This window comes from Fundulus heteroclitus, chromosome 23 (assembly GCF_011125445.2).
Source record: "Fundulus heteroclitus isolate FHET01 chromosome 23, MU-UCD_Fhet_4.1, whole genome shotgun sequence".
In the NCBI taxonomy this organism is placed as follows: domain Eukaryota; kingdom Metazoa; phylum Chordata; class Actinopteri; order Cyprinodontiformes; family Fundulidae; genus Fundulus; species Fundulus heteroclitus.
In genome coordinates, this window is record NC_046383.1 from 2,460,511 (window position 1) to 2,603,427 (window position 142,917).

General features: G+C 39.4%; 7 protein-coding genes and 1 long non-coding RNA gene across 19 annotated transcripts in view; 3 read left to right on the forward strand and 5 right to left on the reverse strand.

Annotated features, from left to right (window-relative positions):
• The first annotated feature begins 3,659 nt into the window (after positions 1-3,659).
• On the forward strand, positions 3,660-62,179 carry med12 (mediator complex subunit 12). 11 transcript variants are annotated; one of them, XM_036127582.1, is made up of 43 exons: positions 3,660-3,831; positions 8,474-8,578; positions 8,678-8,869; positions 13,831-13,990; positions 14,095-14,270; positions 14,653-14,763; positions 16,739-17,011; positions 17,114-17,260; positions 17,440-17,539; positions 18,532-18,668; positions 18,919-19,050; positions 19,979-20,105; positions 20,352-20,581; positions 20,663-20,731; positions 20,824-20,997; positions 22,227-22,371; positions 23,077-23,195; positions 24,392-24,535; positions 24,641-24,804; positions 27,816-27,971; positions 28,698-28,924; positions 29,012-29,154; positions 29,270-29,390; positions 31,329-31,439; positions 31,529-31,642; positions 32,223-32,359; positions 32,549-32,728; positions 33,054-33,125; positions 33,223-33,386; positions 36,646-36,840; positions 36,930-37,131; positions 38,181-38,290; positions 38,367-38,502; positions 40,069-40,218; positions 43,413-43,778; positions 45,098-45,269; positions 45,372-45,544; positions 47,789-47,866; positions 48,726-48,949; positions 56,927-57,125; positions 58,769-58,963; positions 60,813-60,894; positions 61,794-62,179. In XM_036127582.1, the coding sequence occupies exons 1-43, from the start codon at positions 3,730-3,732 to the stop codon at positions 61,829-61,831; spliced, it is 6,552 nt and encodes a 2,183-aa protein (XP_035983475.1). In that variant the 5' UTR covers positions 3,660-3,729; the 3' UTR covers positions 61,832-62,179. The 11 variants fall into 11 exon arrangements, with proteins under 11 accessions (XP_035983475.1, XP_035983476.1, XP_035983479.1 ...); XM_036127583.1 differs by having other exon boundaries at positions 58,772-58,963; XM_036127586.1 differs by having other exon boundaries at positions 3,661-3,831; positions 45,098-45,239.
• On the reverse strand, positions 62,138-68,818 carry mars2 (methionyl-tRNA synthetase 2, mitochondrial). The gene is made up of 3 exons (XM_012856829.3): positions 68,314-68,818; positions 66,346-66,680; positions 62,138-64,707 (listed from the first exon to the last, which is right to left on the reverse strand). Exons 1-3 carry the CDS (start codon positions 68,588-68,590, stop codon positions 63,529-63,531), a joined length of 1,791 nt encoding a protein of 596 aa, XP_012712283.2. The 5' UTR covers positions 68,591-68,818; the 3' UTR covers positions 62,138-63,528.
• Positions 68,819-70,479: 1,661 nt separating this feature from the next.
• zgc:101583 (Mg_trans_NIPA domain-containing protein) lies at positions 70,480-75,645 on the forward strand. 2 transcript variants are annotated; one of them, XM_012856830.3, is made up of 6 exons: positions 70,480-70,671; positions 70,932-71,064; positions 72,957-73,013; positions 73,248-73,338; positions 73,700-73,860; positions 74,231-75,645. In XM_012856830.3, exons 2-6 carry the CDS (start codon positions 70,932-70,934, stop codon positions 74,848-74,850), a joined length of 1,062 nt encoding a protein of 353 aa, XP_012712284.2. In that variant the 5' UTR covers positions 70,480-70,671; the 3' UTR covers positions 74,851-75,645. The 2 variants fall into 2 exon arrangements, with proteins under 2 accessions (XP_012712284.2, XP_021168820.2); XM_021313145.2 differs by lacking the exon at positions 70,480-70,671 and adding an exon at positions 70,698-70,749.
• Positions 75,646-76,878: 1,233 nt separating this feature from the next.
• On the reverse strand, positions 76,879-80,105 carry timm8a (translocase of inner mitochondrial membrane 8 homolog A (yeast)). The gene is made up of 2 exons (XM_012856832.3): positions 79,876-80,105; positions 76,879-77,532 (listed from the first exon to the last, which is right to left on the reverse strand). The coding sequence occupies exons 1-2, from the start codon at positions 79,984-79,986 to the stop codon at positions 77,371-77,373; spliced, it is 273 nt and encodes a 90-aa protein (XP_012712286.2). The 5' UTR covers positions 79,987-80,105; the 3' UTR covers positions 76,879-77,370.
• A 957-nt stretch (positions 80,106-81,062) lies between these two features.
• Positions 81,063-94,360, reverse strand: btk (Bruton agammaglobulinemia tyrosine kinase). Its single transcript, XM_012856833.3, has 19 exons — positions 93,932-94,360; positions 91,179-91,230; positions 90,830-90,988; positions 90,604-90,708; positions 87,525-87,606; positions 87,214-87,345; positions 87,058-87,119; positions 86,786-86,973; positions 86,440-86,502; positions 86,211-86,265; positions 86,023-86,102; positions 85,588-85,715; positions 84,494-84,565; positions 82,939-83,110; positions 82,613-82,832; positions 82,409-82,473; positions 82,200-82,318; positions 81,596-81,753; positions 81,063-81,517 (listed from the first exon to the last, which is right to left on the reverse strand). Exons 3-19 carry the CDS (start codon positions 90,968-90,970, stop codon positions 81,446-81,448), a joined length of 1,914 nt encoding a protein of 637 aa, XP_012712287.1. The 5' UTR covers positions 90,971-90,988; positions 91,179-91,230; positions 93,932-94,360; the 3' UTR covers positions 81,063-81,445.
• A 1,317-nt stretch (positions 94,361-95,677) lies between these two features.
• Positions 95,678-99,227, forward strand: rpl36a (ribosomal protein L36A). The gene is made up of 5 exons (XM_012856836.3): positions 95,678-95,786; positions 96,357-96,462; positions 97,924-97,991; positions 98,082-98,204; positions 99,147-99,227. Exons 1-5 carry the CDS (start codon positions 95,784-95,786, stop codon positions 99,165-99,167), a joined length of 321 nt encoding a protein of 106 aa, XP_012712290.1. The 5' UTR covers positions 95,678-95,783; the 3' UTR covers positions 99,168-99,227.
• Positions 99,141-107,410, reverse strand: gla (galactosidase, alpha). The gene is made up of 7 exons (XM_012856834.3): positions 107,135-107,410; positions 103,608-103,782; positions 101,563-101,737; positions 100,926-101,017; positions 100,657-100,818; positions 100,241-100,438; positions 99,141-100,148 (listed from the first exon to the last, which is right to left on the reverse strand). The coding sequence occupies exons 1-7, from the start codon at positions 107,293-107,295 to the stop codon at positions 99,834-99,836; spliced, it is 1,278 nt and encodes a 425-aa protein (XP_012712288.2). The 5' UTR covers positions 107,296-107,410; the 3' UTR covers positions 99,141-99,833.
• A 22,528-nt stretch (positions 107,411-129,938) lies between these two features.
• LOC118557575 overlaps positions 129,939-142,917 on the reverse strand; it is a 19,147-nt gene continuing 6,168 nt past the window's right edge. Inside the window, exon 3 of the long non-coding RNA XR_004927929.1 lies at positions 129,939-130,589. This is a non-coding gene — a long non-coding RNA (uncharacterized LOC118557575). The remainder of the gene's footprint in view (positions 130,590-142,917) is intronic.

A 142,917-nucleotide genomic window follows, 5' to 3' on the forward strand; every position in this document is an offset into this window, starting at 1 on the left:
TAACAGTGATTTGATAAAAACAGCTTTAGTGCTCATGCTCTCCTGTTTATAACACCGACAGAGTGTATATGGATGTATAATAATCAGTCATGGCACAAAACAAAAAAATGTCTGCTGTCGGGTAAAACTGCCCCTTTGACGAGTTTTTTTTTTTTTTTTTTGCGTCTAATTTACTGCAGAACTTTAGGTCTACAGAAAAGTTGCTCCTTTGCTTCTTTTATGTAAGATGAACCCCTATTTGTATTTAGGATGGCAAACGGTAAGTGAAACCGAGCCGCAGCTGTTCAAGACATCAGGTGCGAGTGTGCAACACGGTGTAGTTTCCAGAGAAACGGCTGTGGTTTTCCTGGGACGCCCCACGGTTTGCATCTCCTTACCTGATAAACAGTTCAAGCTGACTCAAAAGCTGAAGAGGCTGCAAACAGACCACAAATTATGGTTGCTTTGGCCAGAGATCCAACAGATGTGACTAAAAATAATTGCCCCATTCTTCCTGTAGACATTTGTAGCTAAAGCAAATCTAAGGGACTTTCTGTTGTTGTACAACACAAGAGGTGGGGACACTGAATTTCCTCTGCCGGTCTGCTCTAACCTTCTTGGGACCTTCAGCGAATGTTCCTTGTGAAGGCCAATTCTTGAACAACCCCCCCTGGATCCTTTAGGGGTTTTTAAAAATAATCTTTCAGGAACTTTGGCAAAGTTGCCTGAAGGTTCTCCAAATGTTTCACACAAAACACTCTTTGTGTGTTCTCCAAAGAGTTGCAAGGGTAAAACTGTGATTCCCAGTAACCTGTACTGTTTAGAAAAACTCTGATCTCTCACAAAAGTGTAAGTGGGTTTCTCTAAAGACAACATGTAGCCAATATTTAAGGTTCTGTTCATGCCCTGCAACCGAAACGGACTTAGTTTCTTCATTATTATCGCACTGAATTTGTAGATCAGGAAGACTTTGAAGTTTAGAAAGGACAAAACATGCGAACCGCAAAAACTAACAAGACCAAGAAACCTTAGCCAATTTATTTAAAAAAGGGATCTTTTGGAAGATATTTTTCTGAAAACATCTGATTACATTTGACAAGAATAATCCCTCTGAGTGATGCCAAAGAAAAGTGTTTTTCTTTTTTGTTCCATTACAAACCCAAATCAACGTATTTCAACTAGTGTTTTACATCATAGATCAATGCCAAGTACTGTATAGTTAAGAAGTGGAAGGAACATGAGTTATAATTTTCAAATTGTTTTAAATGCAGCACTTGCATTGATATTCATCCCCTTTATTCTAATTAGGCAACCGGTTGCCTAATTAGTAAATAAGAGTCCGTTTGTGTGTCATTTATTCTAAAATAAATTAGAGCAGTTATGTGGAGGCTTTGGAGGTTAGTTGGAGCAAACATGGAAAAAAACATAAAAAAAGTTATGATGATTTTCCTGCTGCCACGCGACGTTTAAAATGAGATTATAACATCAGACCACAGAAGTGTGGGCTTGATGGAAAGTATGTTCAATACCTGCTTAAAAGTTATTTTCAAAAGGTACTTTTAATCTGATAAACGAGCCTCATCAGGACGCACATTCTTAATCACTGAAGATGACTTTATAGATGCACTATATTGCCAAAAGTATTTGCTCTCCCATCCAAATTAACTAAACCAGGTGTTCCAGTCACCTCCATGGCCACAGGTGTATAAAGCCCAGCACCTGGGCTGCCATGGCGACTGTTTCTACAAACATTTGAGAAACAATGAGTCGCTCTCAGGAGCTTTAGTGGGTTCCAGTGGGGTTTGTGAGATGGGATGCCACCTTTGGACAAATCCATGCTCCCAACTTTGTGGGAACAGTTTGGAGATGGCCTCTTCCTCTTCCTCTTCCAGCATGACAGGAGGTCCATGAAGACATGAATGGGAGAATTCGGTGTGGAGGACCTTGACTGGCCTGCAGAGTCCTGACCTCAACCCAACAGAACACCTTTGGGATGAATTAGAGAGGAGACTGAGGCTCCAGACCAATACCCTTAATAATAGCTCCTAGCTCCTGCTCCGTGACCTTCCATGGGGTCAACAGAAAGAACACTATCGTGGGTAGGACAGGAGCTTCAGGCCGCTCTGCCGATTTCAGACAGCCTTTAAAGGCATACTATGCAACATTTTTCAGTTAATTAATATGTTCCATACCGTTTTGGATGATTAAATGAGTCATTTCAGGTTGAACTAAGGTTTTCTCGGCCGCCCTGGTGGTCTGTGGGGGAAATACCGCACTTGCAATTGCAGGAGCAGTCGGCCCGCATTCACAGTCTCAGAAGTCTCGTGTGCATCGCGAGAGTCGGTCTTGCTTTACGGCGAGAACTGCTACACGCCCGCAGTGAAAGGCATGCTCGTTGGTAGCGCAGTAGCGATATTTGTGCAGTTATCATGGCGGAACCAGCGAGAAAACAGCAAAAGCCCATGTTGGAGCAGGCAAGAAAGAGGAAAAGGGCTCTGGACAGAGAGAGGAGTCGTACACGGGTGAACATAGAAGGCTGCAAGGCTGACGCGGACCTCGCGTTTCTGCTGATGCGATTGTAAGTAACATTGTAGGGTTTCCCTCACGCTACCGCCTCGCCGACATTCCAAAAAAATAATAATAAAAAAATAAAACTAACTCGATATGCACCCCGCTCCGCTCAGCCGGTCAGCGGTGCAAAGTTTGTCTCCCCCCCGCTCCGCTCCGCCGGTCAGCGGCGCAAAGTTTGTCTTCCCACCCCCACCCGCTCCGCCGGTCGTCCCAAATTCCTAGGGGAAACACTGCATTGGAATGGTTTCTCTCTCTCTGTGTGCATGTTCATACATTCACTGTGTTAGTCATTGTTTGTACTGCCGTTTTTTTCCACTTTTCGTTGCGTTCGCCTGTCTGCTAAGCTCAAAACAACCGCGCCTGGCTTGACGGACAAACCAGGAGAACAGCTGAGCATCTTTACGACAGTGCACTTTTACTTTCGCCCTCTGGGGGGAGCCTCGCTGGAAAATCAACCCCGGTTGCATAGTATACCTTTAACTCCGACGTCATAAGGTGATGGAAACGCACATGGATGACGCGAGTCAGATCCGGGCAGACAGCCTTCTGAAATTGAACTACAAAGTGCGCATTCTCTTCTCCCCGGACAATGATGTGTCATGTCACGCAAAGGATTGTGGGATACCTTATGGCTCCTTAGCACCTATGCTAAACTAGCCATGTGAGGAAAGATATAGTCTCCTTTTCCTACCTCCTTCCTCACTGACTGCACTATTCGGACAGCACTTATCATGGCGCCCGCTGACGCACTTCCGCTTTGGCTAAAGAGTCCTTACTCAATAAGGGTATTGGGATGGACCCTGAGATCCAGGCCGTCTCGTCCAACATCAGTGTCTGACCTCACAAATGTGCTTCTGGAAGAATGGTCACAAATTCCCACCTAAACTCTCTAAATTAAAACCTTGTGGACGGCCTTCCCAGAAGAGTTGAAGCTGCTATGGCTGCAAGGGGAGGACTAATTGAACCCTGTGGATTAAGGAATGGGGATGTCACTCAGATTCGTGTGCAAACTTTCCACAATAGGCGTCCTTGTCTAGTGTCTCGTTTCCATGTGCGCCTTTATTTTGAAGTCGGGCTCGGAGCGCATCCCGGAAGCTCGCCTGCCTGCGCTGCCTGTTGTAGCCCGGCTCAGGCTGCTGCTGCTGGGGACGAGGAAAGCCCTGGCTGTGATGCCGCTGGATGATGGCTGCTTTCGGAATCTTAAGTTACGAACACCGGCCTTTAAAGCGGCAACGCCTCGGCCCCCCAGACGTCTACCCCCAGGATCCGAAGCAAAAAGAGGTAAAAGGAAAAAAAAAAAAAAAAAACATTCGCCATGTGGAATGGGAAAGCCCAGTTGCGATGTTTTGGTGGAGGAAAAAAATGCTACAGCTAGCTTGCTAGCTAGCTAACAAGCTAGCCCGTTTAGCAGCCCTGCAGACGCTTCGGGCCTCACAGTAACAATGAGCCGCAGCAGCTCCAGGATGGCAGCTTGTTAACCAGCTCTGTCCGGCTTAAGTTTGGAGGAAAAAAACAAAAAAAAAACAAGCCGCTGCTTTCACCACTCGGTTCGCCGAGCTAGCTGCTCGGCTAACATAAATTTGGCACAAACTGCTACGTTTCTCCCGTTTCCCCACCGCGAAACAGAAGACGTCGGAAATTTAAAACCTACGCGACTTGTTTTGTTTGTGTTATCTAACTGTCTGCCACACGACGACAGATAAAACCTGCGCTTTAAAAACAAATGGCCAGCGTTAATTTGTTTCCATGACAGGCTAAGCGATGCCATTGTTCTGACATTAGGCTGATGGAAATTTGCGCATTTAGCCTGGAAGGGGTTTTATGGCTCTATAATAAAAAATCGTTTACCAACCTTTAGCTCCCGAGTGCTTGTGGTTTTATTCATCGGTTGTTTGTTTGTTTTGGCAAGGCGCGTCTCTTTCCTGTCTAGTTAGAGAGCGTCCCAAACATTTTAACATTATGTCCTGGTCAACCATCTGAAATAGAGAGAGATAAACCTACACAGTTCTGTCAAAATGTATTCCTCCCCCTTTGTAGGGTTTATTCTGTTTGGTTTCAGATAATGAAAGACAATAAATATATATAAAAAAAGTAAACTGGGTGTTGCTAAAAAAATGCAGTTTTCAGAAGCAAAAAGGGAACTAAAAGAGTACAATTTCTTGATATTAGTGTATTTTTTCCTTGATTTGAGCAGGTAAATAAGACTATAAGCCAATGGAATGAGTATTTTTACCCCCTAAATTAAAATTATTAGATATCCTGCACTTGAAATAAGACGATCGAGGTGCAAAAATCTCATTTGATTGGCAGATGGTCTTGTTTACCTGCTCAAATCGAGGACAAATGCATTCACTTCAAGGAAGCTTTATTTACTTTTAGTTCACTTTTTGCAGTGCTGTCCAAAACAATAGCATACTTTTTGTCAGAATCCTGTTCATTCAGGCACATTGAAGAGTTTTCCAGCGTTTATGGTCATGCAGCTGAGTGAGTTGTAAGTCTGAACTTTGACTAGGCCACTCCGAAGCCTTGATTTTTGTTCTGACCCGATCTGTGGTGGACTTGCTTATGGGGTTTTGGATCACTTTCCTTCTGCATAACTCAAGCGTGCTTGAACTTGAGGTTGTAAAGTGAACACCTGTGGTTCTCCTTCCGGATTCATGACTCCTGATTCATACTAAGTGGCTGTTCAAAGCAGCCCTCAGACCATCACAACAATCATGTTTAACCGTACGTGTTGCTTTTGCTGTTGTTGCTTTTCTTCTGCTGGTAGTTTTACGACATGCGTCATCTCAAAAGCTCCTCAGTACACAGAATATTATTCCCAAAATGTCTGGGTTGATTATTTTTCTGTTTTGGCCAATGTTCAAGTGGGCTTTTTGTACTTTTTGGTCTGCAATAGTTGCGAGGTTGGAGCTCTCCGTTGGGTGGCATTTTTGCCCGGACTCTTTCGTGTCGTTGAATAATGAACACTGGTGTTAACTGAGGTAAGTGAGGCATTTTGTGACCTTCTGGATGAGTCTGTGAGTTATTTTTGTGGATGCTGGCCACTACTGGGAAGGTGCACCGCTGTTCTATTTTCACTCTCGTTGTGGATAATGGCTCTTACTGTTCTTCGACGGAGTCCAAAGTCTTCAAAATGTCTTTGTGACCCTTTCCAGACTGACTGACATCAATTACTTTATCGTCTTTCCTGCAATCTCTGTAGCTCGGGGAATGATGAGCTAATTTTTTTTTTAAATATCTTTAAGCTTACTTCATTTTGTCTGAAAGGTTATTTTAAATTATTTCTTGATTCTACAGATCTGGTAGTAGTCAGGCTAGGGAAATTGAACAAAGGAACTGGTAAGATATAGTTAAATTATGATTTAACAAGGGGGTCACTGCTTAAAAAGTCATTTAATGTAGTGATGAGAGGAAAACTGAATCAGAAAATAATTATGACAATATGAATAATTCTTCAAGTGTAGAAAAAAATATGAACTCAGGAATCAAGATCTTTACAGTTGATAGTAGATGCTGTACCTCTAATTTTGCAAATGGCTTGAATCATTTGAAGCATGGACAAAATGAATAAAAAGCATTATTCTTTCATCGCCCATTAGGTTGACAGATCGGTATCAAAGGACAATGCTTTTGTAAAGCATCCTTCTTTTTACAATTGCAGTGTTTCAAATCCATACTTTTTGCTGGCTATATCTTTTGAGCTGGACTACATTTTTAGAAGAAAAGGTTTAATGCTGTTTGTTTGGCACCAAAACACATGAGAAGGGTACATCTGCAGACTGTAAATGAAAGTTCAAAGGTTTACGTGTTTTGTACCCCCATACATCGATTGATTCATTAATTTGGCCCTGTTTTTCATCTATTATTTCTATTTTCCCTTGTTTTCCATAATTCCGGTGTGCAAAGTTTTGGAAATTGTAATCCTATTTGTAATATAGGTGTGTGGAGCGGTAGCCTAGTAGGATTTTCTAGTTGAAATAGGAAAAGTGTCTTTCTGAAATCTTTTGCTGACTGATGTTCTGACTACATAATCCCGTTCTGGGGTAGAGTGGGAGTTGTGGGGTAGAGTGGGAGTTCTGGGGTAGAGTGGGAGTTCTGGGGTAGAGTGGGAGTGGTGCACAGAGCTCTGCATATAGCATTATAAGTGGAACAAAAAATAATTGCCCAAATAAATGTTTAAACAGGTCACCAGAAAGAAGGTGGTTGGGAAAATTGTTCAGATTTAGTCAGTGTAAACAACTATGTTGACACGATCATCCAATCACGTGTTTCGCTTCACTTCCATGACACCTTCCCTTAACTTAAAGATGTCTTCCCTAGTTGCAGGTATACCTGCTTGAGATGCATTTGCATCCTGAGAGATAATTTCTTTGGAAACAAACCTATTCGGGAGATTGGCTGAGAAAAGGTTGCTTGAATTTCAGTGTCCATCTAGCACCATTTAGTCTGGACCTTTACTTGGTATGCAGCCCCATATTATTGCTGGCTGTGAATTTTGCTGCTTTTGTTCTGGCAGTTATTTTGATGTCATTAGGATGCTACCCCAAAATAAATGTTCAAGCATCGTCTCTTCCCTTGAGCTCACTGTAAGATTCTCGGTGTGTTAGCCAGACATTAACCGGCCAACTAGATTATGTGTAGCACTCTACGTTCTGCACAATATCAATCTGGGCGTGCTCCCATCGAATCCGTTTGGGGAAATGAGCAAAACAATCCAAGCTCATTGGGCAAAGCAACACCTAGTGCCCGCTTACCAAAGTTTGATTTTAACCACGGTATCAAATTAAAACGTAAGCAGCACGCATCATGAGAAACCAACAGAAAATAAGCTAGTCAAGGCACTTCTCATTGGTTGAAGCCGAAGCTGTACAAGATGGATTCTCGCGTGTTCGTAAAAGCACAAATAGAGCAAGACTTCATCTTGAAGGTTAGCCAGACATGGGTGTGCACCATTGAGCTCTACAAAAGGGAGGGAATATCAAATATCTCAAAATGTCTGAAACTGTTCAAATTAATGTCCTACAAATAGTTTCCTACAAAAGTTGTCATTGCCAGATTATTCCCCCTTTAAAGCCTGATGCAGGTAATTGTGGGGAAACATCACATTTTTTTAAAAAGACGATCTTTTTTTGGGTGCTTTAAAAAAAAAAAAGTCAGGCTTTCAAATTCTCTTTGTATCATAATTGATACATTAGACCAAAAAATTCCTTATGTTTTCTGCATTTTGCTATAGGGTGTGTAAAATATATTCATTTTTATGTTGTAAATTGTATGTTCAGACAAAAAAAAAAAAAAATACTGACTTTGTTGAAGAGGTAGAGATCTTAGAAATATTTGTATCAAAAATTATACATTTGGAGCTAAAAGGTTATAGCATGTTCATACTATTTCACTTCGACTCACTCCAACCTACTTTTTCACTGGCTTTAATTTTGTTTTCCTCTGCCATAAATCACTCATCCATCCATCCATCCATCTGTCTCCATGTTAATTTACCCTTTCAAAGGACATTTGTAAACCTTTTTGATTCAACTGGCAGATCTCTTGCTGACGCCATGTTTCCTGTCACTCAGCCGGGTGCAGCAGCTCGTAAAGGACCGAAAGCGTTGCCTTTTAATCTGGAGACACATTTGCATAGTTTTACTTGTTTCAGAAGTTCAGATTTTAGGGTGCTGTCTTAATGTTTCCCTCAACACAGAATAATCCAATGACACAAAGTCAGTTACTAGTTTTTCAGCTAGGCTGTCTTACAAATGCCTGGCCTTCATTTGTTTGCTATAAATCAATTTCGTTTTTAAGAGTTTGGATTCGTTTTCTTTGTCAGTTTTTCATGCGGTTGCCATTTACATATTTTGATATTTTGTGTGTTCTTTTCTATTTATTGACACATGAATCTGATTATTGTGTGTGTGTGTTTCAGGATGAGTTGACTGCTCTGAATGTAAAGCAAGGATTTAACAACCAGCCTGCTGTGTCTGGTGATGAACATGGCAGTGCCAGAAATGTCAACTTTAACCCCTCAAAGGTGAGGTTGACTAATCAGTCCCGTCCAAGTCAGACATTTGATGATTTCAATGACTTGTCGTCATCAATTAATTATTTTTTTTAATTTACTGCTTTACAGATCAGCTCAAACTTCAGCAGCATCATCGCGGAGAAGCTGCGCTTCAACACGTTTCCGGATACAGGGAAGCGCAAACCGCAGGTCAACCAGAAGGATAATTTCTGGCTCGTCACGGCGAGGTCACAGAGCTCCATCAACAACTGGTTTACAGATTTAGCTGGAACTAAACCGCTCACACAGCTGGCTAAAAAGGTGAGAAACTGGAGAAGTCGTCTTTACTAGCTCCTATTTACTGGTGGTTACCTTCTCAAAAGACGTATGTATAAACATCATTAAACTATGTGGTCGAACAAGCCCTTCTATTTTTATCTGACATTTATCTAAATTGGACGTATGCATGTTCTTACAACCCAGAATGCTGCCTAATTATTCTAGTTTTAAGCCATTTAAACCCGGGTCTAAATATAGATGAATAGTATGACACAGCATGATGAGATAAAAAGAAGAGCTAATGAAGTCTGACAGTCAGTCTCCTGGCTGTCTAATTTGCCCTGCTTTACAAGGGAAATTCAAAGTTTTCCATATTTGGCCCATTTGTAACATTGATATAAAAATATATCCATCAAACATAGAAAAAGACAAAAATATTAATACTTTAGATAATACAGTCACTAAATAAATCTTGAATTTTCATGTTTAATTAATGGGCATCAATAATTTTGTTTGTGATTGATGCCACGTCAGTCTCTGAAATAAGGTTATAAACAATGTTTAAAACCCTTATAGTTGAGTTTCTTTTATTAGCGATTAGTAGGGTTGGGTACCTTTGACCGTATTTTGAAACCATGCGGTATCGACACCTGGTACCTGGGAATCTGTACTGGTACTTAACTGAACCTATTGTCAGTACTTTTATGTGTATGTGGTAATTAAATGTTAATTAATAAAATCTCAAAATTTCTCAATTTAACATATTTTCAATATATAAACTTGTTTGGATCTACAAATGAACCTTATCAGAGGCACATAGTGAACAAGGTGAATACAGGATTAACGCTGTGTGTAAACAAAATTCAGGGAATCATTTTAGTGCAACAGTTTCACAGAGGAAAACAATACATTAAAAACATTATATGCCGCTTTGTAAATCAGGCCGGGACAGATTTACAATGAGGAAACAGAGGCTTTCCTCTCGGCTCTCTTTTCTCTGACTACCGGCGAGGTTCAGGACGAGGCAGCTGTCCATCTGTCTGGGAGACGGAGCTTAGAGAAGCTTGTAGACTTGCCTAAACAATAACTCCAGAAAGATTGTCACTTTCACAGGAAGTCGCTAATAACAGAAGAAAGTCGCTAGCTTTTTCACTAGTCACTTTTTTTGAAAAAAGGATTGCTGGAAGGGTCTGACAAGTCGCCAAACATAGCGAGAAATTCACTAAACTGGCATCTCTGACCAGGTGCTTCCTCAGATTAGCATTTACGCACTTCGCCTAACAAATATTGCCGCAAGCGTAATCTGCAGCGCATTTTGGAAAGCAGAGACGGTTCTTTCTATCAGCCATGCTTTGACTGGACCAGCGGCTACTGACGTCATCACGCTCTTGTGCGTGCAATGCTGTGTTCAGTGTCATGGTACCAAAACATGGTACCGTTTGATTTTACGTGAATCGGTACCCGGTAGTACTGATGGGATTTGTCTGGTACCAAATTCAGTACCCATCCCTGGCAATTAGCATAGTTAGCAATAGAGATGCACCGATCTGATACCCGGATCGGATATCGACTCCGATATTGACCAATTAGCTGGTTCGGATGGTTGATGCCGATCCAGCATTCCGATCCAGTCATTTATTTATATTTCTTTATTTCATACACGGCAATACAGTTACGCTGCTCTAGTCACTTTTATGTTTGCAATGGCTGCTATGCAGAGCACACACAGTAGCTAGCAAATACTGAGCAACATGGAGCAAGTCCTGGAACGAGCCAAGTCTGTTATTTGGAAACATTTCAAACTTGATACGCCAACAAGTCCGACTGCAACATGCAGTATTTGCAGTACGTAAGTTGGGAGGGAGGATGATAAGGTTGGTAAATTCAACACCACAAGCTTAAATAGGCACCTCCAAAAGCACTACGCTAAAGAAAAGCTTTTTTATTTCAAGCCTGATAACTTCACTCACATGGCCAGCTACACAGTTTATTCATTCAACATTAGTATCGTATCGGGTATCGGACCGATACCCTTAGCCCAGGTATCGGTATAGGATTGGATCGCAAAAAGCTAAATCGGTGCATCTCTATTAAGCAAGTCAGAAGCAGCAGTTGTTGTGTGGAAATTCTAGACAAGGGCTTTTGGACAAAGAAACCCAAAACTATTCATACCCCCAGAGAGATTAAGATTCAAAATGATGTTCTACCAAAAAAATCTGATTAATTTAGCAACTCTTAACTATCAAAAACTATTTATACCTGTCTCAATAATCAACATCTTCCCGGCATTATAGCAGTTAAACTCTTTTTATAGTCCCTGACCATCGGTTTGCATGTTTCCACTGGTGTTTTGGCCATCGATCTTTGAGGATGAACTCTTAAAGGCATACTATGCAACATTTTTCAGTTAATTAATATGTTCCATACCGTTTTGGATGATTAAATGAGTCATTTCAGGTTGAACTAAGGTTTTCTCGGCCGCCCTGGTGGTCTGTGGGGGAAATACCGCACTTGCAATTGCAGGAGCAGTCGGCCCGCAGTCACAGGCTCAGTAGTCTCGTGTGCATCACGAGAGTCGGTCTTGCTTTACGGCGAGAACTGCTACACGCCCGCAGTGAAAGGTGTGCTCGTTGGTAGCGCAGTGGCGATATTTGTGCAGTTATCATGGCGGAACCAGCGAGAAAACAGCGAAAGCCCATGTTGGAGCAGGCAAGAAAGAGGAAATGGGCTCTGGACAGAGAGAGGAGTCGTACACGGGTGAACATAGAAGGCTGCAAGGCTGACTCGGACCTCGCGTTTCTGCTGATGCGATTGTAAGTAACATTGTAGGGTTTCCCTCACGCTACCGCCTCGCCGACATTCCAAAAAAATAATAATAAAAAAATAAAACTAACTCGATATGCGCGCCGCTCCGCTCAGCCGGTCAGCGGTGCAAAGTTTGTTTCCCCCCCCCCCCCCCGCTCCGCTCCGCTCAGCCGGTCAAATAAACATGCAAGCATATTGAGTTTTATTATTATTATTGTTATTATTATAATAATCTTTTTTTATGTTGGCGAGACGCTACCGCGGCGGCTGCGGCTTGGCGAGGCGGTGGCGGTAGCGTCTCGCCAACATAAAAAAAAAAAAAATAATAATAATAATAAAACTGGCGAGGCGGCGGCGGTCGCGGCTTGGCGAGGCGGCGGCGACCGCCTCGCCAAGATAGCGCTGCAAGAAGCTTGATGTTCATACCTTCACTGTGTTATTCATTGTTTGTACTGCCGTTTTTTCCACTTTTCGTTGCGTTCGCCTGTCTGCTAAGCTCAAAACAACCGAGCCTGGCTTGACGGAGGAACCAGAACAGCTGAGCATCTTTACGACAGTGCACTTTTACTTTCGCCCTCTGGGGGGAGCCTCGCTGGAAAATCAACCCCGGTTGCATAGTATACCTTTAAGTGCTCGAGGTGGAAATTCCCTCTCGCTTGACCCCAACCTTTAGCTCCCTCCACTCCGTCTCATCAGATTAAAATGAGCTTTTTGGCTGGGTCAATCCAAATCAATAATATCACTTCGAGTAAGATGTCACATGTTGTTAAAATCAAAACATTACTGTACTTTCTGCCTAAATCTGCCAGGCATAAGAATCATTTTTGGCTTAATTGTACGTTGTTTTTTTAAAAAAGGCTACCAGATTTTACAAAAGTGGCAATGTTGGAAAGCTTTGAAGGATAAAAGAAATCAATTCAGCTGTACTCTGTTTAAAAAATAAATAATCAAAAAGCGTTTCCAACATTGAGACTGTTTTCAACGTATGAGGAGAAATCCATCCTCTCCACCTGTTTTACCTACATGGAGTTCACCCACGGTTCCTGAATAGGTCTTTACAGCTAGTCCTGTTTCTCCGTTCCCAGTAATCTCCCACACACCCATTCAACATATTCTGTTTAGATTTTTTTTTTTTAACACCACAATCTGTTTTTGGTTTGCTGCCGAACCGGGTGACAGACCTTAAGGTTACAGATGCAGCCATAATCCAGAAAAGGGTAGTGCCTTTCTGTTATAGTAGCCGTTACTCCAGGGGCTCTAATTGTGTCAGAAAAGTGTTTTTAATGTGCTCATTAAAACACTTTTTTAATATTCTTTGTTTTCTGACTTTAAAATATAATTGCATTTTGTTTTTTTTTTGTTTTTTTGTGTACTTGGTCTGAGCTCAGTGGATGTTGTGTTGTCTACAGACCAAAATACAACCATACCACGAAGCTGCATGAAAAATCCAATTAGGATGAAATCTTTTATTGCTTCTGTGAAAATTTGTTTCTCGGCTTTTGTAGGAATTAATCTTATGCTAGAAAGATGGCTTAAACTGAGCTGTATTTTCCATTATTGAACAAAAGACTGTTTAAAATCGTTTTTTATTTGCTTTCTGTTCGTAAAAGCAAGTTTTTGTTCATCCTTTTTGATTGAATGGTCACAAATCTTCTGTGTTTGGAAAAGGAAACAACTTTTGTTGTGTTGATGTTTCTAACACTGGAAATAATTTATTTGTAGTGTTTTTGATTTTCTTTTCTCTCACCAAATGATTTTTAATTAAGCGTTTCTCAGAAGCGGACAGATTTTTTAAAAAAAAATTTTTTATTTAATTTTTTCTCCGACTTGCAGCTGAACAAACACATTGTTGTAGTTCTTTTGTTCACCCTATGATAAATTAAAACTGGCTTTAATGAGGATTTTCACAGATAAAAGTATTGTTGATCCGGGGGAAAAAAATGTTTTAGTTTATAACAAAATTAAACAATATTAATAGTGAAGTTATCCCTTCCGTTCCTCCGACTCTGTAATTCATGCGACGCTGCAAATTGTTTCAAATCTTTTTGAAAAATCAATTGCATAGAAAAAGGACAACGCAATTTCTTTTGAAACCAATCAAAGCAATTTAAGGTTTCAGGAGTTTCTGCTTTTTAATGAGAAATGTTAGATTTCCCTTCCTCTGTGTTGCTAATGCACGTGTAACGCCTCTCTTCCAGGTACCAATCTTTAGCAAAAAGGAGGAGGTTTTTGGATTCTTGGCCAAGTACTCTGTCCCCGTCATGCGTTCAGCGTGGATGATCAAGATGACCTGTGCATATCATGCAGCTATCACAGAAACTAAAGTCAAGAAGAGGCACGTGATTGATCCTTGTATTGGTAAGTAAGATAAAACCATGTAGTTTGGACCCTTTTTTTGTGGATTTAATGGCGTTTAATTTATCTGCACTTTTGAAATAAACGTCTGTTTGTTGTGTTTGTAGAATGGACCCAGATCATTACTAAATATCTCTTGGAGCAGCTGCAGAAGATCGCAGAGTTTTACCGACAGTTTCCTAGCCAGGGCTGCAGCTCCCCGCTTCCAGCCACGCCTGCAGACGTGGACACGGCCATGAAGCAGTGGGAGTACAACGAGAAACTCGCCATGTTCATGTTTCAGGTGAGATCAAACACAGACACTCAGTTTTTTTGGGTTTTTTATGGATTACTACAGAGCTATTTGTGATTATTTATTATTTGACCCTGTTTATTCTTGTTTTCTGTCCATTTTTTAATCAATGAATTAATAAAATTATTTGTAATAGCTAAATTAAATGATAAAACTTCAAAAATGTCTGCAGTTTAATTTTTAACTCTGTTGATAAAATAGGGCAGCATACATCAGTAACAAGCCTTAATAGGTATTAACAAGAACTATGCTAGAAAAAAAACAAAACACCAAATTTCTCTTGAATAAATCCTTTGCTTACATCACTGTAAATGAACAAGTTTGTCATTGAGCATTAAAAGACACAATCATTAACGATGATTTTTGTATCCAGGATGGCATGTTGGACAGGCATGAGTTCCTGACGTGGGTGCTGGAGTGTTTCGAGAAGGTCCGTCCGGGGGAAGACGAACTTCTCAGACTTCTGCTGCCCCTCTTACTACAGGTAAAAACGCAGCATCAGCAAATTGATTACACGTAGGAAGCATGCAGTGCCTTGCAACGATATTCATACCCCTTGCACCAACCAACTTGAGTACATTTAACTCAGAGTTTTGTAATCGTAAATATGGTGTCATTGTGAAGTAGAACGAGAGAGGTTGTAAAAGCTCTGAATTTATACAAAGAGGTTTAGTGTGTTTTCTGTGTCCAGCATCACTGGGGCTCTGCTTTGAACCACATCTGGCTACACTTGCAGTCTATTGGGATAGGACTTAAGCCCATCTAGAGACTCATTGTTCCCCGTTCTGCTATGCAGAATAAGCTCGAGTGTTATCAGATTGTTCTGGGAGCCTCTGTGCTCTTGCCACAGATTCTTAATTAGATTAAGACCTTGACTCGGCCATCGTGGTTCACAAGTGCACAGCAGGGCAGTACGACTCCAGGAAAAAAAAATTTAATTGTGATACTATTGCTGAAATTTATTGATTACAATTAACCACAATTTCTGGAGCCACTTATCTTTCAGTACTGTGAGTTAATTTTCCCACAATTCTTAATGAGCTTTAATATTTCAGCCAATCAGGTAATGCACTTGGTGTGGACATTAAGGGAGTCGTGAATACTTTATATTTAAAAAAATTATATCTTGCACAGTATTGGATCCTAGCAGCCTTCTGTAATTGCCATGATGATGGGTGTGATTCACTATATTCCAAAGCTCTAAGCTAAATCACCACAGAGTAGCCCTGGTTGTATGTTAAATGTCCTGCTGGAAGGTGCATTGCCTCCCCAGTCTCTACTCTATTGTAGTCTTCCACAGGTTTTCTTAGAGTCGCTCTGAACAGCTTACATATAGGGCTGGGCGATATGGCTTTAAAATAAAATCTACAATTTAATTATACCAAATCCGATTAATAGATTTTTTTTTTTTTCCTCTTGGTTTGGCAATAAAAAATTAAATGTATTTGAAGCCTTTCCCCTGGGAGTTGACCTGAATTCAAAGTTCAACTAAGCTGTAAAACAAGATGGCCACCCACGCCATTTTTTTAAACAACGAAAATGGATCAAAATGTTTTCTAGTGAGCTGAGAACAGGCTTCACTTGTGTAACTTCAAACTAACTTAAAGAATAAGTCAAAACTAAAGTGGCTCTTATTATGGTAACAAAGTTTCATTTTTAAAATGTTTTGACAATATATTTTTCAAAACATATACAGCATTGCAAGCTTTTCTCTTCATGGAAGCCCAATGAGAGCATCGGCAAAATAAAATCCTGATTTATTTATTTATTTATTTCCCCCAAAAAATAATATCCTTAAGAAAATTGTACGTTTGAATTAATCTATTAAATCGATTTTTTTTCGCCCTACTTGCTTGCCCCTGCTAAAAAAAATAAAAAAAAAAAAATAATTCCCCACAGCATGATGCTGCCACCACCGTGTTTCAACGCAGCGATCTGCAGTGGTCATTTTCTGCTGCACGTAGCCTCTTTTATGTAGGGCAGTAAGTCTACATTAAACCAGAGCACCTTCTTCCACATGTGTGTTGTTGTCCTCTAATTGCTTGAGGAAAACTGTAAACAGGAAGTTTCCCGCTTTTATATCAGCCGTGGCTTTCTTTTCAAAACTTCCAGACGTGTGGATTGCTCCAGTAATGTTGGTCCTGTTGTAAGAATCTCCCATCCATCTGCCTCTTGGCTGATTCTCTGAGGTCCATGGCGTGTTGGTTGTAACGTCACAAAATGTTACAAACTTTAAGGGGGATGATTACTTTTACAAGGCACTGTATGATCAGGTTGCACAGAGCTACATCGTGCTTCCTCTGGTGAAATCTGATGCCCCTTGCTAACAGCACCTTCTCGATTTGGGGGGGGGGTGCCTCAGCAATTCTTTTCCCTTCTTCTCTGAAAGCTCATCAGTGTTTAATGGACACTGACTGGGCTTCGCTAATGCTGCAAATCTCTCCTCCTCTGTGCCTCAGTACTCAGGAGAGTTTGTACAGTCGGCCTATTTATCACGACGGCTGGCTTACTTCTGCACACGTCGCCTCAACCTGTTGCTAAGCGACGGGAGCCTGGGCCCCGGCGCGGGGGGCCACGCCGCGCACGGCATCCTCGCACAGCAAGGCAACGCTCTGCCCACCACGCCGACCTCCCAACCTGCCGGCGGGACCCAGTCCCAGACGCCGTTCACCGACTTCTACGTCTGCCCGCAGCACAGGCCTCTGGTTTTTGGTCTCAGCTGCATGTTACAGGTGCCTCGTCTCCTCTTCCACGCTATTTCACCGCAGTATTATGTGGCTTTTTTTTTTTTTTTTAATGGTCGTTTCAGGAACGTTTCACTCTTCTCCCTTTAGAGCATAGTTCTGTGCTGCCCCAGTGCTTTGGTGTGGCATTACTCCTTAACAGACAGCCGAAATAAGACCGGCTCACCCTTGGACCTCCTGCCTATCGCCCCCTCCAGTTTGCCGATGCCGGGAGGCAACACCGCCTTCACACAACAGGTACCTCCCGCAGTAGCTTAATTATGGCTTTTTATTTCTCTATTCACCTTGTTCTTGTGTGCAAGCAAAGACATTTGTACATGAAGTCAGCAGATAAATATTAAACACTTGAAGATCGGCTGTATTTGTGTTTTTCTGGGAGGCGTTTTTTTTTTTTTTAATCTGAATCCGCTTTGCAGGTTCGTGCAAAGCTGCGAGAAATCGAGGAGCAGGTTAAGGAGCGCGGCCAGGCCGTGGAGTTCAGGTGGTCGTTCGATAAGTGTCAGGAGACCACTGCAGGTAAGATGGATGCGCTGCTTTTGTCCTCGCAGATCCTTTTCTCTAGTTGGGAGTAGGGCTGAACAATTAATCGCATTTTCAATATAGTTGTGATTATAAAGAAAACGCAATTTCCAAATCGCAGAGCAATGTAACGATTAGGGAATTAGACGCGTCCATTAGGTGTCAGTAAAATGTTTAAAGTAGGTTTGCCTCCACATGGAAGGGAAGACAGTTGCAGCAGTGAGATAATCTAATTTTATTACTTGTTTTAGAGTTTATATAATTATACATAGCATTAAGTACAGGTCAATCAGTTTAATACATAGACTTGTTTGTTGGTTGCACTTTATGTTCAACAAGGATTGGTGTCCAATTAAATTAAAAGCTATTCTCTTGAATAATATTCTGATCAATAGAAACATTAAAAGTTAATATTTAAAATAGTCCTTGTTTACAAACATCTTTATTTAGAGGCTATTTTTGTTGCTTATGGTTAATGTGGAGAAAAGTCAAAATTGCAATTTTGGTTGAAATATATCGTAGGCAGAACACAATCATTACTGCTCTGAGTTTAGATGCTGTGGGTCTTTTAGCACCTAATCCGCACGGCGAGGAAACACATTGATTTGTTGTTTTGTATATGTTTAAATAGACATGATAAATTAAACTGGGGAAAAAAATTGCATTAAATCGCAATATTAAGAAAAAAAACCCGCAATTAGATTATTTTCCAAAATCGTTCAGCCGTAATTATTGGAAGTAAATTGCACATGGGTAGAATCAGTTTGCTGATTAGGTGACTTGAGAACATATTTTTTAGGCTCTGAATTTTAATAAGGCTTATTTATTTGGGAGCAAAGCATTAAATTATGTATACTTTTTTTTGTCAGCTCAATATTAAGAAATATTAAGAAGAAGAAAAAAATTGCAATTAGATTATTTTCCAAAACCGTTCAGCCCTAATTGGGAGAACAGGATCATATGATAGACTGTCTTTTTTCTTTTTTTAGGGTTTACTATTGGGAGGGTTCTCCATACCCTGGAGGTTTTGGACAACCACAGCTTTGAGAAATCGGACTTTAACAACTCGCTGGATTCGCTGTACAACAGGATATTTGGTTCTGGCCAGAGCAAGGATGGCCACGAGGTACGAACAGATTCCCTTCGTGAGTGTTTCATTATGCATGTAATATAACTGGAAATCTCTTCAGTGGGAGATTAAAAAGAGCGCTTTAGAGTAATGGGAAATATATGGCCAGTGTTAAAGCCCACTTCATTATTTCTGAACGAACTAAAATAAAAAATTAAGCGCCGTTACGGGCTAGCTTCTGTGATGGAGCCACTAAAAGGGACGTGTTCTCATCTTCTCTTCCCTTTTAACTCCCGTCTCTGTGCAGATGTCGCCCGATGACGACGCCGTGGTGACCTTGCTGTGCGAGTGGGCGGTGTGCTGTAAGCGCTCGGGGAGGCACAGAGCCATGGTGGTGGCTAAGCTGCTGGAGAAGAGACAGGCTGAGATAGAAGCAGAGGTATGAGGCACAGCACCCAACTGGAAAACTACAAATTACCCTAAACGCACCATCCCCACACGGATGGAAGATGGATGGATCTAAATCCGAGAAGAAACCCTATTAAAGGTCTAGAAAAAAAACCTTAAACTGGGACGATGGTGCTAAACATGATGGACCGGTTTAGTTAAACACATGTTCATGTGGTAGATCGGCCTAGTCAAAGTCCAGACTTATATTTAAATAAGTATCCGTGGCTAGATTTGAAAATTGCTTTTCGCAGATCTGACAGACTAATTTGCAACAAAAAAATGAGCAAAATTTTTAGCTTCTGTGTGTGCAGAGCTGAAACGCCTGCAGCTGTAGTTGCAAAAATGTAAAAAAATATTAATTGTGTATACTTTTGCATGTCAATATACAAAAAAAAGACTCGACATACTTGACTAGTTATTTAAAATAGCAATTTCTCTTCTACAATTAAGGAAGCGTTCACCTTTTTTCTGTGGTCGGTACCAAACGCTGTTGAGATGTTATGATCCTGTGCTGAAGGAAAATGGATGAACAAACCAAAAATGGAGAAAGATCACTAAATGGTTGGTTAGTGTCGGGGGGGAGGACAAAATCCTTTCCTGTGACGTGGGAAAGGCAAAGATTTAACTTTAGAACTACCTATACAAGGTACCTCTAAGTGGGAATTCTTTTTATATTAAGGAATTATTTGTAAGGTCTCGGAGTGAATTTGGTTTGAAAGGAAATTTAAGAGATATTTAAATAATTTATTGTAATTGAATAGGGTCTGTATTTGGGAGGGAGGATATATACCAGGCCAATAAGTTTAAAATTACATTTGGGGAGCATATGAATTTTAAAATCACTGTGAGCAGGTGTGGGTACTGTGTTTTTTCTTCTGTTTTTGACTCTAAAATCCTGTTCTCTGTCGTTTTTGCAGAGGTGTGGTGAGTCAGAGGTGGTGGATGAGAAAGGCTCCGTGTCGTCCGGCTCGCTCTCAGCTGCCACCCTCCCGGTCTTTCAGGACGTACTGCTGCAGTTCCTCGACACGCAGGCCCCCACGCTTAGTGAGTCTCCCGTTGTTTCCGGCTTTTCTCATTGCCTCCACATGTTTTCAGTCCAAATTGCATCACATTTTGATGTTTGCTTTCATCATTAGCAGGAACATCCTCAACATCCTTTTTGGGTGCTCTGCTGATTTCATTAACTGCAGAGTATTTTATTTATTTTTTTATTGTTTCAGCGGGGGAGAGAATATTAAATTATTCAAATGCTCTTTTTTTTTTTTTTTTTTTTTTACCCTCTATTTACAGCGGAGCCAGGGAATGAAAGCGAGCGAGTGGAGTTCTCAAACCTGGTCCTACTTTTCTGTGAGCTCATCCGACACGACGTCTTCTCCCACAACATCTACATGTGCACGCTGATTTCCCGCGGCGACCTGGCCTCGGACTCCCACCTGCCGCGCCCGCGTTCCCCCAGCGACGAGCCCTCCGATGAGTCGGAGCGCAAAGAGCAGGATGCTGGCAGCAGCGTCAAGATGGAGGTGAGTTGGAGAAAGCAACTGGTTTATGTTTAAAAAAAAAAAAAAAAAAAAAAAGGTAACCTGACAGCGTTTGCCCAACAGGATACTGGTCTGTCAGAGTCCATGGAGCCTGAGCACAACTCCAGTGCAAACTTTGATGAGGTAACCGATGTATGTTCCACCGTCGTCGTTCAATCTCGTCTGATTTTAATTGTAAAGTTGTCGGATGAAATGTAATTTGAGGGTCCCCCTTTAACGCGCAGATGTTCTCACCGCCAATGCATTGCGAGTCCAAGGGGAGTCCGTCCCCAGAGAAGCCCGCCCAGGAGCAGGATGGGAAGAGCAGCTGCAAGGACAAAAGCATGGACCCCGCCTTCCCTCAGCTGTACGAGCAACCCCGACACATTCAGTACGCCACGCACTTCCCTATTCCACAGGTGAGAGCGACTCGCTGTCCGGCCATGAGAAACGACGTTTCTGAGCCCCACGTCACAGACTTCATCACAGATATGTTGTTACTTTAATGTTTGTAGTTTGTGTTTTCAGAGGGTAACGTATCTTTTTTTTTTTTTTTTAAGGTTTTTGTTTGTGATGAGATTTATAAAAAATAAAAAAAAAGGGCCATAATTGACCAAAAGATTTGGAATTTGGTTGGAAAAGCCATTCTAGAAATTGAAAAATGAATATGATCCCTAAAAAAAATAATACTTTTTGAAAGCTGATTTGGAGAATACTCCTGTTTTTTTTGTTTTGTTTTGGCTTTTTCTACCAACCAGTTGCAGGTATTATAAGTTTCAGACAAATTAGGTTTTGTATGTTGTTAAATAAATCAAACTAGCGACTTGACAAGGTAATTGAAAGTGTTTCATCTTAGGTTTGTTTAGCCTAGAGACATATTTAATTGTCTTATTTTGTTTTTTGCACTCACACACACAATTCACATCTACTATGTGTATAGTGACTGTAACATCAATAAAACAAATGTTTTAACAAGACTAGCTGGATTGTCTAGATCAGGGGTGTCAAACATACGGCCCGTCTGTTTGATGTATTTTGTCATGCAGGACAGTGTTTTTAAGTTCCAAAAAATTTGAATAAATGTTTTTCAACATTGTACAATCACTGTGATCAGTTCTTATGCATAATGCCCAAGTAAATGTTTAACTGAGTAAAAGTATTGTTGAAATTGCACATACTTTTCATAAAAACGCTGAGGTTATTCATAATATACTGTGTAAAAGTGAAATTAATTTAATATAAAAAATCAACAAGTCCACATTTATTAGTTCTATTTAATCTTGCAATGAGTTTACTCGTGTGGCCCTCTTGAGATCAGATTAAGCTGTATGCGGCCCCTCAACCACAATGAGTTTGACACCCCTGGTCTAGATGATGTTTTTTTTTTTTGTTTTTCTTTTCTGACGATTTGAACCATTTCCAGTTAAGAACACTGCTGTGATGCTTTGATTAGGAAACATATTTGCTTTAATAGTTTTCATGTATTTGGGTTTTGTTCTTTAAACAGAATAAAGTCTTGCATGTAGAATATTATGTATTTAAAACGGTAACCTTCCAGCTCTCCTAGGAAGACCGTGTTTCCATCTGTGCTGCTGCCGAGTTACTGAGGGCATCCAGTTTAGTGGAGTCTTTTTTTCTCCATCTGTAGGAGGAAAGTGCCAGTCATGAATGCAACCAGCGTTTAGTCGTCCTCTACGGTGTGGGCAAACTGAGAGATGAGGCGCGACACACCATCAAGAAAATTACCAAAGACATCTTGAAGGTGCTCAACCGCAAAAGCACGGCAGAAACAGGTGACGGCCAAAGCTCGGGTCTATTATCGTTTGACTGATGGGCCAGCTTTTCAATTCACTCGTGTTTTTACTGCCTGTACTTCTTGTTGGAACATGTTTTAGCTGTATTTAATTTACTTTTTCAAGGACGAAAACGCAGTTGGTGAAATGGCTTCAAAACTTCATCAAAACTCTGCTTTTAATTGGCTGGATTTATTTCTACTTCTCTTTGCATTTAAAATACATTGTCTTTGCGAGCAACACCAAGGATAGCAGAAGTTGTATTTTAATGTTTCCAATGTAAGTTACAATGCTGGCTAATTAGTTCACCGTATTGCTCCAGCTGTTTCCTGACTCATTCCTCTGTAGCCCTGGAAGACGGGACTCTCCATCTCACCCCAGATATTTTCATTCTTGGCCTCATCGTCTTGGATAGAAGTGACCTTATTAAGGCGATCTTCAGACCTAAAAGTCTGTTTCTTTAATGAAAAGCGTGACTTTCATTTTAAAGTGTTTTATTCCAGCCTTTGTTGTTGTGAAGCTTCACAACAACAAAGGCTGGGGGGGGGGGGGGGGGGGGGGCAACATAATGACAGACCAGCTGCTCGAGTGGATTTTACGACTGGCCTGTTTGCCGGACTGAAAGGAACAGTCGGCCATTTTATTTTTTATTTTTATTTTTTTACCCCCTCTTAACTCATCGGCCCCCTTCTGCTGCGCTTACAGGTGGGGAGGAAGGACAAAAGAGGAAGAGGAGTAAGCCCGAAGCCTTTCCGACTGCAGAAGATATCTTTTCCAAATTCCAGCACCTCTCCCACTTTGACCAGCATCAGGTCACCTCCCAGGTACGACAAACGCAGCCAGATTTGTAATCTGTCATTTTCATGCCAGAATTTAATTAAAATGTTCGGATAATGAACTTTATTCAAGGCTGTTTTGAAATGAAAGTCAATGTGTGTCTGTGTTTAGAAAAATCTTAGTTGTAGGATGAATATGACAACCTAGATATTAAGAATGGATTTTCCTTTCTATATTTAACCTGATAAAATGTATAAACAACGTAAAACAATATTGACTATAGATGGCTTATTTGTGAGTAAAGCTAAATTAATGTTAAACTAAAAAGTGCTATGAGAAAGGACCCTGGTTATACTTGATTTTATTTAGCGATGTGAGGTTAATTGTTTGACAGCCCTACTCGAAACAGTAATTAAGCTAAAAGTATGCAAAAAATTTATACATTTGCATTTAAGATTAAGAATGTTTAATAAATGTATATGTTACCTATTAAACATCTTTTGCTATCTGATTATTAATCCGGTCATCAAAAAAATGTTCAATAGATTATTCAGTTAGCAAAATAATTAATAAGCCCTAGTTGTCTTGTCTACCATTCTGCCCAACAGGTATACGGTTCTATTCAATAAATTATGTATTTCTAAGAGGCTTGTTTGCCAGATTTAAATTACCTTTTGGGAAAAAAACAACCTTTGAGCTGGTATTAAACATACTTTTCATTAATATCTGCATAAGAAATTGTGCTTTTTTTTATTGGTCTGATGGAATATTTTAATCTTAAATGCTGTGTTTTTATCAGGTGGAGGTGAAAATAAAATAACAGAAATAAAGGCTTTAAAAACATAAACAAAGTGTTTCACTTAGTGAAGTGAGTTATTGAAATAAATTGACTTTTTTAATATTTATTGAACTGTAGATGTGTGTTTGTGAATAGATCTTTTCAACATGTTTTTTTTTTGCAATTTACAAACGATATGCAGTCATTTTTAAATTCAAAGCATTTTCTTTTTATTTTGATATGTGTACTAAAAAAAAATCTCTTTTTAGAATAATCGATTAACCCAAAAATGTATGGATAAGTTAACGGATTACTAAAATAATCGATAGTTTTGCAGCCCTTTGAATGCAGCTTCACGTCTAACAAATGAGTCTTACAAAGTTTTTCTATTTATTTGTAACAGTCTTAAAGGGTTTTATGAACTCATAACTAGTTAGATCATGTTTTTCTGTGTTTTGTGCGCAGGTGTCCAGAAACGTTCTGGAGCAGATCACCAGCTTTGCCTTAGGGATGTCCTATCACCTGCCCCTCGTCCAGCACATTCAGTTCATCTTTGACCTCATGGAGTACTCGCTCAACATCAGTGGCCTCATAGACTTTGCTATTCAGGTAACAAACATTTAAAAACGTGCCGTGCAACCCTGAAAACTGAACCATGGCTCGTTTTTGAAACTCTTTGTGTTGTTTTATTTATTTATTTATTTATTTTTGCAGCTTCTCAACGAGTTGAGTCTGGTGGAGGCGGAGCTGCTGCTCAAGTCCTCCAGCCTGGTGGGCAGCTACACCACCAGCCTGTGCCTGTGCATCGTAGCTGTGCTGAGGAGATACCACTCCTGTCTCATCCTCAACCCCGAGCAGACTGCACAAGTTTTTGATGGGTGCGTCACTCAAAAAGTCTCAAACTTTTCCATTTTCTTACGACTTGCTTTTTATTTGTAGTTGGCCCTTTTTTTTAATGTTGTTTACATTTAAATAAATTAAAAAAAAACATGTTTCTAAATGGATTTTAGTGAGGATTAGGGCTGCCACTGAACTTTTAGAAGCGGTAAAAAGGATGTTTACAGTTGCGGCAGTGAGCTAATAAATAATTACCACTTTGCATAGACGTAGTCTGACAACTTCAACAAATATGTTTTTTAATTTGTGTTTCATGATGGATTATTGGCAACTGCAGATAATTCTTTAATTAAGAGGTTCTGTGGTCAATTCTGAGGCTCTTCTACTCCAAGAATGCAGGCATAGAGTCCCAACTACAAACCTGTTGTCAAAAACAAGCAGCAAATAGTTTTTATCAAGCAAATATTTTCATTGGTTGGCTGCTGAGGGAGTGAATGGCGGATTTTTTATCTTTTTTTTTATAAAGAGAGGGAACCAGAACTCCTATGATTATATTGCACCCTGAACCCTATCTGTAAATGGCATCTCAGGTAAAGGAGGAATTTTATAGGGCGTCTTAATACTGTGGCTGAACCCAAAAACTTAAAAAGGTTTAAACTTTTTGCTTTCCATTTGTTCAAGGCCCAGGAAAAATTTAAAAAATATTTAAATTCTAATAAAAACCTGTCTTTTTGAACGTCCTTGACTGTTTTTTGGGGGATTGAAATTTCACATGGACGATTACCGCTGTCTAAGTGTTATTATTTTTTAATTCGGCACTGTATGTGTGCGTAGCAGCGTATGCATTGGTCACGCGCGTAATGCTACGCCTGGAAAATGCAAAACTCAAGATGCCAAAGAACGCTATGCTAAGTATGCTGTCAAAAGACCCCAAAAAAAAAAACTTTAACATTCTGCTATATCCAGAACCTGCTGCAAAGTGATGAAATATGAGAGCATGGGCAAAGCTGCATTGTTCACTCAGCCATGCCGTGGGAACTCATCACGAAAAGGAGCTTTTGAAATTGAAAGCTGCTCTGTCTTTTCTTTATTTCACCACCTAACATTTGCATAAAAGTCGCCAACATGAAGAAAGTTGTCTCGATGTGTGATGGTTATGTTGTTTCAGAAATTATTAGCCTACAGTTTAACCTCCCTAGGTATGTGCAAGTGATGGGTCAGTGGTTGAACATGACTGTACTTTGCATCAGGATGTTGACAAATATCATAAAAGTACCTTGATCTCTGCAGTTCTTTCTACATTAATACTGCAGTAAAAGCAATATTTTGGACACAAAAACTGCATTAATGAAAAATACTTCCATATTATTGCTGTATTCTACAGTATTGTTATTTTACTGCACATTGCAATATTTTAGACACAAAATAATTGCGGTACTGCAGACAACTGCAGTTTTTTGCTGTTAGTTTTTCGTAAAGGTATCGAATTCTACATTTAATCTGGCTTGCATATTGACACATCTCCATTGGCTCACTGCAGTGTTTGAAATGGAATAAAATGGCTTATAAATAATAGAGGTTTAGCTTAATTATCACTGACAGTCTGTAGCCTAGGCCTAAATTTAAAATTGTTAGTATTAAGTGTGCTACAGTCACCGTGACATTAGCAGGCTTTATTCAGAAATTGCATGCTGTTGGATGTGTCTTTGTGGCTGAAACCTACTTCAGTTAACCCTAATATCTGCATTTTGAATTATAAATCTGGGAATTTGTGATTGCAAGGATTGTCAGCTGTAATTGTACCGAAGGCTGCTATAAACGTGCTTTGACACGCCGCTTTTGAAACTGGTGTTTCAGCTGTTTAAGTCTCAGGGGGTGAATTATTATTTTTAGTTTTCAAATAATAGTCTCTTTGTCTACATTGTGCTACCTGTGTCATTGTACAGCTCCAGCTATAGTCGGCTGCCGGCCAAAGCCTCCTGACGAGGCTTGTGTTGAAACAGGCAGACGTGACGTTTGAAGCTTCGTTTATGGAGCTGATGCTTCGACGTGTTGGTTTTTGGAAAGGTGTCCTGTGAAAAAACACCACTGGTTTTCATCAGTGGCTAGAGACTGACCTTTTTGTTCTTGTTTTTGTTGTGGACGGCGATTTGTGCGTCATTCTATAATGGAGATTAGATTAGATTCAACTTTATTGTCATTACACAGGTACAGGTACAAGGCAACGACATGCAGTTTAGGTCTAAGCAGAAATGCAATAGCAGCAAGTGCAGGATTAACAATGGTTCCATAAGTACAGGACATGGGGTTTTTACTGAATAAATATAGAGATGGATACTATTATAAACAGAATTTTACTTATAGATTTGTCCTATGAGTATAATATGTAGATAACTAGTATTGTAAACTAAATTTACAGCTGGATATGTACCGAATATAATATACAGGTGGATATTACTATGAATAGAGTTTTACAGATATGTACAATAGCATAATATACAGATGAGAGTTTACATGTACTATAAATATATGTACAGATGGCTATTACTATAAAATGTATAAATAAAGTTTGGACAGAAGCTATTTAAATTAAAGTGCAGTGGAAGGTAATTGCATATTATTTAACTGTAGATCTCAGGAAGAGAGAGTTTTTGCCTGTTCAGGAGCACTTTGGTCAGGTTTCTCCCAATTAGGTCTTTACTTTTATCACAATCATTGTCACTGAGACTACTTTACATAAGCAGGGTGCAATTAACAGTGTGGTGATGCGCTTAGATCCTTTCTAGTCCATTTCGTACAATTAAGATATTTCTTAAATGTTTCTTTATTCATCACTAGATGACCTTTGTGAGCATTTGAAGCTAATAGGTTGAAGGCTAAAGATTCAACCCACTTTTGTTTCATTGAGTCTGATGCGGCAACTTCGACGTTGATTAGATGCTAACATATTCAGCCGTAGCAGTTGGTAAATGCCACCGTGCATGGTCCTTGAATTTGAGGAAATTGGTCCTGGAAAGTCATTGAAAGTCCCTTGAATTTGATGTTAACCAAGGTGTGGGAACCCTGCTTTGACCAGGCTGCGGATCGTGGTGAAGTCCGGTGTGAACCCAGCGGACTGCTCCTCCGCAGAGCGCTGCATCCTGGCCTACTTGTACGACCTCTACACCTCCTGCAGTCACCTCAAGAACAAATTCGGAGAGATCTTCAGGTGAGCCTCGGAAAAGTCGCCGTTATCTCTGCAGTCGAGCCTCTTTTCAGCAGCCGCTGTTGTTTTTATTCAGGGTTCCCGCGGATCCTTAAAAAGTCTTAAAAGGCATTGAATTCTGTAATATAAAACTAAGGCCTTAATTGGCATTAAAATCAGTCTTTCTTAGGTCTTAAAATTGTTACCAGGTCATAAATAGGATTTTATTTTTGTAATCCTTACCAAACAGTAAAATAATTGACACAATTATATTTTTTTAAATTTACCGAACGGCTCAATGTAACCATTATTGGTTCAGTCCCGATAGCGGAACCAATAAAAACTTTTGCGGCCGGACCATAGCTGCGAAAAAGAGTTGGCACTGGTTATGTTGTGGTTTTTAAACCTGATTTATAGTTTAATTTAGTAGTGAACAAAACAAAGTTTGTGGTTGTTAAAAATATATCTGTAATTTGTGTGTGTTTTTTTTTTTTTAGCTTTCTTCCTATATGGAATGTTTTTCAAAGTTTTAAACATGTCTACTGGGCCAGAAAGTAATGGTTTATGTTAAAATAAACATTTGTGTGGAGTTGTCGCAACCAGGTTTTTCTTGTTTATTGTGAAGTTGGTCTTAACTTTTTATTTGAAGCGGCATTAAAAGGTCTTGAATTTAACTTACCTTATGCTGTAGGAACCCTGTTATTTGTTTTTTTTTGTTTTTTGAGCCGGTCTTTTTTTGTGCTTTCACAGCGAGTTCTGCTCCAAGGTGAAAAACTCCATCTACTGCAACATCGACCCATCGGATTCCAACATGCTTTGGGATCCAACGTTCATGATGGAGACCATCACTAATCCCTCGGCCAACAACAACCACTCCATGGTGGGCAAAATCCTCAACGACAGTCCAGCTAACCGCTACAGCTTCGTATGCAACGTGCTCATGGAGGTCTGCGTGGACCACAAAGACCCTGAGAGGCATGTAGTGATTATAATGCTACACGTCTGTGGTAGCTGCCGCTGTTTTTTTTGGTTTTTTTTTACCGATGCTCGTGTGTTTTTCAGACTGAACGACATTGGGATCCTGTGCGCAGAGCTGACAGCGTATTGTCGCTCTCTGAGCGCGGAGTGGCTCGGCATCCTCAAAGCTCTTTGCTGCTCCTCTAACAACGGCAACTGTGGCTTCAACGATTTGCTTTGTAACGTCGACGTAAGTCCGGCGTTCGTCTGAGCTCTTATTTTGAAGGCGCTTTCGTCTGTAACCTTGACCGCGTTGCCTGATGCGCGGTTTGCCTTTTTTTGATTGTTGCGCTTTCGTCCCTCAGGTTAGCGATTTGTCCTTCCACGATTCCCTGGCAACTTTCGTGGCTATTCTCATTGCGAGACAGTGTTTGCTCTTAGAGGACCTGGTCCGTTGTGTGGCCATCCCCTCGCTCCTCAATGCAGGTGAGCTTTGAGAAGATCAACATTATGAGAGAGTTTTATGCCGTGCTGACATTCCTCGTTGCGCAAGCTCTGGGCTCAAACAACTTTTCTAGATCAGAAGTGATCGACGTTCAGCCGTTTAAATCCTTCAGACTTTTCTAGGGTTTTTTCCACTAAGTTAGGTAATTTTTTTTAAAAACAGATCTAAAAGTAGATGTCTTAACATGTTTTTAAATCAGGGTTCCCACGGGTCCTTGAAATCCTTGAAAGTTTGTGAATCTGAAAAAAATTATTCAAGGCCCTTGAAAGTTCTTGAAAACAGCCAAAAAAACACCTTGTCCTTTTTTTGTGGGGTTGAAAGTTCACACGGATGACGACTCGTGTGTCATTATTTTACTACCACACTATCTTTTAAAATTATGTTGATTCCGCAGACTTTTAATTTGCAAAAGTATGTTCACTCTTCTTTTTTAGTTGGTAGGCTACGGTTTAGGCCTACGTGCGTCCAGTAGGTTACATTCACGCAGTGTTGCCAACTCAGCGACTTTGTCGCTATATTTAGCGACTTTTCAGAGTCAAAGTCAAAAACTAGCTTAATCAAAGATGAAAGTAAGTGAAACAAAATGATATAATTCTGAACATCTCAATGCTGCACTTTTTTCCATAAAATTCCATGAAACGGTAGGCTAATGTACATCTTATATGTAATGTAGTATGGCATAGCCATGTGCTGTGGATATGTAGGCTATGAATATGATCAATATCAACGTAGGCTATAAATTAAGTCCACTTTCTTGCATTGCTTCTATCCCAACAACTTCTATGCCGTTTAGTCTTTTATTGAATTTGCATTGTATTAAAATATGATAACCTATTCAGCGGTCACAGTAGGTAAATGCCGCCACGTGTGGTCCTTGAATTTGAGGAAATTGGTCCTGGAAAGTCCTTGAAAGGTCCTTGAATTTGATGTTCACCAAGGTGTGGGAACCCTGTTAAATGTAAATAGTTGCTTTTCTTTTAGTATCGATGCACTGATCAGAATTTTCCTGACCCTTTATAGATGTCTGCTGCTGTTCTTTGTCTGATCTGCTGCTGAAACAAAATGTAAAATTCAGGACGATAACTCATAAGAAGAAAAATGTGCCACAGGTGCTTTGGTAGTGGTGGTAGCTTTGAATCTACTTGAAAATAAAGGTTAAGAGGGTGATTTATCTGATTTTCATTAAATTCAGAGTGCATCAGCGTACACCCTGCTGGTTCATGCAGTCATAGAACCAAAAACCGTGAAAGCTCTTAGTTGTGATGCATGGGGGGGAAAAAAACATCTGATCTTTCTGAATTTGACCCACAAATCATTGAGCAGAGATATTAAAGGTCAAATTGTCAGATTCTAGTTTCTAGCAGCTTATATTGTGCATTTCTAGGTTTTTAGATCTGCTTAGATAAAGAATAATTTATGCTGACGCCATTCCTCCACTAAAACCTTCACCTGAATACGTCGTATCTGTGATTTGGCTTTATCTGGGTTAATAAAGCAACTTTTCCAAGATTAAACATCCAGTATACAAGTGAGACGTGATCTCCAGCTTTCCTAAATGCTACTAGAAATGTAATCTGGGTTCATATAGTTTCGTCATTGGCTCCGTCTCCCTGCATTAATTTGTTTTTGTTTCCTCCTACTGTTAAGAGAGGAAGTCTCACTCAGCGTTTGCTGCTTTCTGTTTGGCGTATTTAATATTGCTACTACACCTTGTAAATGCCAAGCGCTTTCACTTTTTGTAAATATTGTCTTCTCGCTGCTTTAACACCAACCCCAAAGAACGCTAAACGTTTCCTGTAGGAGAAGGATGTCTAGGCGAAGGTTTGAAGTTAGGTGGATAGACTAACTTGGTGGAATATGCAGCTGATGTAGAAATACTGTAAAGGAAGCCGGTTGTAATGAAGGCGTCTCTACCGCAGCCTGCAGCGAGCAGGACTCCGAGCCAGGAGCGCGGCTCACCTGCAGGATTCTGTTGCACCTGTTTAAGACGCCACAACGTAACCCTGTCCCCCAAGACGGCGCCAAGTCAGGTACTCGACTCAAACACAAGCAGATGGTGGTTGTGCTGCAATTTTTATTGTCTGTTAATGAATGTGTTTGTGATTGTTTAACTTTGCAGACAAATCCTCAATTGGTATCCGGTCGTCTTGTGATCGTCACCTTCTCGCTGCCTCGCAGAACAGCATCGTCGTCGGAGCCGTTTTCGCTGTCCTCAAAGCCGTATTTATGCTCGGTAGGAATCTCCTCCGCCTTGTGTTTTAATTCCCGGACGCCTTATTTAGGGGGGATATGATTTAAAACCCGTTTCCAGGACCGGATTAGTATGGATGTGTTTCTAGATACTGTCCCAGTCTCTTAACAGTTCAAAGTCCAGCGCTGGGCTGCAACTTTTAGATGAATCAAATGGATAAATTATTTCTTGAGCATAACTTCAGGATCCTGGTAGTCACCCATTTATTTTATTTCAGTTGTGATGAAATTGTAGGCTTCGATGACTGTAGTTTGAAACCTGTGGTAGACATCCATTGTCGGTCTTTCCATAACGCATCCACCAGCATGCATGCCATAAGTTAAATAGTTCTAGCTTTATTTTCAGGAACATTGGCTGTAAAAGAGTAAGAACTATGGAAGGAGTCTGGATATTTATGAAAATGTGCCATGACAGCTGTGTAAAAACCTTCCTAATGTGACCTGGATTTAATTTATGTAATCTATGGAAGATTTTATATATTTTTTTGTCTTCTGTTTGGATTTGAAGCAGTTCGTTGGTTCTGCTGAGTTCCTGCTTCCTGTGATTTACTTGTTTCTTCCAGGTGATGCGGAGCTGAGAGGCTCGGGTCTGTCGCATCCTGCCGGCCTCGATGACATATCCGATGGACGCAGCGTCTCCATAGAAACGGCCAGCCTGGATGTGTACGCCAAGTACGTCCTGAAGACTATCTGCCAGCAGGTGAGAGCATGAGAAAATGACTGAAAGACTGAGCCCCCCCCCGGTGTGCGGATAGTGTTGCATTACCTGGCGGGAGTCTTTATGAGAAATGCACTGATCCTGTTCATCTGAAGCCCGATTTCATGTTCTTTCTTCTTTCCTGGCTGCCTGTCTCATTGTTTTTCTTTTTTTGTTTTTTTTTTCGTGCAGGAGTGGGTTGGCGAGCGCTGCCTGAAGTCTCTGTCTGAGGACAGCAGTGCCCTCCAGGACCCCGTGCTGGTAAACATTCAAGCCCAGCGGCTGCTGCAGCTCATCTGCTATCCTCACCGCCAGCTGGACAGCGACGACGGCGACAACCCTCAGAGACAGCGCATCAAACGCATCCTTCAGGTACCGAAGGAAAATCTGAATTTTTGATTTATTCCAAAGTTATGTGCATTTTTATGTGTGATTTTTATTTATATTAGAAGAGTAAAATAAATTTTGCCCTTATAAATCCTATAATAATATATAATATAATAATATAAATAATTTCCCCCTGGGATTATTAAAGTATTTCTGATTCTGATAAGCTGCTGCTCATTTACATCTGTGGCCTTCTGCTGCCCTCTGCTGGTTAACTGTATGATTTCAAGCATTTGGCGCCTATAGCTGGCCTTTAACATTGTCTAAACTTAAAATATGAAGACATTTGACAATCTTTCTCTTTTTATAGAACATGGACCAATGGACAATGAGACAGTCGTCTCTGGAGCTGCAGCTGATGATCAAACAGAGCACAAATAATGTAAACCTAACTCCAGAGATTATGTTATTGTTTAAAAAAAATTCTGCAGCTTTTTCTGATCTAAGATAAACAAATCTTTCCTTTTTCTATTATTCAGGAGCTTTACTCTCTCCTGGAGAACATAGCAAAGGCAACGATCGAGGTTTTCCAGAAATCAGCGGAGATGAACTCCAGTAACCCCTCGGGAAATGGAGCCGCAGTCCAAGGAGGATCTGCATCCAATAGCAACAGCACCACAAGCAAGATGAAGCCTATTTTAAGGTGTGTGTCTGTCAACAGCTCATCAATGTATTTATCTTTTGGCTGCTTTCGTTGATATTTAACAGGTTCTTTATAGGGTTTGTGTTGGATTGCATGTATTTTCCAACCGCATTTCTGTAGGTTCTTAAAAATGAATTAATTTCATACCTAAATTCGGAAAGACAATGTTTCTTCCTTTTTTTAATGTGTTTGAAGCAATCATTTATTTCATGTCTTGTGGTTCTGAACCAGGAAGTTGACTGAACTAAAAAGCAGCAAAGGAGTTTATCACCGAACAGTCAACCTTTTCCACCAATCCTAGAACAAAATCTGTAATTTGCTCATTTTCGTTTGTTTTGAATATTTAAATAACATTTAAACATGTTTAATGCCAATAATTAGCTTACTTGGGTTGTTTAGCAATGTGCAAAAGCCATAAAAGGAAATTTTATTTATCAGCCAGTGATGGGGATTGTGGGTTCTCAACAACCTGCATCATGTTTGTTGCGTTGTATTTGTGACGCCTCTAAATAAAATCAGTTTTGGTCATTTTATAACAAAGTAAACATAACTCACTTCCATAATCTTATTCTCTTGCTTTAAAAACTAGCTGCGTCGTTGCGGAGATACTTCCTTCCTAATGAAATAAAAGCACTTCCTGTTTTGTTCATTTTAAAATCCCTCATTCTCTGTGATTGACTTGCTATGCGGCTAATTTTGTTGTAATCCATGACAGGATTTAGAGGATTTATTTTAGCAGAGGGAGTCAAAATATCAATATGAACCTCCAGAAAAATGTTTTTAGATAGACGTTTTAAATTAATCTGCATTTAATTGAGGGAAATTAGTTTTTTTAACCGCTTCAAATCACCAAGATCTCAAGCATGTGCTTCATGTTTGTTTCCATGAGGCACGGAAATGCGTTTTTTCCCTTTTTAAGCAAGTGCTCAACTTGTTCTGTGTATAAAATACAGCTTACCCAGAATCTCCTCACCAACATGTGCAAAACCACAGAGCTGTCAAAGGACATTGTGGACAGGGTCATAGGCCTGGATATGACTGTAATTGGCTGCAAGACTGCAAGAAGCAGGGTGTTGCACGATAAGTTGAAAGTGAAAGAAGTACCAGATAACATCAAATCTCACGTTATGTGGATGATTCGGAGGACGGGGAGGGATCAGGACTGCTAACGGAAACCCTGGAAAGACGTTTCGCCCGAATCGGTGAAGAACCTGCGGTGCCTGGAAGGTCTCCGCGAGCCGCGTTTAGGGTGAATTATTTGGAGACTACTCAGCAGAACCAACTATGGCCCACTTTGTTAGATATGAACCCAAGAGCACCGTCCAGTGTGTCGAACACGGAGATAGAAACATTATGGTTTTGGGTTGTTTCTCTGCTGAGGGTACAACAGGACTTCCCCACATTCAGGGAACAATGAACTGTGCTGTAGAAACTTGGATGAGAGGCTCCTGAACAACAAAGATGGGTTGTGGACGGTAGGGGCCGCAAGATATTAGAACATTTTGCAGTAGAGATAATATTTGCAAATATTGCGATTACATCCGTTGAGATATCTTCCTGTTTTTTGCTTTTTCCTCTCATCCTCAATTGTGCTTCCCTCACGCTGTGAGCTTTAGCGTCATTTGTGTCGGTGTGATCATCTGTCCAGCTTGTAACACTTGGAATAAATCAGCCAACAATTATTGCACTGTAAAATGTATATTGCACACAGATAACGATATATTTGCAATACATTCTGCAGCTTTAGTGGATGAGTCTTCCAGCTAAAACCTACGGCCATGGCAACAAAAGAGATGCTCTTCCACAAGCGCACCAAGTTGCTGGAGTGTTGTAGCCAATCTCTGAGCCTTAATCCTGTAGAAAAGCCGTGAAGGAAGCTTAGACTCTTGAGTTGCCAAGCGGCAGCCTTGAGACCTTCTGGCTTTGGAGGCTACCTTTTTTAAAGAGTGGCTCAAAATCCCTCTTGAGATGGGAGCAAACCTGGTGAACAAGAAACGTCTGATCTCTGTTGGTCAGCAGCTGCTTCAACATAGTGCTGAGTCATGGTTTGCTTGGGAATCAAATACTTATTTCACTCAGTCAAACAAACAAATTTCTGAGCTGTATGCTTTAAATTTTAAATAAACCTTGCATAGTTATCCACAATGTTTATTTCTTTGCATGGGGGTAAAGATCCACGTCAGCTGGTAAATAAATAAATGTTTCCCCCCATTGTAATTTGGGTTATGCTTTCTGTTTAAGACTTTAAAGCAGGGGTGTCAAACATACGGCCCGCCAAACAATTTAGTCCAGCCCGGTGGCTAAATGCATTATCATTATTCAAATAATTATTTTTTTCTTCCCAGTGTCCTCTCTGGCAATGTGGCAATAAGAATTGTTGTCTTCATGCCCAAAAGAGCTCATCAGATTTGACTTTCACAAGTGGAGCAGTACTGCTTTTGCCATAGTGCTCTGCTTGATTTATGAATGTGAATAGTTTTATTATGATTCATGCGGAGAATATCTCAAATGATATGGACACTACAATGGGAAAGTAGGAGAGGAAAGGAAGAACAAGAAAAAAAGAAAGAAGATAAAAGGAAGAGAATGATAAAACAATTATTGAAAAAAACATGTACTTCGTTTAATTGAAAATCTGCAGTTCCTATATTGTCCACGAGGGGTGCTGTGTTTTAATCAGCAGATGCTAGCACTGAGCTTCAGATGTGGAAAATTGATTTTAAATAATTTCTTAATTTTTATCTGTTTGATGTGTTTTGTCATGCAGGGCAGTGTTTTTAAGTTCCAAAAAATGTGAATAAATGTTTTTCAACATTGTACAATCACTGTGATCAGTTCTTAGGCATAATGCACAAGTAAATGTTTAACTGAGTAAAAGTATTGTTGAAATTGCACATACTTTTCTTTAAAAACGCTGAGGTTGTTCATAATATATTGTGTAAAAGTAAAATTCATTTAATATAAAAATCAACAACAAGTCCACTTTTATTAGTTCTATTTAATCTTGCAATGAGTTTACTCGTGTGGCCCTCTTGAGATCAGATTTCCCCTGCTTTAAAGCTTTAAATGCAGATTTGGAATCTAGATTCTTTAAAATCATACAAATTCTCAAACTTTGGAGCGATAAAAGCCCCCAAATACTACATGTAGCACTTTTATTATCATATTTGTCTTAGACACTGTTAAATTTAGACTGATTAAAAACCTCTAGAAACCCCCTTTTTTTTTTAACTCTTAAAGTGACGATGGTGTCGATCAGCCTTGGAGCTGACACATTTCTCATTTCCTGCAGCTCGTCGGAGAGGTCAGGCGTTTGGCTGGTCGCCCCGTTGATAGCCAAGCTGCCCACATCAGTCCAGGGTCACGTGCTGAAGGCAGCCGGAGAGGAGCTGGAGAAAGGTCAGCACCTGGGCTCCTCCTCGCGCAAAGAGCGAGACCGGCAGAAGCAGAAAAGGTAGGCCGCACGTCTAATCTCTTTAAAGCCCCGGTTTCCTCCGTTTTTTTACCGTGTCGATTGAAAACTACACGTTTCTCCATCCGCAGCATGTCTCTGCTGAGCCAGCAGCCGTTCCTGTCTCTGGTCCTCACTTGCTTGAAGGGGCAGGACGAGCAAAGGGAAGGCCTCCTCACCTCGCTATACAGCCAGGTTCAGCAGATCGTCACCAACTGGAGAGAAGACCAGTACCAGGATGACTGCAAGGCCAAGCAAATGATGCACGAGGCTCTTAAACTACGGCTGAATCTCGTAAGCATTTGAGTCTCCATAACATGCAGTGCTCGTCGTTCTGTTTTATTTAAACTAGGGCTGGGCAAGTTAACGCGTTAATTTCGCGTTAATTCATTAGACTATCAACGGCGATATTTACTTTAACGCGGGTTAACGCATGTTGCTCACATGCTTTTATTTTGTGAAGGTCTGTTGCTGCGGTGTAGGGGTTTGAATCAGAACAGTAGGTGGCGATAATGCGCCAATAACCTCGCTGTCAGCCCAGCCTCAGATTCAAAGAGTAAGAAAGGTGCTGGCCGGAAAAAAACAAAGCTGACATGCGGAAGGCGGTGTTTCCCGCAGGAATTTGCTTAGGCGAGGCGGTGAGTGGGCGAACGGAACAAGTTTTGTGCGGGGGGGGGGGGGGGGGAGGTTGGGTCTGCTTAGACGTCGTCGGTGAAGTCGCTTCTCGTTTCAAAGTATCCATGTGTTTTTGCCTGTTTTTCCCTGTCATTCACTATATGCACGCGAGAAAGCAACAACAAAAAAAACGCGTGTTAACGTCAAATAAACGCAAGCATATCGAGTTGGCAAGCATTTCAGTTTAAAGTTCTTCCAGCATCGAATATGACAGAAACAAGTTAGTTGTAACCACTGCCAAGTTAAACTTTGGTATTGAACATAAAATGGTAATGCTGCTCCCTGCTGTTACCTCAGAAATTGCCTGTTTTTGGTAGATTTTTTCCCCCATAAAGAGAATTCCCTGTCAGTGGCAATAAGCTTTAATTTATTATTATTGCTATTTTTTGTTTTACATGTTTAAGTTGACCTTTACACTAAATGTGTGTTACTGATAAGTGCTACAAATGTTACAACACTTTTGTTCATATGGCAGCAGAACATTAAAATAAAAGTGCTCTTTACACTACTTTTGAATTCATTCTTGGAGCTTGTAAACACAATGCGATTAATCATGATTAATCAGGCAAATTATGCGATTAATCGCGATTAAATATTTTAATCGATGCCCAGCCCTAATTTAAACATTTCATGAGCGTGTTTTTTATTTCCCCCGCTGTCTCAATTAGGTTGGAGGCATGTTTGACACGGTGCAGCGGAGCACCCAGCAGACCACCGAGTGGGCGGTTCTGCTGCTCGACATCATCAGCAGCGGCACCGTGGACATGCAGTCCAATAAGTGAGTTCACGCCGTTTGCTGAGCTGCAACGTCATCGTAACTTAACCGGCTCTTACTGTGGCTTCCCTTCTTACAGCGAGCTCTTCACAACCGTGCTGGACATGCTGAGCGTGCTGATAAACGGCACGCTGGCTGCTGATATGTCCAGCATCTCTCAGGGCAGCATGGAGGAGAACAAGAGGGCGTACATGAACCTGGTGAAGAAGCTTAGGGTAGGACGGCCACGTTCATATCTCCTGCAGTCAGGATCCTTGTCTTGTTGACGTTACTGGTTTTAAAGCTTTATATTATCCCTACATATGGATAAGAGAGTTAAATACTTTAGAAGATGAAACTTGCACGTCGACCTAGCTGGTAAAATGGACATTTCTGCAAAAAAATATTATCTAAAAAGAGTCGAAAGCGCCGTCATCCGCCTTTCAAGCTGGACCAGGAGAGCTTTGATTGGAAAAGCAGCCTACACTGCAAAAAACACTGCAAAAAATGTACTTGAAATTAGTGACGATCTGCCAATGGAATAAGATTTTTGCACTTAAAATAGGAAAAACTCATCTCCATCTTCTTATTTCAAGTGCATATGTCAAATTATCTTATTTTATGGGTCAAATACACTAATTTCATGTTAAATTTACCTTTTAGTTCCGGTTTTTAGTGTAGAGAGCCATTTAGGCATGGGGAAGTATCAAATTCTGATGGTATGACTACAACACATTTTGTTATTTCAAAAATTTCTAAATTAAAAAAGAAAAAAGGTTATTTTTGAAAAGTGTCTTAAACATGGAACACTCTATAAAACAAATTAAGTATTTTGAAATAAAAATAGATAAATGCAATCCTTAAATGAACTTAAACAGCAGCTTAAAATTCTTGCACAAATAATTTCTGTACATACAAATGGTTTTTAAGAATATTAACCTGGACACTGTGATCGCACACTGTCTCTTTCTCCTGCATTGTTTACATTTCAATTTACTGTTAAATCACTGCTGTACTTTATCCTGTAATTTTATCCTGCAATTTACTTTATCCTGTAATTTACTGTCATTTTCAAGCTGTATGCAAACGAAATTTCGTTCTGTACGCACTCTGTGCATACAAAATGACAAAGTTGTCTAAGTCTCTAAAACTCTCAACACTTTTAGAGAGTTTATCTTAAACATGATGTATCACACTCCCCTTCAGTGTGCACATTCATACTTTTAATAATTTTTGGCATGTAACACAATAAAGCTATTTAAGGGAGTTAATTAGGGGACTTTTATTGCCTTTTAGATTCCGAAGTGATGTTCAACGTAGATATTCTATATGAATTCGGCATTCGGTTCTTTCGACTTTTAATTAAGACTAAAACCCAAACAACTCAAACACACTCTGGCTGACATATTGTGACCAGTGCAAACTCCAGCCGTCTGACTCGTTAATGCGGTGGTAAATGTTTTACAGAAACGCCCGAGGCTAAAAGTAGCGTGTTAATTTAAAGACGGGACGCCCTTACCTTGAATTTCGCGTGCAGCAATGGGCGGTGTCCCTGAAGATGTACTATCGTGTTGGAAGCGTTGCCTCCTCTGGCCGCCACCTGCAGGTCTGAAGTACGACCTGCAGGTCAGGCAACTAAAAGTTATTTCACTGAAACGTGACAAAAATGGGAAGATGTTCCAGGGGTATAAATTATTATTTTTTTACTCTGTAACTAAACAAACAAGAAGCTGGAATAATTAGTAGAAATTGTCCTTTCCGAATCGCTGTTTTAGCTTTATTTTATGTTTATGTCCCTACAGAAAGAGCTTGGAGACCGGCAGTCAGAAAGTTTGGAAAAGGTTCGCCAGCTTTTGCCGTTGCCGAAGCAAACCCGTGACGTCATCACCTGTGAGCCTCAGGGCTCGCTAATAGACACCAAGGGCAACAAGATCGCTGGCTTTGAGAAAGAGGTAAAGACGGGGTGTGGTCTTTACAAGTTCCCTGGTTCAAATCCGACAGACTGCCCTAGAATCCACTAGTCCACTGCTTCCTAAGGGATGTGTTAAATCCAGAGGACTCATTTCAGTGTAATTTATGTTTTAAAGACAAAGATTCTAGCTATAAAAACAAGGTTTACTCTGTCTGAGCTGAGTGGTGAGTTAAATTTCTGTTTTTTATTTGGTTTTGGATAAATATGGAAAACATTTGTAATCCCAGATTGTTTAATTTCAATTTGTTGTATCGTTGCATCCTTCCCTTCTTACTCGTGTCCTCTTTCCTCTCCTGTGCCCTGATTCTTTCTAGGTCCTTCCTCCCTACCTTATGTCCTCCTCTAGTGATTACTTCTACCCTTTGTCCTATTTTTTAAACCTTCTTCCTTCCCTCATTTGTTGTGTCCTCCTTTCTTGTCTTCTTCATTCTTACCTTCTTTCTGTCCTTCCTACCTTATCTAACTGGCCTCTCGTGTCTTACCTTCTGTCCTCGTCTTACTTTCTTTTCATCATTCCTTCCAAGTCTTACCGTCCTTGTGTCCTTCCTTCCTTGTCTTACCTTCCCTCTGTACTGCCTTTGTTGTCTTACTTTTCCTCCTTTCCATTTTCCATTGTCTCACCTTCCTTCTGTCCATTTTCCTTGTCTCACCTTCCTTCTGTCCATTTTCCTTGTCTCGCCTTCCTTCTGTCCATTTTCCTTGTCTCACCTTCCTTCTGTCCATTTTCCTTGTCTCACCTTCTTTCTGTCCATTTTCCTTGTCTCACCTTTCTTCTGTCCATTTTCCTTGTCTCACCTTTCTTCTGTCCATTTTCCTTGTCTCACCTTCTTTCTGTCCATTTTCCTTGTCTCACCCTCCTTCTGTCCATTTTCCTTGTCTCACCTTCTTTCTGTCCATTTTCCTTGTCTCACCTTCTTTCTGTCCATTTTCCTTGTCTCACCTTCTTTCTGTCCTTCCTTGTCTCACCTTCCTTCTGTCCTTTCTTGTCTCACCTTCCTTCAGTCCTTTCTTGTCTCACCTTCTTTTTGTCTATTTTACTTGTCTCACCTTCTTTTTGTCTATTTTACTTGTCTCACCTTCCTTCTGTCCATTTTCCTTGTCTCACCTTCCTTCTGTCCATTTTCCTTGTCTCACCTTCTTTTTGTCTATTTTACTTGTCTCACCTTCCTTCTGTCCATTTTCCTTGTCTCACCTTCCTTCTGTCCTTCCTTGTCTCACCTTCCTTCTGTCCTTCCTTGTCTCACCTTCCTTCTGTCCTTCCTTGTCTCACCTTCCTTCTGTCCTTCCTTGTCTCACCTTCTTTCTGTCCTTCCTTGTCTCACCTTCCTTCTGTCCTTCCTTGTCTCACCTTCCTTCTGTCAATTTTCCTTGTCTCACCTTCCTTCTGTCAATTTTCCTTGTCTCACCTTCCTTCTGTCAATTTTCCTTGTCTCACCTTCCTTCTGTCCTTCCTTGTCTTACCTTCCTTCTGTCCTTCCTTGTCTCACCTTCCTTCTGTCCTTCCTTGTCTCATCTTCCTTCTGTCCTTCCTTGTCTCACCTTCCTTCTGTCCTTCCTTGTCTTACCTTCCTTCTGTCAATTTTCCTTGTCTCACCTTCCTTCTGTCCTTCCTTGTCTCACCTTCCTTCTGTCCATTTTTCTTGTCTCACCTTCCTTCTGTCCATTTTCCTTGTCTCACCTTCCTTCTGTCCATTTTCCTTGTCTTGTCTCACCTTCCTTCTGTCCATTATCCTTGTCTTGTCTCACCTTCCTTCTGTCCTTCCTTGTCTCACCTTCCTTCTGTCCATTTTTCTTGTCTCACCTTCTTTCTGTCCTTTCTTGTCTCACCTTCTGTCTATTTTACTTGTCTCACCTTCCTTCTGTCCATTTTCCTTGTCTCACCTTCTTTCTGTCCTTCCTTGTCTCACCTTCTTTCTGTCCTTCCTTGTCTCACCTTTATTCTGTCCATTTTCCTTGTCTCGCCTTCTTTCTGTCCTTTCTTGTCTCACCTTCTTTCTATCTATTTTACTTGTCTCACCTTCCTTCTGTCCATTTTCCTTGTCTCACCTTCTTTCTGTCCTTCCTTGTCTCACCTTCCTTCTGTCCATTTTCCTTGTCTCACCTTTCTTCTGTCCATTTTTCTTGTCTCACCTTTCTTCTGTCCATTTTCCTTGTCTCACCTTTCTTCTGTCCATTTCCTTGTCTCACCTTTCTTCTGTCCATTTCCTTGTCTCACCTTCTTTCTGTCCTTCCTTGTCTCACCTTCCTTCTGTCCTTCCTTGTCTCACCTTCCTTCTGTCCTTCCTTGTCTCACCTTCTTTCTGTCCTTCCTTGTCTCACCTTCCTTCTGTCCTTCCTTGTCTCACCTTCCTTCTGTCAATTTTCCTTGTCTCACCTTCCTTCTGTCAATTTTCCTTGTCTCACCTTCTTTCTGTCCTTCCTTGTCTCACCTTCCTTCTGTCCTTCCTTGTCTCACCTTCCTTCTGTCAATTTTCCTTGTCTCACCTTCCTTCTGTCCTTCCTTGTCTTACCTTCCTTCTGTCAATTTTCCTTGTCTCACCTTCCTTCTGTCAATTTTCCTTGTCTCACCTTCCTTCTGTCCATTTTCCTTGTCTCACCTTCTTTCTGTCCTTCCTTGTCTCACCTTCTTTCTGTCCTTCCTTGTCTCACCTTCCTTCTGTCCTTCCTTGTCTCACCTTCCTTCTGTCCATTTTCCTTGTCTCACCTTCCTTCTGTCCATTTTCCTTGTCTCACCTTCCTTCTGTCCTTCCTTGTCTTACCTTCCTTCTGTCCATTATCCTTGTCTCACCTTACTTCTGTCAATTTTCCTTGTCTCACCTTCCTTCTATCCTTCCTTGTCTCACCTTCTTTCTGTCCATTTTCCTTGTCTCACCTTCCTTTTGTCCATTCTTTTTTTGTCTTTCTTTCCATCATTCCTTCCAATTCTTACCGTTCTCGTGTCCTTTGTTTCGTCCTTCTGTCCTTATCTTCTTTCTGTTCTGCCTTTTCTTCCTCCCTCCCATCCTTTATTATTTCCTTAATTGTCTTACCTTCCTTTCTTACTTCCTTTCTGTCCTCCTCCTTTGTGTCCTATCTCATTTCGTCTTCTTTCCTCCCCGCTTTAAAACCACGTAACTGAAGCTCATAAAGTCAAATCCCATATTATTTCTTAACTCCATTTTCTGCTCACATCAGGGTCTTCAGGTTTTCACCAAACAGAAGATTTCTCCATGGGACGTCTTCGAGGGTCAAAAACAGTTAGCCCCACTCTCCTGGGGCTGGTTTGGGGCGGTGCGCGTGGACCGCAAGATCGCCAAGTTTGAAGAGCAGCAGCGCTTCCTGCTCTACCACACCCACCTGAAGCCCAAACCGCGCAGCTACTACCTGGAGCCGCTCCCCCTGCCCCCCGAGGAGGAGGAGCCTCTGACGCCCATCCCCCAGGAGCCCGAGAAGAAGATGATGGAGGTGGTGAAACCGGACAAGAACGTAGCCGCCGTCGCCTCGGAGTCCAGCAAGAAGAAATCCAGCAAGAAGAAGAAAAATTCCTCCACCAAGGCAGATGTCAGTGATCGCTAAATCTTAAAGTCTAAAACTCTTGGACTGAATGTATTTTAACGCAGATGCATTCAAATAGTCACCAGAGTAAAGAAATGTATATTATATGTGAATTATGTGCGCCGTTTGGAAGTAATTTCGCTAAAACTTGCTGTATAAGCGAAAAAGCCCGAACATCCCTTAATCGGGCTGTTTCTGAATGTGACGTCACAAACAGAACGAGTACCGTGCATCCGCCTGCTAACACTACGACTTTCGCTAACGATTTATTAAATTTAATTAATAACTCTTACTCTACACACCAAAAAATGTACAAAAAAATTTCTGATACATCTACAAACTACACCTCAAGCATCGGCGATTCCGATACCGAATATATATACGAAGAAACGGAGTTTGAACAAGGTGAACCTAAGGAGATTATATCTAACGCTAGCGCCCATGCTCCATTGTAAGTACCCCTCAAAATCCTCGCTCGTGAAGTGTGAATTGCATAAAACACTTTTGTCACTGCCGGCAATCGAGTCCTTTCGCATTTCTTTTACGAATTTATCCCATTTCTTTCGGACCTTTTGATCCTTCGGCCAAATATGTAGCGCTACTTTCTGGCCTGCACTATACCGCGGTGAAGTTGGTTTGACATTGGACATTCAAGCTCCGCGGAGTCAGCGGAGCACTCTTGAGAAACAAAAATCAAATCAGATTTGTTGACGGTCCCACCGCGTATGGGAGAAGGGAGCAGCTGAGAGATGCTGGCAGAAATCGGAGTCCTTCAACCGGATCAACCGTGAGCTAGATCCCGCTGACTCCGCAGAGCTTGAATGGCCAATGTCAAACCAACTTCACCGACCAACTACGCACCTAGAAGGCATTTTATTGTGGACTTAGTTCGCCGATTTTTTTTTATTTATTTTTTTTAAAGCGCTTGCTCAAAGTATACGTGGATCAGCAAATTTGGTGTGTGAAAGAAGATACTGGAAAACATCCATATATATTCTTGTTCGCCGTACAATGTGTGTTTCTATGCAAGTTCGCTTTGCGCATTCTCGGTGTTCTTGAACTGACGTCACACGTCGGAAATGGCCGATCGTAAACGGAGGCAGCACTCAAACGCGGAATACCATAATCGGTGTAAAAAATTTGCGATATTTCATATTTAAACTTAATTTGAACACTTTTGATACATGAATATTCAAAGTTTACCTTGTTCTGGAAGTTATTCAACGGTTTTCAGGATTTTTTTTTCAGTCCAAGAGTTAGACTTTAATCGTACTTTTAGACACGTGTGATGCAATGATTTCTAAATCTCATTTTCCTTTTGGTAGGACTATTCGAACCGGCCACAGAGCAGCATGACCTACGTGCCGGGTGTGACTACAGAGTCGATGCAGACTCACCTGTACGGTCGGATGCCCTACAGTCAACCGCCCATGGGTAGTTTCCCCCAGAACCAGCCCCTGCCTCCAGGTCAGCCCACAGAATACTTTCATCCTAATCGTACGTCCTGTTTTGGCTCTCAGCAGCAATCCTCCCTGACTGAAACCGCGACACACCGAACCACCCCTGAGACCTTTGTTTCTTTTGTTTCCCCCCCCCTAGGAGGTCCAGGTCTAGAGCCCCCCTACAGGCCCACCCGCAACCCACAGATTAACAAAATGATCCCTCGACCCAATTATCAACCCAGCATGCTGGAGAAGCAGTACTCGATGCCTTATAAGCCTCAGCCCAACATGTCTCAGAGCAACCTGCGAGCGCAGTTAGTGGTCAGGCTGGTAAGTTGGAGACGGATCCAGCGACGCGTTTTAGTCACACAGGTCTGAGAAAAGAAGCTACCTTAAAAACACAAGTGAAAAAGAATATTGACGTTTTTGTTTAGGCATGGACAGGTGTGACATTCTTACTGTATTATAACTAGTGCTGTCAAATGATTAAAAATTTTAATCGCGATTAATCGCATAATGTCGATAGTTAACTCGAGATTAATCGCAAATTAATTGCATATTTTATCCTTTTATTTCTGAAAGTGTAATAGCCTGTTTGGGCATTTTAATATGCAATTTTGCAATAAATGACACTAATAAAATGCATGCTTGTACAAAAAATATTTTTATTTTGTTATTTTTCAAGCACTTTTCAGAATTGTAAATGAAAACATCCTGGTGCCAAATGTTAAACTCTGGACTATAATGGCTAAATGACTAATCATGACGCCCTGATGTTTATTACACAAATGTGTAAATAAATACCTGTTTTCATGCCGATATATATTTTTTGCCTCTTAAACAAAGATAGACATGGTATTCTGCACCATGTAATCTACTTTCAGCAGTTATCACCGGTTATTGCACCGTAAACTGCAGAAAATATGTGCAGAGTTGCTCTGTCTGCCTTTACTACCGTCGCCTCCTATGGCGGAGGGAAATTTCAGCTGGATACACTCAAATGTAGTGCAGGCAGGTCTCATAATAACCCCTATTTCGTCACCTATTTTAGAGCCCAAATAAGCGATTTCACTTTCAGAAACCTGCCCAAAAAAACCGCAACCCGTGACTCATGAAATTTAGAAGCGCTTTTAGAAAAAAGAAGCCCAAAGTCGCATGTGCAGGGAAAAAACATTAGGGAACGGTGTGCGTGTCTTGACGCGCGATTAACGGCGACAAAAAAATTGTCGGCGTTAAAATGGGTTTACGTTAACGCCGTTAATAACGCGTTTAACTGACAGCACTAATTATAACACAATTACCTTTATATTTACCCTAAAAATTTTCAACAAATGTTTAACGTGACTTATTTAAAATAATTTATAAATATGCTGGTAGAATAAACAATGAGGTTGGATGTAGGTCAGAATTGCGTGCCTTAAATAAGTGAATTGCAGTTCAGATTGTTAAAACTGTTACAAGATCATCATCATCAGCCTTTATTTAACCAGGATAAGACTTCTTGAAATCAAAGATCTTCTTTTACAAGAGTGTCCTGACAGAGACGGTTACAAAAATAAAAAGAAACGGTAAAATATCAATAAGAAAAAATAAAACCGGCTCTCCTAAAATCATTTTAAGCAATGGGATATAGATTTTGGGTCTGCTAAATCATTTGTAAGACCATTGAAATAAAAAGAGAGCAGCTCTTTCAGATGAAGTTCATCCTGAAGAAGTTTCCAGGCTGCAAAATGAAATGCTTTTGTACCAAATTTAGTGCAGATTCTAGGCACAGTCAATAAAATAAGTCCTGTGAGTGCAGGTGATACAACCCCGTAGGCCTCTGATGAATAAGGAAACTCAAATAAGGAGGAAGTAGTCGTAATAATACCTTTTTATAAATAAAAAGATGCCAGTGAATTCAACATTGCATGGAAAGAGGAAACCAGCCAATGCAAATATAAAAAGTTATCATGATCCAAAACGGATAAAAAGGTACCTTTTACCTGTTTTTTTGCTTTCAAATGACAAACAAGACTTAATTCTAAAAAAAACTCAATTTCAACCTTTTTACCAAGTTTTGAAATTGCAAACTAAAAGATAGCGGCTGATCAATGGTTATACCCAAAATAGTGGCACTACTTCAATTTCTATGTCTGTAAGAGTATGAACAGTTGGAGTTTTATTTTTAGGTGGTTTACCTGAAGATAAGGTCATCAGTTTAAATAAAATATAATTTGAAAAACCATAAAGCAACAGAAAGTAGAAAATATTAACTGCAATGTCTCTTTTTTGCCCCCCAGAATGTATTCACTCAGCCAACTTTACCTTTCTCGTTAGAAAAATGAGTTCACCAGTGGTCTTTTCAGCCAGCTGACTGGCAGGTCACAGCAGCAGGAAGTGGAGGTGGCAGTCCTGCGTTACTTTAATTAATACAGCCGGAGAAAACTAACCTTTCTTTAAAGTTACTTTGAACCATATAATGGTGTTTTTAAAAATCTCCGAATCTTTATTTTCCGTGAAACCATAACCAGCTCATGCCTATTACTTGGTTTCCCCAAATGAAACTTGGATTAATCTCATAATTTCTTCCAGCAAAATCAAAACCACGTGGGGCAGCAGATAAGGCAGATGGCACCGAACCAACAGTACGCTACAATGCAGCCGTCACAGGTACGTCTAATTGGTGGCTGTCTTTTTTTACAGGGTTCCCACGGGTCCTTGAAATCCTTAAAAGTTTGAGAATTTGAACAAATAAATTCAAGGTCCTGTAAAGTTATTGAAAACGGCCATAATGATGTAGTCAACATAGTTACCATGTTTTTTCTACAGTATCGCTGCCGTATATTTCTGCAGTAAATGCAATATTTAGGACACGAAAAACTTAAAAACAAATACTACAGCATTGCTGTATTATACTGCACAATGACAATATTTTGGACTCGAAAATATTGCAGTACTGCAGAAAATAAAGACAATTTCCTGAAATGTGTCGTTTGTAAACGTGTCAAATTCTGCATTTAATCTGGCTTGCAGGTTAATTTCTTCTAACAGATGATATTGACACATCTCCCTTGGCTCGCTGCAGTGTTTGGCTGAAAATAAAATGTCTTAAGAATAGAGGTTTAGCTTGTTATCACTGATGGTCTGTAGCCAAGGCCTACATTTACAATTTGTAAATGTAAAAGTATTAACAGTGGTCTACAGTCAGTAAGCCTGTTTTAATTTTGCTTTTTAATGTAGCCAGTGGCCTTCAGGGGCACCAAATCTGGAAGTTACAGGTCTAGCAGCACAAGTGGCTAAAAGTTACACGGTACTGCTTGAAAGTTGTTTATTGATAACATATTCAGTCGTAGCAGAAGGTAAATGCCACCACGCGTGGGTTTTGAAGTTGAGGAAATCGGTCCTGGAAAGGCCTTTAAAAAAGATCATTGAATTAGATTTTAACCAAGGTGTGGGAACCCTGTTTTTATTTTCCATATACTGGAAATATCAGCACATTTAGTTTTTTTTATTTATCTGTTTTCTTCAGAACATATCTCAGGGCTATACCACATTTGCATCACACATGGGCATGCAGCAGCATCCTGCTCAAGGTGGTGGTATAGCTCCCTCCTCTTACGTAGCCCAGAACTTCCCGGGCTCCCATCCAGGCGCCAGCCCTGCTGTGGTGGATCCTCTGAGACAAATGCAGCAGAGGCCCAGCGGTTACGTTCACCAGCAGGCTCCGGGATATCCACACAATATGCAGAACAGGTTGGTATCATGCTGCTACTTTCAAGTATCAGCAACACCAAAAATATCCGCATGACAAAAATATATAATTTATACTCTGGTTATTAATGTACTTTTCATGGTGATGCTTTTCAAGTAGACCTTAAAGCCCCAATATGTAGCTTTTGACCCACATATTACCCTAATTTGAGATATATTATTTGATTTTCCATGTCAATATACAGCACTGAGCGTGTATCGATGGTCTGTGCGGGCTGCCCTTCTCAAAAACCCGGCTATGTAACTTGAGAGGCGCAGATCCGTCCCTCAGAAAGTCATGTGACCTTGCTACCACATGCTATTGGTCTAGGCCTCCTAGTGGTCAAAAGTTACATATTGCTGCTTTAATACATGTTCATTGGTTTCTCTAACAAACGCTATCGTCAGATTATCTGGCAAACTACTCGATGTATGCCCTGAGAAGCTGCTGGGCCAGCGGATGCATCCGGATTTAACTTGTTTCACGATAAATGAATGGCTAGAGATGCACAATATATTGGCTGTTAATCATTTTTTAATTTGTCAATGTCCGCCGTATAAGTAAAATTGGGCAGATGTTATTGACCGGTGTTGGTTTCCACATTGTTGCCGTTTATGTACGTATTTTGAAGGGAGAGACGAGGGTGTTGGGCATGAGACACTGATACACTCCTGATAAAAAAAATGAAGACCAGGTGAAAAAAAAGGCAAGAATTCACATGTTGCTCTGTTAGATCTGAAAAAGGTTCTCAGTAGATTTTCCAAATGCAAACAGAATAGGGCTGAACGATTTTGGAAAATAATCTAATTGCGATTTTTTTTTTTTTCCTTAATATTGCGATTTTAATGCGTTATTTTTTATTTTTTTTTCCCAGTTTAATTTATCATGTCTTTTTAAACATATACAAAGAATAAATCAACTTGTTTCCTCACTGTGCAAATTAGTTGCTAAAAGACCCACAGCATCTAAACTCGGTGCAGAAATGATTGTGTTCTGCCTATGGTATATTTCAACCAAAATTGCAATTTTGACTTTTCTCTGCATTAACCACAAGCAACAAAAATGGCTTCTAAATAAAGATGTTTGTAAACAAGGACTATTTTAAACAAGAACTTTTAATGTTTCTATTGATCAGAATATTATTCAAGAGAACAGCTTTTAATGATTTGGACATCAATCCTTGTTGAACATAAAGTGCAACCAACAAACAAGTCTATGTATTAAACTGATTGACCTGTACTTAATGCTATGTATGATTATATAAACTCTAAAACAAGTAATAAAATTAGATTATCTCACTGCTGCAACTGTCTTCCCTTCCATGTGGAGGCAAACCCACTTTAAACATATTACCAACACCTAATGGACGCGTCTAATTCCCTAATTGTTACATAGCCAAAAATTGCAGACTCTGCGATTTGAAAATTGCGTTGTTTTTTTAAAATCGCGATTATATTGAAAATGCGATTAATTGTTCAGCCCTAAAAAAGAAGATATGGGAGCGAGACAAAAAGCTCCCACTTTTAAAAGAGATTTAAAAGCCCAAATCTTTGCAAAAATGTGGATTCTGTGTCATCTTCTGTCAGATATACACGCTGTCGTGACCTCCTGATGGCAAAAGCAAAAAAAAAAAGAAAGGATTGTCAGATGGAGAAGCAACATTTGTCACTCCAGAGAACGCCCCTCCGCTGCTCTAGAGTCCAGTGGCGCCATGCTTTACAATTATTGTCAGCATCAGATGCAGGGGTGTAAAGCACCAAAGATCATTGCTAAAGCAGCTGGCTGCTCAAAGAGTGCTGCATATAAAAGGAAAGTTGAGAGGCAGGAAAATGTTTGGCTAAAAACAGGGAAATCTGCTTTTAAGAAAATTATGAAGCGAAGGCTGTTGACATCGCCTGGGGCGTGTTTCTGGGCCTCTAGCCAACTTGCTTGTGCTTGGTGGATTTTTCATGCTGACTGATGTCGTTCCTTCCCCCATGAGACGCATTAAAATCGGAATTACAAGCCTCACAAATCGGGGGACTGTTCCCCATCCTTCTCCTCTTAAGAAAACAAAATTAGCTGTCCCATTTCGAGATATTTACATTACGTCTTTATTTTATTTTTTTTGGCAGGGATGCCTTTCCTTTCGTGACGTTCATCCATCTCTCTCCTTTGTTTTTTCCAGAGTTTTTCCCACTGTCGGCACTAAATTTGCGACACTTGCCATCCAGGCTACTGCAGGTGGCAGTTCAGTTTGGAGAGGCAGAGGAATGTTTATTTTTTTTAATGTTAGAATTAGGGCTAGGCAATATATTGAGATTTTAAAAACATTAAAAAAGAGATATTAGATGAGACTATATTGTTTATATCAAAGGAGGTCTGTAATTATAATTTTATGTATTCCAGTAGGTTATTTTTCAGTTGTTTCTCTTATATGGCTAAAGCTTTCTGTCAAGAAATGTGCCTGTGAGAATTTTTTATAATTGCTTATAAAAAGAAAAACATATTGAGATAAATATCTTATATCTGGATTCAGCCTAAAAATATTGAGATATTATTTTTGGTCCATATCGGCCAGCCTTAGTTAGAATACAATAATACAGGAGATTTACAGGATAATACTAATATGGGAGAACGGTGGGAAAGAGGGATAAAATACAGTAGTTTCTTGGCCAAAATGGGCCAGACTTGACAGCTATGCTGTGTACACCTAATAATCACCAACAGATGCAGAAATATTAATGAAATGAAAACTACAGTACTGTGTTTCAGCAAAAAGGTGTTAAGACTATGAAAGGAACAGAAACGCAAAGCTACAGGACCTTCAAGTTCGGAGATGGAAAAATAGTCCATGAGAAACAGCCAAGATTGGAAACACAAAATGTAACATTGAAACTGTAGTGGTACACGCTAACATCCCGCTGCTTCTGAGTGAAACGTCATTAAAGAGGACAAGAACAGTTCTGGACATGGAAAAGGACGGAGCGGTGATGTTTAGCCGTGCTGTCTAACTGCACTTTACCAGCTCTGGGAACGTTGTTTGCAATAAAAGCAAAAGTCCTGCTACTACAGAAGAAGCGATACTGGCTACAACAGACGAGATGAACACAAGCGAGAAGATTAAGGCGTTACTTCATAAGCAGTTTGGGAACACCTCTGCTGATTTAAACTACAAAGGCTGTTGAATAACTAGCAACAAAGACATACAGGACTGTCTCAGAAAATTAAAATATTGTGATAAAGTTCTTTATTTTCTGTAATGCAATTAAAAAACATGAAATGTCATACATTCTGGATTCATTACAAATCAACTGAAATATCGCAAGCCTTTTATTGTTTTAATATCGCTGATTATGGCGTACAGCTGAAGAAAACTCAAAAATCCTATCTCAAAATATTAGAATATTTCCTCAGACCAAGTAAAAAAAATAATAATTATAACAGCAAAACAAAATCAAACATTTGAAAATGTCCATTAAAGCACTCAGTACTTGGTTGGGAATCCTTTTGCACAGATTACTGCATCAATGCGGCGTGGCATGGAGGCAATCAGCCTGTGGCATTGCTGAGGTGTTATGGATGCCCAGGATGCTTCAATAGCGGCCTTTAGCTCATTTGCATTGTTGGCTCTGGTGTCTTTCAGCTTCTTCTTCACAATACCCCACAAATTCTCTATGGGGTTCAGGTCAGGGGAATTGGCAGACCAATCAAGGACAGTAATGCCATGGTCAGTACACCAGTTACTGTGAGAATCTGATGTCGTCTCTTAACCACTACTATACTTGTGATTTAGTTTACTGAACCAAGCTGAGTGTTTTTCAAGGCTCAGGAAAACCTGCAGTGTTTCGAGTTAATTAGACCATTCAAGTGATTAGTTGAATAGCGTACTAGTATACTTTTTTACGATATTCTAATATTTTGAGATAGGATATTTGGGTTTCTTAAGCTGTAAGCCATAATCAGCGATATTAAAACAATAAAAGGCTTGCGATATTTCAGTTGATTTGTAATGAATCCAGAATGTGTGACATTTCATGATTTTTAATTGCATTACAGAAAATAAAGAACTTTATCACAATATTCTAATTTTCTGAGACAGTCCTGTAGAATGTAGCAGCCTCCTGCAAAACACCACAAACCCGGGTGAAGAGTGTCAGAAATATTGCCAGACCAAACCTAAGCCTGCCGTCTGCTTACCGCTAGCATCTACAGATGACGAGACTAGCTGTGGACGAGCTTGAGCACGGGGGGTTTGGTACCTACGCTGTATTAACCAGTTTTCCCGTTTCAGTGCTGGTAGTGTCTTGACCACCAAGACATTGAAATTGTTCACCAGTATAAATATCTTGGGTCTATTATAGACGACAAATTAACTTTTAACAGTAACACAGACATGCTGTGTAAGAAAGGGCAGCAGCGCTTATACTGCCTCAGAAAGCTAGCCAGGTTTCAGGTTGACAAGACTCTGATGACCATGTTCTACAGATCCTTTATAGAGTCCATACTCACTTTCTCTGCCATCTGCTGGTTTGCTCTTCTTAACGTAAAGAATAAAAATGCCATATCCAAGATTATCAAGGTATGTAGTAAAATCACAGGCGTCCAACAGAAAAACATGACTGAAATATACAAAGAGCAGGTAATTAGGAAGGCTGAGTCCATCTTGGATAATTACACCCATCCCATACACAACCAATTTCAGTTTCTACCCTCTGGTTCCCGTTTTAAATATGCACCAGCCTGGACAAATAGATACAAACATTCCTTTCTTCCCTCTGCTGTCCAGCTGCTAAACGCTACCAGGAAAAGCAGATAGTCACACGTTGCATACATATAGGCCTTCGCTTTATTCATTCTCTGCGCTGCACATATTTATATATATTTATTCACCTTACTTTTATATTTTATGTGTTTCTTGTGTTTTTATGTGTGAAGTGTGAATGTTTATTATTACTACTGCACAAAAATTTCCCGCTACTACTACTACTACTACTAAAGAGGTCTTCTGAGATCGTCAAACGTCTTATTCATGACGGGATCGGTGCGCATGTTCCACCACAAATGTTCAGTGACAACGCTGGTGTGTTAAATAATGGAAGACGTGAGAGACGTGGCTGAGAAATATAATATTGAACTTAAAACAACACCTGCTTACAGCCCCTGGAGCTATAGGCTGTTAGAACGGCATAATCGAACTCTGACTGAGATCCAAATGAAAGTGAAAACAAGTACTGGGTGTGATTGGAGCACCGCCACGGACTGGGCCCTGATGGCAAAGACCAGCCCACATCATCTGGTGTTTAGGCAGAATCCCAGCCTGCCTGCTGTGGTAATGGATAAAGTCCCAGCTTTATAGGGGAACCGCTTAGAGTAAATGGGTGGCCCAGCACATTTCAGCCCTACATGGTGCAAGAAAAGCGTCTACAGAGGAAGAGTATACAGAACGAATACACAGAGCTGTACAGAAACAGCCGCGGAAGACGGTGCCGTTGTTTTTTGTTACACGTGGAGGCACCTGTGTCCGAGTGCACCAGCTCAGGTTGAGGAAAGTTATTCGTAAGCCTTAAGAACCTCGGATTACTTGTGATGAGAACAACCAAGGATGGCATACAATGAGACGTCAATGAAGAAAAGACAGAAGTAAGTTCTGGACCGACGGAAACGGAGAGAAGGCACACTGGCAGCATCGGCATAAAGCCTGGTCAGATTGTGCCATTCGCCAATGCAGAGGCTGCATCACAAACAGCAGAAGTATTGGAGAGTGCTGGTGAAATAACTGGAAAATACAAGAACCGGTTTAATCTAGAACTGCTTGAGCCTGCAGAGGGGGCTTGAATCAGTGAATCAGCTGATCAATCACGCTTGGAAGACCTTTGTGTTCAGGCTAATGCTGGTGAAGATTCTCAGTCATCCAGGTCATGGTCATTCCAAAAATACAGGAGAGCTACCTCCTCGGGACAAGACTCTGCCGTCCACTTACACCTTAAGGACAAAGGACACTCTTTTGAGGACCAAAATGTTTATATTTTGGACAAAGAAGACAGATGGTTTGAAAGGGGTGTGAAGGAAGCCATCTACATTAAGAGAGAAAAAACAACCTTAAACAGAGGAGGAGGCCTTAGGTGCCAACTCTCAAAAACTTACAACACAGCTATAGGATTAATTCTGGCCAATCATCACCTTAACTCTCATTCGGGTGATCAAAACATTGTTCCTTTATGCCAAGCCAATAACAACCCTAACGACTCCTCGTTACAGAGGATTGGACCAGTTTCGGTTCAATCTGCTGGCTTAATGGCTTTAACGACAAGCCCATTACTAAGGGGTGGACCTGTTTCTGTTGAATTTGCATGTTATCTAAGCCATTGCAAGGCCTTGTTGGGCAAGGGTATAAAGCTTGTTACTCATCATTACTCCAAACTTTTTGAATCGAGAAAGTTTCCTGGAGAGGAAGCGAAACGTCTTCAACTACGAAAAACAAGTCCAGTTGCTTTGTTTTTTACTCTTTTTTTTTTTTTAATGTTCAGGCTAATGTTCCCCAAATGGATGCACACGAGGATGTTTTTCTGAGTATGGACATTTAATTTGATGAAATGAAGGAGGACGAAATAAAAAAAGCTGGAAACAGAACCTAGTGTTTGAAGAAATTGGGGACAGGGGTCAAAAGAGCTTCTCGACTCTGAGAGAAAGTGGAAATGGATTAGTCCCAAAAGCAAGGCGAGGATTTGAGGAGCTACAAGTTTCTGACTTGGAAAAGGACCGGCCTACCTGCGCCTCAGAGTCACTGAGGCTCCTGGTGGCAGTGATGTCAAAAACAATGGAAACTTCAATCCATGGACATTAAGTCCGCTTTTCTACAAGGAATGTAACGGTTCAGAGACGTTTTCATCAAAGGCTAATGGCACAGGGCCATGGTAGGATAAAGAAAGTTAATTATTGGCCACAGAAGTCAATTTCCACACAAAAAAACTCAGACATTTTGAAATGAATTTTCACAGGTTTGCAGAAAAGTTGTAAGTTTTCCGAGGGGGGGGGGGGGTTGTTACACAACTAAAGGTAAGAATTTCCTATATTAAATGTGTGATGTCTCGCTGCTCCAGAGGATCTGTTGGTTAACATTTACACAAAGTGGAGTTAATTTTGGATTACTAGCCACAAGTGAAGCAAAGATAGCAGAAGCATCTTAGTTGAGACAAGGACTGGACTATTTCTCTGCGGTCCCAAGCCATCTATTCACATCAAAGTAAAATTTCATGTTATTAAGGTCCTACAGTCTGGTATAGGATGCTGGTTGAGGTCGGTGCTGAGTTGCACAGCCGTGTCGTTGTAGATTCTTATTAAGCTCCTTAATACCTCAGCAGTCTCACAAGCTGATGCTCTCTGTTATGCGTTTCCTTGATTCAAGGAAAATGAGCCCTGACCATGGACTGGTAGCATATACTGTGCAGCTTTTCCTTTCCTGGAACATTTGGCAGTCAATATACAGTCGAAAAAGTAACGTAGGTTCCTGTTACTGTAGGACCAAGCACCATTTTTTCATTAAATGCTGACGATGCTTTAGAAAACCTGTGTGATATCCAATCTTCCCTGCAAGTAAAGCTGATTATTCATGGTTATTTTTGTCAAGTTTTTAAGTAAGAACATTCACACTGCAAAAACAGAACTAAAAATAGGTCAAATTTTCTTGAAACTAGTGTATTTGTCCTTGATTTGAGCAGGTAAATAAGACTATTTGCCAATGGAATAAGATTTTCCCACTCAAAATAGGAACAATTCATCTCCATCTCACTTCAAATGTAGAATGTCTGATTATCTTATTTTAGGGGTAAAGGTACTCATTAGCAGATAATCTTATTTACTGACTCAAATCAAGGACAAATAGACTAACTTTAAGAACATTTTACTTGTTTTTAGATCCGTTTTTTGCAGTGCATTTTCATCACTGCAACGCCGCATGTCCTCATTTTCACATCTTCTGTTTTTCTCGTGATCTCCAGGTTTCCCCACCAGCCCCTGCCACAGAGTTCGGTCATGCACGGTCTCGGCCACGTCGGGGCCCAGGGGATCTATCCGGGCCACAGGCCCAATCAGATGCTGACGGAGCAGCAGCAGCAGCAGCAACAAGCCGCTCAGCAGCAACAAGCCGCTCAGCAACAGCAGCAGCAGCACACATTCCTCAGACAACAAGCACTCAGAGTATGCCACACATCACCCTTTTCTAAGAACCTTACCTTTTATTTTCATCTAAAGGTATTCCCAAGAAGTTAAAGCAGTTATACTGGTGCAGAAGTAAATTTCTCCCCAAAATATTAGACATCAATAAATCAAGTTTATTTGTATAGCCCTTTACAATAGCCGAGCGGTACCCAAAGGGCTTTAGAATAGAGCCATAAAACAATACGTAAGACATACAAAACATACAGATACAATAAAAAGGTGCTGTAGTGGTGCAGTGCTGCTGGACGTTAAAAGCCATTTAAAAAATACATAGAAAGGAGGAACACCTAAGAGACCGTATTACCCAGGTCAGAATTAAATGCTAATTTAAAAAAGTGGGTCTTAAGCTTTGTTTTAAAAAGGCTGAGATCAGTAATGGTGCGGATGTCAGGGGGTAGTTTGTTCCACAGTCTGGGAGCAGCGACGGCAAAAGAACGATCGCCCCACTGTTTAAGCCTTGACCCAGAGGAGCACAAGGCTCTGCCACTATTACGAAAAGTTAAAATCTCAGACAAATAAAGGGCATTGCAGTAATCCAGTCTTGAACTGACGAAAGCATGGATTGCCTTCTCGAGATCCTGCCGACTAAGAAAGGACTTGACTTTGGCCAAAAGACGGAGTTGAAAAAAGTTTGTCAAATTTGAACCCATTATCAAATGTTACCCCAAGACTTTTGACATGAGAATTAAAAAAGGGGGCCAGAGTACCAGAGTTTGTGGCGATAACATTTGACATAGATGGAGAACCAAACAAAATGCATTCAGTTTTGCTGTCGTTTAAGTGCAAAACGTTCTGTGACAGCCACTGCTTTATATCTGTAATGCATTCCAGTAGCTTAGTAAAGGCAATGCTTTCGTTTGGCTTCATGGGCAAATATATCTGCAAGTCGTCGGCATACAAGTGAAAAGACAGGTTGTGCTTTTTTTTTATAATTGATCCCAGAGGTAACATATACATTGAAAACAAAATAGGGCCGAGAATAGATCCCTGTGGCACCCCACAGGGTAGCGATGCCTTTTGAGGAGAGGTGGTCACCAATCGCGACAGAGAAACTCCTGTTTCCAGGTATGACCTAAACCACTGGAGAGCGGTGCCACGGATGTCGACGTGCTCTAGGCGAGATACAAGGACTGCATTAAAAGCTGCTGTGAGGTCCAGCAGTACCAGCACAGCAGGGTTCCCAGCGTCCACAGACAAGGCAATATCATTGTGCACCTTTAACAGTGCTGACTCGGTGCTATGTTGGGATCTAAAACCAGACTGAAATTTATCAAGAATAGAACTGGTCTCCAAGAATGTCTGTAGTTGAATAAAAAACAACTTTTTTCTAAAACCTTAGAAAGAAAAGGCAAGTGGGAAACAGGTCTAAAACTGGAGAGCACATCAGCTACTCTCTGCAGGCACCGCTGTAAATTATGATCGCCATGTATAAGTGGTCCTAAATTCAACACCTGTGGTGGAAGTAGATCTTCCAGTTAATGTAAGATAAAGGACACCAGGAGAACCTCAAGCTTTTATTAGAACTATTGTTTGCTATATAGCAAAGAAAGTTCATCAAACCTCTTTACTTAATAATAATTTAACTTTATTGATCTCACACTCATCTTTTCTGATTCTACCAGCAGGCTCAAGTTCAGCAGCAGCAGCAGCAGCAACAGCAACAGCAGCAGCAGCAGCAGCAGGTTCAGCCTCAGCAGGTTCCTCCTCAGCAGCAGGTTCCTCAGCAGCAACAGCAGCAGGTGTCCGCTGTTCCCCCTCCTGGCCAGGCGCCAAACCAGGGCCTGGGCATGCAGCCGCTGCCCCCCCAGCAGCCCATGGTGAGCCCCGACCACAGCAGGAATACGTTCACACAGTCTGGACTTCATTTTTTAAACTTTATTCCCTGTGTCGCGTTTCCTTAAAGGACCAAAATGTTTATTTTGAAAGATGCGCTTAAACGGCATGATTTTGCCTTTGTAATTGGTTGGAGTCCATTATTACTTATGCCTAGCTCTGCCATGGAGCTGATGTTAAAACCGGTGATTTATTTGCACCAACTTTCCACGTTACACTGCAAAAACGGAACTAAAAATAGGTAAAATATTCCTAAAATGAGTGTATCTGTCCTCAATTTGAGCAGGTAAATAAGATGATCTGCCAATGGAATAAGATTTTTGCACTTAAAATAGGAACAACTCATCTCCATCATCTTATTTCAAGTGCAGTATGTTTGATAATCTTCTTTTATTGGACAATATACTTATTCCATTGGCAGATAATATTATTTACCTGCTCAAATCTAGGACAAAAACACAAACTTTAAGAACATTTTACTTATTTTTAGATCTGTTTTTGCAGTGTATGGAGTGGTAGCAGGATGAAGGACACAAAGCACAAAGTTTTTGTCTCTTTAATCTATATACCGATATACAAACTATAAACTCACTGAGCTTTGCCATTGATAGATCAAAAAGGCAGATTTATGGATCATTTTCATGATTTAAAGATTTACAGACCATAAAATCTTTAAGGAAATAAGTGACTTTTTTTATTTATTTTTTTTTAAGAAAAACCTTTAAAAATGTTTTTTCTACTAATTTGATGTTTTCATTTAGTTTAAAAAAAAAAAAGCAATTTAGATTTCAGTAAAAGTAATTGCTGGTGATTTGTCACTAACTTTGTATGTTAACATTAGAAATTGGGCGAAAATGTTACATTTTAAGTTGACGCACATGTAGGAGCTTTTACTGTTAGAAACCAAACAGTTAAGAGAAATACAATATTTAAATAGTCTAGAGTATGGCTAAATAAATGGCTAAAATAATTACATTTACATGACTGTAGCTTATTGTTTCCATCAAGTTAGCAGTCTAATGCATGTTTCTGGTTTAAACATGCTCATGTCCATTAAGATGTCTTCTGCTGCAGCTGTAAATGTTTCAACTTACAATATTCAAAGTATCTATTTTCAGGACCCTAAGCTCTAGGTTATACTTTCAAATGAACAACACAGGAATACCACAAACATTTAGCTTTTCTAAAGCTTGTCAAAATAAATAAATAAGATTGTACCTTAGTTTTTCAGATCAAGTAGTTAGGAAACGGCTAAATCTGAAATGGCCTTTAAAAACGACTGTGTTGTGCCTTCGCGTGTGATTGGTTGATCCTGGTTTTTATTTAGGGGCATCAGAGTAAAAGGGATGAACACAAAGGCACTGGGAAAGCTTTAAGATTTTTATTTGTAAAAACAGTTTAGTAACAATGTATGCATTACTTTGTACATTGCGTGGTCCATAATCGCATATAATCCCAAAAAAAAAAATACATCTGGTTGTTTTATTTCAACATGTGGAAAAAGTTAATCTTAAAAGTATAAATGCATTTACCAGGCAGTTTAGGTGTCCTAATTATTCCAAGATATCAAACCAATTTAATTTCATTTAATTTTCCTATGATTGTTCAGGTCACCTTTGGCTTATTTGAGCGCCAAGTTTTTTAATTTAATGCTTTTTAATTTAAATCCAATGCATCCTAATAGGCAAGAACTAGAATAAATTTTTTTCAATTATGGATTTTATGGCACAGATCCAGGCACAGATGTGTGGATTAATTTTGACAGCGACCGGCTGTGATTACAGCATCGGTTCAAATAAAAAGGTGCTAAACATTTGTTGGCTTCTGTCGCAGTTCCCTCGCCCGGGGATGCAGCAGACCCAACAGCAGCAGCAGACGGCAGCGCTGGTCCGGCAGCTGCAGCAACAACTTTCCAGTAAGTCTCAACAGTCTTTTGCCGACACTTTGATTTCTTTCGTTTCGCATCATTGCTCCTCAGTATTGGGGTCAGAGGGAGGGGAAAAAAATGCTGGCTGTTTTTCTTCTCTTTCCTTTCCCAGATTAATGTTGAAATGTTGAGAATACAGGATTTTTATTTTAAGTTTCAAGCCACTTTACACTAGATTTACACCAGTGCACTGCAAAAACAGAATTAGAAATGAGTAAAATGTTCTTAAAATTAGTGTATTTGTCCTTGATTTGAGCAGGTAAATAAGACTATTTTAGATTAGATTCAACTTTGTCATTACACAGGTACAAGGCAACGAAATGCTGCTTTTAACCCATAAATCATATTTGCCAATGGAATAAGATTTTTGCACTTAAAATAAGAACAATTCATCTTCATCTTATTTCAAGTGCAGTATATCTAATTATCTTATTTTAGGGGTAAAAATTCTCATTCAATTGGCAGATAATCTTATTTACCTGCTGAAATCAAGGACAAATACATTAATTTCAAGAAAACTTTACTTATTTTTAGTTCTCTTTTTGCAGTGTATGGGTTTCGGATATTTAACGTTTTCCCCAATATTCCGATTTTCTTAGACACAGCTGTCATTATCTGTAAGCCACTATTATCAAAATTACAAGACATGAAGGCTTGATATATTTCACTTTACGTGAAAATCAAGGATAAATACACTTATTTTTAGATCAATTTTTGCAGTGTGTTGTTTCAACTTTATTGTTGATGCCTTTTCTCGCCTTATTCTTGAAACAGGAGGCAATGAAAATAAAAATCCTTCCTGCATTCGTTTTCTGCCAGTGACCCTAATGCTCTGTCGCAGTTCCTAAACTCTAAACATTTAACCGATGTTTGTCCTCTTGTTTCAGATACACAACCAGGACAGGGCACCAATTCCTACTATTGATCATGCTAGTGGGGTGGGGAAGAGGTAAACTGTCGTTTTTGCAGGAAGTCCTGTTCTGTAAATTAGGTCACCGATGGAAACGGGAGGTAAACGACTGGGGCGGACCTCCAAAACGATCATGATGAACCCAAAACCCCGGCTACAAGATTTCAGTTGTAAAATTTTGAATTTCTCAGAAGAGGGAACCTGATTTAACACGTTTAATGACAGAAGAGCCGATGTAAAAAAAGAAAAAAAAGAAAAGAAAAAAAATACAACTAAAAGAATAATGCTTTTTTTTATTTTATTTCAATTTGTACAATTTTCTTTTTCAGTTTTGTGTATTTCTCATTAAAATGAATCATGTCAGTTTTTATGTCTTTTGGTTGTGTTGACTGTCACTGGAAGACTTTTTGGAGGAGGGGCGAATACAAAGTGACAAGAAAATCCTGAGCGGTATAAAAAGGCTGAAATAAATCATATTTAAGCATTTTTGTACATCCATCTTATCTACAGAGGTATCTCTAATGCAAATATAGTAGAAAAGTAACATTATTCCTGCGATTTAATTAAAAAACTAAACCTTGTAAAGAATCACTACACTTAGGGAGATGTACGGTACATTCATGAAGTGTTGGCACCCTTGAAGTCTTTCCAGAGAAGGAAGCTTTTCTCCCTGGAAATTATCGCAATTGCACATTTTGTTTTCTTTGTGTGTATTGGAACAACACTTAAAAAGCTAATTTGATATAATTTTACACAGGGCTTCAAAAATTGGTCAGAAAAAAATGATTGGCACACTTTACTTGATATTTGGTTGCATCCTTGGAGAACTAGAACCTGAAATCAGTCCCAGCTTTCTGACTCTGGGCCCTACTTTGTGATTTAGTAGTCCTCAGATATCATGATGCCTTGCACATGGTCAAGGAACGTCTTTGAACCTCCTCCATAGTTGACTGCTGGTAGTAGGTTTTGTACGCCTTGTTCAGTTTTTAGTAAATGAATACGCGTTACCAAAAAGCTAAATCTGGTTTAAATGTGCATAACAAGATTTTCTATCCACAATTTTGGTGCTTTAATATCTGCTTTTGGGTGTTTTACCAATACACAAAGTATCAATGTGTATAATAAAACATGTCATTACAGTCATTTTAGTGTAATGAAAGTCTTTAATTTTGACATTTATCATGGTCTAACAAAACCCCCAAATTAGTTTCTCAGAAAGTTAATATTACACCAATTAAAGTTTTTCGGATGTAACAAGATTTACGATCTAAACAATGATGGCAAAGACTGGTCAGATCCAGCAAACAGTCATTGGCACCCCCCACATGGTGGCAAAAGCCATTGCTAAAGAAGTTTGATGCAGCACACGAAGAGAGCACCAAAGTATAACAATGGAAAGTTTAGGGGAAGGAAAAAGGATTGTGAAACATTTTTGAATGCATATACAGTACTGTTCAATATGTGGACATTAACTCAGTATGCTGACCTTTCTGATACTCCTAATTCATTTAAATTTACCTGTTTGTTGACAGGTGTGTTTTTAGTTTACAGTTTTCACACAAGTAGACCTTTTTATATTGCCAAGATTTTCCAAATCCTGAATAAATTGGCCTTCAACAGCAGAAAAAGATTGACCAGTTTTTAAAGCGGGTTCTAGCCGAGTAAGAATACTTAACTGCATCAGCTAAAATGAAAATACTGCATTAAATCGGTCACTTTAAATGTGCAGGTTTTTTACTTTTCTTTGGGTTTCGTTTATCTGCATTCGGACTCTCCAGTCTGCTAAAAAGCAACCCAGAGTCAGACCCCAGCGGCCTGCCTTCGAAGGGGCAGTCCGTTCCGTCGTATCTCTGCAGGAAGTCCAGATCTTTCCAGCTTCTTTCGTGAGCTCGCACGCCAAGTCTCGTTAGCAGCCTGTCGGACATCTCCGGCACCACCGGCTGGAGGAGAGTCCCGTAGATCCGCAGACATTCGAGAGACACGTGGACGATGGTGTCTGACCAGCGGCGGTCTTTGGCGTCCCTCCTGTCCAGCTTCCACGGCGCGTGGCGCTGGACAAACCCGTTAGTCTGTCTCACACAGGCGCTGATTGCCTCCAAGGCTTTGTACACGTGCATGCTCTCGTAGTGCTTCTCCACCACGGTGGGTAGACTCCTCACCGCAGCCACCATGCGGTGATCTTCAGCCGCAGCTCTGCCACGCCCGTCCCCGGAGAACGCCTGGCAGCAGAAGGCGGGGTAGACCTGAGCCGGGTTGAGGGCCGGAGCGGTGCAGCGGTTCAGCAGGCCGCCTAAGGAGTCGGCGAGCTCGGCGTTGAGAAGTTTCCGAACTTTGTCCGGGGTGTAATCGCAGTCCGAGTCCGGGACGCCCTGACGCAGCAGGAAGTACCTGATGCCGTCGTTGGTGAACATCCGAGAGTGCTCAAAAGGATCCACGACGTTGCCCAAGCTCTTCGACATCTTCCTCCCGCCTACGGTCCAGTGCGAGTGTACGTGGATCGCCCGCGGCAGGGGCAGCCCCGCGCCCAGCAGGAACGCGGGCCAGTAGACGGCGTGGAACTTCAGGATGTCCTTTCCTATGACGTGGTGGGCAACGCGCCACCACTGCTCGTGGCCGTCTGGGTAACCGGCAACGGTGAGGTAGTTCACCAGAGCGTCCAGCCACACGTAGACGGTCTGTTCCGGGTCCCCTGGGACGGGGACGCCCCACTGGAGGCGGCTTCTCTGGCGGGACACGGAGAGGTCGGGGAGCTCCTCCTGCAGCCACTGCAGGACGGCCAGCTGGAAGCGCTCGGGCTGGACGGCGCCGGGGTTCTCCACCAACCAGTCGTGGAGGCGAGAGCGAAACGCGGACAGGCGGAACATGTAGTTCTCCTCCTTCATCCACTCGACCTGCGAAACAGTGACGAGAACGTTTTATGAAGCCTTGGTAATGGAAACCGGCAGCAGGGTGACATTTGTTGTAGCGACCCCTTCCTCCAGTTCCAGGGGAGGCGCTAAAGACTATACCGGGAGCTTGGATATATCCAGATATTTGCCACAATAATCCCATTACAGCAGCTGCAAGTTCTAAAAACCGTATTTGTGCAAATAAAACATTTTCTTCCACACATCTGAGCTACAATGAACATGTTGCACTAGACTTCGGGGTGCTCTGCCATTTACATTTGGTTAAATGTTCCTGAGCTTCCTGAACCCCTTCTCACAGACTTTGCAGCCATCAACAGGCTTCTGGACCTATTTCTGCAGAATATTTCATTGTTCTTTGCAGAATTGCTACAATTAGTTGCTAGCGCAGGCTTGCCTTAACATAATCTGGAAGTTTTCAACGGGCCAATCCAGAAGCCCCCCCGCTGCCCTGCACAGCTAGAACCACGAGGTGTCTACATTTCAAGCATCTAACTTGTTAAACATTATGTAGGTAGTACTCTTTCATAAATCTACTCACTTTGTGGACCTACCCATAGCGTGATGTAGCTGCTGCCATTTTTTGGTATCTTGTACAAAGTTTTCTAGCATATTTGGTGAAGTCAAGGCGACTCTTTCAGATCTTTGTGGGCAAATATCCCAATATTGGTTTCTTCAGACCTTAAAACAATCCTTCAAAAGACATTTGGCTTGTCCATGTGGCAAAAGCACCTTCAGTATGACGCCTCGTTATTGTGCCGCAGCATCAATCAGCTCTCCATTGTCTCCATTGTTCTTTAAACTTTTATCCAGAAGGCATTTTGCTTGTTCATGTAGGAAACAGACCCTCAGGATGACACTGCCATCACCATGCTTGATAGTTTTGTATATAAAATTTAGGCCTGAAAGCCTTTCTATTTATTTTTTACACATTGTTGTTCTAATAATGGCTGTTTAACTCAATCTTTATCTGAATTTAAAGTTGTTTTCTCCAGCAGTCAGTCCAACAGGGACAGCATCCTGCGTGTTTTAGACGTGTCCCTGCTCCGAAAGAGCCAATTCAAATGGTTGAATTCACACTCAGCCTGCCATGAAGTTCTGCAGAGGCCTACAAATGGAACCATATGATTGAAGTATGTTGAACCAGGGGAACGTTTAAAACATGCTGGGGTCTGAGGTTGAATTCCCTAAGTCCAGCAACCCCCCGTTTTACGATAAGCTTGGCTCACTTTAACCAATTTCCTTTCAAATTATTATAATTATTAGATTGGGTCAGATGGCAGAAACTTGGAGAAGGTTTCTCACATTATCCTTCTGGAAAGGAAACCAATCGATTTTTTTTTTTTTAAAGCCGTTTTATCACCTCAGATAAGAGATGTGGCCAAATATTCAGCAAGAATTGCTCCGATGCCTGAACTGATGGCAGAAAAGTGTGGTTCACCTGTCCAAACATTCACACAATCCTTGTTTTTAACAATCATAGAGTGGGTTTGTTGCATCATGATTTTAATTTAGAGTTTTTAAGAGAAATTCATTAAAAGCCAAACATGAGTATAAAATCCCTGCCTGAGACGAGTGTACGTGCAAATTAGGTGGACTGCACTTTCAAAGTTTGCCAGGTACCTTGTGTCCGCTCTCGAGTGACACTTTCACCGCTTTCCCCGATGGGTCCAGAGCATCGCCGACCTGCGACGGCGTGAGGAAGCTTTCATCTTGCGTGGAGTACCAGCCCTCGTAGCTTCCTTTGTAGATGAGCCCTTTGTTCCAGAGCACTGACCAGAAATGCTCCACGGCCCGACGGTGTCTCTGTTCTGTGGTTCTGATGTAGTCGGTGAAGGATATGTTGCAGCTGCTGAAGAGATTTTTGAATCGCTCGGACACTTCGGTGGAGAAGGTCAGGGGATCTTTACCCGCAGCTTCAGCCGCTTGCTGTATTTTCAGGCCATGCTCGTCTGTTCCTGTTATTTAAAAATATAAACCGGTGTCATTATATTAAATCATTAAATCCAGCGTGCCACTAAACTGCTTTGTCTTCCGTGTCAAATACACACAATTATGTGTTGATAGAAGACGGGTGTCGTTCATTGCAAAGTTACTGTATATATTTTCACATTAAAACCTTGGGCTTGAGTGATAAATCAATTTAATCGATTAAAATGTAATTTATTAAGATAAAATTTTTGGAAAATCTGGATTTTATTTTGCAAATCCACTCATTGGTGTCTTACGCGAAGGAACATAAATTGTCAAAATGTTTTTTTTACCATAAGATGAGACACTTTAACTTAAAAAGATTAAATTAATAAATTAATTTGAATTTACACAAGTGAAGCATGCTCATAGCTCATTGTGTAAAACCACTAGCAGCAAACGTTTTATTATATTTTCATTGTTTAAAACGGCAGGGCCGCCATCTTGCTTTACAAGCATGTTTCACAGCCTGTATTTAGCTGCACTTTGAATTCAGGTCAACTCCCAGGGGAAATGCTCCAAATAAAAGCAAGTTTTTAAAATTATTTCGTTAAATCTCTTTCGGTGAAATGAAAATGAGGAGGAAAAAAAAAAAACGATTAATGGAGTTTGGTATAATAAAATCGGGAATTTTATTTTTAAGCCATATCACCCAGCCCTGTTACAATCTAAATTTGTTTTATTGGGATTTTATGTAATGGGGCAACACAAAATAGCTCGTAACTCATGTGGAAGACAAATCATGATGTCGTTTTCGAATCTTTTGCGACCACAAATCTGAGAAGTGTGGAGTGGAAGGCCCCTTTAACCCGAAACCCCTAAAAACAAAGCAGTCCAACCAACTGCCTTCAGAAATCCCCTAATTAATTAATAAAGTCTGCGTGTAATTTAATCTCATCAATATGTACCGCTATTCTGTAAAGACCTCAGAGGTCTGTCTTCCACCTTACTGACACAAGTAATTTTTTTTGCCTTTTCTTTAGTGTGCGAAATGATTCTGTAAATATTTGACTCAACCTTGAATTTAATTAGACAAACTCTTGTTTATAAATTTGGGACAGTTGGCAACCCTATCAAGAGACCTGTGATGACTCAGGAGGACGAGCAAAGATAAACAGGTACAGGTGGGCGAAACTATAAGTAAGGCCTTTATGAAAGAGTGGAAAGAAGAAAGTCATAAAAAGGTCCAAATTAATGTCATGTAGACCTGGCAAACGTGTCAGCAGATGGTTGGATTAGATGAGACCGTAAACTATACCTTTTTGGCAACATGCTAAATGTTATTTGTCATGGAAAGCCATGGTTGCCACAGAAAGCATGGTGGTGGCAGCATCATGATGTGGGCTTGCTTTGTTTTTGTTTTTTATGCCTTCCACCCAGTCTGACTGACCTTGAGCTATTTTGCAAAAAGGAACGGGCAAAGATTCAGTGTGTGCAAAAGCGGCAGAGACGTAAACCCCTTTTCACTTCACAATTACGCACTTCTTTGTGTCAAATCTCAGCTAAATTTACTGACATTTGAAGTTGTGACGAAATAAAATGTGGTGGAAAAGTACAAAAACTTAAGACCGGCTGAACAAAACCGGGAAACATAAACGTTCTGGCGGATGTAGGATGTACCTGTAGCAAACCTGGAGTCAAAGCCCTGCAGGAGTTTCCACCTGTGTAAGCAGTCCGCGATCACAGCCGAGTACAGGTGGCCCAGGTGAGGAGACGCGTTCACGTAGAAGATGGGGGTTGTTATGTAGAAACTCCTGTAGTCTCTGCACAGATGGCTGCTGCTTCTGCAAATCAAAGCCGATCTCCAAAGCCTCTGCTCTGCCAATAAAACCCTCCTTTGCTGGAATCTACGAAAAGCCCTGCAGCTCCAGGTGACTGTAAGAACAGGAAACTTCATCGTTGCATCGCAGATGACTCCGACAAGAGGAGAAAACTCAGAACAGGGAGAGCAGAGCTGAAGGCGGTTAAGGAAAAGCAGTCAACATGGCAGAGCTGAGAATAATCGTGAATAAATGTTTTTATAGTCACAAACGATCTCTTTGCGTAAACGCGAACGCATGCTTTTAGCCCGCTGCTCAAGGTTAGCTTTTCTTCCGGTGCCTGAGCCAATCAGATTGCTGAAAAGACTGCCCCACCAATCGGACTGCAGGACTCCATTAGACATTTTTTTCTCAAAGAACTTTATTTGAAAAAGAAACAAAATACATTGTGAAATAAATTCAAATGTATATATTGTTCAATATAATTGCTGGCCTGGCTTCATGGAAAGTTTCGAAAACTGTTTTGAAACTTAAAAAATTTCTAAAATTTACAAAGATCATTATTTTTCGGATTAAATGTTTAAGATTACTTTAGGATAAGATAGGAATTACATTATTGTCCTGCAATGGGAAAATTCTGGTGTGAAAGTGGCATACACAGGGACAGTTACACACAATTATTAGCAATGAAAAATAAGAAAAGAAATAACAAACTAGTCTAATCTAAAATTAGCACTAAAGATAAAAAGTAAATACCAGAGTAAATAAATATTGCACAGTGGGAAAAAATACTTAACAGTGGAAAAGCCTCCAGTCTATTTACATCACTATACAGAATGTTCATTATACAAGACGTATATACTTTAAAACATTTAATTGTATTCCATTTAATTTTTATTCAATTTATTTTAACCTCTCCATTAAATTCAGTTTATTCATATAAAGCCCAAGAGCACGTACAGTTAGTCACAGAAAAAGCTCAGCGAAGAGCTATGTCCAGAAGAGAAACAATGTTAAAAACTGAAAGACAGGGCCAAAACATTATCTATTGAAGAAAATATAATTGTTGACAGCAGTAGCCCGGCCGATGCCCCCATTAAGCAAAACAGAACGCCAGGCCAGATGTACCTACAATGAAGAGAAAGAAATTAACATAAAGTTGAAATAAATAGCATAAGGTAAGTAGGAGAATGTTGCAGAGAAAGGGAAGTGGTCAGTATGTCAGTATAACTACAGAGATAGCTCAGCATAACCTAAAATACTCTAACTATAAGCTTTGTCAAAAAAGAAAGTTTTAAATCTAGTCTTAAAAGTAGATAGGGTGTCTGCCTCACCGACCAAAAGTGGGAGTTGGTTCCACAGGACAGCAGCATGATAACTAAAAGATCTGCCTCCCATTCTACTTTTAGAGAGTCTAGGAACGACCAGAAAACCTAATGTCTGAGAACGAAGTGCTCCGTTAGGAATTTATGGAGCAATCAGATCTCTGATGTATGATGATCTTAATTATTAAGGGCTTTATACTTTATGTAAAAAGGAGAGTTTAAAATTGTATTCTTTATTTAACAATTCAATTAAATAATATTTCTATAGAGCCAATTCATGAAACATGTCATCTCAAGGCACTTTCCAAAGTCAAATTCAATCAGATTATACAGATTGGGTCAGATTATAGGAAACAATGAAGAGAAGCTAAAATAGGATAAATATATTCTCTATTTTTTGGATCAGCTGAAGGCTTTTGTCTGCATTTTGTGGACTTCCTGATAGTAAAGAACTACAGTAGTCCAGCCTTGAAGAAACAAATGGATGAACTAGTTTTCAGCATCACTTATGGACAGAATTTCTGACCATCAGTCTGATTTTTAGCAATATTCCAGAGGTGGAAAAAAAGTGTTGTGGGGATGTGACAGGCCAGAAATGGGTTTGTTGCCGGAGGGCAACATGGTACCCGATATTTCAATGCTGGGGTTGAAACTACCTTGTTTAGAATATATTAGCCGAAGTGAGAACCAAGCCGCCTGAAATGTAGCTTAAACCCCGCCTAAACTGTGCGCCGCCTGCTTTGGCAGCGTGGTAATGGTGCGAACCCAGTCAGGCGCTTCCTCTCGTTTCCAAGGCAAACATCAGGAAGTGGCGGAGTGACATCAGCTTCTCTCGACCAATCAGATGCTCCACTTCCTGCTGCCACCTAAATGAGGCAAAGTCGACAACCGAGGTAAAAACATTTCAACTACTATTACATTTCTCGGTTGTAACATGGTGTCTTCAACGTAATTTAACCAGAGACAAATCGGTAGTCGCTTTCTTTCATCGCACGGCGTCTTTAATTGGTTATAAAAGTTGTTTTGAACTTATCGGTATTACGGGGCGATCTCATCATGTGATATTTACGCACGATGCCAGCTGTTTTGCTCCTGTAAAGTTTACTCCGCTATTTAATCCGGCTGTAACCGACATTTTGTTCACGTTTTACAGATGGACGTGAACCGCTTGGACTTCTACATCGGTCTCTCTCTGGCTGTGAGCTCCAGTGTTTTTATCGGCTCGAGCTTCATCCTGAAAAAGAAAGGCCTGCTGCGATTGGCCAGCAAGGGCTCAACGCGAGCAGGTAGCGGAAGCTATGAACGTTATGATTATTCACTAAACTTTAAAATTTACTACAGCTGAGACACAAGTTGCACCTGCTATTTAATTAGATCTAAAAGGATCAGAATGTTTTCTTAAGAATATGTTTTCAGATGTTTTGGTCAGGACTTTTTTTGCTGTTGGAAGTTTATATAAACATTTCATACCTTTCAAAAACTTTGAAATAGATCAAGTATTTATTCATTTTACCTTTTGACACAGTCCTCCATCCCCCTGGAAAACGTGTTCATCATCAAATTCTCTTGAAATGTTGGAGAAAGTTATTTCTGGCAAGGCAAGTTTATTGTACAGCACGTTTCAGGAACAAGATAACTCAAAGTGCTGTGCATGAACAGAACTTAAGAAAAGAAAACATACAGAGAAAAGCACACTGCAGTGGAATAGTAGCAGGTTAAGATATGACAAGTTGGGCTAAAAAACGTCAACATTAACATTCAAAAGTAACTCTTAATAAATATGTTTTTGACCTTGATTTAAATAAATTTAGCATTTCAGCAGTTTTACAGTCTTCTGGGAGTTTGTTCAAGATAAGTGGAGCATAAAACCTAAATGTTGCTTCTCCTTGTTTAGTTCTGGTTCTAGGTATGCAGAGCAGGCTGGAGCCAGAAGACCTTAGTGGTCTGGAAGGTTGATACACTGATAACAAGTCTGTGATGTATTTAGGTTCTAAGCTATTCAGGGATTTATAGACTAACAGAAGTATTTTTAAAGTCTGTTCTCTGAGATACAGTGAGCCAGTGGAAGGACTTCAGAACTGGGGTGATGTGATCTATTTTCTTAATTAGGATGTGGGCAGCAGCATTTTGGATAATTTTGACTAAAGATAAATGCATGGATGAGTTTTCTGAGATCCTGCTGAGACATTAGTCCTTTAATCCTGGAAATGTTCTTCAGGTAAAAGAATGACGACTTTCTTATTGTGTTTTGATGCCTTTGAAGGTTGAGATCTGAGTCCATCACTACACCCAGATTTCGGGCCTGATTAGAGGTTAGATTTTTTTTATTCAACTGTAGAAAACTTTGGCATATCCATGCATTGATGTCTTCTAAGCATTTGCTCAGTGGTTGAATGGGTTCATAGTCACCAGGTGAGATGGTGATGTAGAGCTGTGTGTCGTCTGCATAGTTATGGTAATTGATGTTGTTGTTTTTTTAAGATCTGAGCTAGAGGGAGGAAGTATATATAGAATAGGAGGGGACCCAGGACAGACCCTTGAAGAACCACATATGTGATATTTGTCGTTTCTGATTTTAAGTTACCTACTGACACAAACACCTGCCCTTTAAAGCTAAAGTCTGTAATTCTTCTGAAAGTTTCCCCAAGTCCCTGTGCAAGTGCAAGACCGTCTTACATTGCTCTTCTATTGTTCAGAGGCTTCGTGTGAAAAAAATCTCCCAAATCCACTCTGGTCTTGTTTCTTTCTACCGAGACCTTCTTCTTCTTCTTCTCATAAACATGAACACGGTTTGCTTCTTGTGACTCTCGTGTTCAAAGTATACAGTGAGAGCAGTGGGGCTACAAAGAACGGCTAACCGCTAACCTAGCCGCTAAGCTAACCGGCTACATAAACACTGGAAGTGTGCATGGGCAGCCAGCAAGCTGACTATATAATGTATTTACTACTTTTAGGATGGAAGGACAATTTTACTCAGTATAACAAAAAGTTTTTCTGAACAGGATAACCAACTACGGCTTTAAGTAGGATTTAAAGTCAAGTGCTGTACCACAAAGGCACTTAACAATGACCAGCCGCTTTGACGTTTTCCACTCAGGTTTCCGTGCTCACCACCTGCTTCTCACTAATTTAAATAATCAGTGTTTCAACCAATGCCGTCACTTTGCTGTCATTACAGGTCAAGGTGGCTACGCTTATCTGAAAGAATGGCTGTGGTGGGCGGGACTCATTTCAAGTAAGTGGACGATTAACTGCGAGTGCAGCTTCCTCACTCTCTCTGTGCTGCATTGCAGATCAGTCATGCCCAAAAAACACTGTAGTCATTGTTAAAGTTTGTGAGTTTGATATTTTAATGGCCCACCTCTTTACTGGTGTTCACATTCCCTCGAACAGCACATTTACGGATGAAGGAAAAGTCGTTTTTCAGAATGTAAGCTGATCAACTAACGGTGTATTTGATCTGCTGTAGTGGGAGTGGGAGAGGCTGCCAACTTTGCTGCATATGCATTCGCACCCGCCACACTGGTGACCCCCCTCGGAGCGCTCAGTGTGCTTGTCAGGTATCCGATCTTTTCCTATTTCATATACTGTGGGCTGAAATGCGTCCAGTCTTAGAAGAAAGCAGGATATACAGTACCGTGCGAAAGTATTTATAACTTTTTTTGGTTTAATTCAGGGCTATGCAAGTAGAGGAAGGGTTAAAACGATTTGTTCAGATTTATTCTGAAAACCATTAATTATTTTCATGCCTTTTCAATTGTCTACACATTTGTTGGTTTATTAGATCAAACGGTATACTTTAGTAAGGGACTTTAAGCTAGGAATAAAAAAAAAATAAGAATGGATATATTTTTATCAGTTTTATTCATTCTTTTGAATATTTGTGCAACAGTTTAACTAACCATACCGTATATTTTCCAGCGCTGTGCTGTCCTCGTACTTTCTAAACGAGCGGCTGAACGTTCACGGGAAGATCGGTTGCCTGCTTTGCATCTTGGGCTCCACGGTCATGGTGATCCATGCACCACAGGAAGAGGAAGTGGCCTCGCTCAGCGCCATGGCTGAGAAACTGAAGGACCCAGGTTGCCTCACGTCTTTATCTCTGATTTGACTGATATGTAAACTCTAAGACCTAGTCGACTTTTGTTGCGAACTGGCTTCAAATCGTCACACAGTCAGGGTGGTGTGCATACACTATTACTTGTTTAGGCAAAGCTCGTGTTTTGCACTTTGACGCTATCTAGGGATCAGAGGTTAGACCTAGTTAGACCTAAATTTGCATACTTGATACCTAAATGTATGTTTTCTTTGTGTTGCTGCGTTCAAATGATCAAACTCTTATTTCATTTAGAATCTGCATGACAGCATAATTGTAAATGAATTCAGGCTCTAAGAACCTGCAAAGGCTTTATTTCTGGGTTCCTAACATTGCCTCTGAAATTCTCCCGCCAGGTTTCATTGTGTTTGCTGTGAGCGTTGTCGGAAGCAGCCTGGTCCTGATCTTTGCCGTGGCTCCTCGCTTCGGACAAAAGAACGTTCTGGTCTACATCCTGATCTGCTCGGTGATCGGCTCCCTCTCGGTCTCGTGCGTCAAGGGCCTGGGGATCGGCATCAAGGAGCTGTTTTCAGGGACGGCGGTGCTGAAGGACCCCCTGTTCTGGGCCTTGCTCGTCTGCCTGGTGATCTGCGTCAGCATTCAGATCAGCTACCTGAACAAAGCTCTCGACATCTACAACACCTCCATCGTCACGCCGATTTACTACGTCTTCTTCACCACGTCCGTCATGGGCTGCTCAGCCATCCTGTTCAAGGAGTGGCTGAGAATGACCGTTGACGGTATAGTGGGGACAATCAGCGGCTTCCTCACCATCATTTTGGGGATTTTCCTCCTACATGCCTTTAAAGACATTACATTTAGCCTGGACTCCCTCCCTTTATACCTGAGAAAAAGCCCTCATTGGTTCCCGGGGGGCCAACAACCTTACGTGGCTCTTCCTGACGACGATATGCAGGCAGATGGTGAGAGAAAGTCAGCCAGAGGTGGAAACTCAAAGGAAGAGCATCCTGAATAAAAAAAAAAAAAAGGACCATTTGAATTATCTAAAACAAAACCCTTTCGTTTGTCAAGCTTTAATAGACTTGGCCGTGCTCAGATGGCGCCGGGGTAGTGAGTACGACCCATACGGAGACCTTAGCCCTCGACGTGCCTGACCCGGGTTTGAACGCCCCCCCCAAAACCTCCTTTCCTGTCAGTCTACTGTATTAAAAATGAGCAATTACTGCCCTAAAACCCCACAAAATGAGTAAAAAAAAGCTTTAATAGACTTGACAACTTTTAATTGATTACTAAATCTGAATTTTAGGTGTTTCAAACAAACCATAATGATTCGAATGACCAAAGTTGCCTTTATTTTTGCCTTCGTAATGCTATCGCCCTGTCTAGATTTTATTTACCGCCTTTGCTCTTAGCTAGACCCGGTGATACGGATTTTCTTTTGCTTTGGTTCAAAACGAAACGGTACCAAATACTATTTCTAGTATAATTTATTATAATTTCAATGTTTGTTGCAGTTATTTTAGTATTTCTGTTTAGTCTGTGTTTTGTTACTAAAACTTACAACTTATATTTAGCTTTGCACGTGTTACTTTAAAACAATAATGAGCAATTACTGGCAAAATGTCATGGCTCTTAAAGACATTGGTGAGCTAAAGCGTTACCTCAGTATTATACAAAATCCAAACCAAAGAATGTATGTTGTCAGCGTTTGCTAAACTGTGATGTATATTTATTAATGCACTAATTAAAAAAAGCATATATAAGAAGTCTGCACATCCCCTGTGGAAATGCCACGTTTTGTGTAAAAAAACCATTTAGATAAATCATTTCAGAACTTTTTCCACCTTTAATGTGACAAACTGCAACATCACAGAGATGCACAATGGTCAGGAGCAACATTAAACGTGTCGCAGGAATTTCTGGTCAGTACTGGCAGTATTCTCCATACGACTGCGCAATAGTGCAGCGTGGAGACCTTTCCGGAGATAACCTGGCACTGTTTAGCAAAAGAACATTTCAGACACATTTATAATATATATTTCCAGAAAATGTGTTATGGTCTGATAAAACTAACGGTTTCTCTTTTGTTTTGTTTCTAATTCCAAACATGTTGCATAAACAACATGGCACATCGCCCTTAGTGAACATGGTGGTCGCAGCATCATGCTTTCTGTGTGGAAATGAGGCCTTAGTGAAGGAGAAAAGATTTATAATCAGTTCCCAGTATCAGTCAGTGTTGACAGTCTTTCAGCACAGCAATGACCTACAGCAAACATTTAATTCAACAACATCATGGCTTCAGCAGATGAAGGGTGAAGCTGCGATACGACCCAACTAGAGCCCGAATCTGAAGGAGGTTGGGCACAGATTTGGGCAAAAAGAGTGGGACAATACTGCAAAATCAAGATGTACAAATGTTGATATTCCTGTGAATCCTTTCCATAGCAATGACATTTCATGTTGTGCTGGGTTATGATAGATCTAAGTAGCAACATATAGAGAAGGAGGAAAACAGAAGCTTGTGGCAGCCCATATTAAAGAGGTGCGGTAGGAGGTAAAGCCATTGACCTTTAACAGAAAAGGTGGTCACTCAGGTAAGAGGGGAACCACTTTAAAGGTGGGTGACGCAGGTGAGACCGGAGGACAGTTGTCACAGCATCAAAGGCCGCTGTATGGTCCAGAAGCACCAAATCAACAGGCCCGTTAGTCACCTGGCAACGACGTCATCGACTTTTAATAAAGCAGATTCCGTAGTATGCCGGGATCTAAAGCATTATTGGATTTTTTGTTCTAAAAATGGTTCAATATGCATTAAAAATGTATATAACGGACACTTAAAAAAAGGACAATGCTGGTTTTTTTAAACTAAAAATGAGCTTCAGACTATTAGTGTGCACACTACTCCAAACACATTTATGTTTTTAAAAAAAAATATATATTTTTTCCTGTAGGTGTAGCTGTTATAAGTCATTAAAAGGTGGAAAAAGTTCTAAAAATCATTTCTTGATTTCATTTTTTACATCACAAAAACAACCAATTTAGCAAGGGTGTGCATAATTTATATCCACTGTAAAAGCATTTATTTAATTTTTTGTTAAAACAAGGGACATACTTATTTGGCATTTTGTTTATTGCATATTTACAGTCCGGTCTGTTGACTGCAGTTCTTCAGTCAGGAAATTGCAGGGTGTTTTTTTTACCAACACCAGTTCCTGGTGTAGTCCATGTAGCCGAAGAACATCTCCACACATTCGCCTACATGAATAATGAGCTGACAGGGCCAAAAATCCACCAGCATCTTAACAGTTTGCAACACTCATCTTCCTGCAGACACCAAATAAAACCCTAAACCTTTACACGTACATGGTTTTAATCTCAGGCACTTGTTTCAAAGGTGACGCTTGTAGTTGTTTTGTTTCCCAGCTGACTGGACTCCTCCTCAGTTTACTGTACAGACAGCTGTGTCGCCATCAGATGCCGTTCCCAGCGAGTGCAGGACAAGGGTCTTTTCTCCTGAAACTTCCAGTCACAGTTTTTAGTCCAACATCGTCTCGGAGAATCCCCCCCTGGTCTTCTGAGTCTGTTCCAGTCTGTTCAGGATGAACTGGCTGGTGTCTATAAACCGCTCCACGCAGTTAACGAAACACATTTCTGTCCTGGAATCCATCTTGGGCCCCGGTTTATCCATGCATTTTTCCTGGAGACACAGGTTATTAAGCGTGAGCACAATTTTCGAGGTCTATAGAATCCAAGCAAAACATGCATTTTTGCTTTTTAAGATAAATAATTTGAGTACGAGTAGAAAACACGATTATTATTTTTTTACCCACGTTAGTTTGACAAACTGCAAAAGATCTAATCCGTTTTGTTCGAACATCAAAATTGCAGTTGTGTGTCAAATTAGATGCAGGAAGTTCCCTTTTTTTTTATCAGTTCAAAATTAAACATTTAAACTTGTGCTAAGCATGAAAAAAAAATGTATGCAATTAAAATATTTTTCCCTCAGATATTTGCTAGTCTTGATATGCAAAATGTTACTGTAAATAAAATTAATTCTGGAGTTTGACCTTCGTTGTGATCCACAGCGCTGGGACACGCCTTCAGCTGCAAGCTGACTTAAAAAATGAACAACTCAACACATTATGAATAGAAACTCACTGGGCATAATTCAAACTATCACCCAACTAATAACAATTATGCAGTTAAAGAAAACAGACCCTGCTATTTAAGACTAAAATACAATAAATAGTAAAGGGCTTTATTGAAATAAACCAAGGAATTCACATATCACACATAAGTCAATTATCCTGTAGCCTCTGATCCCTCAGCAGGTCCAGTTAAATGTGTCAGCCTCAGTCTTTCAGTCACGAAACAAACAAACAAATGTCTTTTCAGAATGGGTGAAGACAGCGAAAGCCCCCAGCTTAAGATGCAAAGTCAAGTACGCCGTCTACCTTTTGGGATATCTTCTGATTTGCTGTATAATAGCGCAGGGTTTTGTGTTAGGGGTTCCTTTTTTGTGACAAGTGTGTCAATGGAGGATTATGTGATCATCTTAATTGGGTAGAAATTACTTTTTACCCTGCACTGTAAATCGGTGTCTTCAATTGACAAGGGTTGAACTCAGTAATACTATCTGAATAAAGTGACCGTGATGCAGGAGGCAGGGATACTTAAAAAAAAAAAACTATCTCTAAAGTCAATCTAGAGATGTACACATTGAAGGAGCTGAATAGAAATACAGAAGGAGATGACAGCTGAAAAAGAGACGTCTGTTCCAGCTTATAAATCAATTACTGGGTAAAAATATGCAGCGATCCATTTGGGGAGCTGTAGCGTGTAATTGTGTGACTGAATGGGTAAATGAATGTAGTGTAAAGCAGTCTGGGGTCCCTGGATTTAATAAAGTGCTACACAAGTGTAGCACAACATTCTGATTATTGCTTAGCCACCGTCATACCTGGATTTCACCATTGTGGGACAATAAAAAGGTATTTATTATCTGATCTTAGAGGATCGTAGACACGACCTTTTCCATTAGTACCTACTCAGCACGGCTCAACTTGGGTTTCCCATTTTGTTCCTACCTATTTGCCTACCTTTACATGTCATATCAAATACTGCATAAACAGGTTTCATACAAGACTAATTAAGAAAACTCCATTAAAAAGCTTAGAAACATAAGAGAATTAATTAGGTCATAAATTTGTTGCTAAAGCGGTTATATTTATGAGATGTGTGACGTACACAGCATAAATTTAGGGGTAAAATGTTTTGCTTTGGCCACAGAAACAGGGCAGACCTTTAATGCTGACTAATTACGTTCTAACCTCATAATATACATTTGTGTGATTTAGCCAATTTTAGGGAAGATAAATATGAGGCTGTGCAGATTTATTCCTGGAATGAGCGTGTGTCTTTTAAATCAGTTAAGTTTAAGTTTTAAAAAGTAAAAAAAAAACGTTTTAATTAATTATAATCACTGGAATTCTTTGTTATTGTTCAAATATATATTAGCTATCCATATGTCCAATTATGCACAAGCTTTCATATAGTACGAAATTGTTTTATTTTTATCAAACCATTATTTATAGATATTCTCATTGAGATCCAAGATCTCAATTTCAAGAGATCTGTTTCGATAAAACAACTAAAAAACTATAAAAATTTTTGCAAACAGTAACAGTACAAGTAATTAAAACATTGCAGTAAATTAAATAAGCTAATAAAGTATGGCTGTGATGGATAGATCCAAAAAGTTTAACTCTGCTCTGCTTTTCTTTAGCCAGCTTGCTTTATTAGGTGGAGTTAGCAGCTGCTGCACTGTACGAACATAAATGTCAAGCAGCGTGCGAGTCTGCGTAAAGAACGACATGTTCAGGCATCAGGTTTTTGAGGAAGCAGTGTCTTAAATTTAAAATTATTGCTAGTTTACAACAAGCACCACACATAATTTGTCTGCAGCTTTTCTGACGGCACAAGGCCGTGCCGTAAAGACGGATAAAAATCAACATGCCGAACTGTGCTGCTCGTCTCTTACCCAGCAAACCTCAGTCATCTGATGCACCAGCTGCTGAAATCGCTGCTTCTGAGACTCGATTTCGATGAAATGTTGAAGCTGAGGGTCAGCTGTCGCTCCTTGGCCGTCCATGGCTTCTAAAAAACGTCGATGTAACGATGTTTATTCTAGTTACCAGAGCCGGGAGGCTGCTTTTTGCTGACCTTCACGTGCGTGAATGAACAACAGGAAGCCGGAAGTAGTTCAGCCAATCACGTAGCACGTTTGTGTGACAGAAGGTCGTGCGTACGTTTCATCATGATGCCATTTGTTATAATTTTTTATATAGAAATTGATTTTTATTATCGTTATTAAACGATAAAATCTTTAAATCATTCGAGATTTGAAAGTAACACTTTTTTTCTAATATGTTTTATGACTAAATATATATATTTTTACAATACTTAGAACAAAAGTTTCACTTAAAAAGGTTGTAACATTGAATGATAAAAAAGGGTTTCATTCTATTGTATTATGTAAATTCAAATGAAAATATTCTATATTTTTGGATGAAAGCTAATTTATATACGTTTTTGAAATTAAACTTGATGATGAAAAAACAAATATTTATTTAATCGATTTTTATTCAAGTTATTCCTGATAGAAACAAATCTGACACAGTTTGGGTATTTACAGTTTAGTTAAACAATATCTCTAATAAACACTTATCTGCTCCTGTTTTAATAAAACATAAGCTTTTATGAAAAGGGAGGTAGTCACATCAGACCTGTATTTCTATGCATACATACAAATATGTTCACCTAACACATAATTTTCCCATTTCTTTAAATATTTTTTTTTATTTCTTACAGTTCACTCTAGGGATTAATATCTTTTGTTCTGTTAGTACTGGAAAAATGGAGAATAATTTTGGGAAAAACTTATTTAAGAAACATAAAATGTTTATTGATTATAATATGTATTGTACAGTATTGTAAGGTTTTATTCATTTGTTGTATTTTATTCATTTTGTTTCAAGTAAGCAGCAGATAAATGGATGGATGGATGACTGGATGTTTTCATGGAAGGACTGTTTTGACCTCAGTCATGCTTTTTTTAAATAAATATCTTCAAAACTTTTTTTATCAGTTCTATTTAAAAATTACTATGCAAATAGATTAAATATAAACTAAAAATAGTTATCTTATTTACACATTAAATCTAATAAGCCCTTCTTACTTGGCGTTTATTTGTGCAAACACATATTAGCTTACAACGCTTATTTTCACATACAAAAGTGTTCACAATGATTTCAAAGAGTACAAGAAACAAAAATGGCATGTTTTAATTGAGCAACCTTTAGTATATTATAATAAAAAAAAATCAATGGTTCATAGGACTACAATTTCCTTAATGTGATGTAAAAGCTAGTGACAAAAAGTGACATTTGCGTTAAACCTATTCACATTCCAGATACGCCTTAAAATGCTGCTCAACCCCACGTTTAGGGTTTCGATTGTTTTAACTATGCTCCATGTTTCCAAGGACCCATGGGGGAGTTTATCTTTGGGGATCAGAGAGTTCTTTTTGTGTTCATAAATATTTCTCAGGTCTATTGGAGTTCATAAAGCAAATCCTGAACATGGAGTGCCAGTTCCTGAAAGGTGGGTCTCTCATCTGGTTTCTGAAAAACAAAGGAATATAATAAATATAATATTTTTTTACACTCTGGGGTTCAGAGTATGGTAGGAAATGAGCTTACATCAGACCAACAGCTTGTCATGATACTGTAGACCTTCTCGTTGGCCAGCTGTGGACGGAAGAGACGCAGGCCTCTGGACACCTGATCTACTATTTCCGTGTTGTTGAGGCGTTCATAGGGAAGCTTCCCCAGTGTGTACACCTCCCACATCAAAACCCCTGGTAAAGAGCAAATGGTTACATTTAAAAATCTCAAAATTAAGGAGTCAAAACTAATTAGGAAAAACGACTTATTGAGATATGATCAAGTGTTCTTGATCAGTGACTTTCTTGGCTTTCTGAAGGTCCTTCAAAGTTTTTTTCACTCATTGTCAGTTTAGTAACTGACAATTTTTGGACATTTTTTGTCTGTGTTTGTAAAACGACTTAATTCAGATATTTCGTTCAAACGAATGGACCAATTTTGGATAAAATAGCATCCTTTCTTTAGCCTTAATGTTCAGTGTCAACATTGCACCAGATGCTGACAAAAGTCCAGGAAAAAAAAGTTTGAAATACCTTCTTAAACTGTTGACGAAGATCACATTAAAACTAAGTTTAAAGCTCCTATAGTTGTCATTTTATTGGAAGTTAATAAAAACAAATGAGCAGCTCAGACTTCTCACCGTAAGCCCAGATGTCTGACTTGCTGCTGAATTTGCAGTATAGCAGTACTTCAGGAGGTGACCAGCGAACTGGGAACTTTGAGCCGGCTGAGCTTGTGTACTCATCATCCAAAACATACCTAAGGGCATGAGAAACAATTTTAAAGTCACACCGTACACTCATAATTCTCTTTTTTTTTATTTATTTGTTACCCCTTTAAATGCCTTACCTTGACAGACCAAAGTCAGTCACTTTGACTGTGCCATTAGCATCTACTAAACAGTTTCTGGCAGCCTAAAGACAGAACAACATATTCTGGATCAGTCAATTCAGGCCTTATCATGTAATACCAAACTTTGGGTTAGCTTATCCTCAGATGGAATGTAGTCAGACTTGTTTTGGTACTGTTTAACAGTATGTCCTTGTCTCTCACCAGGTCTCTGTGGATGTACTGCTGCGATTCAAGATAGGCCATGCCCTCTGAGACGTCTTTACACATCTCAAGAAGCTGGACTGTTGTTGGGTGCTGCTTCAGCCCCTCCTTTAGGTATGTCAGTAGACAGCCATTTGCGAGGAACTCAGTCACAATATAAATAGGTCTTTGTTTTGTGCAGACGCCGTACAGCTGCACCAGGTTCTCATGGCGAAGCTTCCTTGTGTGAGTAAAACAAGAAGTTAAGTTTTTTTTTTTTCTCAAACCGTTTATCTGGAATTACGTTGCTGATTGGCCAGAAAGGTTCTGTAACAGTTTGGGCTTACATCATAATTTTGGCTTCTTCTATGAAATCATCCTCAGACATAGAGCCCTCTTTAATCATCTTTATGGCCACATCATGCTGGCCTTGCCACTTTCCATACTTGACCACTCCAAACTGGCCATTGCCCAGCTCTCTGATAAAAGTGAGATCTCGAGGGTCGATCTCCCAAACACCTGAAAAAAAGCAAGATACATTGTAATGCTTTTAACTTGGCAGCAAAAACTATTAAGTAAATTAGACAAGCTTCAGTTTTAGCTCTTTTGCTAAGAGATGTGACAACCATGAATTACCTTGACCGAAAGACAGAAGGGTAAAGAGCTATTTAACTTAGTATAAAGACAATAGGGATAATTTTAATGTTAACGTAAAAAGAAATTTACCTATATTTTAAATTAAAAATTATCCCTGACACTTATCATAGAATACATTAACTGGTGGCGAAATGACTAAGAAACTTAACTTACTAGGTAATAGAGATAAAGAGCAGCAAAAATCATTATATTTTATTCACGAGTGGGGACGCTAACAATAATATTTAAAATATTTTTCTGTTTCAGAGGACAGAAATTAAAGACATAAGAACCGAAATTGAATCTTCACTTGTTTTTCCTGTTTATAACAAAACTAGCGTTAGCATTGGAGGGAGGCTAGCTGCTAGCTGCTAAACTTGCCTTGCCTTGCTACAGGAAATGAAGTTTTGTCATTTTGGCAACAAAAACTGAAAACTGTGTTTTTGGTAGTTTTCAATTTTAGCGTGGCTATGGGTCTATTACACAGTAAGCATACTATGAGAAAAGTTATTTCTGCAATAAGTGTTACTGCTTCCAGTTTTTGCAGTATGATGCCACATTTGCAGCAAGCTAACAGTGTGTTCGAGTTGTCTTGGAAGTCACAGCTCAGAGTTGGTAATAACGTCACACCTGAATGGAAAAGCTCTGGTTGAAAGTTGGAAAACACAAGGATTAAAAAAAAAGTCTATTTATAAGGGACATTGTACAATTAAAACATAAATGTTGCCATTTGATGCATTGTACCAGAATTAGCTAAAGGCTAATTTGCAACTGCAGTCCCTAGTGTTTTTTTGTTGTTGTTGTGCTAGATACTATTATCAATAAAAGCCACTAACAATGTATTTATCTCCATTTAATGTGTTCAAATTCAAAAGGAACATGTTGTTTCATTATGCAGGCAGCTATAATGAATATCAAACTTGGGTTGCTATACGAGCTCAAGAATTTCGACATTAGGAGTGGTTTTTGTTTGATTTCTTTTTGGGAACTTGGAAAATGCAACTGCCAAGTTAAATTTTAAACATAGCAGGAAGTGCTGACTTTCTATCAAGTAACATGTTATTTCTATAGAGAATAAATTAAACAAAAATTAATGGTATATATATATTTATATAGGTTGTCACGTGTAAAGATGAAGCATGGGAACAACTTCTGTGTTTCAGTAGAGCACAATAAATAAGTTTCAATAGAGCACAATAAATATGCCACGAGAGGCAATCTACTTGAAACTTTGACTGCTTAATTGTAGTTCAAAAGTACTCTTACCATAACCCAGTCCTGCTGTTGATGGAGGTCGGGCCCGGTTAGATACAATGTGCTTCAGCCTGCTGACCATACCTGGGGATGGAAAAAAAGGAAACCACTTTAGCAAGTTAGATTGTTTTTAAAAAACAGGTGCATGCATACAATCTGCTGATTCTACAATACAGTTTAGTTCGAATCAACTTAGCATTTACGAAATATGAAGTTTTCCTGTGTCGTAGTGGACCATGATCTGAGTTTGCTTAATAATTATTTTATTATTTATAGCACCTTTAGTTGGGAAGTGAGTGACACTGGATAAACAGACTGACTTTAAACCATTTTAGTCTAAGTAAAAAAAACACTAAAAAAACATGTTGTAACCCTATAGCTTCTAAGTTTTAACAAGGTAAACCTATTTCTGCATCTAGCATGACTCTGGAATTGACTTATTTAGCTAGACATTTATCTAGAAAATATCTTCATATGAATATGCAGAATCGGTTGGGGAGAGACACGTAAGCTTTCTGTTTCTGCTACCCAGTTTTTGTCTGAATAGTATTGATTTTAAATAGCTATAATAAAATACGGGTTAACCTTCAGTGGAGAGTAAAAGAGTCAGGCCTGAACCACAGACTTCTGGTAAGATAAGGATTTAACATTTCATTGCTAAAATAAGAAATGTAATGAATTTGACAAGATTAACTATTTCATTTAGAGATGAACCAAACAATCAGCCGAAGCATGTAATAGGTCTGTCTTCTTATCGACTCTTTATTTGGTGGTCAGTGAGTAAAATACGGGGATAAAAACAGATTTTGTTTCTCCCGCCATTTTTGTTTCTACACACATCAACCAACAGCATGTACTTTGTTGCACTTCTTTGGATTTGAATGAAAAACTGATAAAAAAATAGAGACATAGTTTTTGATGCGTAATTGAGGAGTATCTCATAACTCCTTGTTTTTCTGTTCAAAACTACCACCTCAATCAGATATTTTGCAGCACATTTTTACAATTGCCTTGTCAGTATCGATCAAGAAAACCCTTAGTAGTGCAACACTAGTTTAATTTGCACTGAATGTGGGGGGAAAAAAATAGATTATGCTCGCATTGACCTGCTGCGTTGTGCTGGTGATAGTTGATGAGCTCTGGGATAGTGTTGAAATGATGCTTTTCTGCCAGGTAAAACTGGCCCTGCGGGGTTGTGCAGATGTTATAATGTCTGCAGCTACCACCTGTTTCCCTGTGGAAAAAAAAAAAAAAAAAAAGAATATCACGTGAGGCCATTCAGGTATCGTTTACGGCTGTGGAGCTAATATCTCCTCTCTGTTATCCGCAGTTGACTTCAGACTTAGATGAACAAAAAAACAGTTCTGCAGATAGATTAGCTCAAGTTTTGCATGAATAATTTACATCTCTGTCCCTCTGTGGCCTGCAGTTTCCGCTTTCAGTATGCACAGTTCTTCTTTTCATAGGTTCACGCCTGAGTGGAGCTAGTGGATGAACTATCTAAATGGTGGCAGTGTTTTAAACCTTCTGAGGTTACTTACACGCCACTTTTGGTGAGCAGTGACACAGTGTATTTCCCGGCCTTGCTTGAGTCTCGCACCAGGAAACCTCCATCTTTGTTCTGAAAATGAAAAAAAGTGAAAGGTTTCAGAGGATTAAAACTTTTTTACATTTAATTTATGAGTGAATAAATAAATAAGCCATGTTGGACATCAGTTATTGTGTTTACCTCAGATTTTAAAAGCTGCTCTGCTTGACTACGATTCATGCTCTTGCTGTACCAGCTGTGGAAAGAAATGTCATCCTTACTTTTCTTTATAAGCTGTATGTATGATACACCAAATAGTTGCATGATAAAATCCAGATAATTGAAACAACTAAGCTAACTGTTGAATAAAATAGAGAAATGTACAACGTCAAACGCTAGTTTGTGGGCAGAATAGGATATTTGTACTCACTCAAATCTTTCAAGCCCCCTTTCTGCTTCCACCACATAATTACTTGGTATGTAGCCTTCTTTTCTGCAGAAAAAAAACCACCCAAAATAGTGTCAACTCATCAACAAAAATATGCTTTTTGGAAGCCTAATTAATTTTATTTTTAAAGTTCAGAGCATTCAGATATTTTGAGTTCCTTTTTCTTTTTCACTCATCGTGTTGCGCAGAGTTCCTATTTTCTTATTTTTATAGCCCAGAGGATGAAGAAGCTTTAATAGCTTTTACCTCAGGGTGCAGATATATTTGTGTAAATCCATGAGACTGCAAATCTCTGTTGTTTTGCTTCGATGTGTTGAAGGGATCTCACCCGTATTTGTCTCTGGCTTTCCACCAGTTGGGGTCGGACCTCTCCAGGATGGTGTACTCCTCGTCCTTCCTCAGCTCCAGGTCCTGGGCGTTCATTGGTGTGTAATCGTACTCAGCTACTACGGTCATGCTTGCTGAAGTGGCCGGGGACTCATGAGGCTCTGGAGGCAAAGGGCGACCAGGCTTTTCCTGGAGCGATATGAGGTTGTTTTATGGATTTTGAACAAACTGATCTGTAACCGGTGAATGGGAATCCAAACAGACTGGGTGTACCTCTTTTGGAGTTGGAGGAAGTGGTTTCCTGGTCGTTCGTCGAGTCGATGTAGATTTAAAACCTATTGTTAATGAATGCAAATATAATTTAAAACTGTAAAAGTTCCTGTTTTTATCCAAATTCAAATTAAACCCTGAAAGAAGTCTTGTTCTCACCGTTTTTAGTAGAACCCTCCAGAACTTTACAACCCATAGCTTGCTTTACTTCCTGCTTGCAGCAGAGCCACACCCCATCCACCCAGAAACAAGGATGGTACTTCTGCATCAGATCTTTGTTGAAGCGGACCACTATGCGGCACAAACGGTCACGTTAGCACGCGCGGATTCATGCTCAGGACATTTACATGAAATCAGCATTTGCATAGTCATCCAACCCCCTCTGTCACACACGCTAGGAGATGTTGAGATATGGGAGCCAAAGAATATCAGATAAACACAAGATACAAGTGCGACTCGGTTTTACTCACATTCTTTTAGTTTTTTTATCCACTGCGTCCGAATGTCTTCAGTCTTTGCAAAGATGTACAAGGGCCCTTCATCATAAACAATCTGCAGCAAAACCCAGAATCCATTAAGATCATGGTTGTCAAACACTGGTTCTAGTACCACTAGCTGAACTTAGAGGTATCTTTGATGGTACACTGAGGAAGTTTGGTATTCATCATTTTAAAAGGTGAAGCAGAACCATGTCCAGATGTCATGGCTTTTGTTTCTCAGTTGCGTTTTTAGACCAGAGCCTAATGTGTTGCTTTTTAAGTCTTTTTTTCTTCTTTGCCTATATCATGCCGTTAGAGAGATTCTATTCAAGTGAACAGTAATCGTGTCTGAGTGTGGCTTGTGAAACTGAACTCAGCTTTCCAAGAATCTGCTAAATTACAACAATTTCATAATCTAACAAGGAGACCAGTTATATTTTGACATATGGTCGCGTTAGTTTGGATAGTGTTGTTTTACATAATAATAGTAAATATCAATCTAGAACTGCCTTTTTGGTCTTTCATTGAAAAACTGTGGCCCAATGGGTAGAGTAGTTGTCTTATAATCGGAAGGTTGTGTGTTTGATTCCAGCTTTTCCCTGTCTCATGTCAATATGGCCCCTGGGCAAGACACTAAAGCCCAATTGTCTACCAATCTGTATATCAGTGTATGAATGGGACTTTAGTGTAAAGTGCTTTTTGTGGTCCGTGTGACCAGAAAAGTGCTACATAAATTCAGTCCATTTACCATTTTATTTTATTTGTCTGATATTTCAATTGGTTTAATGACCTGACAAAACAAACAAGAGAATCTAAACATATGTAAACTGAGTATAATACCAAGTTGTCAAAAAAATATTTGCAATTAAAGGTATAGTGGACAATCTTTTCAGCTTCGAGTACCAGGGGGTCATCTTATCTATTGATTGTCCAACATGCCAATCTTTCTGATGCGCTCATCTAACACCAATGTGCATCATTGTTTCTTCCAAGTTTCCTCGTGCTGTGCATGCGCACATCTACTGTTTATGTATACAGTTAGCTTAGCAGTTAGCTTCGGTGTTAGCCGTTCATTGTAACTATGCTGCTCTCACCGTATTCTTTGAAATTTGCTGATTCTCTAGAAGTGAACAGTCTTACAAATTTATGAGAAGAAGAGGAAGGCCTCAGAAGAAAGAAATAAGACCAGAGTGGATTTTGGAGATTCTTTCACACAATCTGGCTGTGGAGTGGAGGAGCAGGTGGGATGATCTTACATATGTGCAGTTGTTCAAAAAGTGTCTTGGACGTTTCTTATGTACATTTCCAGAAAAAATGTCCACTATATATTTAAATGAAATCATATGTTTTAACATTTTTCTATCTTGACATGGAAATCCTGAAATTATTATCAACAAATAACACAAAACAAATTCCCAATGGTTTAAGTGCAGCGATATGAATTGGTTTGGATATGAAATAAAAGTAGGAAAGGGCTGAAATGGTGTTGATTGGGTATTAAATTATGGTACAAGTTGGGATAGGGGCAAATTGACCCAGACCCTGTAGCAATATGCTGTATTGAGGGAAGTGGTATGTTAAATCAATTTAATGAGATATATGTTGACAGAAATACTACAGATATTGCAGTGTTTTATATCAAAGCAGCCATCTTGGATTTGAGGTAGGGGTTAGTGATAAACCTCTGACATTCACACTTGAAATTTCAAGTTCTATGGATTTTTCCATGACCTTTTCCTACTTTAAACCAGGAAATCTCTCCTTCTGAACATATATCTTAGCCACATCTTTCATCCAACCATGCGGTACCAATTGATGCCCCCACCCTTTGCTCTCTTTAGCTGTTTTTATGACATATGGGAACCTAAACGAGTTCAAAGTTTAACTTTTAAAAGTTATTCAAGCATTAAATCTTTACAGAAAACGTTTGAAAATCATTGCATTACGATATCAAATGAATGAATCAATGAATAACTGTTTCATTTGAAAGTACTTTAGTACAACAAGTTGGCACGGTACAACAGGAGCTGTATCATCGAATATGATAGAATATCACAAAAACCTAACTGCTGTTTCTCTATGACTTACAAACACTTAAGCGAAGCTTTGTCTGTTCCAGTAAGGAAGTCATTAGTCTAACTAATAGTCTAATAATTTAAATGTGAATAACCACATACATGAACCATTGTTTCAAGTTCAGCTGAAGGCACAACAGCTCTAAGATTCACAACTAAAAGAAGAAGCAAAAGCATGAGATTTTGAATATGAATTCAGAGTTAAGTTTGTTTTACGTTACAAACATTCAAATTTGTACAAAGAGAGCTAACTGTTCTTGCAATTGGAAATTATTTTAGGCAGGGCTATAGCCATTGTTTCTATTTTACTTGAATTTTTTAAAAGAGAATTATCAGCCAGCCAGTCTTTTATATGCTTTAGGGGGTTTGTTAAGTTAGATAATTTTACAGATAATCGATTAAACTTGAATAATTCCTGCCTGGGGAATTACCTAAAATGAAAATAATTGTGCACCTTGAATCAAGCCTTGAGGAATCCCACAGTTTGAAGGAACATTCCCAGAAAAGTACAAATCAGCTTTTCCATAAATTTCATTTAACTTTTAAATTGGGATTTTAAAACTCACACTTCTTTAGCTTAATATGTGCGTATATTTTTTCAAATTTATTACTTATATGTTTGCTGGGTGTTTAATAGATACATCTTTGTATTTTCTAGATGCTTTATGGTACCTTACTTTCATTACTTAACAACAGTAGCACCTGGACTGTGTCTGAAAGCCCCTTGTTCTTTGAGGCAGTTTCACTTCTTAAGAATTGACTTTCACAAAATCTGATGCTTACAGTTTTCTTTTGACAAGAAAAAAAAAACAGTAAAAAAAAATCTCCATCATATTGCCTCTCAAAGGCGTTCGGTTATAATTTAAACAGTTTAAAACATGTTGCTTCTTGACTTGAAGTGAAAAATTATACTAAGCGGGCTTGATGTTTTGGTTTATAGCTTAAAAAAATGTGTTTTCTTTCTGTCAGAAGAGTAAGTTGTGAAAAAGATCTACCTGGAATGCATACATGCGCTCCTGTGGGGCGTTGGGCTCTGGCTGAACCGTCTCCACACACTTAATCTTCTCAAGGTCGACCGTCCCTTTTAAACCTTTTCGCTTCTGCTCAACAAACAAAGACAAAAAAAACAAAACAACAAGAGGCAACAACATTAAAAGGTTTAAGACTAGCACCATAAATAATGTGAGACAAATGTGGCTCGATTTGTCTTCAGATGCATACCCCTTTCTCAGAATCAAAATCATAGTAGGCTATTTTTTCCTGGGTGAGAATAAACCACCTCTCTTTGTAATTCAGAGGAGAGGTCTTCTTCTTCTGCTGAGAACGTTTGATGAAGATTTCTTCCAGTACATTGTCTGACATGATTCGATTCGGCTTGATCTACAAAGAAACAAGTGGTTGACGGCTAACGGTCATTTTATTTGCAGCAGAACAGAGTCAAACAGCAAGTTCACCCAACATTCACACTCTTTTTGTGTTGTAACAGTTACGCCCTTCATCGGCGGGCATTGTGTTTCTTATTCAGCACTTACAGTTCCTTCTAAGTGCTGTAAGTTATAAGAGTACCTACCCTCTTTTCATGGAGTCAGAGCAGTGCTGCTATAACAGGTGAGCGTATGGATCTGCAAGGAAAGGAAGAGAAGTCCAGCGTGAGCGCTGATTAACTTAGTTCGTTTGCATAAACTCTGCTTTTCGTGCAAGCAGCTCCCTTTGTTTCCAGCATTTCCCCCTTCTGGCGTATCTGTTTTCCTCAGCTGTTACATTGTTGTTATCATCCGGGAGGCAGAGATGTAAAATTTGACTTTGTGTTAGGAATTTCTCGTCTAAACTAACAAAAATTAACGCTTGGATTAGTAATTTGATTTCACTCATCACATACTAGTAATTTAAAACTAGTGATGTAAAACAAAAGAATTAAAGTTTATTTTAAAATTTTCATTTTAAAATGCAACATAGCCATTTGAAATAAAAGTTGTTATTACAGCATCCACATCTCAGTTTGCACTAGAAAAGTGTCCTTCAATATGATGTCGCTAGCCATACACACAGGATAATTGTTATTAACATTGGGCGCACCATGTGATAAAAGAATAAGACAATAAAAAATGTCTCCTACAGTTACAACATGCAATGCTTGCAGAATTAGCTGCATGTTAGGAATAAGAAAAAAACATTGGTAATTTTTGTTTTACTCTCCCTTGGCTTGGGATGTTCTTTTTATTTATTTTGTCTTTATTCCAGTTTTTTTTCATCTATTTGGCGTTTTTAATGCTCTTTTGTTGACTTGTAAAGCACTTTGAATTACCCTGTGTATGAATAGTTGCAATACAAATAAACCTGCCCTGACTTTCGTTCCTTAACCTTTTAAACGCGGTTAGAAGATGAGACCAAATTAAAATATTTTTATCTGTCTCTCACCAGAAAACAAAAAAAAAAACTGTAAAGCAGCTCGCACCTCAATTTAAGAACGTCAGATTCAAAAATCCAGAACTTTATCTTGTCATTTACAGAAGCATGAAATGCGTTAAACTACAACTACCTCATATAAAATATCACGAGGCAGCCTTTTTTCCTACAACACGTTCACTGTGATGCACAATAAACAGATTAAAGATAGGCAGGCAAATTAAGCAGGTTATCACTTTATGGCTGTTGCTGTGTTGTGTCTTGTTTTTGCCACCTTGCGACACAGAAACTGAAACTTTCACCTCCAAAACTAGACATGTTGACTCGTGTAGACTTTGTAACTGCACTAACCTCTACCTTATGAGAAAAATAAAAAAAATCTAATTATGTATGTTAGTTGTGATTTAACATACATAGTATGAAGCTGTAGTATACAAATGTGGCTCAATAAATCATCTAATTGTCGGGCAGGTCGGTGTGTTTTAAAGACCGCTTTGGATTAAACCATTACAGAATCAAAATTGATGCCACATCTTGGGGTCCTTCTTGACTTGAAACGCTGTGTCTCACGGTGGCAGCTGGTCCAAAGCTCTCAGCCTCGGGTTTTCCTCGCACAGCTGAAAGCTCACAGGAGGTGAGTCTCTGTCAGATGTATTTGCACTTCAGTCTAAGCCTATTTTGGGCCTGCAAGCACTTCCTTTTATCATCTGAACTGGAACAGCAACTCAACCAGAAGCTTCAGTCAGTCCATGCTACAACCAGGACGGTGACATTTCTTAACAGCGCAGCAGGGACAATTCTCATTTGCCTTGCTTGCGCCGTCAGTCGGAGACCGATGTTCCCCATTCTCAGAAACATTGTTTACCCATTCCTCATTTGCCACCACCATTGTTTTTTCACATCACTTACCCGGCAGCTCAGCTAATCAGATTCTGGTCCTCTCTGCTCTGCAACAGTCTGGAGCGTTTTAACTTTAGCTCTAAGATATAATTTAATGCACACCATAACAACTGAAAAAAGGGACTTTTTTTTTGTCTTTTCTGAAGAGAGTTGACTCACGGTGGCTGACACAGGCAAACTAAAGGGGGAAGTTGCATCAGTGTGTTACACTGAAATATGAAGGCAGAAGAAACCAGATACCCTGCACCACTTCTACCTGACATTGCTATAAAAACTTCAATTTGCACACTTTAATGACCTGATCTGAGCCTGTGGACTTTGTCAGCACAAAGAAATATCACTACACGCTTGCGTTCTTTTGGATAAAACACACTGCATGGGCATTTGTAGCTTGGTTACTAACTTGTGTGAATAGGTTTGCTAATATGGTGACAAGGAATTAGTTTATATCAAAAAAGATGTTTAAAATAAATACTAATAACTGTCAGAAAGCAGAGGCCAAAACCCAGAACACTTGGTCAGACAGGAATATAGCAAGATACTTTCTTCCTCTGTGTTTCCTTTTAGATAAGCACATTAGAAAAAAATCCCAGTGAGCAAATAAAGAGGAGAAAAGAATGACCCAAAACATAAAGTGGCATTAGATTAACGAGTTCATCTGGGAAATAATTTCTTCTGATACTGCTGGCAGATCGCAAATTAATTCTCTAACCACAAGAAACCATCAGATCAGTCTAACCACTGTTATCATTAGAAGAGAAGCATGCAACTCGCTTACATATGGCACCCACATGATTAAACAAGAACACATTTCAGCAATTTCAGTGCAAACGTGCTAGAAATGTCAAAGCTTCTCTATTAAGATTTGCATAAAAACGTACGAGTTTCAGGTTTCAGTTAAACACCCAAGCAAATCAGCTATATCTTAGGAGTAATTTTCGCCCTTTTAAACCAGAAATGGCTGAAAGTGCCTCCTAAACCTCATGGCTCGGCATTTTAAACGGCGCTGTCACTTACCCCTGCACCTGAAAACAGTAAAGCGTCAGACAAACGCGCCGCAGGACCCAAAAGCTGTGACATGAACCTTCTGCTTGCTTTCCATAAAATGTGTGATAGTCTGTGATGCAAGAAGTTAAAACACACCCACAAAGAGGAATCAGCTTAGCTTACTTCCTCTTTTTCTTCCTGCTCATTTTTATATCAGCCTTCTGGACAGTTTTGGTGATAAGTTTGAGGCGGGTTAAACATTATTCAAAGGACCTTGTTTGGATGCCGTGCGTAGCTCTACTTTTGGTTGAGAAGCTTTTTTTGTTTCGCTGTCAATTCATGCACTGTGAGAGGAAGAGATAAAAATTTAATAATGATCACTTTTACATGCAACAGAGAGTGTGCTCTGTATGCTGCATACTGTTTACTTGCGTAAAGCTAAGAGTGTAGAGCAAAACATACTTAAGTATAGAAAAACGTTTGCCGGAAAACATATTTTATAACAGCAAACATTTCTGTTGTACAACTTCTATGGTTTAAAAGTCTTTTTAATTAGAGTGAGAGAGAATAAAGGTGTCCGTCTGTAAAGAGCTGGACTGCCCCACCCCCACCTGTTGCTTAGCACCGCCTGTTACCTGGCTGAAAGAAAGTTCCTGCTTTTTCCCCTTGGTTGCATGAAAGCTTGATTTGGCTTTTTTGGACATATTTCAGTCACGACACAAAAACTTGCCCATTGACACTATTTTTTATTTAGCATGTGTTTACTGTATATATTTGTTCACAATTTGATCAAGAATGAAAATAATAAACAAATGTTTTTAGACAACAATAATAGCAACACTTGTTGTTAAAGTTTTGCAAACAGGGGATGCTTAAATGTAAAATTTAAATAAAAATGTAAATTTTACTCCTTTATTTAAATTTCTTATCAGCCTAACATACAGCCTGAAATATTTTAAACACTTCAGTTTTTATTTATCAATAATGAGTCTAAAAGAGAATGTTTTCCTCCTCAGGAAGCAATCTCATTGCATACTTTGGGAAAGGAAGAGATTTGTTTACTATAAAAACTATTTCATTTTCAGAATCCTAATTTGACACTTAAAGGGGATATATCATTGATTTAAATCACTCCTTTTCACATTTAAATTATTCATTTGTGGTATGTATAAAGTGGAACTGCAATGCTTTAATCTGAATTCCTTGTTATTGTCGCTCCACAGTGCGTCCTTTGCCCCTGTTCTGAGGTGCAAACCTACAGAAAAAGCTGTTGAGTTGGTCAGACAGCCAGTATGTCACCGCAGCGTTGGAGAATGGGCTCCTGTGCTTGTAATGTTGGTCAAGACTGTAGCAGGGTTGTTAGCTGAGAAGCTGCCTTCTAGCTTCTCATTTTTGCTACTCATAGTTGCTTGAATCTTCTTGGTGAGTTCCTTGCCTCTTCTTTGGTCTGATCCAGCTTCTTCAGATGTTAAGAAAACCATGGTTTATTGGTATTATATCATTATATCAAGTCCTCCATTCCTCATTTTCCTTAACTTTTGTTATGGGGCAACCACAACCAATTATATATATATACATATATATATATTTGATCTGTTCGATTGCATCCGAATGATCAAAATCAGTTGATAAATGTAAGCTCAGTAAGTATGATTTATCGGATACTATATTTAATAATTTCCTTATTTATTTATTTATTTATTTATGCTTTCATTCAATAATTCATTCATAACAAGGTCAATAACACATAATAATGTTTTTGTATTTCTGACCCGCCCCACCGCTAGGGGGCAGAGCGTCCCGCTGTTCACCGCCGAGGTCTACTTTAGCAACCGCTTCCGGCCTCAGCCTTCCTCTTTTTCCTCCTCATCGGGTCGGAGCCATGGTATGAAAATGCTACACCAGTACATTTAGTAAAATCAACGTCAATCCTGCCGTTTTAAGCATCATATCGTGTTTCTTTCAGCTCAGACATTATTATAGGAATTCGGTAAATGTTACAGTGGCCGTATTAGCTGCCTTGTTTCTGTCTTACGTTGTTAGATTGACATAAATACGAATGCTACGTTAGCGGCGAAAAGCCGCCGTTTGCTACTTCCACCATGGTCAAGCTCTGAATTTAATCAGAATACACATGCTATTTATTCTACACATTCATTTTAAAGCGCATTGTGTCATTTTTACAGCAGCAGAAACGCACATGTTTATATTTTACGTGAGAAGACTACACCGCTATCAGGGCTAACAACTAGCGTGATTAGCACAAGCTGGCGATCAAGTGGTTTATGTAAGGTTTTAGTTTCACTCTATGCTGAAAACCTTTGTCAGAAATGCCCTGTAAATCGCTTTTTTAGCTACTTATTAAGACATGCGTTGATTTAAAAGGTTCGGTTGCGTTTTTGTGTGGGGGTGGAAATATTTCTGACTTTTTCCCTTGTGTGTTGGTTCTGTTCAGGTGAACGTCCCGAAGACCCGCAGGACTTACTGCAAAAAGTGCAAGAAGCACCAGCCCCACAAGGTGACCCAGTACAAGAAGGGAAAGGATTCCCTTTATGCACAGGGTAAATAATTTCCCCACATACAATGAGTGGATCTGATGCAAAGCTTTGTTTAAAAAAAAACTGCTTCAGCTTTTGTTTACATTTGGTCACACTAAAAACGTGTATTTTGCAGTAAATTAATATAATGGATCAATAAGTGGTACATAATCGTAAATAAGTTGGAAAGCAGATCCAGGACCAGAAGCTGTCTACTTATTTTTGTTTATGTAATCTCGATTTCATCTCATTATACACAGTGTATATTAACTTTGGGTGAGCTGCAGAGATCCACAGCTCAGGTGGGAGGGTTACTAACAGTTGTGCACTCAAATCTCGGCCAGGAGGCAAAAGAGTGATTGGGAGCGAGGTTCTCCGTTCCACAGGATAATCATCTACATACAAACATCCATCCAGAGCTACAGTGGACCAGATTAGACCATATTCATAGATTAAAATGATCCAAACTCGGACCTAAATGAATACAGTTCAGTTTATAGTGCCAGTCCCCAACACATTGTCTCAAGGCACTTTCTTCAATCAAATCACTCAGGTTGGTTAGAGAGCGTTAAAAGGAAACCAGGAAGATTGCATTGAGTCACTGGCTTGCAGCATTGACTCCTGGATGAGCACGCAGTGACAGTGGACAGTTGCATTGTCGTTGACTTTGCAGTAGGGCTTAGCGATAAATCGATTTCATCGATTAATGTAAATTTACATTTTATTAAGATAACATGTTTGGAAAATCTGGGTTTTGTTTTGCAAATGCTCACATTGGGCTTCCATTAAGAAAATAGCAATGCTGGATGTATGTTTAGGAAAATTTATTGTCAAACTATTTTAAAGATGAACTTTTTATGAACCATAAAATTAAACAGATTTATTCGTTTATTTTAAAGTTTAAAGTTACACAAGTGAAGTGACGCCTGTTCTCAGCTCATTGTGTAAAACTACTAGTAGCAAACATTTTGTTATATTATAATTGTTTACAATGGCAGGGCCGCCATCTTGTTTTACAAGCACGTTTCACAGTTTGGATTTACTTGCACTTTGAATACAGGTTAACTCCCAGAAGAAATGCTTGACATAAAGGCAAGTTTTTAATGGTTCCCTTTTGTCGAAAGGAGGGGAAAAACTAGTCGGATTTGATATAATAAAATCAGATTTTGTTTTTAGGCTTTATCACCCAGCCCTACTTCGCAGCAATCTGTCATGAGCATGCGGGCAAGTCCAACTGAGAATCTGTGGTACAATTTAAAAATCGATGTTTGCTGATTCTCTCCCATCCAACTGAGCGTGAGCAGTAAAGACGTCCTCTGAAAGATTTAAAGCTGTAAATGCCTCAAAATGGGGAATCTGAATGCAAGAAAAATTGCACACGTCTAAGGATTTAGCATGACAAAATGTTCAAGCTGTATAAATACTTAAGCAGATGGCTGTATACTGTAGTTTGTTCTGTGGCTGAACTCTCCCACTGCCCTGCAGGTAAGAGGAGATACGACAGAAAGCAGAGCGGGTACGGTGGGCAGACGAAGCCGATTTTCCGTAAAAAGGTAACGCCCACTTTCCTGTGTGGATTAACGTTTCATTTAAGGAACAGGTTTGAGAGATGTTACTAAAATCATCAAATGTCTTGATTTCAGGCCAAAACAACAAAGAAAATTGTTCTGAGGCTCGAGTGTGTGGAACCCAACTGCAGATCCAAGAGAATGCTGGCCATCAAGAGATGCAAGCACTTCGAGTTGGGCGGTGACAAGAAGAGAAAGGTAGGAGTGGGCGTCGCTCAAATGGGAACGTTTGACCCACAAACTGCAAGAATGTTAGAAAATGTTACATAAATGTCACAAGTTTTAGTTTATTCAGTCTTAAACACGAATATAACCAGGCATCAGTCAACAGTTCTAAGTTCAGTTACGTTCAATTTTATATGAAATATTGAATAAGGTCATGAAATATCTGATATTTTTGCAATATTGGCACTGGAGATCAGGCTGATGGGGAGTGGAAGGCAAATTTTACTGGGAATTAATAACGTTAGAGTTGGTGGGTTTTTTACACTCTTTAATGCAATGCCAATATTTGAGGATAAACTAATAGTATCTCAGTTTGAATGACCTGATGTGCTGCTGGTGGACAAGCATAGAAATGCTAAATCGACATCTCTTAAACATTCATGGCTCTAAAACTGTTTCAGTTCCTGGCAAGGTCCCATTTGTTAAAGTTCTGACATCAAGTTACTTCTTTAATGTTTAAATTGAATCATTTATGAACACATCATATTCAGAATCCAACCAATTAGCTTAAAATAATGTCTAAATATTTGAACAGACGGGGTAAGCTTTAATGCTTTAGATCAACATAATTAAGATCAAGGGAATATTTAAATGAGACGTGTAGAGCTTGAGCTGAGAAGAGCAACGTTCAGCTGAGGAAGGCGGCATTTAGCCGTCAGCCTCTTAGTTTGTAGTTGCAGAATTATACATCGACTTGGTGGTAGTGGGAGAAGCTGAAGGTTATTTATGTATGTTTGTGTTTGGGTTACCTTTGTAAGCTATTCTGTAATCTTATTTAATCGTAGAAAACAGAACTTTAGCAGCTTAAATCTTCTACAGCTGTTGACCTCACAAACTCAGAAGTAATGGTAGAAATGTTGAGGATAAACAGATCATGAAGCGTTTTCACTCATGTTTCCCTCTTTTCTCTTACAGGGCCAGGTCATCCAGTTCTAAGCTGTGGTCCATTCTCATGGAGCCTGTTGTCACTATTTTCAATAAATGTGTTGAAACATACTTTTGGTTGCTTTTTTTTATTTATTTATTTTGTTGCCTGCTTGTACGTGAAGAATTGAAGCTTTGTCTTGGCAGTGTGTGAAAATGTGTCAACATTTCATGACAATTTTACAATCTGTTCAGAAAAAAAATGTATGGACAATTTCTGAGTATCAAGATTAATTACATTTTTAAAAAGTAATCAGAATTTGTATTAAAAAAAAATCCACTTTTAATTAAAATCTACATTCTTAGACATATCCCCTGAGTTTAAAATGTATCTGCTTTTGTAAGCCGCTGGTTGAAAATCTACAGTCAGATGTACCCTGATTTTAAAAAGTAAAAGGTCCATTTCAAAGCTTTTTGGGTCTAAAACACTTTAAAACCATCAAATATAATCTGTGCTTCAAATAACCTGTCAAAGTGACGGTTGCAGTTCTGAACCGGGGCTAAAATGAATCGGTCTGGATGCCAAATAAGTTGTGAAATGGCCCTTTACCAGACCAGTCCAGAAATGAAGCTGACTTCATACCGATGAGATCTAACTACTGTATCCATACGCTCAAGCTTAACGCCTTGCAGTTGAAACGCTGGAAGGTATCAAAACATTTTTGCTACAGAAATGAGTTAGAGGATGATTTGATCATGTTTAGCAGACGTCTTCCTCCAGTGAGGCCTGTGTTTGCTGATGGGAGTCACTGTCAGCAGAGCGGTTCCTGAAGGGTTTACGTATAAGATCAGTTTGCTCTCCTTAGCCTGGACGCCCATCTCCTTGTACTGGGGCAGGATCAGGGTGACGTTGCACTGGGGGTCGCAGTACTTCCAGCCAGGGACGCTGCTGATGGCAAAGCCCCGCGGACCTCCGATCTCCTGCTTGTTGAGCACGGCGACGGCCAGGCGATTTTTAGACAGAGGTCTCTCCCACACTTCAAAACTATTCCCCTACAAAACAAACATGCATTAGCCTTCAGAAGATCATTGCTCATCTAAAGCTGAACAGAAGTGCAGGTAAAGCTAAAAAAAAAAAAAGTCACCTTGGCAGTGCGGTATCCCTGCCTGCCCAGTGGGTCCTGGCTGATCTCTATGATTCGCTTGTTCTGCAGCAGCTGCTTCGAACGGGGACAAATGTCCCGCAGATCATTGGACATGAGCAGAGGAGCGGCCATGATGGCCCATAAAGCCATCTGAGACTCCTGCTGGTCATGACTCAGGCCAAAGTTCCCAATTACGAGCTGGAAGAATAGACGAGTGTCATAAATGCACGTCACAGGGATGCCTACATGGTTTTTCATAGAAATCTGCAGTTTTTTGGTATAAATAAACCCACTAAAGTTAAAGGAGTAAGCCATTTATCTCATTTGAAGACTTGTGTTGGAGGAACTGCTTGGTTTGAAAAAATATTCCACATTTAAATCCAAGGAAGATTGTTTAGCAGAAGGAAGTAGAGTACCATATCGGGGTCATTCCAGCCCCCGGGCCCAGCTGAGGGGACAACGGTGTCCTGATGAGAAGCGGTCCAGTCCAGGATGGACTTGACCGAACTCCACGAGTCAAACACGTCATCAAAGTTACGCCAGTGGTTGCACGTCTCACGGATAGCGGTGTAGTTTGGCTGCAAGTGGAGAAAAGGCTCTTTAACATCCCTTTTATAAGAACTGACTTTTTTTTTTAAGCACCTTTAAAAAAAAGAAATAGTAAATTAAAGATTAATTAATTCACCTTCTGGAAAGGCCACTCGTACAAAGGCCACTCACAGGAGTACAGGATGCTTTTTCCAGTTCTGTTCAAGGCTTTTGACATGTTTATGTAGCCTGAAAACAGAAGATATCCTGTTAGAGAAAAGTCTAATGTAATGAGTCAGAAGTGGTCATTGTCTGAACTTTGAGGCAAGCTGGCAACCAGGACCTCCTAAAATTTCCTTTCCAAATAAGGATTCCTTCTTGGTATTCTTCAATAAGGTGGAGATGTGTAGAGTGCACGACTAATAGACATCATGTTGACACATTTCCACACCTCAGCTGTGGATCACTGCAGCTCCTCCAGAGGTGCCATGAGCTGTCTGGTCAGTTTAGGTAAATGGTCATGTCTTAGTCGGTGTGCTTTTTACATTTTCAGATAAGAGATTAAACGGCGCTCTGTGACACGTTCAAAGCTTAAGCTGTTGTTTTGTAACATAACCTTAACTTCTGTTGGTTTATAGCATGAATTCCCACTAATATACATAGAAGTTGTGGCTTTAACGCAACAAAAGATCAAAAAGCTCCAGGGGATTGAATACTTTTAACAGTAGCAACACGTTTATCTGCAGGTTACTGTTCAATTGCGCATTCATTTAAATTCTGAAACAAATTCCTACCTTCTCCGAGCAAAGTCCACTTCAGGTTACAGCCATCGAATTTAAGCAGGTCCACATCCCAGTCTGCAAACGTCTGAGCATCAGTCTCATAATAACCTAGACTGCCGGGGTATCCAGCACAGGTTTTCTCTCCAACATCTGCATAAATTCCCAGCTTCAGGCCTTTAGAATGGACCTGAAGAAGAAAAACAGGCTTCTTATATTTATTTTCCTTAAACCAGCAGGTGGCGATGTTACACAGCTAAAAAACCTTTAGCAAAAAAGCGTTTCTTTCCTTTCCTGTTAAACTCTAGGTGAAGGCAGGGTTAGCAGGGTCAGCCCGTCATAATCTGGTTTATTATGAGGAGAATAAACAACACTAAATTAACTCTACGCGGCACAAACACGACGCTTCATTTCCACCCATCTGAAATCTGGACGTCTTCTCTTTAGTTCCCATTATGCAAATAACTGCAGGTTCACTCAATTGAATATCTAATGTGACTATGCAATCACTTTTGTTTCTTGATTTATGTAACGGTGGCAAAGATTTGAAGACTTGGACACAATGCTATACTCATAACTTGGCAATCACCAGAGCCCCACGGGTAAATATCCTGTGCTTTGCAAAACTATTCATACCCTCTTGAACTTTTTCACATTGCAGCCACAACAGATTTTGTCTGATGTCCACACAATCACATCATTGTCAAGTTGCAGGAAAAGGACACGTAGTTTTCAATATTTATTTTATGATTAAAAGCCTGAATAGTGGCATGCGGTTGTATTCCCCCTCCTTTACTCAAATAACCCCAAATAAAACAGAGAGCAAACCACTGCCTTCAAAAATCCCCTTATTTGTGAATACGGTGTAGTTAAATAGCAGCACAGCTACTGTTGTTTTGTGAAGGACTCAGAGGTTTATTAAAGAACACACTGATAAGCAAACATCGTGATGAAGACCAAACAGCACACCAGACTGGTGATTGCCGAGTTATGAGTATAGCATTGTGGCCAAGTTTTCAAATCATCATAAAAACATTATAAACACATCGAAACGGTCACTGGTTGGGAGACCAGTAACAAACATTAAATTTGTATCAAGGAAAACATCATTGCACATCAAATATGTTGGTCAATGTTCCTGTTATTATGGACCAAAAGCAACTCTAAACAGGTGGTTTTCAGTCTTGATTTAAAGGAACTCAGTGTTTAAGCTGATTTTTCCAAAAAAAGTAAAAAACAAAGCAACTGGACTTGTTTTTCGTAGTTGAAGACGTTTTGCTTCCACTCCAGGAAGCTTTCTCAATTCAAAAAGTCTGGAGTAATGTGGAGTAACAAGCTTTATACTACTGCCTAACAAAGGCCTTGTAATGGCTTAGACCAGGGGTCTTCAACAGGGGGTCCGCGGAGGTACTGCATGGGAGTCGCGAAAGTTTTGGTTGATTAGACATTTTTTTATACCCTCCCCCCCCCCCCTGCAATTTTTTTCCACTAATTGAAATGTCTTTAAATTGAAATGTCTTTATGCATGATTACATGCAATTGACGGACCAGTCTGATATAACACAATTTTATACAATATATATAATTAGGGGCTCCCCGCTCCATCTCGCCATCAGTTTGGGGGTCCTTGGCCTGGAAAACGTTGAAGACCAATGGCTTAGACAACTTGCAAATTCACATCAATTCTCATCCTCATATGGGTGATCAAAACATCGCTCCTTTAAGCCAAGCCAATAACAACCCTAACAACTCCTCTTTACAGAGGAGTGGACTAGTTTTCGGTTCAATCTCAATCTCATATTTATAAACAGTGTTGAAAACCATGAATGCACGACTTTGTGTTGGTCTACCACAAATATTACAACAACTTTGACTGAACTTTATGGTTGTAACAAAATGTGGAAAAAAAGATTTAAGGCATATAAATACTTTAGCCCAGGATTTTAACATGCTATACAATCACACCCTTGCATGCTGGTCACTCTGCTCCACAAACCTGGTAAGTATTCTAGTATTTCCGCTTGGAAGCACCGGGTTTCTGTTTTATTGCAGCTACTCACATAATCGGCCAATTTCTTGATGCCTCCTGGGAATCTTTTGGGGTCTGCCTGCAGGCGGCCTCGGGCGTCGCGCTGGAGCGATGGCCAACAGTCGTCGATGCAAACGTACTCGTAACCGGCCTCTTTCCAGCCCTCCTTCACCATCACGTCGGCCATCTGCATGTACAGACGCTCGCTGCCAAGGCAACAGGAGGAAATGGGCAGGGCTATCAGTTAAGATGCAAGCACCGAGATTCGTACTTGATATGAAAACATGGCTAAAAAAACAAAACAAATATGTGTGTCAAAAAAAAAACAGCATCGTAAAACAGCGTTACAGGATGCTGTCACAAATCATGAAGTAATACGGTTATCAGGATTCAGCCATGACACTGACTTTAAGGGCTGCTTTGGCTGAATATAAATGTTCTGGGTGGAATATGATGCATGCATTAGTCACAAAAGAGGGCAATTTATCACAATCTACTTTTAGCAAAGGCAAATATTTACCTATAAAAAGGAAAGATGAATAAATCCATCATGAGAAAATGTAAACGGGAAATAAAGCGTTTGGCAGATTAGATAATGATGAGGGATGTAATGAAAGCAGAATGGCATGTGTTAATTATACGTTGTTTGTGCAGCGTGTTACTGTACTCACAAAGTCTAGTTCAAACATTGCTCATTAAGATAATGTTTTTTTGTTTGACAATAACCACACAAAGAAACATTATGGCACAATCTATTCTGCCAGTATCTGGGTCCTGCAGCACTCAGCAGTGATACCCCACAAATCTGTAAATTCATTCGAGAAGCAACCTAAAAAAAAAAGCATTTTAAAGATAATACAAAGTCAAAATAGATTCTGTACAAGCAAAAAAAGAAAAAGAAAAAAAAGCATCAGAATCCAAATAATATGGTGCCTTTTAAAATATGAATACTCATTGAACACAAACTTCAAAGGGTTTTATTGGGATTTTATCAGATGAATATTAAGTGAAAGGAAAATGCATGGTTTTCAAATCTTTTGAAAATATATCTAAAGATTGTGGCATGCATTTGTTTTCAGCGCCCTTTACTCTAACACCCATAAATAAGCTCCAGTGTGACCAACCGCGTCCGGAAGTCACTTATCTGCTAACTAGAGTCCACCTGTGAGAACAAACAGCACCATGAAGACCCAAAAAAAAAACCTGCAGCAGACAGGTCAGGGACAAAGTTATAGAGGGGTTTAAAGCAGAGTTAAGTAAAAAACAATGTCATAAACTTTCAACAATAAAGAATCTTTTATAGTCAAATGCCTGATGGAAGAGGGTCAAATAGCGCATTGACGGGGGTGGGTGGGATCAGTGGCAATGAGTCTGGCCCTTCTCTGGACTTGTACTGCATAAACTGAGTCCTGTTCTGGCAGACGGCATCCCACAATCCCCTGCACTGTTCTCGTCACCCATGCTAAGTCCTTCATCTCCTTCACTGTGCAGCTCCCATACCACACAGTTATGCTGAGACATAAAACACTTTCTATGGTAGCTCTGTAGAAGATTTTTAGTAGTTTAGTGGAAAGTCCAGTCCTTTTCAGTTTTCTGAGGAAGAAGAACCATTGTTGGGCCTTTTTCACCAGGTGAGAGGTGTTCACAACCCAGGAGATGTCGGGGAAGATGTGAATGCACAGGAACCTAATGCTGTCCACTCGCTCCACCACCTCCACCTGCATGTAGAGAGGAGCGTGTTCAGCCCTCCTGGGCCTGCTGTAGTCTATTATTACCGCCTTAGTTTTGCTGGGGTTCAGGATGAGATTGTTCCTGGAGCACCACTTGCTGACCTCATCCCTGTAGAGCAGGGGTGTAAAACTAATTTCTATATGGGGCCACTTTGGCATCATGAAGTAATTAAAAGGGCCGGTTGCACGTGTATAGACGATACTTTTCATTTCGTAATTTCATTCCAGTTCACATAGAAGTATAAAACATGCACAGTAACATGAAAGTAGCAACCTTAGGCCCAGTTTATACAGTTTATCTGCAAAAAAAGTTGATATTGGGGTGAGTTACACTTACAGGAGGCACCATTTTAGCCACTTTATACACTTTAAAAGGATATATGCCTCTACTTTATGACATGATAGGCCTTTTTTTTTGGCTCTTGAGGGCCGGATAATCTACCTTGACGGGCCGGATTTGGCCCGCGGGCCTTGAGTTTGACACCTGTGCTGTAGAGGGACTCGTCATTGTTGGAGAGGAAACCGCAAACCTCACCACTGTGTTTGTGGGGTGGATAGCAGAACAGTCCTGGGTGAAAAGGGTGAAGAGAGCAGGGATGAGGACACAACCCTGTGGCGTTCCTGTGTTGAAGATCAGTGAAGCAGATGTGCGTTTCCCTATCCTCACCACCTGGAGCCTGTTGGTGAGGAAATCATTGATGCAGGAGCAGAGAGGTGTGGAGAATCCCATGTTGTGGAGCTTCAGAGCCAGCATGTCTGGGAGCCCCGTGTTGAAGGCTGAGCTGAAGTCCACGAAGAGCATCCTAACATAGGTGTCGTCTCTGATCGGGAACTTAAAGTTTTTATGGAACTTGGGGAGCACAGCTTCAAATTCAACAGCATCTCCCAGAGCGCTGCTCAATCCATCCATCTGAAAATGGAGGGCTAGCTGCAAACCTACCAAGACATGACCGTCCACCTGAACTAACTGGATGGGCAGAAGTACCCACGGGATCCATGGTAACTCTGGAGGAGCTGCAGTGATCCACAGTGCAGGTGAGAAAGTCTATCAACGAATCTGTGGGGCAGAACCTGGACGACGCATCACCCTAAATAATTCGACATGGCGGTGATGCATAAGTCAACTGGCCTCGGATCAAAATCTGCCAATTTTTCAGCTCCATTTTATGAAATATATTAAAACCAAGAATACTAACAACCATCAATAAGTCCGTCAACAGAGACCATGTACTCTGATTTGGGATGGGTTATTCTATCTATCCATCCATCTATACACACACACACACACACATACATATATATATATATATATATATATATACATATATATATATACATATATATATATATATACATATATATATATACACATATATATATACACACATATATATATACACATATATATATATATACACACATATATATATATATACACACATATATATATATATATATATATATATATATATATATATATATATATATATATATATATATATATATATATTTAGGTTAAACCTCTCTCTGATCTTGCCTCTTAATACTACTTGTTTTGTTCAGTTTTACAAAAAGCAACCAACCAACCATAAGCGCCTCTCTGCAAATGGTGCAAATCCCATAAATAACTTGTTGAATGGAGACTAATTCCAACAGAGAAGCTGAATATCTGCTACTATTTGAATGACACCCATGTGTAGATCCGGTCAAACTACAGTGTAAAGGAATAAAACCGCCCCGTGGAGGTTTGATATATGCAGACTGGTCTTTAATCGCCGGCTTGCTCTGCAGCGCTGAAGGGACAGCGGTGGTGTCTGCTCTCTCCTACCTGATGCAGTTGTCGGGGTCTGTGTCACAGTCGGTGTTACACATGAACCTCTCCCAGTGCAACCAGCCCATGGTGGGTTTCAGAGCCAGCCCGTTGTCCAGCGCTTCAGAAGCGGGACTCATTAAACTCAAAGACACGACGAGCAACACTGTTTTACTCATTTTTGCCTTCTTTTTTGTTTTTTTAAGCAGCGGGAACTGCAGACTTGGACGCCGCTGTTGTTGTGTCTCGCACCTATTTCCTCGTATGAAACACGGTTGACCCGCCTCCTCCGAATGATTGATAATCCTCTGGACCAATAGGATCAAAATGCGCCCGCAGCTGGCCAATGGCGCACCGCGTCGCTAAGAATCTGCCACCAGCAAACGAGGAAGATCTCACCGTTCAAGTCAGGTGAGCTATGGGGGGTCAGGTGACAGATCTCATGATCTCATGATAAACAACAGAAAACAGAATCATTGTTAATTGCAGTAAATCCATAACTGTCTGGGGCGTTTTTGGAAACTAGTTTTGTCCCCACCAAAATACAAAGCCATATAAAATGCTGATAAATCTCATTGTTTCGTTTAGGTAAAGTCGCATTAATATTTCTGGATGAAACTAGATGAATAAATGTTTAGCTGGACGACTTGGCTAGACTTTAACACGGCTATCTTCACGGAGAAGCAATGTTTCATTCTTCATGAAAGTGCTAAGGATGTGCTGGAAAAGGATGTACTGCCCCCTGTGGTTTGGCTTTGTGCGTCGAAACCACTGAGCTATATAATACACTGGAGTGCTGATTTTGCCGAAAAACTGAAGTCACTGGCCGCCATCTTGCTCCTCCCTACTCTCACAGAATCCCACAGGATTTGTTTGCAACAACAAGCAGTTTTCTGACTGAGTGAAAACGTACACAGGTAATTTTACAGTCAGTGGATGTACTAACAGTATCAACTACTAGAAAATTAGGTGCTGAAATATTTTACATGTCATTCATATTAGATATATATATATATATATGTATATATAAGTATGTGTATATGTATATATGTATATATATGTATACACATGTAAATATATGTTTTTGTATATTGTTATTTATATATTTATAAATGTTAAACATATATATTTAAATAAATAAAATGCAACATATTTCATATTTCAATATTGACTTTCTCAGTACTTGATATTTTTAGAACATAACATAAAACTATATGGCATTTGACATTTTAAAAGTTTTAAGCTCCCCCTGAACATGAGAAAATCCTCGTTATTCGATGCTGTAGCGCACATATTCCTTAGTTACTGGGGGGAAATAGGGAGTACCAATATGGCGGCTGGTGGCTTCAAAGCGACTCGTTCTAACAGACGGTGATTAGCACTCCAGTGTATTATATAGCTCAGTGATCGAAACGCGTAACAAAGCATAAAGAGCTCAGAGTCAAGACTCAGATACATCATTTACTTCATCATACCATATCATATTTATTTATTAAGCACTTAAAATTCAACATAGCAGCTGTACAAATATAAAACCAAAGAACAATAAAATAGTAAAACAAAAATGACTAAATAGAAAACTGTTCCTGAGTCTGTTGATTTTGGCGAACATTCCTCTGTAGCACGAGCAGGGGTGAGATGGATCTGCAGGTATGTTTCTTTCCTGTTTCCTGACTTTGGAAATGTACGGGTCCAGAATGGAGGGTGCAGGTTGGCCCCAGTGATCTTTTCTGCAGTCCTGACCGTCCGCTGCAGTCTGGCCCTGTCCTTTTAGTGGCAGATCCGAACCAGACAGTGATAGATGAGCAGAGGACAGACTGGATGATGGCTGTATAGAGCAGCTCCTTAGGCAGGTTGAGCTTCCTGAGCAGGAAGTAGATCCTCTGCTGGGACTTCTTGATGATGGTGACAGTGTTGGGCTCCCACTTTAGGTCCTGGGATATAGCGTATCCAGAAACCTGAAGGTTTCTACAGTGGACACAGAACTGTTAAGTATGGTGATGGAGGGCAGAGTGGATGGTTCCTTCTGAAGTCCATGATCATCTCCACAGTTTTGAGCGTGTTAAGCTCCAGGTTGTTCTGGCTGCACCACAGTGACTTTTTATTGGATAAAAAGAGTCTTTATTCATGATTTAACAATATATTTATTTTTATCCTGACAAGCCTGGTGCAAATTTAAGACATGATAAAAAAACAACCCTTTATTTTCATTATATTATATGTTAAAGCATGTCAGTGTGAGGCTGCGCAGTAGTGCGGCTGGTGGCACTGTTGCCTCGCAGCAAGAGGGTTCTGGGGTCCCCAGTCTGGGGTCTTCTACATGGAGTTTGCATGTTCTCCCTGTGCATGCACGAGTCCTCTACTCCAGCTTCCTCCCCCAGTCTGGAAACGTGATTGTTTGGTTAATTAGTCTCTCCAAATTGCCTTTAGGTGTGAGTGCGTGCGTGGTTGTATGTCCTCTTTGGGGCCCTGTGATGGACTAGAGACCTGGTCCACCTGGAGACAGACACCAGCCCCCCTTGAGACCCTGCATGGTTAAGCAGGTAACAGCTGATAGGGGACAACCAACATCTGTTGCCTCAGCCAGTGTTGATTTACCTCCTTGGAGGAGTTTCATAATCCTTTCCATTGTTTCAGCTAAAAGCTCTCTTTTCGCGGTCATGTTTAATGTTAGCATGATGCAACGGCTTGTTAAGGCCTTGCAAGCACTGATTTTAAGTGTGAACGTTCTGTCATAATCGGACAAAAAGTTTAGTACGCCTTCATTTTTGTAAATGTTTTTTTTTTTTTTTACAATTTTTCATGGGACAGCACTGAAGATATAGAATTTTGATAGAATGTAAACACACAGCCATAAATCTATAAACCCACAACCAACAAAAGTGAGTACACCCTTAAGTGAAAACGTCCAAACTGTGCCAGAAGTGTCAACGTTTTCCATCGCTGCGCTAACTCTCTTTGGCCTGGAGTTCACTAGAGCTTCACGGGTTGCCACTGCAATCCTTTTTTCACTCCTCCATTAATTCACCACAGATGCTCTTCAACCAGTCTGACTGAGTTTGAGCTTTTTAGGAAGGAAGAATAGGCAAACATTTGATGCATTCAGGTCTAGACTTTGAATAGACCATTCTAATAAATGAATCTCTCTCGATCTAACATGCTCTACTGGCTTCATGTTTAGGATTATTAGTCTGCTGGAAAGTGGAAAGTGAACCTCCGCCCTAGTCTTGAGTCTTTTGTAGCTTTTAACATCTACTTTGACCAGTGTCCTTGACCATGCTAAAGAAAAGCATCCTTACAGCCTGATGCTGCCCCCACCATGTTTTTATGTGGACTCAGCATATTTTGGGTTCAAGGGTTTTACTTTTCCCCCCTCTTCCATAAAGGCCACATTTTAGATAATTTTAGCCGTCTAAGGTTAGGCCGGTAATCCAGCATTGCTGTAATCCCAGTTTATTTTATGTTTTTCTTACATTCTCAGCATTTCTCATGTAAGCAGCCGTCACGTTGCATTCAAACAAAACTACTATTCCCTACAATCCACAAAAAATGAGAGAAGAATCCTGGCTGACACCCCGGTTGTTTATTTGTATTTGTCTTCCAGCAGGCAGCAGGACTGACGGAAAATGGTCCAATTTATCCCGCTGGTCCCAGAGGAGCGCGGCTAATAAAACTGCCACACACACTGTTTGTAATAACATACATATTGACGCAGCTTCTGACTGCTTAATAGCTGGCGATGCGAGGCGATAATTTATCCTGCACTGATGTTAAAAGAAACATAGATAGGTTTCTTAATTCAGCTGTAAAATGGACACCCTACCACTAAATGAAATTAATCCTGCGTCTTTCCGTTTGTGATGTTGTCACAGATCTTCTCATGCAGAGAGAATGATGAGCTTTGTGGTTACTGCTGTACTTTGCTCTTTTGTGGGAAATTAAGTGGAAGGCTGCAGATATTTTATTTGCACATCAGCTTTTTTCCCCCCCATGTTCACAAAGTAGCTGAAACTAAAAGTGGACAATGTTTAAATGAGTCCTCAGATACACTTGACAGCCTAATACTGTAAAGTATGACTCAGTATGTCTTGTTATTGAAAGAAAAAAAAAAACCTCATCAAGACACATAAAGCCAAAATAACCGAAAAGGTTTAGATTGAAGCAATATTTATTTTGTCCATAATGAGAAAATCAAGTGATGAAGTGAGCAAATAAACAACTAAACATCATCATAGAAATTCACATCTTGCCCTGGTAGGATTTATTCCTCTTTTTCCTTTTATACAGATTTCTAATCTCTGCAAGCTTTTGCGCGTTTTTAATTCATCACTAAAAAATTAGGGTAGCCTTCATTAAATTGCTTCAAACCCATATTGTGATAGTATTTCTGAATCCCTACAGCTGGCTCTATGTAAACGAGGGCAGTAATGATGAACACAAAACATGACCTTTTAGTGAAATGTCAAGGGTGCCCATTTCATCTCTAAACGTTATCAGAGGCTTCACCCAGGGACAAGCCAGATACAAACAATTTGTCACATGCTGCAGTTCATATCAGAGCCGGTGAGAGAAGCCTTTGAGGCTCTAAATGTCAGATTTCAATTTGCTCTGCCACCCTTGCTGATAGATGGACCAATCCGGTTCATCTAAATACACATTTTTTTCTCTTGTAAAAAAAAGGATGCCACCCGCTGTTGAGATAGACACCCTTGTTCTTGTTATATAAAAGAGCGGGGTGCCTGTATCTTTACAGCAGTTAATTGAGATTGTTGACAGATGGGCAGCCCCTGCGCGCTGTCTTGCTTATACGGCTCCCTGGAGATTTGACACCAATCCATCATGCTTCTTTCTTCCCCACTGTCACATAATTGAAGAGACTGTCATGGCTGACTTATGTAGGCAACTCTGTTATGAAGCGTGTTGGGATGAAGTAAGAGGGATAGCTTTGTTGTTGTGTGCTTTTCTTGCCCAGGAGTTTCATTATTGTATTGATCTATAGGGACAGGTAGCAATGCAAGTAAATGTCACCAAAAAGTTGTGCCACCATAAATTTAATCCTGACTTCATGGCTCATGTAACCACAGTGGGAAAGTCCTCTATTGTCATGTAATTAGATGCTTAAATTGTTTATTTGAGCATCTCAGGGGAGGGAACCCACATTTACTGATGCTGCTACTTTAATTAGGCCATTGTTGGGCTGAGGCAATTTCAGTTGTAGATTCCTCATTACTTATAATATTTTCTACTCTGTAATATTTAAATATAAAAAGTGCAAGAAGTTAGGTTTACAGCCATACAAAAATAAATTATTTCCCCTATTTTTTTTTTTTTTTTTTTTTTACAAAACTGCTAAATTCAAATTAGTACTCACATATTGGACATCTCCAGACTTAGTGTGGGAGGAGTGGTGGCTAAAGGATGTAGCAACTGCCAACCAAACAGTAACTCATCTAACATGACAGCTCTGAGTATCTTCACACAGGCAGCAGCCAAAACAACAAAAATGTTCTTAAACGGAGATGCTAACAAAATGCTTTTAGCTCTAAAACTGTTTCAAAGAACAGAAATAAAAGAGAGAACAGATTTAAAAAGCTTGCATATCGCTTCTATTAGCATGTTAGCACAATTAGCTACAACAGTCAGAAAAGTGGGATTTATTTTGCAAATACTTTTTGTGGAATTTGTGTCCTTGTTTTCAGTAATGGTGTTGCTTTATTTTATCAATTTACATTCGCCTAAACAATATCTGGGTTGCATTCTCTCACACGTCTGGCATGAGTCTCACGGCTTTCCTCTTTCTCACTCTGCCCAGAGATATCACACTTCAAATGAGCAAAGCGGTTTAGGGAAAAAAATAACATTGTTTTTTATTGGACTTTCTCTTTTGATGCACTGATTTCCTCACCAATAGGATCTATTTATCTGGCAGTGTACAATAGATTAAACAGAAGATACTATGCAACATCTTCTCCAGAAGACACATGAGAGAAGCAAATCAGAACAAAAAAGTGACCAACTTTTTTTGTTTTGGAACAAAATAATTAAACATTTAGTAGCTGGCCATACTGTGATTACAACAAAAGATTCTGAACTTTATGAGCCTCCAACCTAAACCATAGATCATCTTTTAATTTGTAAGTTTTATTGTTGATAAAAAACAATCTGTTCTTCCCAACAAACCCTGAGCAATCTGACCTTTTCTCCTAGTTTATGTCCAGGGACTATGCGACAGGTCTTTATTATGACTTCAGATTGAGCCAAAACAATCCTTTATCCTGCAGATCATGTTCCTGGGATAGTCAAAACATGCAATGTTTATGACCAAGAAACTACTTATTTAAATGCAAGAGAAACAAAACAGCATAACTTAAACTTGTTTAAAAGGTCCAGAAAGGTATTTATTTTTCCCACTCGCACCTGCCAGACCTGCCAGCGAATTCCTTTTTCTATTGTTCCAGTCAAAGGGAACATCAGAGCTGACAGAACCGCTGTCAAGACCAACCATCCCTCCAGAGAGGGAAAGAGATGAAACTGGCAGAACCTGGAGCAGGGAAGAAATGAGCAGCGTCTGATTCAACTTGGCCTTTTCCTTATCAATTATCAACAGCTTTGGGCCATTTACTGTCCTTCTTCCTCTCAGCCGTTTCCATTTTCCTCTCCCAAACTTTCTGTCCAGGGGAAGGAAGGAGAGAAAGAACATCAATCTAGATATTATTCATGTTCCAGGGATGACGTAGACAAGGGTTTTATCACACATGTTGATTACTAGAACGAATGAAATCAATCAATCGGTCAGTCAATTAACCAATTAATCGATTTATTCACTCGATTTAACATATGTCATAAAGTCACCATCACATTCTCTTACATTACTTACTGTACACAAGTAAAAAAAGGAGCAGGAAGAAGAAAAACCTTGTCTAAGACTGCCCCCGTTATCAGTGATTACAGAGTAAATTTCATGCCCATATACATTAAATTAGCTTACAGTATGTTGCAAACAATACATAGGCATTTATATTTTCATCTTTATAAAATGTTTTGAATTTATAGTTGAGCCTTTTTTCCAATTCCTCATCCATATCATTTCACAGTTCTACTCCATGCACTAAGAAACATATTTGCTTTAAAGTAGTTGTACTTTTGAAGTCATACTTCAATTTATTGTTTCTATCACTCAATCTTAAAACAAATAACATTTGTGAATTAATTGGCAATAATCTCTTCCTGGCTTTAAACACAATGGCATTTTTAAATTAACCACGTCCCTCAATATCAAGATATTTGATTGAATAAACAATTTGTTCTCTAACATTCACTTTATAAGAAATTATCATAACTTTCTTAGTATTGGTTTTATCTGTCACACCATGCCTCTTTACAATAAGTCAGATATAGAACAATAAATTAACTTTGACTTTTTTTTTTTATCAAAAGCCATACTAACTCTCCCTCAACAATTGATTATTTTTAATTAAACTATCAAACCACTGGACAGACCATTTTAAAAGCACTTTAGAAAACTTTCAAATCTACGTCTCACCATTTTTGAATATTAGAATTACCTTCGCTAATTTTTTTTTAATGGAACTACGGCACTCTGGATAGACACATTACAAATGCAAGTAAGTACATCCAACTTATGCCTTGAAGCTGTACTTCAAATGAAAATTAAAGTTAAGTTGGACTACACTCAGCTAATGTATTTTGGTTGCTAATTTACTGAGATACCTCTTTTTGTTGTAGATTCATGATAATTTATATCTTATGATAGTTTATTAATGTTTCATTACTTAAATAATCATTAAACTACATTAGTTTGTTTACGAACAAGTTAATCATTGAGATTATTGGTGATAACTTCTAATATAATCATTCAATTCCTTGAAATATATTTTTGCATCATTTAAAATGCCACTTTTTCTGTACATCATGCAACTAATAACTCCCTGATTATAGAAAATAACTTACCTTTCAAATACCTTCAAAGTTCTTAAAAGTCTGGGTTTTGCAGTAAAAAACATCATTTACATGCAGAAAAATGTACAAACAGTCAAAATTGGCCAAAGTTGAAATAGTCAGATCATTCGGCAATTAGATAAATAATAATGTTAATTAAAAAATATATAGATTCTTGGCTTGAACTTTGCAGGCCTCAGTCAGCATGTTAAATGTTAAAACTTATGACAGGATAATTACAAACAGATTAAAACAATTGTGGCTGGTTTGTAAAATTACAAAACACTGATTTTGCTTGCAACGTTGCATCTAAACAATATTCTGGAATAATAAGACTAAAAGTAGAGATATTTGGCCGAAATGCAGAACATCATGCGTGAAAAATGCCAAATTTCCAGGAGAGATAATTAATTGGGCTAGTTCTGCAACCACAGGAGCCAGACACCATGCAATCAGTATGTCGACTATGAGCTCTGCTGTTAACCAAACCCTTAAATGTGAGGCCATCTGTCCGATTGAAGCCGATGCTAGGCCAAAACTGGGTCATTGGGACAACGATCCAAAACACCGGAGTCAATCTATAAAAGAATGGCAGTAAAGCAAAACAACCAGCATGTTGCAATGAACCATTCAAAGTCCAGATGGTAACCCAACCGATATCCTGTGGCAGGGTCTTCACGGAGCTATGCCAGAAAAAAATTAAATAGTCTGATAAAAAAAAAAAAAAAAAAAAATTAAAGAAAGAAGGGAACACAATAAATTCATAGTGGGGTTTTCTTTCCTCTCTCAAAGCAAATAAGTATTTTTAAAAACATTTTCTGCCTTCTGAAAACACGAAGGCACTGACAGATTACTAAAAACACATTTTTATTGCCAATATATTGAATAATAATATGTCGCGTCATGCTTGCACAGTATGAGGGATTGCTGCAAAGCCATGGACAATGCAGACAACTCTCCCTGTAGCTCTACGCTTCTCCAGGAGTGAATGCTGCTTGTTGGGACTTTGATGCAATCAACTGGTTCCCTTATATAGGAATTTTTTTACCAATCTGTAAAATCTGACCCAATCTGTATAATATGACTGAATTTGACTTTGTAAAGTGCCTTGAGATGACATGATTCATGAATTGGCGCTATATAAATAAAATTGAATTGAATTGAATAACCGTGCACATGGAAAACAAAGGTAAGGATGGAATCAGTAATTTTGGAAGGATGGTGCCACCCAACTCAAAGAAAAGAGCCACAACAAGGTTTATGCTACTATAAAAACAATCATTGGATTAAATTACTGCATAAAGAATCCTGTTTGAAATGGCAGCAAGTATTTCATATTTTTTACGAGACATATTGTTCTATGTTGGTGCTTCTGTAGCAGAGGTGTGAAATTATTGGCACGCATCAAGCAAAGAAAACCTCTAAATAGATTGCTGAAACCACCAACAATGAAATAAGATATGGAGTATTAAAACTGTAAGAATAATTGGGAAGTATCAGTCAAATGTTTGGTGAAATAAATTCATGAAAAAACAAGAGGAAAACTCACAGTTGTGTAAAAGAAAGAACTTTTCTGCTCACAATTCAAAGGGAGCTCTGGACTAAAGAGCTGTACAACGTTAAGGACCAGCGCTGCCGCAGATCCTAGACCCTTTAGTCTCAGCTGCTCACAACAGACTCAATAAGTGTTTGCAAACACGCCAAATAAGGCACGGGTTCTTGATCTGATCAAGAATCATTTACACTGTCTCTCAAGAATCTTTATTGTCATTATGTGTTAACCCCGATGAAATATTTGACGAGACAGACACTAGCTCAGGATGCACACAGATTCCATAAAACGCTTAGACGTAACAGGAGAGAATGTTTCCACACCTTTTTGTCATCAAATCAGTTGATTATAGTGGATGACAATGTTTCCTACAAAGCTTAAAGCAAGCAAATAATCCTTAGGCTCTAATAAGACTTGTCAAAAGGTGAGATAACAGTCTCTTTACGAACGATGTAGATTACTGTGCTGTTGCATGAATTAATCACCCGAGCGCTCCATGTTGACACACTCATAAATACTGTGCAGTAAATACATCACATACTGATTGTACATCAGTAACATTTTAGCTACTCTGAGGTGTTTGCTTGCGCAATACAATACATATTGCTTAGTTTTTCTCATATTGTTCTGTAAATCAGCTGCTGTCTTTCCTCTATTTGACTTGAATATTGCATTGTTTTCTGAATATGCCACATTATCAATATTTGCACAATATTTTGTTTTGCCTTTCTGACGGGTTCCTTCTCTTTTGCTTCATAACTTTAAATTAGCTTGTTATTCATGTTACTAATCTAGTGTGTAACTCTATGTGTTTTTGCCACTGTTGCACCTGGGACAGTAAAGGTATTTCTTAGATTATCTCTTTTTATCTTAAGTAAACTTAACTTGTATATCACCTTTTACACATAAAAATCACAAAGTGCTTTTTGGAGTGTAATAAATATCAAATAAAGATATCACAAGAACAGCTCACAAGAATAAAATAAAAAAAATACATACATTTAAGAAAGCGCTTCTCTAAATAAAAGTGTCTTCAGCTGCTTTTTAAAGGATTTAACAATCTTAAGAAAACTACTGATCAGCAAGGCCTTATATTTGCTCAGGAGGAGAAAGATTGGACGCTAGAGCAAGAAAAGAAGGTAATGTGGTTTTATAAATCCAGATTTGGACAGTAAAAGAATGGTTGAAGGAGTTTGAGGCCACCACAGACTCCAGACCTGAGAATCTTTTAGATGTGCCGGGGAAGATTTTGAGCAGTGGCCTGATTCTACAATCATCTATACATCATTGTGGTAAAAAAAATAAAAAAATAATGAAGTGCTGGATAGAAATAAATGGTTGCAACATGTCAGAAGCCAAAGTCTGATAAAATCATAGTGTGCCTTTTTTTGATGGGCAGTGTAGTTTGAGCAGGGAGTAAACAAAGGCATTGTGTTTATCAGGCACTGATATGCTTTTTTTTTTCTTCTTTTTTTTTGCAGTGGGCCTCATATCAATAGAAAGTCTCTGCTTACATCCACAGATCATGTAAATCAATTATTACTCTCTCCACACAATACACCTAAATGTTTATCCACAATAATTAGCTTTGGCGGTGACTCGTTTTGTTTGCTGTCTGGGCAAAATCCAGCAGAGATGGTCTAACTGCAGCTGCAGTCTGATTGTATATCAGTATTTTAACTTTCTTACTACTCTCCGCAACATGTGTAACAATAGCTTGAAGTTATTTTTAGGGCCAAACCAGATGTTTCGTACACGTACGGTCCAACAGTAGATTTAATCAGAGTGTCCACAGAGAAACCTCCTGGCAGCTACATTAGTGTAGTGCAGTTAAACCTTCAGGAATAAAAAATGAACTGATTATGTCGAGGAAAAAGGAGAGTGATCATTATTTCTGTAAATTTCTTGTAGTTCCCCTGCAGAGATGTAGACAGAGTTCTGGGGGCAAGTTTTTCTTATCATTGGACCTTTGTAATGAATTATTCACCAAATGCATTATTTACTACCTGATAGCTGAAGGGTTTTATCAGTGCTCCTTTTTTTACCACTCAAAAATATTGAGAGTTTTCTTTTTAATGGTCCTTTTTTGTCAAGGAAACCTCAAATATCTTGTGTCAATACCAGATAATAACTAATAAGAATTATCTGCCTCTCTCTTGCAAATGCATACAAAAAGGTGCACAACAATAATCTCCTTTTGATTACATCTTAAATGTTATTTACAAAGATATTTGTGGCGGCCACACCAGCCGACTCAGCGCAGGCTGCTACAGTACATTTCGAGAAAATCCATTTTAATATCAAAATCAATAAATGATTCAGTCTGAAGTCCTTAAAAGCTCCAAGAGTACACAACCACTGACATTTAAGCTGGTTGCTTCGGCTGAGGCACCGAGGACCTGCCAGGACTAATCCAAGCATTAAGGAACCCCGATGATAACTATTCTTTACAGCAATTAGACGGGTCTGTCTGTCGAGTTATGTGGCTGGTCAACAAAGTGCACTAAAAAAATCAATAACAAGGACAGAGACAGGGCACGTTTTTGTCATAATCACAAATGGAGTACCAAGCTTTATTGTTCGCAATAATATAAAGCTTGGTACTCCACATTACTCCAGACTTTTTGAATTGAGAAAAAAGCTTCCTGGAGAGAAAGCGAAACGTCTTCAACTACGGAAAACAAGTCCAGTTGCTTTGTTTTTTTAAAATTTTTTTGGAACTGTACAAATTAAATATCTATTAAACTGCCCGATGAATGTTAACCTTCCATCTGATAAAAGAGCAATATGAACATGTTTCAAGTCTTATGTGTTTTTAAAATCCACATTCATGCTACATGTTGTCACATAAATAAAAAGCCTGAATCAGATCAACAGAGGTCAGTGTTGCTGCTGCTCTGCCCTATTTTGTTAATGATTTGTATCTTGTAACTTAAACTTGGAAATAGTTATGCCAAGGCCAGCACTACAACACTACATTTGAACTGACATTTCCCCCTCGTTTCAAAAACATCTCTGTCTCTATTGGCTCTGAAATCCCAACCACTGACGTTCCCTTTCAGTACATTAGTACGCCAGTAGATGGCGATAACGTAAATGTCAGAGGGAAGATAGTTGCATGCACGTCAGTGGATGAAGGTGCACATCTTAAAATCTTGCAATATGGACAAAGAGGAGTCCTCGCAGTCCTTCAGAGCATTTATTGAAAGCGTTTCAATCCTACTTGGATCTTTGTGTGTCCAGTTGAAAAGTGGCATCAGAACATTGTTCATAATTGGTGAGATAACTTTAATGACTAGACAATTGCAACATAATGAAAGATTATCCAAGTGGTTCTGGGCTAAGGAGTTCTCCCAACAATTGCAGCTCATGTTTGTAGCTAAATCGCCATTTCCTCTCAGTGAATAACACAAAACGAGACCAATGTGAGAAAAAATAAATAAAAATACACTGCTATGGTTTCTTAGATAGAATATAATCGTGGTCACTATAATGTTGACTCACACCAAAAACACAGATTGCATGTGAACAAGAGAGGCAAACACATCCAAAGACTATATTGCAGAAGATTATTAGTTATTTAGTCTCTAATCCCCATTTGGGCAAGTTGACCAATCAGTTCAATTGAAATCAGTCTAATTTATTTATGTAGCATCAATTTACAGCACATTCTTAACGCACTTTACATAAAAGTTACTTCAATCAAATGATTCCACGTCAAGTACAAACTTTCCAACTGATCCTAGAATTGGAGCATTCACTGGGAGAACATGTAGCGACATTAAAATTAAATATAATTAAAATGGTACGAATTGACAAACTTTCCAAAAGAATATGTGGACAAAGATGGATTAAACTTAGCTCTGAGGTCGAATCATAGCCAAAGGCCTTTATTTACAATGTTTGCTCTAAAATCTGAAATTACCCCTCAAAACCTAAAAATGCTTATATTCTTATCAGTCTTATGTTTCTTAGCAGATAAAAAAAACACCAAATATGAAAAAAGGCATGCAAAAACTTAAAAGTGCTTCTATTCAAATAAAAAAATGGATGAACATGGAAAATAAAACTTGCATTACATCACATCAGTTCTTAAAAGATTAATCATCCTAAACTGTGGTAAAACAGTTGCCTCTCTCTCAAATTGTGTTTAAAGGTGGCTAAATATGAGGGGAAGTTAGACTCCTTCATGTGAACATGACCCTTTCAGCTAAATCAGTTCGATGAGATCAATCAAAAGCTCAGACAGAAATTAGCTTTTCTTTTGCTCTAACACAGTAGTGCTGTGACATTTATTTCATGATTAGTTTCTCTTGTGTCGATGTCTTCATGTATTTAATTGACGTAGAACTGGATTCGAGGAGACATACACTTGTTTCAGCTGAGCTGCCAAGAGAAGATGTTTCCATTTCAAATGTTGCGTTCCTCTTTTAAATGCACTGTTCTCGGACGATAGATCTGTCACACAAATAGGAAGCTGATCAAGCACATTTCTTAAATACTGAGGGATTTGTTCTGTGGTGTTAAAATAACTCACTTGTTTTAATTTCTATGCAATGCATGCAGCAGCAGAGGGAGATTTTGCATATATTTTTAGGCTTACTTGAAGACCTCAAAAGGAGTTAGTATAGATGAATCATTTTCCTTCACAGCAGCATTAATAGCCAAGAGACATTTTTCAGACCTCCATGTGTGCTACTCACTCTGCTTCTTTTTTTTTTTTTTTAACTGAGCGAGATTCAGACAGAGTGACCTTTTGTTTGGGCGTTTTCTTGTTTATAAAAGAAAAAAAAAACATCTGCAGGTTATTTATGATTGAAAGGGGGAACAAAAAAGCAGCAGCCTGTAACTGCAAAGGCCTCTTGCAATTGAATAAATGTGAATATATTCAACCTTTTTTAACCAGTTTAAACATTTCAATGTATAAAGTACTGGCTTTATCCTATCATATAATGTAAAGCTAGAGTGCCCATCTCAGCCAGAAAAAAGCCAGACAATTTCACAGGCACTCAGCAGCATGAAAGCAAACACGTGAACTAAAGTTTTAATGTGCCTCGTTTCGTAGCCAAACACCCTCCATAGATTCTGAAGACATGGTTTTAGTTTCTTTGAGCTGAACTTTCTCTTAAATTTTTCATTTGTTGTTGAAAAATTCAACCAGTGTCTTCTTTGAGACTCTGCCTTTGTATTACCTGATAAAATTATTCTGCAGCTGCTGGAGTTCAAAATGTCTCAGGTTACCATGAACCTGCAAATTGATTTCTCTGGGTTAGCTTGGAGCCTCGGAGCACATTTTTTATTCTCTTTGCTTCGGAAGGAAAGATAAATATTGTCACGCATGCTATTCCGTATAAAAGGAAGAACTTAACAATTGGTTTTATTCAGCCTTGGTCAGCCAGATAGCAACCAAGTTAGAGAGAAGGCATTGAAACTGCAAAAAAGCTAATGTCTTTGTGTTGAACTAGACAAAAAACTAAAACTTTGCCTATAACAGAAATAAATGTGTAATTACTAGAAGTACAACTTTTTCTACAAATGAAAAAGTGTACATCAAACAGTTTTAAATATACGATCATATATTTTATACTACACACAATTATACAAATACCAAGACCAACACTGCTACAACAGAACTTTCAGGTCCATTAGATTTTCTTTAATCGATGTAAAGTGTGTACTAAAGAAAACTAAATGCTTAAATAGAACATATCATGCTTTTCTGTTCTTCCTTTTCACCTTGAAATCATTCAGGTGTGGTCTTAATACGGTGGACCTGCAATGCTTTGGTCTGAATTTCTCGTTAATTTACCCCCATGTTCCCTCTTGGGGTTGCGTCTAAAAGCAACTGGTTTTGGTGCGGTCTCCACCCCTGTAATGAATTGTGTCGGTTAATCAGAATCAGACATACTTTAATGATCCCAGAGGGAAATTACTTTTGTTACACGCTCCAGATATACAATTTTTTTTATATATTTACAACACTCCACACAAATACAACCAACAACCAAACATTTTCACTTCTAGCTACGGCATCCTTCATCGTAGAATACAAAATCACTGAGAAATGAAAATGGCACATTTGCAAAATTGGTAAACAATCATAAACAAGTCCATGACCTTATTTAGCAGTTGTGCAATGTAATATAGAATTGAGAAAACTGAGTGGCTTGAAAAATATGACCCAAAAAGAACACAAAGACACAAGAAGATTACAATAAAATGTTCTGCATTTCTGAGACTCCAAGTACACCACAAAATGTATTTAAGGGCTAAAAAAAAAGAGGATTTTGCATATGTCCCCTTTAAACAAATTGAAAAGTGCTTCAACAACTTTAGTTAAAAGGGGTGTGCACATTTGCCACCAGATTACTGCATTTTTCCCCCAACAACAAATTTTTTGACTTCAGTGTTTTGTAAAAAAAACTGACATTTTAACAGCGTTGTGCACACTTTTAAAGCACCATGTCAGCAAAAATGTTAAATTTTGGACACAACTAGAAGGGAAATAGGAAACATTGTTTTCTTCAATACTCTACTGCCACAAAACTCTGCTTTGTTTACAAATCTGTGAAAATGAAGGCTTCCTGCGTATGTTACCTCATTACACTCGACTGTAAATCTCTGGAACACATGAAACAAATAGTAAAGTCATAAATATTTAACCTTTTAAAAATAGATTTCGCTGTACTGAAAGGTGCTAAAGTTTTAATAGCTCTGTTAACGTACAAAGCACTAATGAGGAATTGGTGTTAATCCAAAGATTTTTTAATTATTCGACAGTGAGATAAAAGGTTGCAGCTTGTGTTTGCATTTATTCCTAGGTTTACTTGGAGGACAATTCCTCTGGCATGATGAAATAGGGAATGTCTCAAATTACTCGTGCAACCAATTTCTTATAACACTTCTTTAAACACTACATAAGTTTTGTTATGAATTTTAGACAAAAGTTCAAGCTGGAAGACTCATCTCAGGCGCACATGTTTGCATTGATCACCTGGTCATGCGTCTGTACACCAGCCAATCAGAGTAAAGTCCTCATCCTATCATCCCACAAGACTGCTTATAAGGCGCTTTCCATCCATGGATTCCCTTGCTCTTCAGCTGAGCTTCGACGCTCCTCCACCCCATCTCTTTTTTTCACGCTCTCAGGCTTCACCTGACTCCTTCTCTCCCCTGGCCTTCACCACCGGTGTCCGGACTCCGGGGGAAGACTTCCCTAATCCTAATCCTAAAATGAACATCCCAGCTCAAAGACATTAGCAGCTTTCACGTTTTCTGCCAGGGTCTGAGCGCCAAATAACTTTTTATGTCAGTAAATCTATCTAATTGCCTCTTTTTGTCTGTGTGAGTCTCTCCAGATTGAAATTAAGTTAGTCATGAGGCTTTAGGTGAAAAATTTCAGGCTTTCTTTTTTAGCTTTACTATTTCAAGGTTTATGTTGGGAGAGGGTTTTTTGACCGACACAGTAGAAAGAATTGCAGGCAAAGCCTCCAACTCAAATGTGAGGGTAATAAAGATTTATATTACGGTAAGTCTGTCGAAAAGGAGGAAGTCAGATGAAATGCTTTCTGAGAGCCAGTACCTTTAGACTCAAACATGCACATGCACAATGATTTAAAAAAAAGGTATATGTCCAGCCTTGTCAGTCTATAAATTTCCCACAAGGGAGAATAATCATTAACCACTAAATTACATTTCAAGAAACAAAAAATTCTGGCAGCATTCAGGTAGACGTACTTTTTGCTCAGGTCTCTGACAAACATTGTTACTCTGGCGTCACGAGAACACTTTATTTTAGTAAACTGTGAATTAACTGAAAATAATGATCAACAAATAATCACTCATTGGTTTACTCCGTTTTGCTTTGAAAGCATGAATGTGGTTTTCAAAATGTTATTTAAGGACACTTATACTGTTACACCACTTGAACTCTACAAGTACGGCTACAGTACATTTGGCCCTAAAAACTAATTTAAATGTGATGGATGAAAGAGAAGTTAAAATATTTATACACAATCAGATGGCAAATGCAGCTGAAACACCCTCACTCATTTGGCTCAGACACTAAGAAAAAACAAGTTGAAGCTGCATCTAGTTATACTAGGTAAAACCAAAGGTTTAGATAAAACACAACTACATTTTGTATGGACGGGGGTACATTAAGAATAAAAACAAACTAAAAATAAATAAATACAATAAAAACTAACTAAATTGTCTAACCTGAGAAACTTCATGTTTTCTCAGTGTTTTAAGTGGTATGGCAGCTCAGCCTTGAAGCCAAGATTTCTCCGCAGACTTGTTTCATAAACCCGTAGCAGGAAACATTTAAAACTGGGAGACAATATTTTTGGTGAATTAGGGGATGTCTGCAGTCTTTCTAGTTTTTCAGCATGGCCCCACATTTGCTAAAATGTTCCCATAAGAATGTTCTTCTTAGGCTGACAGAACAACCCAGTGTCTAATTCTCCACTAATAAAATATTGTGGGGGAAAGCTGGTTGTCCCTTGAGTGTCTGCACTGGTTGAAACAGTTAATTAACTAAATGGTAAATTAATTGAATTTACTTTTCTAGTCTTATTGAGCACCCAGAGCGCTACACTAGAGCTACATTCACCTTGTCGTACTCACTGATCTTCACATATTCACACATGGATACGCAGATAGATAAGCAAGGGTTAAGTGCCTTACACAGTAGCACATCAACATGGCTATGCTCACACATAGCACATCTTGATGCTTCATTCAGATTTTTGCGGATATATGTTTATGTGTGTGGGTGTTCATAGTACTAATTAAATGCAACTGCCATCAAACTTCAGTCTGAACAGTTCAAGACCCTAAAGCGACCCACATGCGTTGATAACAGAAGGAGAAAGTAGATGTCACACAGCTGGGCAGTGTTTACGGAAGTAGTGGCAGATGTAATTGTTACTGTAAGGGTTAAATAAAGCTTTGTTTAAAAAAAACATGTGATAGTGGATACAGGCATCTCCATTTATTATGAAGTTGTTGAGCAATGGTAGCCGACAATATTAAGACCACAAGATGAAAAAAGGTAAGGTAAAAAAAGCACAGCTATTAAAATTGACTGTCTTTGGAGCCGTGGCTGCTGCTGTTGAGAAGTCTGTGTGGATGTGTAGTGATGGGACAGGTCAGATGAAATACGACATGACTGTTCAAACTATGGACGAACTGAAAAATATCCAATACGTATCGGATTTAGCACCACATACGGAAGTGGCGCAAAATCGATTTTTTTTTTTGTGGGTGAAAATATCGGAATTGGTCTGCTCACACTGCCATGAAAAAGATGTATATGGGTCACATTTGCCTGCTGTGTGAACGTAGCCCAGGTGATAACGGGGCCGTGGAGTCGAACTCACAACCATCCAATTGCCCACCGACCCACATACGCTCTCAATCTATTGCTGTGTCAGAACAATGGACTCTGAAATCAGGTATCTGCTATGAAAAAGAAAAAAGGCCAAATTTGATTTTGTTGCATTATTAATATCAATATTTCAAGGTTTTCAGGCACCAAGAATGATGGGAAATGGAGTTTAAAAAAAGCAGAATGTTCCACATGTATTAAAACTAAAAGACAGATAATGTTTATTGGTTTCCATTTATGTCCATTCATGTTCTATTTATTTATTATTAACTAGCCCAAACAAGTAAAGTTAAAATAATAATTTCTACAAGATAAAGAACCTTCATTTCTAAGCCATTCTGCTGTTCACATAAGCAACCCAAAATTCATGTTTAATCTGCACTATAAGCTTAAAATCATTACTTATCTATACACTGAGCATGTTCTCTTTAATTACAAGACAAATACCTCAACATAAAACCCTTTTAAAGCAATTTCTGACTTAATTTTAATTATGGCTTCTTTCCATCAAACTTAACTTACAAACATTAGTAATAAAAATACTGCTGCAATAAATATTGAAAATACAATTTTACTATTTATTCTATCTTTATCATCAACGAGAAGTGTAAAAGTGTAAGGGTGTGGTAAATGTGTAATTGGTGGGTTTCAGCAAAGCCCGTTTGCAGCTCTTTAATCATCTGGCAGTGAGATTAAAGGTTGTTGCTGCTGTTGCTCTTTGAAAAAGTACATTTCTTTTAATAGTGCCCATGTGTTTTTGCGTGTGTATATGTGCGCGTGTTCTTGGTTGAAATCATTAATATACCGTATATACAGTTGCTTTCATGGCCACCTGGTGCTCTTAACTGCATTACTGTTTTTAGATCTGTGTTGAGTGTAACGAGGCGAAACACATCAGCTCTTGTTCTCCGAAATAAAATAAGAAAACAGTCTTATCTGCTGCAGCTGGAAAAAAATGAATTTGAACTAAAAAAGCTGCCTTACATGTTGAATAACCAAAGCATTAAAACTAAAATACAGAAATCAAATTGTTCTGTAAGTATAATAATTTAGTTGATGTCAAAGTTGGTTTATTTTTTAGGTTTTTGGTAGGGATTGTGTGTTACTTCCTACATTTAGTCAGATGAGCTCCTCCAGTTGTAGAAAACAGATCACAGTGCGACTGAGCACTCGAGAAATCTGCCTTAGATGAGAAGATTTTATGAGATTTAGCAAGTAATTTAATATCCGCAACCTTCATCATATGCCATCACAGTGGCAGAAAAAGGAATAAGTGTAGCAATTTTTAAGCTTATGCAGTGACACACTGGATGAGGTGTGTGTGTTTGGCAGGAAGTAACTGGACTATTACTCAGCAGAAATAGGACAGTAAATAAAAGGGATGTTGAAGAACCTGCTGAATGTTCTCCCCGGAGTATCACGACTTGCATTTTGGAGTCCGATGTGCCGTGAGGCTTCACACGAGGGGGTAGGGGTGACACAGAAAGCCTGGGTTTATTTTTGACACTCCAACAGTGATCCCCAGCACCAGCCACGATAGCGGGAAATAAGATGTTGGGGGAGACACACAGGCTCAGATCAAAGATCAGAAAAGTCACTTCTTTGTGATCATGTAGGAAATATATCCAACCATACGAGGAATACTACCTCTTGTCATGTTCAACAATTTCTATTTGCATAGAAAATAAAAACATGGCTTTTAAAAATGTATCACAAAGAAAATCAGAAAAGTTAAAAAAAATTTCAACCACCTCTACTTAGACACCCGTAAATGAAATCCTGAGGAACCAATACCCTTCAGAAGATCTATCGAATGGGTCAGCCTGTGTGCAATTTAATCCGAGTATGAATACAGCTGTTATGGGAAAACCTTAAAGGTTTGTTAGAGAACATTAGTCAACAAACAATCCCAATGAAGACCAAGGAACATCCCTTGTAGGGCAGGGATAACGTCTTAGAGGCTTGCAGCATGGAGCAACAGAGAATCACAGCTTAGTTGAAAGAAGCTGTTGATAAAAACAATATTAGCTGTACTCCCCAAATCAAACTCAACTGATAAAAATCCATATTTAAAATTTGCCACAAGCCGTACAAGGGATAAAGCAAACATGAAGTGGAAGGTGCTCTGGTGAAATGGGATCAAAATATAGCCTTTTTTTGTTTACTGTACATGTAAAACATTATTAGGGCTGGGCAACGATTAAAATATTTAATCGCGATTAATCGCCCTGATTAATCGCGATTAATCGCATTGTATTTACAAACTCCAAGAATGAATTCAAAAGTAGTGTAAAGAGCACTTTTATTTTAATGTTCTGCTGCCATATGAACAAAAGTGTTGTAACATTTGTAGCACTTATTTTATACTGGATATTTTCAACCCATCTATTGAATTTAGTGCACTAGTTGATCTTTTCTTCATAAGAGAACAGCAAGCACTGCAGCCAAAATATGGTCTTTTTTGACCTGCTGTATATTAGCCAGTCCCTAAGCTTGATGTATCATGAAACTGTTGACCTTTTGGGTTTTGTGTTTTTTATTTTATTATTACAATTAAATAATAATAATAATAATAATAATGTTATGTTCAGTGTTTTTTCGCTAATCCACCTCTTATATATTTCAATCCTTATGTAATTTTGTCTGTGTTGTGTGCACCTGCCTGTTTCTTTAATCCTATAAATTTCCCCGTCGTGGGATAAAAAAAAGGATTAGGTAATGTTATCTTATCTTAAATAACACTTTTTAATATATGTACTGGGTTCTTTCAAGGTCTTAATTACATGTTATGTGTGGGCTCCAGTAACATCCATCCATCCATCCACTGATCTACCTGGATGTTCCCTGGAGGACTGAAACGCCTCAGTCAGAGATGTCTGTGGGTCTGTCGGGGCAATGAGAGAAGTTTCGTCTCCTCTCTCCGTTTCTGGGGCTCGACGTTTTCATGTTTTTTCACGTGCTTAGATAAATTTGTTGTGTTTCCACTGAAATGAACCGGCTTTTTACAAAACATACAGCTTGATTTCATTTACGGTATTAAAATAAAGCCAAACGGCGCTACTTCCCCTGTTCATGTTTTTTCGCTGCTGCGGTCTCTCTCAGCTGTTTGTTAAGTTTGTGTGAGAGCTGAGTGGGCGGGCCAGGCTGAGCCTGCGTGCTGATTGGCTGGCGCCGCTGAGCCATGAACGAGAGGGGAGGGGGAGCACCAGAGTGCTGCCGAGACAGCGCGCTGCAGTCAGCGCGCCTGCTGACTGACACTGACTGAAAGCATGTAAGCAACATGCGTTAATGCGCGATAAAATAAATATCGCCGTTAATAGTCTAATGAATTAACGCGAAATTAACGCGTTAACTTGCCCAGCCCTAAACATTATATAGTGAAAAATTAGCACTTGAACATGAAACTAAACACACTATCCCTCATGTTTTTTTACTTATTGGAACAACCTTGTTAGCTAAATTGCTCTATACCAGGGATATGCATAATTTTGTTCACTGTGGGCCAAGCTGACCAGCATTAATCAAAGGGAAACAAAGGGCAGCAAATTAAAAGCACATTTTTACAGAGATAACTTTAAAAATAGTTTTAAAGGTTGTAGCATCACGGGTCTGCTATTGATAACTCAACAACACAGCAGCGGCTTCTTTGCATTGCAGACTTCCTGTCTGTGAAGTGATTATTGTTGTAAATAATTTCATATATAGTCTTTAGTCCTATTTTTAAGGACATTCATTGTGTAGTCTAGACAACATAAACATAGCCTTTAATGTAGTCCAGACTATAATTAATTCTCAGTGTAGTTCTTTGAGGACAAAGAACGACCTTACAAACCTGAAATTAAAAATGGTGGCCTTTTTTACAAAAAAAAAAAAAAAAGATTTCAATTTTAATATGTAAGATAATGTGCTTATTTTCTAAGTGGGTGGCCAACCAAAGTGCATTCTCTACTAGTAATAAGAATAAAATCTTCTTTATTGCTTCACATAGTCAATAACATGTATTGATCATGCTTAACACAGCACTGTAATGGGTAAAAAGCCTTCTCCCTGCACATTATTTGCTACTATGCACCTTTCACATACATGGCAGTAATGAGTACTGGGACCAAAACGACTCTTCTCCATAAAAAGGGGCTTAGATGGACCCTGATTAATGTGAGGTAACAGTTCCCAGGCTCAACTAAATGAGAAAGACAGAGTGGGGGGAAAAAAGATTCATCATTCTTCCATTTTCTGAGAACCTAGCTATTTTATAGCTCATAATGGTGGACTCAGCAAGTCTTTTTCTTTGAAACATTGCTTACTCTGTCAGGATCTCTGTAATAGACTCAGAAATGTTCTGCAGCTGTCCAACGTGTGGGGAAACTTTTAGAGCTTTACTTTCCATGACTCATGAGGCTGGTCCACCTTTCCCTCAGCCTTGACACTGGTCTCGGCCTTCCCTTGTGTGTTTCAGGTGGCACCTTGTTGTGAGTGGCAGATTCTCCCCAACACATCCGCTCTACTTATCCCTGACTTCAGGTGTTACAGCACCGGTGGTATTTGAGGCAGCCCAATGTTTGGATTCAGCTCTGAGGACAAAAATAACAACAAAAAACTCAGAGAGGATGTAAAGTGTTTTTTTTTTTTTTTTTTGCTAAAAGCGTCTGTGAAGTTATTGAGTATTGCATTAAAGAGCAGAGTTTCCATGCATTTAGGCCTGATAATAAGACTTAAGTAATGTGCATTATTATATATTTTATTCATTAAGTGATCCAGATGTTTCTCATTCTGATATTGGCTGCTATCACTGTCCATAAACTAGATGGCCATTTTAAAAAGTGATTTTAGAAAAAATTTGAGGGTGCTCTCAGTTTGTATAAAAAACACATTCTTTGAGGACAGGTACAAGAGGAAGCCCACAGTGATCATAAATGCCATGACCTTTAGGCAGGATCATTTTTCTTTGCTTTTCCAGCCAAAGGTAACTGAAAACAATGTCCCATCTTTCTCATCTGGCTTGAATGGCCACCGAGAACAAGAACTTTCTCAAACAGTACAGACAACACAATGCCTTGCAAAAGGGGTTTATACTTCACATTTTGTCACATTACAACCACAGACCTTTTATGAGATATGAGCATGGATTATGGGATATATACGACAGACTGTCACAACGTAGGGTGTAATTGCAAAGGGGGAGGAAATCAATACAGGGTTTTCAGATAAAAATGTAAATAGTGGGTGTGCAAGTGTATTGAACTGCATGTGCCAACCAACTTTGCACATCTACAGACAGAAAATTTTACCTGTCTTGTGTTTGTAAAAAAGGTCAACCAGATTAGATGGAAAGCATTTGTGAACGATTTCCAAGTTTTATATAACTTATTTATTTGTCATGCACCAACTCAACAGATTGTTTTAAATTTTGTTGGTAATCATGAGAATGACAATCGAGGGGATTCTATTGTATTCTACCTGTCTGTTGGATTTAGTCTTTATTTTGAGGTAGACCTATCTTTTTGCTGTGTTTAGTGTCGTCATCCTGCTGTAAGGTAACCCTTCCAGTCTCTAAGGTTTCATTCGGTATTACTTTGTATTTAGCTATCAACTCTGACCACTGTCTCTGTCCCTGCTAAAAAATAGGATTCCCACAGCCTGATGGTCCTACCACTATGTCTCACTATTAGAATGGTGTTTATAGCGACACGCAGTAGTTTTCTCCTACAAATAGCATTTTAAATTTAGTTTACTTTTGATCATATCTGATCTCAGCTTGTGGAAACAGTAGCTTTCTTTTTCCACTCATGCGTGTAGTCCAGATTCCTGGAGTGGATAACTAAGAGACATTTTCCCACTGGAGTTGTGGATCTTTGCAGCTCCTCCAAAGGTCCCACGGGCTTCTTGAGTGCTTCTCAGATTAACATTCTACTTGCTTCTGGGATTTTCTTTATAACCTAACCTGTCTTTAAAATGTCCTCTTCCCTATGTTTAACTAATAAAACTTTGAGGTCTTCACAGAACAGCTGTTTTTACTCTGAGATAGAATTACTCACAGATAAAGTCCATTAAAAGATTAGGTGACTTCTAAAGATCCTGGTTGTGATAGATTTCATTTTTCGAGTACTGGAGTGAAAAGGGCTAAATACATATGCATGTCATAGGTCTCTACTAAAAACAAATACGTAGCTTTCCCAGTTAAACACTACTTTTCTTGTTCTCTAATGAACTGCTGAAAATGTTATGTAAATATTTTTAAAGTATCTCATGTTTGTTAATTTAAAGTGCTGAGTGGTTGGAGAAAGTCCCTTTATACTAATGTTGATTTTATTTTATCCAGAGAGACAAAATAATGCTTCCAATTGCTGGAGTGTCCAAATTTGATCATTTGGATTATCTAAGATTTATATTTTTCATATATTTCATAGTCAAAACCATTGTGTTCATGTCATTTCTAAAGCCAGTCACAATTAAAGTATTTTGCATGTTTGGTGGGCATTGGTGCATCCAGTTTCCCCTTCCATCCTGGATGTCCAGGGTCCTGCAAACATCATCCTTTGAAGAGCTTGGCTCAGTCTGCAGCCCAGTAAGCCGGCTGTGTGTTGCTGGTACAGTTGCCAGACAGTGCCATAACTGTAATCGCTCCTCTCTGCTCTAAACTGCTTCTGATGTCTGAGTAAACACATCACGAGTTGAATCCAGGTGCACCCACAGGAACTTTAGCACATGCTGCTTGCCTACTTTTATTTCAAATGGGGAAAAAAAAAAAATAACTTCTGTTATAGTGGAAATCCAAATTTAATCTCAGATGCACCAGTTTTCATAAACACTGTGTCCAAGTGGAGTTTGAGAAAGTGAGTAGTAGCTGAAGGCACCACTGGGTCTTGTATTTTCAAAGCACATGAATATAAAACCATTTTTTTGTTTTTGTTTATGCGATTGAATCCATTACCTGGAACACTTTTCTTCAGGTGCTAACTCCTCTAAGCATACAGAGCAAGAGTGGGGTCCATAACTCTGCTTTGGCAGACAAAACAAAAAAAGGATAGTGCTGCTGATCTTTGTCAGAAGCTGATCCCCCGCCTCAGCACTACGGAGACACGCCAACGGTGAAGAATTAGACATTAGAGCAGCAGGCCAACCCTTGAGGGACTTACACTTAATAATCTCATGACTGCAGGGGTTCAGACTTCTAAAATGCTTCAAGTGTTTCTGTCACCTCAGTGCGGATCAGCCACAGATGAAATAAAAGCATTGCCAGAGGGGTTTCCAGCTTGGCTAACAGTGTCTAATGTGTCGAGAGATTTTATTTTTTTTTTTGCTATGGAGCTTACAGACTGGGAGGAGCTGCAAAGGTTTTCAACTCCAGCATGTTGGGAAACTGTACGCCAAGACAATAGCGGTATAGATGTACTGTTGTATTGTTCTGAAGAATAAATCAAACAACACACACATCTCCCTTATGATTTGGAACATTAATGTGTTTACATCCTGTTTACTCCGCTGTCAGTCTGTAGACCCAGCACCACTCGAGCCTGGCTCTGAAGGCGAGTGTGGTAAAACTGGAGCAGCCAACGTGAAGAAACATCACAAACATTCTCCATGGTATTCCCTGGTGACTTTTTTTCACCAGCCCTCAATAATCCCAGAAAATGTTTGTTTTTCCCAAATTATCAGGGCCTGTTGAACCTTTTAGAGATTGGCTTAATTTCTTTTTCAAATATACTATTTGCATTTATACCTACATCTGTTTGGTTGACGCTGTAGCTTTCAATCTGAGAATCAGATTTACTAACATGCTAATGATTTTTTTGTTTTGTTGATTTGTAAGTATTCAGTCAATTTCAAACAAGATAATTTTTTTTTTTTTACAATTACTATTATACAATAATTGAGAAAGAGAAAACTGAGGTCACATGACCTATTCTAGATTTTCTGCTTTAACAACAAAACCTGATCAGACATATTTTTGGTTCTCTTAAGTAGGACTTAATCTAGAGGGGTGAACGTGGCCTTGTCTTGGTTTCACACTATGTACAGTACAGATACGGTTCCAGTGCTGCAAGGAACCAAAATCATTAAAAAACAATGTGTACCTTTACATCAGCCACATGCAGTTTGCGGATACAGTTACAGAGGCGTGAGGCACTACAAACCAGAACTGGATCAGGACCGTAACCTGCACTGTAGTCAGTTTTGGGTATGCAGAGCAGACCATTTTGGAGCTAAGCTGTTTAGAGATTTGTAAACTAACAGAAGTATTTTAAAGTCTATTCTCTGAGCTACAGGGAGCCAGTGTCAGGACTTTGGAACTGGGGTGATATGCTCTATCTTCCTGGTTTTAGTGAGAATGTGAGCAGCAGCGTTCTGGATCAACTGGAGCTGTTAGATAGATTTTTTTTGGCAGACCTGTGAAGACACCGTTGCAGTAATCAATGCGACTAAACATACACACATGGATGAGTTTCTCTAGATCTCCTTGAGACATGAGTCCTTTAATCCTGGAAATGTTCTTCAGGTGGTAGAAGGCCGACTCTGTTACTGTCTTATTTGTCCTTGAAGGTTCAGGTCTGAGCCCATCACTACACCCAGATTTCGGGCCTGATCACTGGTTTGTAGTTGTAATAACTGAAATTACGTGCCGACTTGTATGTTCCTCTTTAGGTCCAACGATAATACCTTGAGTTTTGTTTCTGTTCAGCTGGAGAAAGTTTTGCCACATCCATGCATTGATTTGGTGTGGATGCACAGGTTAACCCTCTCATTTTTAAAAATTTCTTTGCATAAGCTTATTTGTATGCAGCTATACCTGAGATTTTAGCTCTGCTGCCTGATTTTATTCAGAATATGAATTATTATTTGCCAAGTTTATGCAAACACAGAAGGAATTTGAACTTACTTTCACTTTGCTCTCATGATGTAACTATACATATATGAAAATAATTGTTCGCAGTTATATTAAGAAGATAATTAGCTGGGCTTTTGCTGTCACAATTATTGTAAATTAAGTAAAAAAAAGATTATTGTGGTGCTGGTGGCCTTTAGGGCTGCAACCTACAAACTGATTACTTATTCTTAGTTTTAATGGTAGTTGCAGGTCTGGTCCTATTGATTGTTTCCTCTATCCGTGGCTAATTCAACAGTCTATTCAGTTATGTCTTGCTAAGTTAACAAATCAAAGGTTTGCATTAACCAATATAACATCGCAAGCATTGATACTTTGCTGTAAGTTATTGACAGGCTGTAATGCTAAATTGTTTTTGTATTGGAAGTAGACTTTTCCAGGCCCAGTTGGAAAAATCAACAAGAAAATCACTTGAAGTCGAAATTCTGAAATGAACGGTCAGAGGTCTGCAAGCATTCCTGACCTCAAATTCAAATATGGCTGCTACACACATAAAGTGAAGGGGAAGTTACAGACACGTCTTATTTGCAGTTTATTAAATTAGTCACACATGCATCACTTACTTACATACAAAATATTTTTTGTTAAGAAATTGGGTGCATTGTCAGAGCTTGTATTGCTAATAGTAGTTTGCTGCATCACAATAAACATACTGTAGAGTAATGGTTTTCCAACTTGCAGCTCAAACATGGTTAAAGCAGGTGCTGTCTCACATCTGACTTCTGAAGTAAATCCAAACAAAACCTTAATACAATATTAGGGCATTTTGTCCTGCATGGTAATACTACAAACAAGCTTTTTTTTTCAAGCCCCCACAGCGTAACAGGGGTCGGTAATAATGGACAAAATGAGATGTAATGCACAGTATCTTAACTCTGTAATATGATCTGAATGCAACAGTGGCGCAGGAGTTAGGGAGTTCTTCCTGCAATTGGTGGGTTGCCGGTTCGATCCCCCGCTCTGTCTTGGCCGCTGTGTCCATGGGTAAGACACGTCACCCAAATTGACTGCTGCTGATGGTCAGAGGACCTGGTGGCGCCGATGATGTGTTGTACGTTTCTGAAAGTTGAAACCTCAGTTTAAAGATGTTTATTCTCGCTTTACAATCCTTTTTTCCTTGATGTAAAGTGAGAAAAAACAACTTTAAATAGAGGAGGGCTCAGGTTTCAACTTTCAGAAACTTACAACACAGCAATAGGTTTGATTCCTGCCAAGTTTCACCCCAATTCACACCTCCACACATGTGACCACGACATTTCTCCTGTGAGCCAGGCAAATGATGAGCCTAGCGACTCTCCACTCTTGGGGCGACCAATTCCAGGTTAATCTAAATGCGATACTAAGCTAACGAGGCCACGCCGATGGGTCTATAAAGCTTGGAACTCCACACTACTCCAGACATTTTGAATTGAGTAAGCTTCCTGAATGGGAAAACAAAACCTCTTCAGCTTCAGAATAGAAGCCCAGTTTTATTTTTTTTACCTTTTTTTTGGATAGGTAAAGCCATATACCATTTGTAATCCCTCCTTTTTTTCTTGCCTGTTACTTGGCTTTAGCAGCATTCACACTACGAAAACAATCTGAGAATGTCTTTCACAGTACAATCATAGTACCTCCCTGATAGAACCAAGACCAAAGACATAACCATGAATCCTTCTATCTGGCCATCTGCTGTCTGGGACTGTCAATCATTATCCTGCACTCCAGGGGTATAAAATAATAACTCAGCAAAATTATCAGATAATCTTGAATAGAACTGAAATTTCTGCATAAAAATTATTTTGTAACTGGTGTTAAGTGCACAGCTAAGGGATGTAAAGGATATCTGTATTAAACAGACATGTGCAATCACTTAAATTAAAATACTAGACTATCAGAAATCAGTAGAGGATCATTTAGATTTTCCCCCAAATAAGCAAATTTGCCCTGAAAGTTTCAGAGAGAAAAAAAGAAAAACCTTCCTTTTAGATTTATAATATGCATTTCCCAGGCTGGACAATGACCTTTAAATCTGATGAGTCTGAATGGAGAGGAGTATAGGAGACTCAGCTAAAAAGACAGGGAAGTACTTACACAGCAGCAACAACATGCTTCAGGATACTTCACATAAATCCATGATTCCAAACAATATATCTACAACATGCAAACAGTAAATACTTAAAAGTAATCCTAAATATTAAAAAAAAATTATCTCAGCGGTGTCAGTCTGTCATCAAATTCAAAGTACAGTGAGATTCTGCAAGAAAAAAAGCTGTCTGCTTTAAAATTTTAATAAATTCTTTGGTAATGACACATGATCAATATTAAACACCCAGCATGCTTAAACAACAGACGCCTAGGCATTATTATTCTGCAGGATCAAACACTGCACGGCCAAAACACAGACAGATTAAGTGGGAAACACAGATCATCTCATTACAATGGCTGCCGAGAGGTTTTGTGAAGGTTGGTGTTGAAACCGGATCAACACAAGAGAAGCTCAGGAGGCTTTAGATGTTTTTCCCTGAATGCAGAAACTTGGCTGAAGAAAATAGGGCAAAAACAGGAAGGATCATGGGGAACACAAAGGTGGAAACAAAAATGCGTTTTCACTGCAGGCTAGTCTAAATAAGATATTTATAAGCACATTTCTCCTTGCTTATGTCAAATCAAACTTGTAGGTTCTTGACAATTTCTATAACAAAAAGATCCTTTTGGATAGATTCATGGAGAGAGCAAAGTTCTTATTTCACACAAATGAGGGTAATTTTGCACATTTGCAACTCTGTAATTTTGCAGGTTTGGTCGTTTTGTACCTTCATTTTTCAGCTGCTGTCATAATAGCCTTGCAATGAGTCATACACACCTTGGGGATGTTTAGTACCTGATTTAATGACAATTTTCTATGATCTAATTAATGTCTAACCTGGCCATTCAGACTGATAATGTGTAGCACTTTCCGTTCTGCACATTATCAATCTGGGTCTTCTCCGATAGAATCCGCTCAAGGAAAGGAGGGACAGTCAGCAGAACTTTCCAAGCTAATTGGGCAAAGCAACACCTAGTGCCCGCCTACCACAAGTTGGTTGTAGCCAATCACAGTATCAAACGAAAATGCTGAAAGCAGCAAGAGCCATGAGAAACTATAAGTTACGCTGGTCATGGCACACTTATTTGGATAGTGACACTCGTGACTATTATGGATTCTGACAAATAGTGCAGCGCAAAAGGGTAGATGTGTAGCTGCTGCCACATCCACCCTTCTGCATTTATTTTGGTTTGACAGTGGGCTTCGATCCTCTTGTTTTTGTCACACCTTTATGTCCCGCTTTAAACCATAACACTATAACGTGATTGGCCCAACCCAATTGGCGAGGTCTTGAATGGTTGAGGCATGAAGGCTGAGTTATAGTGACGCTAGGGTTGCCGCGTTGTTCTGTGCGGACAGGGTGCGGGCCCATACAAGTACTGTAGACATTTGTACTTGACAGAATTGTAAACAATCAGAATTGTAGATAAACAACCAGAATTGTAAACAATCATGATAGCTGGTGAGTTTATGGTAGCTAAATAGAAATAAACAGAAGGCTAGAAGAAGATGGTGTGTTCACTTGTAAAGAAATATATGAAGATGTGACGATGGTGATCTTTTTTTAAATAAAAGGGTTTAAAATACACTTTGCTTTACTAAATTAAAACTAGTGGCTTTACATACTGTGAACTGTTTTAGACTTGATTTACACTGCAATTGATGGAAATAGAAATCAAAATCCTTGTTTGTATCCATAAACTTGGCTAAGAAAATCACCCCCTAAATTACACCAGTAATTTGCAAATGTTTTCAGTCACAAAATAAGCAGTAACAACACAGCTTTTAATAAAGTTGTGCTGCTTGAAACTTCTGGGCCATTTGATGTCAGTAGAGGCAAACTTGTTCGGTGAGGGTTCCTTTAAATTGCCCCATTTTGAGTGAGGCGATTGGAGGTAATGAAGGTCTACTGTAGGTAAATATGGTTGTGGTACTTTAATAAGTCATATCCAGCAGAATTGCCATATTTTCAGACCATAAGGTGCATTAAATATTCTTCCCAAGTGTGTAATATCACTCCGCCCCTCCGCGTACACAGCTCTCTCCTGAGAGAGAAGGAGAACTATCCGTCTCTGTTGGGAGGAAAGAGTAGTTGGACTATAATGCCCTGTTTCTAATATAAGGCTAAAATAAACTGAACTTTTATATTAAATTAACAAACTAGGTTTATTGTTGCTAACGCATACACCGGGCGCAGGCTGCCTTACAAGAATGCACTTCTAGTTTAGACATTACAGTCAGGCAGTCTTGTAGACTGCTATGGGGGCCGATCAGATAGTGACACTGTACTGTAATGCTCCAAATATCCATTGAGTGGAGCGGCTTTGTTGCTAACGAAAATCGTACTTACATATTTAAAACAGATTTGAGCACCGTATTATAAGGGGCACCGTACATTTTTTGACATGCACCTTATAGTCCAAAATATACGTATTTTGGTTTGATCAGAAGACCTAATCTCAGATATTTCATAAGGGTCAACTGCCCTAAACAGTCATCAAAAACAGGTTGTAATATAAAATCTTCTAAAAAGAATTGCACAACAAACTGAAATTATATATATATATATATGTGAGCCCTCTAGAGAAAAAAAAAATTCATTAAAAATATGAAAGCTTCTTGGAGAGGAAGCGAAACGCCTTCAAATACGGAAAACAAGTCCAGTTGCTTTGTATTTTACTTTTTTTGGAATGACCATGACCTGGATGACTGAGAATCTTCACCAGCATTAAAAATATTGATCTATCAAAATTTTTTAAATAAACAGGTAATCATGAGTTTGGAATAAAACAGTGGCTACAAAAGTGTACTGGCAAAGGGGTGAAATGACACAAAAGCTTTTTCAAACTCATTGAAGAGTTATTGCAGCACAAATTGCTGATTTTGATATAAATTTAAAATCCATTTTATTAGCCACACCTTTCTAAGTTTAAATCTAGTTTGTATCTTTTTTTTTCACTTTAGAGCCTCTTGTATAGTTTGTTCAAAGATTTTTTTGAAGATTTTTTTGAACATTTTGACCACGATGCAAATCTCCTGTTCCACAGCATTCCATACGATCTCGATTGGAATGAGCTCCGGTGATTGTAGAGGTTATTGACGATCCTTGTGATGGTTTAGAAATCATTGAGAGATGATTTGAGCTTTGAGCAATTGGAAAAAGGCTAGTCTTGTGTCATAAAGGGCTGGACAATGGAGGCAACAAAAGTGTGGGGGCATTTAAATAATGGTAATTTGGTACAAAATAGCAAAAAGTGTCATAACAAAAATATTATCCACACCCATACACCTACACCACAAGGAGGAACCATTGATACAAACCAAACCCATGTTTTCATGTCGTATCTGCAAAATTCTGACCCTGCCATCTGAATACTGGAGCTAAAATGGAGACTCAATGGACAAGACAATATCTTTGCAATCTGCTACCATCCAGTTTTGGTGAACCAATGTGTGTGTGTTCTTAGCTGACAGGATTAGCCCCTGGTGCTATTTTGTGCTGCTCTAGCACATTTACTTCAAGGTTCAACCTGTTCTCTATTCAGAGATGTTATTCCGCACTACTTGTTTGTAATGACTGATTATTTGAGCTACTGCTGCCTTTATGTGATCTGTCAGTCTGTCCCTTCTCCTCGGACCTCTTTCATCAACCAGGCCTTATGATCTTTTCTCTTATTTGAACAGTTCCATGTAAAGCCATGTAAAACTCTCTCTATCCTTAGAAATCCTTAAACGAGGTTTGTTCTACCAGAACTGGACCATGGAGCAGTCGTCAAAGTTGACACGGTGTTGTAAACTGAGAAAATAGTTTGTATTGTGTGGTTATATATACAGACATAGAAGAAGGGTTTGCGGAGAACTTTTGCCTGGCAGCAGATCTTTGAAAAGAAGAAACAAATACTAAAGCTTTATTCTGGAAGCAAAAGAGGAACAAGGACAAACACAGTGTTGGGTGATGTGAGAAGTAGTGCCCTTAGAAACTTAAAAGGATGTTCTCTGATCACTACTTCCTGCTGCACTTCAAATCTTACGCCGCCTTTAGATAGAAAACCTGTTCACTCCAAGGATAAAAGCCCTAAACACATGTTGAACAGAGGGGTAAATACAGTTCATCACTGCCTGGAGTGCCTTAGATCTTTATTAAAGGAGAAGCTAAACTCTTCACAGCTCCTCCAGACAACGCTCCACTGTCCACCAACCTTTGAAAGACTTGGACACCTTTTAAGAATGGGAACACAAATTTTGGGTAGGGAAAACGTCTAAAAGACAAAAATAAAAACTAAAAATATACAGAGCAATTGGCGTCTGGTTTCATGTATCAAACTAGAACCCCTTTTACATATAAGTCCTAGTAATTTACAGGGACCACAATGCAGGATCAAACAAGAATTAGCACCTTTCACACATGCAAATTAGTCCCAGTAAATTACCTGGTCAGCTCTTTCACTTTAGCAATGGTGGAATGTCCGTCCGTCCGTCTTCTTCCGCTTATCCGGGGTCGGGTCGCGGGGGTAGCAGCTTCAGTAGGGAGGCCCAGACGTCCCTCTCCCCAGCCACTCGGGCCAGCTCCTCCGGGGGAATCCCAAGGCGTTCCAAGGCCAGCCGTGAGACATAGTCCCTCCAGCGTGTCCTGGGTCTTACCCTGGGCCTCCTCCCGGTGGGACGTGCCCGGAACACCTCACCAGGGAGGCGTCCAGGAGGCATCCTGACCAGATGCCCGAGCCACCTCAACTGGCCCCGAGCCACCTCAACTGGATGGTGGAATGGATGTACCTAATATCACCTGCAGGTAGCAGTAATGCAATCAAGTCAACCACTAAATACGTTTGGTACCGGTAGTTCTTAAGGCACATTCACATTAACGCCATAATGGTAAATGGACTGAACTTATATAGCGCTTTTCCAGTCATGCTGACCACCCAAAGCGCTGTACACTATAGCCACATTCACCCAGTCGCTCTCACTAACGCGCACACATTTATACACCGAGACGCAGCTCGGTAGGCAACTTGGGGTTAAGTGCCTTGCCCAAGGGCACGACATGTGGCAAGGGGAAGCTGGAATCAAACCCACAACCTTCTGGTTGCCAGGTGACTACTCAACCCATCAAGCCACAGTCGCCCACTTTTGCTTGCCGTCTCTCACCTGACATTATAGCCAGCCGCTAACGCAGCATGCAAGAGCAATTGCACAGCAGGCGACAAGCCAGAAATACAGAAGTACAATGGTGCCATCTACTGACGCTTTCACTTAACTGCCACCCCAGTCTCCTCACTCACTTTTTTGCAGGCATGGTCCTTTCTGGAGTGCTCTGGGCATTAATAATTGGTTGAGTCATGCAACTCAGGCTGACCGCAGACCTCCACTATCAGCTTGTCTTCCACGTTGAATGACAACTGCTTCGCCTCCACTGTGGTCCTTCACATCACATCATAGCTACATTTAGTTTCTGATTGGATGTCACAGCGTGACACGACACAAAGGTTCAGCCTTTTCAACTCCAACAACTGTCGCTACGCATCCATCGCAGGTTTTGTATCGCTCTGGCATCTCTTTAATCAGCAAAATCTCGTGTTCTGTGTTGCTAGAATTGCCTCTGTCGCTTTGCATCACGTCACTCCCATGTGGTACCTGTGCATAGGGATGTCATGTAAATCTGTCATACCATAAATGGTATGCCATATTAAATATGTAAATTGGTGCTTTCATGCAGAAATGCCTTGCTTTATGCTCTTAAACATAGACATGTGGTATTACATGATAAATGTATAAATTAGTACATTTTTACATTTTAATAAAGAAACAAGTTTGACAGTTAATTGAAATTTAATTCAGTCTCACACACTGATCCTAAAAATGATCCACCCTGTTTTTAATTAATTGTTTTTTAATGATTGTAATTGAGATATACAAATCCATAACAGGGGTAATATTATAAATTCTTGCA

Bases quoted from the DNA above. Each gene is read 5' to 3' on its own strand.
- gla (XM_012856834.3), bottom strand. From the start codon at position 107,295: ATGAGTAAAACAGTGTTGCTCGTCGTGTCTTTGAGTTTAATGAGTCCC. The intron at 103,783-107,134 runs GTAGGAGAGAGC...TTGCCTTGGCAG, and splicing joins GACCCCGACAACTGCATCAG to CGAGCGTCTGTACATGCAGA. The intron at 100,149-100,240 runs GTGACTTTTTTT...TTTGTTTTGTAG, and splicing joins AGGGATACCGCACTGCCAAG to GGGAATAGTTTTGAAGTGTG.
- rpl36a (XM_012856836.3), top strand. The intron at 96,463-97,923 runs GTAAATAATTTC...ACTGCCCTGCAG, and splicing joins GGATTCCCTTTATGCACAGG to GTAAGAGGAGATACGACAGA. The intron at 97,992-98,081 runs GTAACGCCCACT...TCTTGATTTCAG, and splicing joins AGCCGATTTTCCGTAAAAAG to GCCAAAACAACAAAGAAAAT.
- timm8a (XM_012856832.3), bottom strand. From the start codon at position 79,986: ATGGACGGCCAAGGAGCGACAGCTGACCCTCAGCTTCAACATTTCATC. The intron at 77,533-79,875 runs GTAAGAGACGAG...CTGTGTCTCCAG, and splicing joins AGATGACTGAGGTTTGCTGG to GAAAAATGCATGGATAAACC.
- med12 (XM_036127582.1), top strand. From the start codon at position 3,730: ATGATGGCTGCTTTCGGAATCTTAAGTTACGAACACCGGCCTTTAAAG. The intron at 20,106-20,351 runs GTGAGTCTCCCG...CTCTATTTACAG, and splicing joins CACGCAGGCCCCCACGCTTA to CGGAGCCAGGGAATGAAAGC. The intron at 32,729-33,053 runs GTACCGAAGGAA...CTCTTTTTATAG, and splicing joins GCATCAAACGCATCCTTCAG to AACATGGACCAATGGACAAT.
- btk (XM_012856833.3), bottom strand. From the start codon at position 90,970: ATGTCAGACAATGTACTGGAAGAAATCTTCATCAAACGTTCTCAGCAG. The intron at 90,709-90,829 runs GTATGCATCTGA...TTTGTTGAGCAG, and splicing joins ATTTTGATTCTGAGAAAGGG to AAGCGAAAAGGTTTAAAAGG. The intron at 81,754-82,199 runs GTGAGAAGTCTG...GCTCTTTACCAG, and splicing joins GTCAGACATCTGGGCTTACG to GGGTTTTGATGTGGGAGGTG.
- zgc:101583 (XM_012856830.3), top strand. From the start codon at position 70,932: ATGGACGTGAACCGCTTGGACTTCTACATCGGTCTCTCTCTGGCTGTG. The intron at 73,014-73,247 runs GTAAGTGGACGA...GATCTGCTGTAG, and splicing joins GTGGGCGGGACTCATTTCAA to TGGGAGTGGGAGAGGCTGCC. The intron at 73,861-74,230 runs GTTGCCTCACGT...TTCTCCCGCCAG, and splicing joins TGAGAAACTGAAGGACCCAG to GTTTCATTGTGTTTGCTGTG.
- mars2 (XM_012856829.3), bottom strand. From the start codon at position 68,590: ATGAAGTTTCCTGTTCTTACAGTCACCTGGAGCTGCAGGGCTTTTCGT. The intron at 66,681-68,313 runs GTACATCCTACA...TTTAAATAACAG, and splicing joins TGACTCCAGGTTTGCTACAG to GAACAGACGAGCATGGCCTG. The intron at 64,708-66,345 runs GTACCTGGCAAA...ACTGTTTCGCAG, and splicing joins CACTCGAGAGCGGACACAAG to GTCGAGTGGATGAAGGAGGA.